Here is a 144,179-nt window from a genome sequence, read left to right on the forward strand (position 1 = left end):
CCTATGAAGGTTTCCTCTCCTAAGTTCAAGCCTCGTTTCATCGGTCCTTATAAGATTTTGGAAATCCTCAACCCTGTGTCGTTTCGTTTGGACCTCCCAGCATCATTTGCCATTCACAATGTGTTCCATAGGTCATTGTTGCGGAGATATGTGGTGCCTGTGGTTCCTTCTGTTGACCCTCCTGCTCCGGTCTTGGTCGAGGGAGAATTAGAGTATGTGGTGGAGAAGATCTTGGATTCTCATGTTTCGAGACGGAAGCTTCAGTACTTAGTTAAATGGAAGGGCTATGGTCAGTAGGATAATTCCTGGGTTGTCGCCTCTGATGTCCATGCGGCCGATTTGGTTCGTGCCTTTCATTTGGCTCGTCCTGATCGGCCTGGGGGCTCTGGTGAGGGTTCGGTGACCCCTCCTCAAGGGGGGGTACTGTTGTGAATTCCGTCTGGGCTCCCTCTGGTGGCCTTTAGCGATACTGCGGGTCTGGAGCTGGGCTCAGCTGCCTCATTTCCTGCTATGCTGGTTCCTATTTAACTCCACCTGGACCTTTACTTGTTGCCTGCTGTCGTTGTATTCAGTACTGGTTCTGACCTCTCCTGGATTTTCCTGGTGACCTGTCTATTTCTGAGAAGCTAAGTCTTGCTAGTTCTTTTTGCTCATTGTTTCTTTGAAAATGTTTCTCAGTATATGATGTGTTCAGTCCAGCTTGCTTATATGTGATTTTTCGCTTGCTGGTAGCTCTGGGGAGCAGAGTGCGCCCCTCACATCGTGAGTCGGTGTGGGGGTTCTTGTACTTTCTGCGTGGATAGTTTTTGATAGTTTTTGTACCGACCGCACAGATCCCTGCTATCTTCTGTCTATTTAGTGTTAGCGGGCCTCATTTGCTTAAACCTGTTTTTCATTCCTACGTTTGTATCTTCCCCTTAACTCACCGTTATTATTTGTGGGGGGCTGTCTAAACTTTGGGGGTATTTCTCTGAGGCAAGTGAGGCTTTGCTTTCTCTCTAGGGGTAGCTAGTTTCTCAGGCTGTGAAGAGGCATCTAGGTTTTTAGGTAACGCTCCACGGCTGCCTTTAGTGCGTGTGGATAGGATCAGGATTGCGGTCGGTATAGTTCCCACATCCCCGGAGCTTGTCCTACTATTCAGGTTTACCTATCAGGTCAGTTTGGTGATCCTACCACCGGATCATAACAGTTCCCCTTCCCGCATACTATAGCACCTTACACGGGGACAAAGAGGAAGGTGCAGATGAAAGTGCAGGTTCCTTCATCAGGTGGGGGGCATACTCATTGGCGACATCACTGCCACAGGGCCCCTCATAGTACGCAAAAGTGTCTCTGCCAGTGGGAGGCACCACCCGCCGTCAAACACACCGCCGTACTATGAGGGGCCCTGTGCCAGTGCCAATGAGTAGACCCCCCTGCTTGCTCAGGATCACAGCACTTGCAAAGTTGAAATACTTACCTCTCCCTGCTCCACCGCCGTGACATATTCCGCGTTTCCTGGGCCCACGAAAATCTTGAGCCAGCCCTACCCCCCACAACTTTAGCCAAATGACCCCAAGTTTTCAATGCCTAACTATTATTATAAAGTAAATTAAGATTGACAAGCTTAAGTAATAAGAATTGATGTTTTTGGCATTAAAATGGACACTGTAGGTGTTTTCCTGTCCTCCACTCACTGCCGACTTTGATTCCCCATTGACTTGCATTGGGTTTCGGGTTTCAGTCGGCCCCAGACTTTTCGCAATAATCGGACGATTTCACCCGACGCAACTTTTGACAAAGTCGGGTTTCGCGAAACCTGACTCGATCCGAAAAAAGTTAAAGTCGCTCAACTCTAATTATTACTATTTACTTATTTACTTACTATAGGATATATGCTCATTTTGGGTTTTGTACTCAAATAGGGTAGCAAAAACTTGATGACAGATTCCCATTAGTACCCTACTTCCCCAAAGGAAAAGGTGCAGGTGTATGGAGCCGGCTCAGAAGCTGAGTTAACTCCAAACAGGGTAGGTGGCAGCTGTGAATGTACAGTTAGCACAGAACAGTGGCGACCATTGCTAGCTCTGATCATTGCTGTGAAATCAATAGCTGATAATTTTTGTGATATCAATCTCTGACTGTGCCATTTACATCATGGAATCCTAATTTAGTTACCTCTACCTGAAATATGATAGCAGGTTGTTGACTAGAGATGGGTGTACCCCTGGATGTTCTGGTCCAGTGGGACCTGAACCCAAACCAAGACCCCAGGTGGAGGAAGTCTGATGATATGGGGTTGTTTAACAGCCAAAGGCATTTAACTATTGACCTGAATTGATTGTGGTCTCAATGCTGAGCTACAACTGTGTATGCTACAAGATGAGTTACTTTGTACACTTGAGTACTATGGTATGAAAAGGGCGACATAGTATAACAGCAGAACAACAGCCCAAAGCATACGTCGACATTGGTGAAGAAATAGTTCAATGACAATGGGGTAGAGATGCTAAATTGGCCTCCACAGTCCCCAGACATCAACTCAATCGAACACTTGTGGATAGAGATGGGGGGGACCCCTGGATGTTTGGGTCCGGCGGGTTCAGCCGAACAGTTAAAAAAGTATGAGTTCGGGTACCAGAACCAAGTTAAAGCAAACAACTGGGGGCTGGTGTTCTCAGGCTGGTAAGGGGCCATGGATATTGACCCCCCAAACTATAAATATCAGCTCACAGCTGCCCAGAAAAGTCACATCTATTAGATGTGCCATTTCTGGTGCTTTGCCTAGCTCTTCCCACTTGCTCTGTGGCAAGAGAGATTCATATTTGTGGGGTTGATGCCACCTTTGTATTGTCTGGTGACATCAAGCCCACAGCCCATTAGTAATGGATAAGATGGCTATGCGTTACTAATCCTATAGTTATATTGTAAATAAACACACAGCCAGTATAAATTTCTTTGTTTGAAATAAAAAACAAAACACACTTTTCAGTTTTTATTTAAAAATAACAAACACAGTTGTATTCACCCAACGCCTATTCCACTGAATCCCTCTTCTCCTGTAATAAACCAAAAATAAAAAAAACATATCCCTCATCTGTCCTTCATTCTGTCCCATGACGTAATCCATTTCTGGGGATAAACAGTTTTCAACAGGCTGAAAACCACTGAAGAATGAGCTGCTTCAAGTGCAGCATCAGTGACTACAGGTGACATCATCGAAGTTACCGCAGGTCACTGTGGTTGTGTTGGCAGATGGGCCAATGGATGTTCGGACCTCCCATTCAAGTGAATGGTGTCTGTACTTGGGTTCGGGTACTCTTCTGTTACATGACAGTGCAGCAAACACCTGGTGTTCAGAGGGCCGAACCCGAACAGTAACACGGACTTCCTGATGAAGTTCGTGTTCGGTGTCTGTGCCTGTACAGTAGGTGTTCGGTACAAATGCCGAACTTTACAATTCATGTTAGCCCATCGCTAATGTTAACTACAGATAAACAAACTTGCTTGGAAAAAGTTCACCAATCTCAAATTCGGCACGAATGTAGCTAATTTGGATTAATGTTCAGTTTCCCAAGCATTATCCCTCAAAGTTGGCAAAGTTTTGGACACAGTTCGGTAAATGATTGCGTTTCAACTAATGCTTTTGTTAGGACTTTGGCTAGGATTGTGGTGCTGTATGATGAGCGGGGTAGACATGTTTGATGAGGGGTGGGGGTGGGGAGAGGTCAGAAGAATGGTGGAGTGTTATTCTTTTTTTATATTAATTAACTTAAATGTGTGGAGATTCCGGCAACCAATCAGGGCACAAAAAGCATCCACAACGTCCAGACAAAAGGGCTTCTGTCATTGCCTGCTGAAGTCGCATGTCCCTCTCCATATAAAAAGCAGACATGTTGCTCTGGTGGCACCATTTTGTCATTTTTGTGCAGAGAGGCTGATCCTGCTGCTGCAAATAGTCAGATAGTTGGAAAGGCAGTTTATTGTCAGCTCATTCAACTAGATAAGATTCCATGTGAAATCAACCTTTCAGCATCTAACTTATTTGTGCTTATAGAGTGGTGCAGGCAGGGGGCCACATTTCCTAATCAAAATTGTTTGTGCTAATACTGTGGTGCAGGCAGGAGACCACATTTCCTAATCAAAATTGTTTGGGCTAGTACTGTGGTGCAGGCAGGAGGCCACATTTTCTAATCAAATCGTTTGGGATAATATTTTGGTGCAGGCAGGAGGCCACATTTCCTAATCAAAATTGTTTGGGCTATTATTGTGGTTCAGACAGGAGGCCACATTTCTTAATCTAAATTGTTTGGAATAATATAGTGTTGCAGCCAGGAGGCCATATTTCCTAATTTAAATTGTTTGGACTAATACTGTGGTGGAAAACAAAAAAGAAACCAAGCGCACAACTAATAAACAGTATATAATCAGAAACCACCGGGGTGCAAAAAGTGGCCTATATGTAAACCAAGAAAAAAGAAAAAAGAAGGCCACAGCAAATATGCACACCACGGACAAATAAAGCACAATAACACATGTATACAAAACAGAAAGTTTATTGGGAAGCCACACTAGGATTAAAACATACTTAAAACATGACAAATACAAAACCTAGTCCCCGCATAAATATAGACACATATTGTAATAATATATAGTCATAAACCTACAACAACATAAGAAAAATGCAGAACCCCTGGCTCATGGGACAAAACATCAATGAACACATCATAACCTGGAGGCCACATTTGGTTGTGCTGAGGGATCCAATAGATGGGAACAAAACATGAATCCCCAATAAGGAAAATCCCTGATAATAGTGGTGTAACCAACAGGAAACCACTGATCCCCAGCAAAAAAGAGAGAAAGGAAAGAGGATACTCTAACCGGTAAGTACCAGGCAGTGCTGCAGATAAATACAACAACAGGTTAAATAACCCATGATTGAGCAGGGGTAAACAACATTACCTAGGAAAGTGAAAAGGGGAAAAGAATCCCCATGCGTAGGTAGGCAGGAACCAAGGAGAACGCGACCCCACGCGTATCGCCCTCCAAATAGGGCTTCGTCAGGGGAAGATGTGGCTTGCCGGCCCAACTCTGTTTAAATAGCAACAGACAATACATTCACAAACCTGAGAGCAATCAAGTGGGCGGGAGCGTGGATCAAACGGACGGGTCCCGTTGCCTCTACTGCGCATGTGGGACAAGGACCAGGCTGCATATGACTTGCATACCAGACCAGGCAAAAGCACGGTCCCAGAAGGTAAATGCGCAGGCGCAACGCCATGGGAAGCATCCGTGGATAGAGCGTGCGCAGTAATAAACCCTGGCATCGAGTACGCATGCGGGCATAGACGGCGGCGACTTATACAATAGTAAGATCTAGTATCGCGTGCGCATGCAACAATAAACAGCGGCGAAGGTATCGCCTGAAGATATACATGCATAAGCATGGTAGAATATAAAACACCAGTACAAAAAATATATATTGTGCGCACATAGTGGAATAGATTTCAGAGAAAAGTACTCCGCCCCCCAGTCAAGGGAACAATGACGGACCCAAAACATGGACGCGTAGGTACAACCATCAAAGAGGCACAAAAGGGAAAAACAAAAGATAAAAAATATAATGCAAGAAACATAATGTAATAAAAAAATATATGATGAAAAAATATATAATGAAAAAATATATATATAAAACCCGCTATATATGTATATATATAAGTGTAGAGGGCCCATATCTGGGGCCGCAGGCCCTAGTATAGCTACCAATATTATAGGGGTGGCCACTCCAATAATAAGGATAAATGCAGCAGGTTGGATCATCAGTAAATAAATAGAAAAAGAAAAAAAAAAAAAAAAGAGTGAATCTAGCCACTTACTGCAGGATTCTAATAAAATCCAAACATTCATATCGTGATGATCTAAGTCACATGCATCCCCCGGGGGTATACCACACATCCAGCACACATAATCCATTCGAGGCATACAGCAAAAAATGAGACCATACGCCATACAGAGACCCACATAGGTTAGTATAGAAAAATAATTTTATTAGATAGCATGGTATCAAATACATATAGACACAGCGCAACAATCGTATATAGAATATAAAAGATTGCACACAACCCCTAATAAGGCCTAGGAATATAATAACGTGTACCATACTTGCACCCAAACGGTGATCCAATGGTCACCTAGATGCCGAAAAAAGAAAGGCTACCAAGCCGGGGGCATATACGTCCCAAGTCCAAGCCTGGCCAGGGAAGAGTACTGATGGAAAAGGTATAAACCAAAGAGTCACATGATATAAAAGGGGTACCCAAAACCGACAGGAAGCCCCATGAGCCAGGTCCAAGTATAATATTAACCACACAAAATAGTACGCTTAATCAACCCACCAATGACCCCTATAGGGTCCCCATCCACACAGACCACCAGAAAGTACAAAATATACAAATAGGGTAAGCATGTATGAGAGTCCAAAATAATACAATACAGTCATATGAAAAAGTTTGGGCACCCCTATTAATCTTAAGCTTAATGTTTTATAAAAATTGTTTTTTTTGCAACAGCTATTTCAGTTTCATATATCTAATAACTGTTGGACACACTAATGTTTCTGCCTTGAAATGAGGTTTATTGTACTAACAGAAAATGTGCAATCTGCATTCAAACAAAATTTGACAGGTGCATAAGTATGGGCACCCTTATCATTTTCTTGTTTTAAATACTCCTACCTACTTTTTACTGACTTACTAAAGCACTTTTTTTGGTTTTGTAACCTCATTGAGCTTTGAACTTCATAGCCAGGTGTGTGCAATCATGAGAAAAGCTACTTAAAGTGGCCACTTGCAAGTTGTTCTCCTGTTTGAATCTCCTCTGAAGAGTGGCATAATGGGCTCCTCCAAACCCATGTCAAATGATCTGAAAACAAAGATTATTCAACATAGTTGTTCAGGGGAAGGATACAAAAAGCTGTCTCAGAGATTTAACCTGTCAATTTCCACTGTGAGGAACATAGTAAGGAAATGGAAGAACACAGGTACCGTTCTTGTTAAGGCCAGAAGTGGCAGGCCAAGAAAAACATCAGAAAGGCAGAGAAGAAGAATGGTGAGATCAGTCAAGGACAATCCTCAGACCACCTCCAGAGAGCTGCAGCATCAACTTGCTGCAGATGGTGTCACTGTGCATCGGTCAACTATACAACGCACTGTGTTTTTTTACCGCCATGCATAACGCCTTTTTGTATTACCAAACAACTCAGTCTTGGTTTCATCAGTCCACAGGACCTTCTTCCAAAAAGAAATTGGCTTCTCCAAATGTGCATTTGCATACCTCAGCCAACTCTGTTTGTGGGGTGCTTGCAGAAGCGGCTTCTTTCGCATCACTCTCCCATACAGCTTCTCCTTGTGCAAAGTGTGTTGTATAGTTGACCGATGCACAGTGACACCATCTGCAGCAAGTTGATGCTGCAGCTCTCTGGAGGTGGTCTGAGGATTGTCCTTGACTGATCTCACCATTCTTCTTCTCTGCCTTTCTGATGTTATTCTTGGCCTGCCACTTCTGGCCTTAACAAGAACTGTACCTGTGTTCTTCCATTTCCTTACTATGTTCCTCACAGTGGAAATTGACAGGTTAAATCTCTGAGACAGCTTTTTGTATCCTTCCCCTGAACAACTATGTTGAATAATCTTTGTTTTCAGATCATTTGACAGTTGTTTTGAGGAGCCCATGATGCCACTCTTCAGAGGAGATTCAAACAGGAGAACAACTTGCAAGTGGCCACTTTAAGTAGCTTTTCTCATGATTGCATACACCTGGCTATGAAGTTCAAAGCTCAATGAGGTTACAAAACCCAAAAAAGTGCTTTAGTAAGTCAGTAAAAAGTAGGTAGGAGTATTTAAAACAAGAAAATGATAAGGGTGCCCATACTTATGCACCTGTCAAATTTTGTTTGAATGCAGATTGCACATTTTCTGTTAGTACAATAAACCTCATTTCAAGGCAGAAACATTACTGTGTCCAACAGGGTGGTTATAAATGGTATAGTCTCTAACTGGGTCGCTGTGACCAGTGGGGTACCGCAGGGGTCGGTATTGGGACCTGTTCTCTTCAACATATTCATTAATGATCTGGTAGAAGGTTTACACAGTAAAATATTGATATTTGCAGATGATACAAAACTATGTAAAGCAGTTAATACAAGAGAAGATAGTATTCTGCTACAGATGGATCTGGATAAGTTGGAAACTTGGGCTGAAAGGTGGCAGATGAGGTTTAACAATGATAAATGTAAGGTTATACACATGGGAAGAAGGAATCAATATCACCATTACACACTGAACGGGAAACCACTGGGTAAATCTGACAGGGAGAAGGACTTGGGGATCCTAGTTAATGATAAACTTACCTGGAGCAGCCAGTGCCAAGCAGCAGCTGCCAAGGCAAACAGGATCATGGGGTGCATTAAAAGAGGTCTGGATACACATGATGAGAGCATTATACTGCCTCTGTACAAATCCCTAGTTAGACCGCACATGGAGTACTGTGTCCAGTTTTGGGCACCGGTGCTCAGGAAGGATATAATGGAACTAGAGAGAGTACAAAGGAGGGCAACAAAGTTAATAAAGGGGATGGGAGAACTACAATACCCAGATAGATTAGCGAAATTAGGATTATTTAGTCTAGAAAAAAGACGACTGAGGGGCGATCTAATAACCATGTATAAGTATATAAGGGGACAATACAAATATCTCGCTGAGGATCTGTTTATACCAAGGAAGGTGACGGGCACAAGGGGGCATTCTTTGCGTCTGGAGGAGAGAAGGTTTTTCCACCAACATAGAAGAGGATTCTTTACTGTTAGGGCAGTGAGAATCTGGAATTGCTTGCCTGAGGAGGTGGTGATGGCGAACTCAGTCGAGGGGTTCAAGAGAGGCCTGGATGTCTTCCTGGAGCAGAACAATATTGTATCATACAATTATTAGGTTCTGTAGAAGGATGTAGATCAGGGGATTTATTATGATGGAATATAGGAATATAGGCTGAACTGGATGGACAAATGTCTTTTTTCGGCCTTACTAACTATGTTACTATGTTACTATGTTAGTTATTAGATATATGAAACTGAAATAGCTGTTGCAAAAAAAAACAATTTTTATAAAACATTAAGCTTAAGATTAATAGGGGTGCCCAAACGTTTTCATATGACTGTATAGCAAATCCTAAAGACACAAAGATAGAATGAATAGCAGATATGTTCATAATCCAAGTAGTGATAGCAGCATAGATATAGCTTAGTGCGCCCAGAAAAAGGGGGGGAGGGCAGCAAGTGCCAGATGTTCAGGAGGAAGATCCAATTCCAGGCAAGCACAGGTAAGGTCCATCCATAATAGTAGTTTCCAAAGGGATCCTAGAAGGGATCCAATGTGTAACCTAGAGGAGAGAAGGAAAAGGGGAAACAGAAATAGTTAACCCAAAAAGCCTGTAAATAACAGCTCTTCATTAAGACCAGCAGGGGCAACCGAGCCCAAGTCAAAGATCTAACGGGCCTCGGATCTAAGAAGTAGGGGCTTGATTGGACCACCCCTGTTAGAACAATGGATCCTTTCCAGCCCCACCACTTGCGTGGTGGATACCCGGCCAGAATGATGGGCCAAATAGTGGGCCGCCACAGGAGTGAGGGTCCTACCCTTGGCCTGATCAGCCCGGGCTAAACCGATTGTGGAGAAGTGCTTCTGCACTCTCCGCCGCAATTCCTGTGAGGTCTGGCCCACATATACCAACCGGCAAGGACAGACCAGCGCATAGATAACGCAGGTGGTCTTGCAGTTGATATACGGGACTTTTTCATCAATCCCCTGGATGGCAGCCGCCATAAGTTACGGTCGTATATCAACTGCAAGACCACCTGCGTTATCTATGCGCTGGTCTGTCCTTGCCGGTTGGTATATGTGAGCCAGACCTCACAGGAATTGCGGCAGAGAGTGCAGAAGCACTTCTCCACAATCGGTTTAGTCCGGGCTGATCAGGCCAAGGGTAGGACCCTCACTCCTGTGGCGGCCCACTATTTGGCCCATCATTCTGGCCGGGTATCCACCACGCAAGTGGTGGGGCTGGAAAGGATCCATTGTTCTAACAGGGGTGATCCAATCAAGCCCCTACTTCTTAGATCCGAGGCCCGTTGGATCTTTGACTTGGGCTCGGTTGCCCCTGCTGGTCTTAATGAAGAGCTGTTATTTACAGGCTTTTTGGGTTAACTATTTCTGTTTCCCCTTTTCCTTCTCTCCTCTAGGTTACACATTGGATCCCTTCTAGGATCCCTTTGGAAACTACTATTATGGATGGACCTTACCTGTGCTTGCCTGGAATTGGATCTTCCTCCTGAACATCCGGTACTTGCTGCCCTCCCCCCCTTTTTCTGGGCGCACTAAGCTATATCTATGCTGCTATCACTACTTGGATTATGAACATATCTGCTATTCATTCTATCTTTGTGTCTTTAGGATTTGCTATATTGTATTATTTTGGACTCTCATACATGCTTACCCTATTTGTACATTTTGTACTTTCTGGTGGTCTGTGTGGATGGGGACCCTATAGGGGTCATTGGTGGGTTGATTAAGCGTACTATTTTGTGTGGTTAATATTATACTTGGACCTGGCTCATGGGGCTTCCTGTCGGTTTTGGGTACCCCTTTTATATCATGTGACTCTTTGGTTTATACCTTTTCCATCAGTACTCTTCCCTGGCCAGGCTTGGACTTGGGACGTATATGCCCCCGGCTTGGTAGCCTTTCTTTTTTCGGCATCTAGGTGACCATTGGATCACCGTTTGGGTGCAAGTATGGTACACGTTATTATATTCATAGGCCTTATTAGGGGTTGTGTGCAATTTTTTATATTCTATATACGATTGTTGCGCTGTGTCTATATGTATTTGATACCATGCTATGTAATAAAATTATTTTTCTATACTAACCTATGTGGGTCTCTGTATGGCGTATGGTCTCATTTTTTGCTGTATGCCTCGAATGGATTATGTGTGCTGGATGTGTGGTATACCCCCGGGGGATGCATGTGACTTAGATCATCACGATATGAATGTTTGGATTTTATTAGAATCCTGCAGTAAGTGGCTAGATTCACTCTTTTTTTTTTTTTTTTTCTTTTTCTATTTATTTACTGATGATCCATCCTGCTGCATTTATCCTTATTATTGGAGTGGCCACCCCTATAATATTGGTAGCTATACTAGGGCCTGCGGCCCCGGATATGGGCCCTCTACACTTATATATATACATATATAGCGGGTTTTATATATATATTTTTTCATTATATATTTTTTCATCATATATTTTTTCATTACATTATGTTTTTTGCATTATATTTTTTATCTTTTGTTTTTCCCTTTTGTGCCTCTTTGATGGTTGTACCTACGCGTCCATGTTTTGGGTCCGTCATTGTTCCCTTGACTGGGGGCGGAGTACTTTTCTCTGAAATCTATTCCACTATGTGCGCACAATATATATTTTTTGTACTGGTGTTTTATATTCTACCATGCTTATGCATGTATATCTTCAGGCGATACCTTCGCCGCTGTTTATTGTTGCATGCGCACGCGATACTAGATCTTACTATTGTATAAGTCGCCGCCGTCTATGCCCGCATGCGTACTCGATGCCAGGGTTTATTACTGCGCACGCTCTATCCACGGATGCTTCCCATGGCGTTGCGCCTGCGCATTTACCTTCTGGGACCGTGCTTTTGCCTGGTCTGGTATGCAAGTCATATACAGCCTGGTCCTTGTCCCACATGCGCAGTAGAGGCAACGGGACCCGTCCGTTTGATCCACGCTCCCGCCCACTTGATTGCTCTCAGGTTTGTGAATGTATTGTCTGTTGCTATTTAAACAGAGTTGGGCCGGCAAGCCACATCTTCCCCTGACGAAGCCCTATTTGGAGGGCGATACGCGTGGGGTCGCGTTCTCCTTGGTTCCTGCCTACCTACGCATGGGGATTCTTTTCCCCTTTTCACTTTCCTAGGTAATGTTGTTTACCCCTGCTCAATCATGGGTTATTTAACCTGTTGTTGTATTTATCTGCAGCACTGCCTGGTACTTACCGGTTAGAGTATCCTCTTTCCTTTCTCTCTTTTTTGCTGGGGATCAGTGGTTTCCTGTTGGTTACACCACTATTATCAGGGATTTTCCTTATTGGGGATTCATGTTTTGTTCCCATCTATTGGATCCCTCAGCACAACCAAATGTGGCCTCCAGGTTATGATGTGTTCATTGATGTTTTGTCCCATGAGCCAGGGGTTCTGCATTTTTCTTATGTTGTTGTAGGTTTATGACTATATATTATTACAATATGTGTCTATATTTATGCGGGGACTAGGTTTTGTATTTGTCATGTTTTAAGTATGTTTTAATCCTAGTGTGGCTTCCCAATAAACTTTCTGTTTTGTATACATGTGTTATTGTGCTTTATTTGTCTGTGGTGTGCATATTTGCTGTGGCCTTCTTTTTTCTTTTTTCTCTAATACTGTGGTGGAGGCAGGAGGCCACATTTCCAAATTTAAATTGTTTGGGCTAATATTGTTGTGCAGGCAGGAGGCCACATTTCCTAATTTAAATAGTTTGTGCTAAGATTGTGGTGCAGGCAGGAGGCCAAATTTCAGAATCTAAATCCTTTCTGCTAATAGTATGGTCCAGACACACTATCTCAGCAAATAAATGCTGATTATTAATTTAGTGACAGGTGAATGTTAGGTCTGATCCTAGGGTTGTTAAACAGCTGGTTGAAAGAGGGTAAGGGTACATCCAACTTGAGTTGGAAAAAGTGAGGGTGGTTGAAGGGGGAATAGGCTTGGTATTCGACGTGTACGTAGGTTAAGTGGTTATGTTACGGAAAGCTTTACTGAACAAACACTGTCTCGTGCTATCCAAAGACAACTGACAACACCAGTTACTGGACAGGCTACTCAACATCCTTTCTTTGACAGCCACACAGCGGTATGCCTTGTAGATGAGGGTCAGAAAGAGCACTTGCTCCAGTGGATGGCAAGCGCTGCATCAAGTGGCCTACCCTACTTTTCTTTCACCTTATCTTCACACACTGTGAGGATTGGCAGAACGCACCGAGTATATATATATGTATTAATAGGTGCGTTCACAACCCGGGGTCCACCGTGCAGGAGAGGAACCTGCTGCTGGCAAATGGCGGTGCTATATGGCGGTATAAGCGAACTCTGTTAACTCCACAGATTCGCTAGAAACAAGATGCTGTGCCCTGTTAACCTCATAGAGGTACACAGCTACCAAACAGAGCAAAACTGTGGGAAAGTCTGCAGAGCTGTTTACACATTCTAATCCATGGGCATTAGAGGTCTGCTCCAAAGATTCATAGAATTGAGAGGCGGAAAGAATCTGCACCGATGCCCAATATTTTTTTCAGTTGGATCCAGGGCTGGACAAAGTAGAGTCTGAGCCGAATACAGACCCTTGTCACCAGACGTCAACCCCAGGGGTGGAAGTGGCCCTGATGAGACTCGGATACCTGAAGGACACACGGTCAGTACTTTACAGGCAGGGCAGGATGAGGAGTAGGGTGACTCTCGGGGCGAGGAGTGGGAGAACATAGAGGATGACAATGAGGTTGTAGATCCAACTTGGTTTAAAGGCAGAGGCATGCAGCTGAGTAGCTCAGACAAGGAGGTGGAAGAGGAGAAAAATTAGGAGGTTAAGTTGTGGCTTGCCACACAGAGATGGAATGATGCAACAAAGACCAGCACTGCATCCTTAATCACAACTCAGGCTGTGGCCAGCAGCGGTCGTAGGTCTGCAGTGCATAGGGGCGGAAAGGGTTGCCTAGCTTGGGCCTTTTTTGATGACCAAACTCACGTTACCTGCCAATTTTTCAAAAAATTACTTAATAGAGGCAAAACTTGCAATCATTTGACTTCTACATGCATAAACTAGCACATGGGGGATTAACAAGCATTAGTCTGGGAATCTCACTGCGCTAAAATGCGGAATAGCGGACCTTGTCAACCTCCGGCTGTCCCATCTGCTGCTTCTTTCTCCCCCATCACCGTCACAAGTGTTCTCACATAGGTCTCTGGTTTGAGAATCTCCACTTGTTTACCCCCTACAGTGAGCATGAGTGAGAGCCCGTCAGCTGTTATGGAAGTAGAGATGCTTGCTGTTTTGTTTTACTGAGCACACCACATCTTTTTCAATCCACCATAACATCTCCACCTGCACTTCACCCACAGTCCAGCAATTTGTTGTGCTCACCCTACTCCACCATCTCTCTCAGCACAGCAGTCAAAGCTCAGTCCCGCAGTTGTAATCACATAAAAGAATGTTTCCTCCTAAACACACCAAAGCTAAGAGCTTTAACTCTGCCATCTGCAATCAGTTGGCCATAGAAATTCTGCCTTTCCATCTGTTTGGATACAGAAGGTTTCCAAAAGCTGATGGCTGTCACAGTCCTCCAGTACCAGTTGCCCAATCTCTATTACTTTTCTAAGAAAGGTGGGACTACGCTTCACCAGAATGTCGCAGACAACATCACCAGTTCCTTGAAAAAAATCTATGTCTGCCAGGGTGCATTTCACCATTGACACCTGGGCAAGCAAACATGGCCAGGGGGGGTTACATGTCGCTGACTGGGCACTGGGTGACTCTGATGGCTGTGGGGGCAGGCTGGTAAGGAACTGCTCCACAAGTCTTGAAATACCCAAGATTTGTGGAGCAAAATGGGACAAACCTTTTAATCTAACACTTCCACCACTGCTTCTGCCTCCTCCACCTCCTCTAAAGCCTCCACCTGTGACCTTAACCTCTCCCTTAATGAGACACATGTTCCAACAGTGCAGGGAGAATTCCCCTCACCTCCCTACTGTACAGCCATCATCACTATTTCGGTCATCTGCATACTGGAGCACACGTTGACTAGTCTGGAGGAGGAGGTGGTCGCAGGCGAAGAGGTGGAAACAGAGAAGGGAGTGGAAGGCATAACAATATGTCTAAGTTTTGAACTGTTATCACACAGGTGGGTGCCATGGGAGTGTAGATTAAAGCAATCCAGAGGGGCTCATTGTACCAGACAAACTGTTAGGGTACCGTCACACAGTACCATTTTAATCGCTACGACGGCACGATCCGTGACGTCGCAGCGATTGTATGATTATCGCTCCAGCGTCGTAGACTGCGGTCACACGTTGCAATCATGGCGCTGGAGCGATGCCGAAGTCCCCGGTAACCAGGGTAAACATCGGGTAACTAAGCGCAGGGCCGCGCTTAGTAACCCGATGTTTACCGTGGTTACCAGCGTAAACGTAAAAAAAACAAACAGTACATACTTACATTCCGGTGTCTGTCCCCGGCGTTCTGCTTCTCTCCACTGTGTAAGCACCATAGCCGGAAAGCACAGCGGTGATGTCAGACGTCACCGCTGTGCTCGCTTTCCGGCTGGCAGACGCTCACACAGTGCAGAGAAGCTGAGACGCCGGGGACAGACACCGGAATGTAAGTATGTACTGTTTGTTTTTTTTACGTTTACGCTGGTAACCACGGTAAACATCGGGTTACTAAGCGCGGCCCTGCGCTTAGTTACCCGATGTTTACCCTGGTTACAAGCGAACACATCGCTGGATCGCTGTCACACACAACGATCCAGCGATGTCAGCGGGTGATCAAGCGACGAAAGAAAGTTCCATACGATCTGCTACGACGTACGATTCTCAGCAGGATCCCTGATCGCTGCTGCGTGTCAGACACTGCGATATCGTAACGATATCGCTAGAACGTCACGAATCGTACCGTCGTAGCGATCAAAATGGTACTGTGTGACGGTACCCTTACTGAAGGTGTAGGAGCCAATGAACAAATAGAGGAGAACAAGGAGGAACAGATAATGGGTGCACAACAGTCAGGAGATGAAGAGGATAATGATCCATTCTCTGTTGTCCGTGGTTGGATGGACAGAACATATGAAGCAAGCTTTAATGTTACCCCGCCACCAGCACAACATGGACTTGGACCTGATGGAAGCGCCTGACACATGAGCACCTTCATGCTGCACTATTTGTAACATGCTGTCCATACTGTTAGAATTAGAAATAGTGGTGACTACTAGGGTTGAGCGAAACAGATCGGCACTTTTGAAAAGTCGCCGACTTTTAGCAAAGTCGGGTTTCGTGAAACCCGACCCGATCCCACTCTGGGATCGGGTCGGTGGTACACGATCTGTAATCCAAAGTCGGGTTTCGTTTTTCTATATATATATATATATATATATATATATATATATATATATATATATATATATATATATATATATATATATATATATATATATATATATATATATATATATATATTATATATATATATATATATATATATATATATATATATATATATATATATATATATATATATATATACACTCACCGGCCACTTTATTAGGTACACCATGCTAGTAACGGGTTGGACCCCTTTTGCCTTCAGAACTGCCTCAATTCTTCGTGGCATAGACTCAACAAGGTGCTGGAAGCATTCCTCAGAGATTTTGGTCCATATTGACATGATGGCATCACACAGTTGCCGCAGATTTGTCGGCTGCACATCCCAAAGATGCTCCATACAAGGCAGGATGGATCCATGCTTTCATGTTGTTTACGCCAAATTCTGACCCTACCATCCGAATGTCGCAGCAGAAATCGAGACTCATCAGACCAAGCAACGTTTTTCCAATCTTCTACTGTCCAATTTCGATGAGCTTGTGCAAATTGTAGCCTCAGTTTCCTGTTCTTAGCTGAAAGGAGTGGTACCCGGTGTGGTCTTCTGCTGCTGTAGCCCATCTGCCTCAAAGTTCGACGCACTGTGCGTTCAGAGATGCTCTTAGGCCTACCTTGGTTGTAACGGGTGGCGATTTGAGTCACTGTTGCCTTTCTATCAGCTCGAACCAGTCTGCCCATTCTCCTCTGACCTCTGGCATCAACAAGGCATTTCCGCCCACAGAACTGCCGCTCACTGGATTTTTTTTTCTCTTTCGGGCCATTCTCTGTAAACCCTAGAGATGGTTGTGCGTGAAAATCCCAGTAGATCAGCAGTTTCTGAAATACTCAGACCAGCCCTTCTGGCACCAACAACCATGCCACGTTCAAAGGCACTCAAATCACCTTTCTTCCCCATACTGATGCTCGGTTTGAACTGCAGGAGATTGTCTTGACCATGTCTACATGCCTAAATGCACTGAGTTGCCGCCATGTGATTGGCTGATTAGAAATTAAGTGTTAACAAGAAGTTGGACAGGTGTACCTAATAAAGTGGCCAGTGAGTGTATATATATGTCATAGAGACACATATATATATATATTTATATATATATATATTTATATTTACTTCAGCGCGATAATGTTGAAAAGCCGGTAATTCAATTGCCGGCTTTTCATTTCTCCTGCCTAAACCCGACATGATATGAGACATGGTTTACATACAGTAAACCATGTCATATCCCCCTTTTTTTGCATATTCCACACTACTAATGTTAGTAGTGTGTATGTGCAAAATTTCGGCACTGTAGCTATTAAATTTAAGGGTTAAATCGCGGAAAAAATTGGCGTGGGCTCCCGCGTAATTTTCTCTGCCAGAGTGGTAAAGCCGGTGACTGAGGGCAGATATTAATAGCCAGGAGAGGGTCCATGGTTATTGGCCCCCCCGTGGCTAAAATCATCTGCCCCCAGCCACCCCAGAAAAGGCACATCTGGAAGATGCGCCTATTCTGGCACTTGGCCACTCTCTTCCCACTCCCGTGTAGCGGTGGGATATGGGGTAATGAAGGGTTAATGCCACCTTGCTATTGTAAGGTGACATTAAGCCAGCTTAATAATGGAGAGGCCTCAATTATGACACCTATCCATTATTAATCCAATTGTATGAAAGGGTTAAAAAAAACCCACACGCATTATTAAAAAGTATTTTAATGAAATAAACACACAGGTTGTTGTAATATTTTATTGCTCTCTCAATCCACCTGAAGACCCTCCCTTGGAAAAATAATAAACCAACAATATACATACCATCCAAGGATCTGTCAGGTCCCATGATGTAAATCCTTCTGAAGGAGTTAAAATATTTTACAGGCAGGAGCTGTGCTAATGCACTCGCTGCTGCCTGTAAAACCCGGCGAATGAATGAAGGTAATGTAGGTCAATGATATGTAGTTACCTTCATTCGCGGTGATGCGCCCTCTGCTGGATGTCCTCATGAACTGCAGCCTGGGAGCTTTCTAGGAAAGTTCCCACGCTCGAGGTCATTTGAGGACAACCAGCAGAGGGCGCATCACCGCGAATGAAGGTAACTATAGGTCATTGACCTACATTACCTTCATTCATTCGCCGGGGTTTACAGGCAGCAGCGAGTGCATTAGCACAGCTCCTGCCTGTAAAATATTTTAACCCCTTCAGAAGGATTTACATCGTGGGACCTGGCAGATCCTCGGATGGTATGTTGTTATGACCCCAATGGCAGGGGGTCTCAAAGACAAATAGCGAAGTCTGCAAACATAAAACCCAGCTCATAGGGCAGTGGTAACTGGGCTGACCATATACCTGAACCTAGCACACAAAAAACAGCAGCCGGGGAACGTACCTACGTTGATTCTAGACGTCTCGCGCCAGCCGGAGAACTAACTAACCCTAGCAGGGAAAAGAAAGACCTTTCTTGCCTCCAGAGGAAATACCCCAAAAAGTTGGATACAAGCCCCCAACAAATAATAACGGTGAGGTAAGAAGAAAAGACAAACGCAAGAAATGAACTAGGTTTTTAGCAAAGAGAGGCCCACTAACTAATAGCAGAATATAGGAAGATGACTTATATGGTCAGCAAAAACCCTCACAAAAACTCCACGCGGAATATTCAAGAACCCCTGAACCGTCTAACGGCACGGGGGGAGAACATCCACCCCCTAGAGCTTCCAGCAGTATCAGGAATCACATTTAGTACAAGCTGGACAAAAATAAGAGCACAGTAAATAACCAAAAACAAGAAATCAGGACTTAGCTTAATTTTGCAAAGAACCAGGACCAGCAGAAAGGAGCAAACAGAAGGATCTGATTAAAACGATGCCAGGCACCAGACTGAAAATCCAGGAAGTTCAAATAGCGACACCCCTGGACTAACGAGGCCAGGTGGGTACCAAGCAAGGGAAGGAATATCAAAGTGTCATATCACTAGTGACCACAAGAGGGAGCCAAAAAGTCTAATTCACAACAGTACCCCCCCCTTAAGGAGGGGTCACCGAACCCTCACCAAGACCACCAGGGCGATCAGGATGAGCAGCGTGAAAGGCACGAACCAAATCGGCCGCATGCACATCAGAGGCGACCACCCAGGAATTATCCTCCTGACCATAGCCCTTCCAATTGACCAGATACTGAAGCCTCCGCCTGGAGAGACGAGAATCCAAGATCTTTTCCACCACGTACTCCAACTCGCCCCCAACCAACACCGGAGCAGGAGGCTCAACAGAAGGAACCACAGGCACAACGTACCGCTGCAACAAAGACCTATGGAACACGTTGTGAATGGCAAATGACACAGGAAGTTCCAAGCGAAAGGACACTGGATTAAGAATTTCCAAAATCTTATAAGGACCGATGAAGCGAGGCTTAAATTTAGGAGAGGAGACCTTCATAGGAACAAACCAAGAAGACAGCCACACCAAATCCCCAACACGAAGTCGGGGACCCACACCGCGGCGGCGGTTGGCAAAACGCTGAGCCTTCTCCTGTGACAACTTCAAGTTGTCCACCACATGATCCCAAATCCGCTGCAACCTATCCACCACAGAATCCACCCCAGGACAGTCAGACGGCTCCACATGTCCCGAGGAAAAACGAGGATGGAAACCAGAGTTGCAGAAAAATGGCGAAACCAAGGTAGCGGAACTAGCCCGATTATTAAGGGCAAACTCAGCCAACGGCAAGAAGGTCACCCAATCATCCTGATCTGCAGAAACAAAACATCTCAAATAAGCCTCTAGAGTCTGATTTGTTCGCTCAGTTTGGCCATTAGTCTGAGGATGAAAGGCAGATGAAAACGACAAATCAATGCCCATCTTAGCACAAAAGGATCGCCAGAACCTGGAAACAAACTGGGATCCTCTGTCAGACACGATATTCTCAGGAATGCCGTGCAAACGAACCACATTCTGAAAGAATAACGGAACCAGATCAGAAGAGGAAGGCAGCTTAGGCAAGGGCACCAAATGGACCATCTTGGAAAAGCGATCACATACCACCCAGATGACAGACATGCCCCGAGACACTGGAAGATCCAAAATGAAATCCATGGAAATGTGTGTCCAAGGCCTCTTCGGGACAGGCAAGGGCAAAAGCAACCCGCTGGCACGAGAACAGCAAGGCTTAGCCTGAGCACAAGTCCCACAGGACTGCACAAATGACCGCACATCCCGTGACAAGGAAGGCCACCAAAAGGACCTAGCCACCAAATCTCTGGTGCCAAAAATTCCCGGATGCCCTGACAACACCGAGGAGTGAACCTCGGAAATGACTCTACTGGTCCATTTATCAGGAACAAACAGTCTGTCAGGTGGACAAGAGTCAGGTCTACCAGCCTGAAATCTCTGCAACACACGTCGCAAATCCGGAGAAATGGCCGACAAGATTACTCCCTCTTTAAGAATACCAACTGGCTCTGAGGCTCCAGGAGAGTCAGGCACAAAGCTCCTAGAAAGAGCATCAGCCTTAACATTCTTTGAACCAGGCAGGTACGAGACCACGAAGTCAAAACGGGAGAAAAACAATGACCAACGGGCCTGTCTAGGATTCAGGCGTTTAGCAGACTCGAGATACATCAGATTTTTGTGATCAGTCAAAACCACCACACGATGCTCAGCACCCTCGAGCCAATGACGCCACTCCTCAAATGCCCACTTCATGGCCAACAACTCCCGATTGCCAACATCATAATTCCGCTCAGCAGGCGAAAATTTCCTAGAAAAAAAAGCACATGGTCTCATTACTGAGCAACCAGGGCTTCTCTGCGACAAAACGGCCCCTGCACCGATCTCAGAAGCATCCACTTCAACCTGAAAGGGAAGCGAGACATCAGGCTGACACAAAACAGGCACCGAAGTAAACCGGCGCTTCAGCTCCTGAAAAGCCTCCACGGCTGCAGGAGCCCAGTTAGCAACATCAGAACCTTTCTTGGTCATATCCGTCAAAGGTTTAACAACGCTAGAAAAATTAGCGATAAAACGACGGTTGAAGTTAGCAAAACCCAAGAACTTCTGAAGACTCTTAACCGACATGGGCTGAGTCCAATCATGAATAGCTCGGACCTTGACTGGGTCCATCTCCACAGCAGAAGGGGAGAAGATAAAACCCAAAAAGGGAACCTTCTGCACACCAAAGAGACACTTTGAGCCCTTAATAAACAAAGCATTATCACGCAAAACCTGAAACACCATCCTGACCTGCCTTACATGGGAGTCCCAATCATCAGAAAAAAACAGAATATCATCCAGATAAACAATCATAAATTTATCCAGATACTTCCGGAAGATGTCATGCATAAAGGACTGAAACACTGAAGGAGCATTAGAGAGCCCAAAAGGCATCACCAAGTACTCAAAATGACCTTCGGGCGTATTAAATGCAGTTTTCCATTCATCTCCCTGCTTAAAGCGCACAAGGTTGTACGCACCACGAAGGTCTATCTTGGTGAACCACTTGGCACCCTTAATCCGGGCAAACAAGTCCGACAACAGAGGCAAAGGATACTGAAATTTAACAGTGATTTTATTCAGAAGTCGATAGTCTATACAAGGTCTCAAAGATCCGTCCTTCTTGGCCACAAAGAAAAATCCCGCACCAAGAGGGGAAGAGGATGGACGAATATGTCCCTTCTCCAGAGACTCCTTAATATACGAACGCATTGCGGTATGCTAAGGTACAGACAGATTAAATAATCTTCCCTTAGGAAACTTACTACCTGGAATCAAATCTATAGCGCAGTCACAGTCCCTATGAGGAGGAAGAGCACTGGACCTGGACTCGCTGAATACATCCTGATAATCAGACAAATACTCAGGAACATCCGAAGGAGTAGAGGAAGCAATAGACACTGGCGGGGAATCGCAATGAATTCCCTGACAGCCCCAACTTGACACAGACATAGCCTTCCAATCCAAAACTGGATTGTGAGTTTGTAACCATGGCAGACCCAAAACGACCAAATCATGCATTTTATGCAAAACAAGAAAACGAATAACCTCTCGATGATCAGGAGACATGCACATGGTCACCTGTGTCCAAAACTGCGGCTTATTTTCCGCCAATGGCGTAGCATCAATACCTCTCAGAGGAATAGGATTAACCAAAGGCTCCAGAACAAAACCACAGCGCTTGGCAAATAACAGATCCATAAGACTCAGGGCAGCACCTGAATCCACAAACGCCAGAACAGGATAGGAAGACAATGAGCAAATTAAAGTCACAGACAAAATAAATTTAGGTTGCAAATTACCAATGGCGACCGGACTAACCACCTTTGTTAAGCGTTTAGAGCATGCTGATATAACATGTGTAGAATCACCACAGTAGAAACACAACCCATTCTGACGTCTATGATTTTTCCGTTCAATTCTAGTCTGAACTCTATCACATTGCATTAACTCAGGTGTCTGTTCAGACAACACCACTAGAGGATTAGCGACTTTGCGCTCCTGTAAACGCCGGTCAATTTGAATAGCCAATGCCATGGAATCATTCAGACTTGTAGGAACGGAGAAATCCACCATCACATTCTTAATGGCTTCAGAAAGGCCATTTCTGAAATTTGCGGCCAGAGCACACTCATTCCACTGAGTAAGCACGGACCATTTCCGAAATTTTTGGCAATAAACTTCAGCTTCATCCTGGCCCTGAGAGATAGCCAGCAAGGCCTTTTCTGCCTGAATTTCAAGATTGGGCTCCTCGTATAGCAACCCAAGCGCCAGAAAAAACGCATCAACATCTGCCAAAGCCGGATCGCCTGACGCTAACGAGAAGGCCCAATCCTGAGGGTCGCCCCGTAAGAAAGAGATAACAATTTTTACTTGCTGAGCTGAGTCTCCAGACGAACGAGGTCTCAGAGATAGAAACAATTTACAATTATTCCTGAAATTTCTAAATTTAAATCGGTCTCCAGAGAACAATTCCGGAATAAGTATTTTAGGTTCTGACATAGGACTGCTAGTAATAAAATCTTGAATACTCTGCACACGAGCAGCAAGCTGATCCACACTAGTAATCAAGGTCTGGACATTCATGTCTGCAGCAAGGCTCCAGCCACTCTGAGATAAAGGAGAGGAAAGAAAGAAAAAAAAAAACCAAAAAAAAAAAACCTCAGAATTTCCTTTCTTATAATCCCACTTCTGCAATGCATTAAATATTCACTTAAGGCCTGGCATACTGTTATGACCCCAATGGCAGGGGGTCTCAAAGACAAATAGCGAAGTCTGCAAACATAAAACCCAGCTCATAGGGCAGTGGTAACTGGGCTGACCATATACCTGAACCTAGCACACAAATAACAGCAGCCGGGGAACGTACCTACGTTGATTCTAGACGTCTCGCGCCAGCCGGAGAACTAACTAACCCTAGCAGGGAAAAGAAAGACCTTTCTTGCCTCCAGAGGAAATACCCCAAAAAGTTGGATACAAGCCCCCAACAAATAATAACGGTGAGGTAAGAAGAAAAGACAAACGCAAGAAATGAACTAGGTTTTTAGCAAAGAGAGGCCCACTAACTAATAGCAGAATATAGGAAGATGACTTATATGGTCAGCAAAAACCCTCACAAAAACTCCACGCGGAATATTCAAGAATCCCCGAACCGTCTAACGGCACGGGGGGAGAACATCCGCCCCCTAGAGCTTCCAGCAGTATCAGGAATCACATTTAGTACAAGCTGGACAAAAATAAGAGCACAGTAAATAACCAAAAACAAGAAAGCAGGACTTAGCTTAATTTTGCAAAGAACCAGGACCAGCAGAAAGGAGCAAACAGAAGGATCTGATTACAACGATGCCAGGCACCAGACTGAAAATCCAGGAAGTTCAAATAGCGACACCCCTGGACTAACGAGGCCAGGTGGGTACCAAGCAAGGGAAGGAATATCAAAGTGTCATATCACTAGTGACCACAAGAGGGAGCCAAAAAGTCTAATTCACAACAGTATGTATATTGTTGGTTTATTATTTTTCCAAGCGAGGGTCTTCAGGTGGATTGAGAGAGCAATAAAATATTACAACAACCTGTTTGTTTATTTCATTAAAATACTTTTTAATAATGTGTGTGGGTTTTTTTTAACCCTTTCATACAATTGGATTAATAACACTGGTCAACAGCATTTTTGGTGCCAAAGATATTTCATCGAATTTAGGGTATTTTTGGGGTGCTGATTCTGAATATGTCATCAGTTTTGCCAGATTGGCTCAAGTTTTTGAGATTTTTGGTATCTTATTTATAGCACTTGTTGGTAAATGCGACGCATCATCTCATTAATTTCTTTGGATTAGTACTTGAACTGAGCAGTTCTCAATATAGTTTTGTGTTAATTAGTGTTCTAAAAGTTTGTTCATAGCTTGATTTTTGCACTAACTTTATGTTGTTGTCTGTTTTCCAGTGAAAAGCATGAACTCATCAAGAAGAAGTTGTCTTAACGATCCAGACTCATTCTGTTACATTTGTGGTGAATACACACTGCCAAAACATAGAAGAAACATAACAGACTTCGTAAAAAAAGTGTATTTTGCCTATTTTGGGGTTATGCTTGGGGACCAAGACAAGTTTTGGGCACCACACATAGTGTGCAAAGCATGTATCAAATTATTACGAAAATGGAGCAAAGGACAAAGAAAAAGCTTCAAATTTGGTGTTCCAATGGTGTGGAGAGAGCCAAAAAATCATCATGATGACTGTTATTTATGGTAAACACAGGTACAGGCACATCTTCACAATGAGGGACAGGCCTTCTTGCAGATTCCATGTTACTCCCATTTTCGTTTCTTATGCTTATTGAATCCTTGCACTTGCACTGCACAGAAATAACAGTCATCATGATGATTTTTTGGCTCTCTCCACACCATTGGAACACCAAATTTGAAGCTTTTTCTTTGTCCTTTGCTCCATTTTCGTAATAATTCGATACATGCTTTGCACACTATGTGTGGTGCCCAAAACTTGTCTTGGTCCCCAAGCATAACCCCAAAATAGGCAAAATACACTTTTTTTACGAAGTCTGTTATGTTTCTTCTATGTTTTGGCAGTGTGTATTCACCACAAATGTAACAGAATGAGTCTGGATCGTTAAGACAACTTCTTCTTGATGAGTTCATGCTTTTCACTGGAAAACAGACAACAACATAAAGTTAGTGCAAAAATCAAGCTATGACCAAACTTTTAGAACACTAATTAACACAAAACTAGATTGAGAACTGCTCAGTTCAAGTACTAATCCAAAGAAATTAATGAGATGATGCGTCGCATTTACCAACAAGTGCTATAAATAAGATACCAAAAATGTCAAAAACTTGAGCCAATCTGGCAAAACTGATAGCATATTCAGAATCAGCACCCCAAAAATACCCCAAATTCATTAAAATATTTTGGACACCAGAAAAAAAAAATTTTTTTGTTGACCTGTGTAATGGATTGGTGTCATAATTGACGCCTCTCCATTATTAATCTGGCTTAATGTCACCTTACAATAGCAAGGTGGCATTAACCCTTCATTACCCCATATCCCACCGCTACACGGGAGTGGGAAGAGAGTGGCCAAGTGCCAGAATAGGCGCATCTTCCAGATGTGCCTTTTCTGGGGTGGCTGGGGGCAGATGTTTTTTGACACGGGGGGGCCAATAACCATGGACCCTCTCCTGGCTATTAATATCTGCCCTCAGTCACTGGCTTTACCACTCTGGCGGAGAAAATTGCGCGGGAGCCCACGCCAATTTTTTCCGCGATTTAACCCTTAAATTTAATAGCTAGAGAGATGAAATTTTGCACATACACACTACTAACATTAGTAGTGTGGAATATGCAAAAAAAGGGGGGATATGACATGGTTTACTGTATGTAAACCATGTCTCATATCATGTCAGGTTTAGGCAGGAGAAATGAAAAGCCGGCAATTGAATTACCGGCTTTTCAACATTATCGCGCTGAAGCAAATATAAAAAAAGTATGCTTCCCCATTGACTTGCATTGGGTTTCGTGTTTTGGCCGATCCCCGACCTCAACTTTTCAATAAGATCGGCCGATTTCACTCGATCCGACTTTCGAGAAAGTCGGGTTTCGTGAAACCCGACTCGATCTCAAAAAATGAAAAGTCGCTCAACCCTAGTGACTACTGAGTTGCCACTCTGTTAGATCCATGATACAAGAGTAAATTTAGCCAGATATTTCTCCCCATGGAAAGGGGCGCGCACATGCTGGAGTATCAAAATACTCTTGTAGACAATCGTAGTAGTGGTTTTCCCCAAGACAACAGTGAGGCACAGAGCGTGCATCACATTTATAGACTTTCAACCCCAGAAACGTTGAGTTGTCAAAACAAAAACATTAGCAGCAGCAGCAGTATAGGTGGCTTAAGTAATTTCTTTGATTCATTTCACCCTTGTTTAATATCAGCCCGCGCACCAGCAAACCAGAGTACAAGTCTGACACGTTGTGAGCGACTTTAGAGGATAGTGCAGCAGTATCTCTAGCTCAATATCAATGCCATCAGGGTGAGTTTGGTCCCTTTTGCATTTTGGTCTTTAAAAATGGAAGAGTGGCCTGAGCTCACCTGTCACGCCTTTGTCATGCCGAGCAGCCATCATTCTCTCAGAGCGTACCTCCAGCGCTGCAAGTGGTGTCCTGACGGATAAGCAAATCTGGCAGTCTCCTGAAAATGTAGACCACTGAACTTTCATCAAGATGAAGAAGAAATGGATCTCCAATGACTTTTGCACCACAGTTGCAGACTGGGCAGACTAGACGATGGTGTTGTATTTAGTGTGCTGCATTCATCTTTCTCTATTGCAGTCTTTGACACCTTTGTGGTATCTTCTGTGCCTGCTGTTGCTACTGCTGCTAATGTTACAAACAATTTTTTGGAAATGTGGAGACCCCAAGTTGGGTCTCCATCTGGTGGGTTGCTTGTAGTGGAAGGGGTGTCAGAACCCCATTATACTGTTTCTACTCTGGGGAAATTGATGCCACTTTGGTGAGTGGCAATATTTTTTTTAAATGTGGATACTCATAGTTAGGTCTCCACCTGGTGGGTTGCCTGTACTGGAAGAGATGTAAGAGCCCCAGTATACTATTTCGACTTTGTGGAAATTGATGCCACTTTAGTGATATGTGTCAATATTTTTTTGAAATGTAGAGACTCCAAATTCGATCTCCATCTGGTTGGTCACCTGTAGTGAAAGAGGTGTCAGAGCCCCATTATGCTATTTCTACTCTGGGAAAATTGATGCCACATTAGTGGTATGTGGTAATAATTTTTGAAATGTGGAGACTCCAAGTTGGGTATCCTTCATGTGTGTTGCCTGTAGCAGTAGGGCTCCCAGACCAGTAGGCATACACTTGCTTGCAGTCAACTATGTGTCTTACTATCTTTAAATTTTTCTACCAATAGTAGTCCATGAAACTGATGTCTATAGAACCTGAGTGTGGCTGAGGGGAAAAGAAGATTGAGTTGTTTTGTGAGGTATCAGGGCTCCCAGCACAGCAGGCCTATGCTGGTCCCTCACCCACCTCACTCTAATTTAAACTTAAGTTCACATCTCTAAATGCTGGCCCAGACCCTGATACCTCATGCATGGCCCATGGCTTACTGCTGCTTTGCAATTATAACATTTCTACTGTGGGTCAATTAGTGCCACTTTTCCTGGTGTGTGCCTCTAATTTTTCGAAATGTTTGAACTCCAAGTTGGGTCTCCTTGATGTGTAATTTGGCAGGGCACTCAGAGTACCATGTCTATACCTGTCACTGATCCACCTGTTACTGTTCAATGTTTAATCTTGAAATGCTGGTCAAAGCCCTGTCCCATGCATCCATGCTGCACACTTACACTATTTTTACTCTGGATCAATTGATCCAACTTTTCCTGGTGTCTGCCCCTTATTTGAGCTGTTTGGGCAGCTTTTTACCCCCCCCCCCCGAAGGTATTATCATGCATTTGCTTTTGCCTCCCATTTAATTGCATGGGCTGTGGGTATGTTCAATTAACTGTTCGGCGAACATCGGGACATTTGCCGAACCGAACCTTGAAATGTTTTTGTCCTATATTTTGTTTGTTAATGGCCACAGTGTGAATGTGCATTGCACTTATACCAACATGTGCATCAGCCCATTTCTTCAGTTTTGCAAGCAGCCTTAGTAACGTCAGTGACCTCCACTTATATGACTAAGGGTAAACAAATGTCAAATGTTCTTCACTGCTTTTTCGTCAGTACACTCAGAGATTTTTGGCCTTTTCTACCTATTTCTATTGCTAAGCTGTGGGCTGTGATATTATCACCACTAAACAGATTCAACCTAAAAAAGTTACAGCACTGCATTCCATGCATTGGTTTTTATACAGGCTACAAAGGATATGCTAATCAATGTGATGTGGTAGCTGCATAGCATTATTTGGAAACACGCTCAGTTGCGCCCAAGGTCATGTAATCCATCTCTGGTTGGCACAATCTTCTGTATTGTGTATAATGACAGTAAGCATTGTTTGGTGATTCGAACTGCAAATTGTTTGAATTCACCAGGTCCAGCTCCAATCACTGATTTTTGAGGCAGATGCCGGCATGAGCTTTAGTGGAGTTTAGTGAAATTGACCCTGATGCGATTTTGAACATAAACTCAGGATGCAATGTAGCTTCCTAAATAGATGTACAAACAGCACCCCTAACGTTTAATTAAAAGCTACAGTACATAGTTTTTCCTTTGTTCTAGAGACAACAAGTAAAAGTCTGTATGAACTTCCTCTGTCTGTGCGGGTTTTTACCAGGTTCAAATGATTTCGCACATCCTCCAGAAACATACCAATGGCAAGGAGTTTGTATGTTATCCCCATGTTTGCGCGGGTTTCCTCCAGTTTTCTAGAATCATATAATCTTACCATGTGCAAATGAGAATAAGGATGATCCCTCTACACTTTAACATCTCTTCAGATATTTGTAGACAGCTATTAAGTCTCCTATTAGCCTTCTTTTTCAATCCACTCACCATCCTGGTTGCTCTTTTTTGAACTTGCTCCAGTTTTTTTATGTCTTTTTCAAAATGTGGTGCTCAGAACTTGACACAGTATTCCAGATGAAAGCCTGACCACGGAGGAGTAGAGGGGGATAATTACTTCACGTGATCTACACTCTGCTTCTCTTAACCCCTTCATGACCCAGCCTATTTTGGCCTTAATGACCTGGCCGTTTTTTGCAATTCTGACCAGTGTCCCTTTATGAGGTAATAACTCAGGAACGCTTCAACGGATCCTAGCGGTTCTGAGATTGTTTTTTCGTGACATATTGGGCATCATGTTAATGTTAAACTTAGGTTGATAATTTCTGAGTTTATTTGTGAAAAAAATGGAAATTTGGCGAAAATTTTGAAAATTTTGCAATTTTCACATTTTGAATTTTTATTCTGTTAAACCAGAGAGTTATGTGACACAAAATAGTTAATAAATAACATTTCCCACATGTCCACTTTACATCAGCACAATTTTGGAAACACATTTTTTTTTTGCTAGGAAGTTATAAGGGTTAAAATTTGACCAGTGATTTCTCATTTTTACAACAAAATTTACAAAACCATTTTTTTTACGGACCACCTCACATTTGAAGTCTTTTTGAGGGTTCTATATGGCTGAAAATACCCAAAAGTGACACCATTTTAAAAACTGCACCCCTCAAGGTGCTCAAAACCACATTCAAGAAGTTTATTAACCCTTCAGGTGTTTCACAGCAGCAGAAGCAACATGGAAGTAAAAAATGAACATTTAACTTTTTAGTCACAAAAATGATTTTTAGCAACAATTTTTTTTATTTTCCCAAGGGTAAAAGGAGAAACTGGACCACGAACGATGTTGTCCAATTTGTCCTGAGTACGCTGATACCTCATATGTGGGGGTAAACCACTGTTTGGGCACACAGCAGGGCTCGGAAGGAAAGGAGCGCCATTTGACTTTTTGAATGAAAAATTGGCTCCAATCTTTAGCGGACACCATGTCGCGTTTGGAGAGCCCCCGTGTGCCTAAACATTGGAGCTCCCCCACAAGTGACCCCATTTTGGAAACTAGACCCCCCAAGGAACTTATCTAGAAGCATAGTGAGCACTTTAAACCCCCAGGTGCTTCACAAATTGATCCGTAAAAATGAAAAAGTACTTTTTTTTCACAAAAAAATTATTTTAGCCTCAATTTTTTCATTTTCACATGGGCAACAGGATAAAATGGATCCTAAAATTTGTTAGACAATTTCTCCTGAGTACACCGATACCTCACATGTGGGGGTAAACCACTGTTTGGGCACATGGTAAGGCTCGGAAGGGAAGGAGCGCCATTTGACTTTTTGAATGGAAAATTAGCTCCAATCATTAGCGGACACCATGTCGCGTTTGGAGAGCCCCTGTGTGCCTAAACATTGGAGCTCCCCTACAAGTGACCCCATTTTGGAAACTAGACACCCAAGGAACTTATCTAGATGCATAGTGAGCACTTAAAACCCCCAGGTGCTTCACAGAAGTTTATAACGCAGAGCCGTGAAAATAAAAAATAATTTTTCTTTCCTCAAAAATGATTTTTAGCCCGGAATTTTTTATTTTCCCAAGGGTAATAGGAGAAATTGGACCACAAATGTTGTTTTCCAGTTTGTCCTGAGTACGATGATACCCCATATGTGGGGGTAAACCACTGTTTGGGCGCACGGCAGGGCTCGGAAGGGAAGGCACGCCATTTGGCTTTTTGAATGGAAAATTAGCTCCAATCATTAGCGGACACCATGTCGCGTTTGGAGAGCCCTTGTGTGCCTAAACATTGGAGCTCCCCCACAAGTGACCCATTTTGGAAACTAGACCCCCCAAGGAACTTATCTAGATGTGTGGTGAGCACTTTCAACCCCCAAGTGTTTCACAGAAGTTTATAACGCAGAGCCGTGAAAATAAAAAATAATTGTTCTTTCCTCAAAAATTATGTTTTACCAAGTAATTTTTTATTTCTGCAAGGGTAACAGGAGAAATTGGACCCCAATAGTTGTTGCCCAGTTTGTCCTGAGTACGCTGGTACCCCATATGTGGGGGTAAACCACTGTTTGGGCGCACGTCGGGGCTTGGAAGGGAGGGAGCACCATTTGACTTTTTGAACGCAAGATTGGCTGGAATCAATGGTGGCGCCATGTTACGTTTGTAGACCCATGATGTGCCTAAACAGTGGAAACCCCTCAATTCTAACTTCAACGCTAACCCCAACACACCCCTAACCCTAATCCCAACTGTAGCCATAACCCTAATCACAACCCTAACCCCAACACACCCCTAACCACAACCCTAACCCCAACACAGCCGTAACCCTAATCCCAATCCTAACCCTAATCCTAACCCTAATCCCAACCCTAACCCTAATCCCAACCCTAACCACAACTGTAACCCCAACACACCCCTAACCCTATCCGTAATCCTAACCACAAGTCTAATCTTAACCCTATTTCCAACCCTAGCTCTAATTCCAACCCTAACTCTAATTCCAACCCTAACCCTAAGGCTATGTGCCCACGTTGCGGATTCGTGTGAGATTTTTCCGCACGATTTTGGTTTTCCATAGGTTTACATGGTACTGTAAACCTCATGGAAAACTGCTACGAATTCGCAGCGGCCAATCCGCTGCGGATCCGCGGCCAATCCGCTGCGGATCCGCGGCCAATCCGCTGCGGATCCGCAGCCAAATCCGCATTGTGTGCACATGCCCTAACCCTAACTCTACCCCTAACCCTAACCCTAACCCTACCCCTAACCCTAACCCTAGTTCTAACCCTAACCCTAGTGGAAAAAGAAAAAAAATATTTTCTTTTTTTTATTATTGTCCCTACCTATGGGGGTGATAAAGGGGGGGGGTTATTTATTATTTTTTTATTTTGATCGCTGTGATAGAACCTATCACAGCGATCAAAATGTACTTGTAACGAATCTACCGTCCGGCAGATTCGGCGGGCGCACTGCGCATGCGCCCCCCATTTTGGAAGATGGCGGCGCCCATGGAGAAGACGGACGGGCACCGGGAGCCTCGGTAAATATAAGGGGGGGGAGATCGGGGCACGGGGGGGCGTCGGAGCACAGGGGGGTGGCATAGGAGCATGGGGGGAGCGGACAGGAGGACGGGGGAGCGGAGCACATGACGGAGGGGACTACGGGACAGATCGGTGGCTTGGGGGGGCGATCGGTGGGGTGGGGGGGCCTCACATCAGGGTTTCCAGCCATGGCCGATGATATTGCAGCATCGGCCATGGCTGGATTGTAATATTTCACCAGTTTTTCAGGTGAAATATTACAAATAGCTCTGATTGGCAGTTTCACTTTCAACAGCCAATCAGAGCAATCGTAGCCACGGGGGGGTGAAGCCACCCCCCCTGGGCTGAAGTACCACTCCCCCTGTCCCTGCAGATTTGGTGAAATTGGAGTTAACCCTTTCACCCGATCTGCAGGGACGCGATCATTCCATGACGCCACATAGGCGTCATGGGTCGAATTGGCACGGGTTTTCATGACGCCTGCGTGGCGTCATGGGTCGGAAGGGGTTAAAGAACTGTGTTTGCCTTTTTTGCTGCTGCATCACATGGTTGACTCATGTGCAGTCTGTGATCCATAACCAAGGAGGAGTAAAGGGGGATAATTATTTAATGTGATCTCCAAAGACACAGTGATGATAATGTCTGTAAAGTACTGCGTAATATGGTGGCGCTATAAAAGCGAAGCATAATAATCAAATAATAGTAATAGTTTAGTTTACTCTTCATGAAATTGATAGTCCCACAGGGGGGGCAATGACTGATGTGAGAAATTTCATTTGTACAGCGCTATGGACTATGCTACATCAATAAAGTGAAAGGGAAATTAATTAATATTTATTGCAACAGTCACATTTTCCTCAAACTCGCAGATCTATAGCTCAGTCTACTAATTTATATTCCACTTGTGATGTACTATTGACATTCAACATTTTTTGGCTTTACTATTCATGCTCTGCCTTAGACCTCCACCACCGAATAGTTTCATGTAAAATTGCAAAAACATTTGGAAAGTGGAAAAAGCCTCAAGGGCCGGCTCACTAGGCGGGACACACAAATAAAACAGCCTATTTATAAAACAGATGAAGGAAATATATTAAGAAATGGCAAAAGTTGAAATGCATGAAACAATCCAGCAAAAAATTCAAGCTGTAGATTGGGTATGAAATTAGTGATGGATTTAATTTTTGGGTAGGGAATTTAATTTATTTATGATGTTTATGTATTTATCATGTACTGAGTGTCCATTATCATTCCTAATAATTTGAGTAATTGATTAGTAACAACTGTAAACAGCCTAATCCAGCTTAGCAAATGTTGTTGCTAAATGCAGGTCTACATAGCATCATGAATAAAAAAATGGACAAACATATACATTCACAATAGGTGATGTCACAGCTCACCTCCTCCTGTATAGTAACTGATAACTCCTCTATATAATAATAATAATAATAATAATAATTTTTGTTTATATAGCTCCAACATATTCTGCAGCACTTTACAATTAAGCGGGGACATGTTGTGATGCAGCAGTAGGACCATACACAGTGAAACAGCAGTGACCCAAGCAAGTTCAAACAAAACATTCTTTTATTGTGTTACTTCACACAGTCAATATAGTAAACAGCTTCTTCATACAGTCCATTAATAATGCATGGCTATATGATGCAGTCAATACACAGGCCGAACTTCCCTCTGTCCAGTTTCCCTGGGTGACCGCACGCCGGTAACAAGTCTCTGTACTCACTCAGCGCACTGCACTCTTTATCCTCTGGAGTGCAGCCGGGTTCACGTAAGACAGCCCAAGACGCAGGGTGCCAGTCTCTCTGGTTCCTTTAGCCTCTGTGTTACTCCACACAGAGAGAGCTCTGCAAGCAACTGCCCTGTCTGCTTCCAAGAACACACTGACCCACCTCCCCCACTACTACAGGGCTTTTTAATCAGTCACTGGTTCACTATTCTAATTACAGCCACACCTATGTCTGTAGTACGCCCTCACGACCTCACTACTAGTGTTGAGCAATACCTTCCGATACTCAAAGGTATCGGTATCGGATGGTATTGGCCGATATCCAAATAGTATCGATACCGATACCCGATACCAATGCATGTCAATGGGACACAAGTATCGGAAGGTATCCTGGGTGGTTCCCAGGGTCTGAAGGAGAGGAAACTCTCCTTCAGGCCCTGGGATCCATATTCATGTAAAAAATAAAGAATTAAAATAAAAAATATGGATATACTCACCCGTCCGGCGGCCCCTGGACCTTACCGATGTAACCGGCAGCCTCCATTCCTAAGAATGAGGAGTTTAGGACCTTTGATGAAGTCGCGGCTTGTGATTGGTCGCGTGACCGCTCATGTGACCGCTCACGCGACCAATCACAAGCTGCGACGTCTTCGCAGGTCCTAAACTCCTCATTCTTAGGAATGGAGGCTGCCGGTTACATCGGTAAGGTCCAGAGGCCGCCGGACGGGTGAGTATATCCATATTTTTTTATTTTAATTCTTTATTTTTTACATTAATATGGATCCCAGGGCCTGAAGGAGAGTTTCCTCTCCTCCATACCCTGGGAACCATACACTGGGAACTTCTGATTCCGATTTCCGATATCACAAAAATATCGGAACTCGGTATCGGAATTCCGATACAGCAAATATCGGCCGATACCCGATACTTGCGGTATCGGAATGCTCAACACTACTCACTACGCTTCCATGCACATTCTGCAGAGCACATACAGCGCCCCCAAGCTGTACCAGGGGTCACTGCCTCACATATCCTCCCCCCTGTTCATACCTGTGGGTTGAACATTTGTTAGCCCATAAGGGCGAAAGACTGGGATTCAGTATGCCCCCCTGACATCCCCGCTCACTACATTAAGAAACCAAAGTAGGGACCGGAACCATCGATCAACGCACGCATCCCTCCCCTCTGTGTTTCTCCTCCATATTTCATTACGGGGCCACCCACCCTGATCACTATTGCAGAAGCCAAACCCTCTTTTCTGATTAACTGCAGATTTGGGCCAGTTTTGGGTGGTCTTTACTTTGTTTACTTTAGGTTCACTAACCCCACGGGTCATCCTGTCACCTAAGTATCTGCATTCGGGCCCCTGGGACTGTTTCCAGTGTACCCTTACCCGTGCTTCCATGCACATTCTGCAGAGCACATACAGCGCCCCCTAGATGTACCAGGGGTCACTGCCTCACAATGTACAGACAATAAATTCAATACAAGTTAAGACAATTTAAACAGTGACATTAGGAGTGAGGTCCCTGCTCGCGAGCTTACAATCTATAAGGAAATGGGGGGACACAATAGGTGAAAAGTGTTTGTTATTTCAGGTCTGGCAATTACAGTAAATAGGGATTTTCATATAAAGCTGCATGATCCGGTCATCAGCCCGTCTGCTTAAGTGCAATAGTCAAGTATCAAGTGCAGTTATCATGTGCATGGAGGGTGTAGAGACAGACGAATAGTAGGGTGCAGATTCAGAATAATATTTGGAAGGAGGAAACAGGGCAAAATTAGTTTACTGAGTAGTTGATGTGGTAGGCTTGTTTGAAGAGATGGGTTTTCAAAGCGCACTTGAATAGGTCGGGTCTAGGCATCAGTCTGATTGCCTGGGGGATGTTAGTCTTGAGTCATATGTAGAATGGAGGGCATGTGTAGGGCTATAGACAGAGATGAGAGAGGAGATATAAGGCGGTGCAGAACTGTGGAGAGCGTTGTGGGTGAGAGAGATGAGTTTATACTGGACCCTGTAGCGAATTGGTAGCCAGTGTAATGACTGGCACAAGGTGGAGGCATCGGTGAAGCAGCTGGACAGAAATATGACCCTGGTTGCCGCATTTAAGATGGATTGGAGAGGAGAAAGTTTGGCAAGAGGGAGACCGATCAGAAGAGAGTTGCAGTAGTCCAGATGGGAATGAATAAGAGCGACTGTAAGAGTCTTAGCAATTTCAAAGGTGAGAAAAGGTCAGATTCTGGAGATGTTTTTAAGATGCAGGTGACAAGAGCGAGTGAGTGATCGGATATAGGGAGTAAAGGAAAGTTTGGTGTCGAATATGACCCCAGGGCATGCTGCTTGGGAGTTATGGTTGAACCCTCCAGGGTAATTTCGATGTTGGGTAGAGTGAGGTTAGTAGAAGGGAGAAACACAAGAAGTTCCGTTTTGGAGAGATTTAGTTTCAGATAGAGGGAGGACATGATGTTAGAGACAGCAGACAGACAGACAATCCTTGGTAATTTGAATTAGGGTAGGGGTGATGTCAGGGGAAGAAGTGTATAATTGGGTGTCGTCAGCATAGAGATGATACTGGAACCCAAATCTGCTGATTCTTTGTCCAATAGGGGCAGTGTATAGAGAGAAGAGGAGGGGGCCTAAGACTGAGCCCTGTGGATCCCCGATAGTAAAAGGACGAGGAGAGGAAGAGGAGCCGGCAAAAGATACACTGAAGGAGCGGTCAGAGAGGTAGGAGGAGAACCAGGAGAGGGCAGTGTCCTTGACGGCTATAGACCTGAGCATAGTGAGGAGGAGCTGGTGATCCAAAGTGTCAAATGCGGCAGAGAGATCCAGGAGAATCAGCAGGGAGCAATGACCTCTGGATTTAGCTGCTATTAGATCATTAGAGACTTTAATGAGGGCAGTTTCAGTGGAGTGTAAAGAGTGGAAACCAAATTGTAAGGGGTCGAGAAGAGAGTTATCAGAGAGATAGCGGATTAGATGGGAGTGGACCAAGTGTTCCAGGAGTTTAGAGATGAAGGAAAGGTTAGAGACAGGTCTGTAGATAGCAGTGCAGTGCTGGTCCAGGGATGGCTTTTTAAGTAAAGGGGTTATGATTGCATGTTTAAATAAGGAGGGAAAGATACCTGAAGAAAGGGAGAGGTTAAATATTTTAGTCAGGTGAGTGGTCATCACTGGTGAGAGAGACTGCAGGAGATGTGAAGGAATGGGGTCACTGTTGTGGGTTGTAGGCCAAGCAGAAGCGAGGTACTTGGAAACTTCTTCTTCTGAAACAGGCTCAAAGATGTCTAGTGAGTTTGAGGTGCGGCATAGAAGGGGATCCAGGCACCGAGGAGATTGGGCTGAGATATCCTGATGGATGTGGTTGATTTTTTCTAGGAAATAAGTGGCCAGATCCTCACTGCCGAGGTTGGTGATGGGGGCCTGTACTTTAGGTTTCAGAAAAGAGTTTAAGGTTTCAAAAAGTCTTTGGGTTGTTGGATAGTGAGGTGATGAGGGTGGTGAAGTAGGATTGTTTGGCCAGATGAAGGACAGAGCAGAGTTATAGCTTTTGAGCATGAACTCATAGTGGATGAAGTCTTCTGCTAAGAGAGATTTTCTCTACTGCCGCTCTGCACACTTTGAGCAACGCTGAAGAAAGCGTGTTTGCATAGTGTGCCAGGGCTGCTGCTGTCTGTGTCGGGTCTTTCTGCGTGTAGAAGGTGCTGCTTCATCTAGGGCATTCTTCAGTGTATTATTGAAGTGTGACAATGCTAAGTCTGGACAGGAGAGGGAGGACATCTGGACATCTTTAGGAGGCTAAAGATGTGTGGAGATTGTCCATAAGTTGCTGGGTATTAATGGTACATGTATTCCGATAAGTGTGGTAAGTGGGGGTGTCCTGGGTGAGGAGACAATTCTTGACAGAGAAGGAAAGAAGGTTGTGGTCCGAGATTGGGAGAGGGGAGTTAGTAAAGTCATGCAGCGAGCCGGGACAGGAGAAAACCAGGTCCAGAGTATTCCTGTCCTCATGCGTAGGAGAATTAGAAAACTGTGAGAGGCTGAATGAAGAAGTTAGAGAAAAAAGATGAGAGGCAGATTGGGAAAGGGGATCATTGATGGGGATGTTAAAGTCTCCCATGATGAGGGCGGGATGTCACAGAATAGAAAGTGAGTAAGCCAGGTGGCAAAGTGGTCTAGAAACTGGCAGGAGGAGCCTGGAGGGTGATAAAGAACAGCCACTCACAAGGAGAAGGGCTTAAAGAGTCTGATGGTGTGGACTTCAAAGGAAGGAAATGTAAGTGAGGGAAATGGGGGGATTACCTGGAAAGCTCATTGTGATGAAAGGAGCAAACCAACACCTCCACCCTGTCTGTTCTCAGGTCTGGCGGTACGTGAAAATTTCAGCCCACCAAACGAGAGCAGCAGCGGTGGTGGTGTCTTAATGCTGGATCCAGGTTTCTGTAATAGCCAAAAGGTTAAGGGAATTAGAGAGGAAAAAAATGTGAATGTAAGTTAGTTTGTTACACACAGACCATGCATTCCAGAGAGCACAGTGGAAAGCGATAGGAGAAGGCATGCATTGAATGTTAATAAGATTAGCAGGGTTTCTATATGTAGTTGGAGGAGAGTAATGTATGCTGGTGGAGGAAGGCCCATGGTTGGGGGAGATGTCGCCTGCAACTAGTAGTAGGAGAAAAAACAGAAAGAGCAGGTGGTGGGATGATTTATATGAGCGTTTTGAGTGCTGCATGGAGGTATTGGATGTTTTGGAGTGGGTAAGAAATGTCAGTAGAGCCTCAGAATTATACATGGGATAGGGGAGAGGGGAGGGGTGGATATGTAGAGTGCACAGAATGTGTTAAAGGGCGGGCGAGTTGTGAGAAAGCAGAAGTAAAAACAAATAAGAAGCAGATTGAGATGATAAATGCATAATGTAGTATGACTGACCAAGAAGCATGATTGTTTGAAAAACTTATGCACCTTACCTGTCTCCTGCCCTGTCTCACTGCCATTGTCTAACTGCCAAGCACTTTATACTGTTGCACTTAATATCTGTTGCATGCGTGAACCCGCGCGCGTGCTATCCCAGCCAGAACTAAATATATATGAAATAAAATGACTGCTAGCATCAGGCACAAAATGGCCACAATCAGCAATTAACCAATTAGCATAAGGCCAGAGCAGGCATTACTATGCAGGGTAAACAACCAATGTTGAACAAGGCCATAAAACAGTGGGGGAAAAAATAGCTTTGAACACTTTAAAGTAGAAACCAAAAAGAGAAAAAAAAACACCACAGGAGTGATGGATTAAATACCATGAAAAAAGCTTGCTAGATATGGTTCTGTTCACACTTGTCAGACAGAGCACACATATGAATGATGAATTAAATACCATGAAAAAAGCTTGCTAGATATGGTTCTTTTCACACTTGGCAGACAAAGCACACAAACGGATGATGGATTAAAGGGAACCTGTCACCCCCAAAATGGCTGGTGAGGTAAGCTCACCAGCATCAGGGACTTATCTACAGCATTCTGTAATGCTGTAGATAAGCCCCCGATGTTACCTGAAAGAGGAGAAAAAGACGTTAGATTATACTCACCCAGGGGCGGTCCCGGTGCGGTCTGGTCAAATGGGTGTCTCCGGTCCGCTCCGGCGCCTCCCATCTTCATTCCATGACGTCCTCTTCGGGTCTTTACGCTGCGGCTCCGGCGCAGGTGTACTTTGTCTGCCCTATTCAGGGCAGAGCAAAGTTCTGCAGTGCGCACGCGCCGGGCCTCTCTGACCTTTCCGGCGCCTGCGCACTGCAGTACTTTGCTCTGCCCTCAACAGTGCAGACAAAGTATGCCTGCGCCGGAGCCGCGGCGTAAAGACCCGAAGAGGACGTCATGGAATGAAGATGGGAGGCGCCAGAGCGGACCGGAGACACCCATCCGACCTGACCGCACCGGGACCACCCCTGGGTGAATATAATCCAACGTCTTTTTCTCCTCTTTCAGGTAACATCGGGGGCTTATCTACAGCATTACAGAATGCTGTAGATAAGCCCCTGATGCCGGTGAGCTTACCTCACCAGCCATTTTGGGGGTGACCGGTTCCCTTTAAATACCATGAAAAAAGCTTGCTAGTGCTAGATATGGTTTTGTTCACACTTGTCAGACAGAGCACACAAACTGATGATGGATTAAATACCTGTGTGAAGAAGAGAAGAGAGGAACATCATCTTCACTGCCATTGTCTAACTGCCAAGCACTTTACACTGTTGCACTTAATATCTGTTGCACGTGTGACCCCGTGCGTGTGCTATCCCAGCCAGAACTAAATATATATACATATAGTTTATATACATATAACCTATATACAGTAGATAACACAGAATCCACCATTCACAGTAGGAGATCTCACAGCTCACCTCCTCCTCCTGCACAATGACTGATAACACCTCTATATACAGTAGATAACACAGGATACACCATTCACAATAGATGATATCACAGCTCACCTCCTCCTCCTGCACAATGACTGATAACACCTCTATATACAGTAGATAACACAGGATCCACCATTCACAATAGGTGATATCACAGCTCCCCTCCTCCTCCTCCTGTACAATGGCTGATAACGCCTCTTTGCAATAACCTTTATTCAGGTCAGAGTGTGAGCAGAGGAAACTTCTATACAACTTAATAGGGTCTATGTTGAGGCATAGGCCAGTGAAGACCCAGAATTCTGCAGATGTTGTGGTCTCACGGTAAACTCACCACTCTCTACGTGCACTTGGGCCCGGGGACAGATTGCTTTGATGTACATATTAAATGCAGCGATTCACAGAATGAGTCACGGTGAATCACCATCTATGACACTTGACAAACAAGCATTAAGCAGCAGTCCATTTGTCATTTTGTGAGTCATGGTGTGTAATATTAGCCATGAAGCGCTTTACAAAATTGCAGTGACTGGTGGGAATAATAGAAGCAATTTGTCCTTGCGCGTGTCGCTGTGTGACATTCGGTGATGAGTTGTCTTTTAAGACCTGTTGGAATTATGCATTTAGGCAAAGCGGACCAGGCCTGACGATAAACGCTGCCTGCCAGCTGATCGTGTGTGCCATCTGGCCACCCAATGCCACATTTCAATGAAGGTGTTTACTTCAACACGAGGACTTCTTTCTGTATTCTGCAAATCATTTAAAGCAAAGTGATCTACCGACTGATTCATTGGATTAATGTAGAAGCATAAAATTCTGGAGAAGAAGAGGGAAATAATGTGAAGATGCATATTTGCCGACATCCCGCCACAATGAAGGGGATCAGAGTTACCTCAGATCGTCTCCATCTAAACCCTTACATGTCAAGGAGGGTCTACCTCTCTCAATCCTTTGTGATATCACAGTTCCAATGACATTCCATAGTCACCACAGAGAATATTTTATAATCTCTGGTGATTTATCCTTTTGCAATAGTCAGCTTGCTTTTCTTCCTGGCACGCTCACATCAGATCCACACTGCTTGACGCTCGTTTGCTTTCACCCTAATTCGCTCTCCACCTCTTCTCATACCTGATTCCTCTCAATGGGAGCGGCAGCTTCCTGTTCCTAACCACCATTACTCAGGCTTTTTCCTCTCACTATATCAATTGTGTCACAAGCAATATACCACTGGTACCAAAATGGTCTAGATACTCTACTCTGTTTCAGCCCCACTGCACCAGGTGCAGAAAAGTCATCAACAATCTACTGACTCCATAACTGCTGTATCCAGACATCAGCTATTAACATCAGCACAAACATTGCACCCTTGCTTGAATCCTCATGGCCAAGCAGCTGCATGTAGCCTTACATCACCAAGAACAATGCCGAGCATCGGATGGAGTGGTGTAAGGCTGCCACAACCAGACTCTGCAGGAAACATGTTCTATGCAGTGGCAGATCACACTTCTCTATTGTCTGATGGATGAGTCTGGGTTTGGTGAATGTCAGGAAAATGTTACCTGCCTGACTGCAATGTGCTTGTTTTTAAGGCATCGACCACAGCCCCTAAGTTCTCGGGAAGGACAACAGCATAAGACATTTTTTGGACAACTGTGCACTATAGACCTTGTGTAAAAATGTCTGTGGAAGGTCCTTTTCTGTTCCAGCATATCTGTCCCATGCTGCTCAAAGCAAGGTCCATAAAGGTATGGTTGGGAAAGTTTGTGGTGGAAGAATTTGACTCATCTCCACAGAGCCCGGACCTCAGCCCCATAGACCAGTTTTGGGATGAACTAGACCTAAGACTGGGAGCCAGGCTCTCAACTTCACAAATGCTCTTCCTGATAAATATGGAAAAATTCTCACAGACATGCTCCAAAATCTTGTAGAAAGTCTTTCCTGAAGAATGGAAGTTGCTTGAGGTGGCACGAACTGCATATTAAGGTCTATGGTTGTAGAATGGGCGACCCTAAAAGCCCCTGTAAGTATAATGTGTAGGTCTCTCAATACTTTTGTTCATATAGTGTATATTTAATATGTTCCTCCGATATTATGGGAAAAATGTACCACCAACCTCGGGTTTTGACTTCTTTCACCAGCTGCCTTCTTATTCAATAGCTGCTATACTGGATTCCCTATCAGTATGTCTTTGTTGTGTAGGAGGAAACCGGGGAACCTGGAAGAAACCCACGCAAACACAGGGAGAGCATACAAACTCCTTGCAGATGTTGTCCTTGGTGGAATTTCAACCCAGGACTTAAGTGGTGTTCTGACCATTGACTTTTATGGTGTATCTTTATAAGGTCTGATAAGTTGGAGACTCACCAACTGTCATGAAGATGGAACTTCCATGACAATCATTAAGTTAATAAATGGGGAAGAAGAAAAGGCTGGTCAAGAAGGTATGTGGCTGTTTTAATTGTAGTTTATATGAGGTGTGAAGGCAGTAAAGAACAATTGCCGGACTGTTCCAATAATTTTTAATATACCATATGCATCAACATATAAATAATCATAATAACCAGTCTTAAGATATTTAAGTATTATACTGATTAGCCCAATAATGCTTATAATACCTTCTAGAAGTACCTACCTAATACTTGTAGATGCACAAAAAGTCCTATTTCCCTTTTAGATCTGTTTCATGTGTAGGACAATCCTTTTGGACCTGGTCTTTGTCCGGCTGTGTTCAATCTCCTACCTAAATAACTCACCGCTTCCCCTCTCTGACCACAACATTCTCTCCTTCATGCTCACAAATCCTCGCTCACCCCAGCACCCTCCTACCTACCATTCAGTCAGAAATCTACAAGCCATTAACCCTCATACACTTTCAGACTCCTTACACTCATCACTGTCCCCAATCTCCTCTTTTTCCTGTCCTGATCTGGCGGTACATCACTACAATGACACTCTTAGAAGCACCCTTGACCAAGTAGCTCCCCTCACCCTCAGAACCTCCAAACACAGAGTAAAACAGCCCTGGCTCACATCGCAAACCTGATTTCTCCAGCGATGCTCTAGGAGTAGTGTTGAGCATTCCAATACCGCAAGTATCGGGTATCGGCCGATATTTGCTGTATCGGAATTCCGATACCGAGTTCCGATATTTTTGTGATATCGGAAATCGGAATCGGAAGTTCCCAGTGTATGGTTCCCAGGGTCTGGAGGAGAGGAGACTCTGCTTTCAGGCCCTGGGATCCATATTCATGTAAAAAATAAAGAATAAAAATAAAAAATATGGATATACTCACCCGTCCGGTGGCCCCTGGACCTTACCAATGTAACCGGCAGCCTCCGTTCCTAAGAATGCAGTGAGTTTAGGACCTGCGATGACGTCGCGACTTGAGATTGGTCGCGTGAGCGGTCACATGAGCGGTCACGCGACCAATCACAAGCCGCGACATCATCGAAGGTCCTTCACTGCTCATTCTTAGGAACGGAGGGTGCCGGTTACATCGGTAAGGTCCAGGGTCCGCCGGAGGGGTGAGTATATCCATATTTTTTATTTTAATTCTTTATTTTTTACATGAATATGGATCCCAGGGCCTGAAGGAGAGTTTCCTCTCCTTCAGACCCTGGGAACCATCCAGGATACCTTCCGATACTTGTGTCCCATTGACTTGCATTGGTATCGGGTATCGGTATCGGCGATATCCGATATTTTTTTGATATCGTCCGATACCATCCGATACCGATACCTTTGAGTATCGGAAGGTATCGCTCAACACTATCTAGGAGTGCTGAATGCTTGTGGAGGAAAACTCGCACACCAGAAGACTTCATACACTTCAAATTTATGTTAAAAACCTATAACTCTGCCCTTCACATCGCCAAACAGACCTTCTTCACCACTCTGATCTCCTCATTATCCAACAACCCCAAGAAACTTTTTGACACCTTTCACTCCCTCCTCAGGCCAAAAGTTCAAGCCCCTATCACAGACATTTGTGCTGATGACCTGGCCTCCCACTTTATAGAGAAAATAGACAATCAGGAAATCCGCTCCCAATCACCAAGTTCAGTGACTCCCATCCCTCCCTGCATCTCCCCTGGCTCACTCTTCGCATTTGATCCCATCACAGAAGAAGTCGTCTCCAGGCTCCTCTCTTCTTCTCATCCAACTACATGCTCTACCGACCCCATTCCCTCTCATGTCCTCCAGTCTCTCTCTCCAGTCATCACTACTCACCTAACTACAATCTTTCATCTCTCACTCTCCTCAGGCATTTTCCCGTCCTCCTTCAAACACTCTATCATTACTCTGTTACTAAAGAAACCCGCCCTCGACCCATCCTGCACAAATAACTACAGACCAGTCTCCAACCTCCCCTTCATCTCTAAACTCTTGGAGCGCCTAGTCTACTCCCGCCTTACCCGTTACCTCTCCATTCACTCCTTCCTAGACCCTTCACAGTCCGGCTTCTGCCCTTTACATTCGACAGAAACTGCACTCATCAATGTGACCAACGACCTTCTGACAGCAAAATGTAACGGTGAACACTCTCTGCTCATTCTTCTCAATCTTTCTGCAGCTTTCGACACTGATGACCACCCTCTCTTACTCTCTAGGCTCCAGTCACTTGGCATTAAGGACACTGCTCTCTCCTGGTTCTCCTCCTATCTTTCTGACCGCTCCTTCAGTGTTCTCTTCTCTGGCTCTACTTCATCTCCTCTTCCTCTCACTGTCGGGGTACCCCAGGGCTCAGTCCTTGGCCCCCTTCTCCTCTCCCTCTACACGGCCCCAATTGGACAGACCATCAGCAGATTTGCTTTCAGTACCATCTTTATGCCGATGACACACAACTATACACGTCATCCCCTGGCCTTACTCCTGCTGTACTACAGAACACCACTGACTGTCCGCAGTCTCCGACATCATGTCTGCTCTCTATCTGAAACTCAACCTCTCCAAAACTGAACTTCTTCTGCTCCCACCATCTACTAACCTCCCTAAACCTGACGTTTCCCTCTCCGTGGGTGACACCATAATAGCACCACGGCAGCAGGCGCGCTGTCTGAGTGTTATGTTTGACTCCGATCTCTCCTTCACATCCCATATACAATCTCTTGCCGCTCGTGCCACTTACACCTAAAGAACATCTCTAGAATCTGCCCTTTTCTCACTATAGAAACAACAAAAACCCTCACTGTTGCCCTGATCCACTCCTGCCTGGACTACTGCAACGCTCTATTAATTGGCCTCCCCCTCACTCGACTTTCCCCTCTCCAGTCCATCCTTAATGCAGCAGCCAGGGTTGTCTATCTAGCTAATCATTACTCAAATGCATCCGCTCTTCACCAGTCATTACACTGGCTGCCCATTCATTACAGGATAAAATTCAAAGTACTTGTTCTCACCCACAAAGCTCTTCACAGTGCGGCACCCCCTTTCATCTCCTCCCTCATTTCTGTCTATCAGCCTAGCCGACCTCTGCGCTCTTTCGACTAACCTCTGCACTAATCCGTACCTCCCATTCCCGACTCCAAGACTTCTCCCGTGCTGCGCCAATCCTCTGGAATGCTCTACCCCAAGAAATTAGGGCCATCGACAATTTGCATAGTTTTAGGCGCTCCATCGAAACATATTTGTTCAGAGCAGCCTATCATGTTACCTAATCAGTTATTTTGTTTGTGTGTAGCCCATTCACTACTTCCATCTATCCCCCACTCCTGAAGATGTCTGGACCATCATTGTAAATACATCATTGTAAATACACACCTGTACTTTGTATCTCCCCACCTCATTGTAGATTGTAAGCTCTCACTAGCAGGGCCGTCTTATGTTGATTTAATTATTGTATTAACAATACAATAATTAAATCAACAATCAACAATCAACAATCAGATTGTTACTTATGACAGTTGTGTTTGAAGCTGTTAAACTGTAAAGCACTGCGGAATATGTTGGCGCTATATAAATAAAGATTATTATTATTATTATTTTGTAAAGTTACATTTTGGGGAGGTATGAAGTTGGATTGTCGGGAGGTGTAGTAAAGGTTAGGCCACATTGTATGCTCTACCAGTTCTGTTTTCTGTTGGAAGGATAATTTCCACCTATCAGACATTTCACCAGGAACACAATATGTGATCAGTCTCCAAATAGTAACATTTTTAATGAGGTCCTAATCCACTATGGCCCCCCTTGTATATATAAAAATGTATGATTATCTTGGTTTCAATAATGGTCAGAGTGACTTCATAATAGTGGGGCAATGCAAGTGGATAAAAGAATGATGTTACATTTCAGGAATACATGCATAGTAATTCCACAGGCCAAGCAAGTGCTAATAAATAGAGTGATGTCACAGTGCAGCGATAAAACCCCAGTGATGTCACAGTATAGGGACAATAAACAGTGATGTCACAGTACAGGGATATAACCACAGTGATGTCACAGTACAGGAATAATAACACAGTGATGTCACAGTACAGGAATAATAACACAGTGATGTCACAGTACAGAGATAATATAATGATATCATAGTACAAAGATTTTAAGTACAGTGAGTATAGAGTGGTGCCACAGTACAGGGATAATAAACAGTGATGTCACAGTGCATAGATAATAAACACAGTGATGTCATAGTACACGGACAATATGAACAGTAAAATTACAAAGCAGGGATAAAAACACAGTAATGTCACAGAAAACACAGTGATGTCACAGTACAGAGATAAATATAGACATGTCACAGGACAGGTTAAGACAATGTCACAATAACAATAAAATGCTCAAGGCGATGCTACAGTATAGAAATAATGCTCACAGTGCTGTCACTGTACAGAGATAATGTGCACAGTGATGTCACAATACATGAATAATCTTGTTAGTGACATTATAGCTTAAAGCAGAGGAATAATACAATCAATGATGTCACAAGGATAGCACACACCATTGGGCTCCATAGCAGCTACCATTCCACCTACCCAGATTGTTATCTCCATGCACTTCCCATAAAGGAAACATGTCTCCTACCCAGTAAAGCTCTATTATAAAATGTATCCTAGACAGACAGAACATCCTTATATCTAACTATGTGAAGAACTTTGAATAATGACTCAGTAAACTGTACACAATTACTGGTCTCGAGCACTTCCAATTATTCGACTGTAATGAATACCAACCTTTGTTTGCTCAGCAGCAGCTTAGCTGGCAGCGCCAAGGAAACCACTCTTACTGCTGTTTGAACACAAAGTGGCGTCCATTAGACTTTAACACCCGATTGTCATATCCTCTGAAGAATGACATTGTTAGCGACGTGACCTTTTGTCTATGAAGATTACTCTGTTTTCTTATCCACAGGATTAATGTTCTGGAAACCACAGAGAATGTTTTTAACTGACATCCATGTCTTTTGTAAAATAATATGCCCAAACAGTGAAACAATCTTTGTTTACTTCCAAATTTATTATATTTTGCTTGATTATATACTCATAAGATAAAAGAAATCTGGTCATCGCTTTGAACTCCGATTTTAAGAAAGTTCTCCGTGTTGGATAACAACTACTTCTTTGAAGGCCATCTTGACAATAACCTGATCACAAAGGAACTTCAGTGATCATCTCTAATCTGTGATGAAATCTAGAAGGAAATGTTAAAATTCCCTATAGCACCACCCCAGGGAAAATGGAGCATTACACAGTGCAATGTCTATTTACATCAGTGGGTAATACAGGACAGAATAGGTCCTCCAGAGTGAGAGATGTTATTTGTAACTGGTCTGTGTTCTTGTTCAGACATGAGGATCCTGATCAATTAACCCAGCTCTGTCAACTCAGAATTCTCAAATATGGTCAATGAAAATTAGTTTTCTAAACCAGACAACCGTCCTAAGTTGAGAAGGCTTAACCATTTTTTTTTTATTTGCTTGGTTCCGCACAGATAGAAATGAGAGAACTTGTTCGGAAAACGTTGACTAATCTCAAATTTGACACGAATGTTGCACATTTGGATTCGTGTTCGATTCTTTTTCCCGAGCATTTTCCTCAAAATCGGCAACATTCTGCCAAAGTTTGGTAAATGATCGTGTTTCCACTAATGTTTTTCTTAGGACTTTGGCTAGGATAGTGGTGCTGTATGATTAGCAGGGAGGACATGTTTGATGAGGGGAAGGGTTAGGGAGAGGTCAGAGTGACAATACAAAGGTGACATAAACCCTCCCAACTATCAACCCACTTGCCACTGCAACAGGTAAGGTGGGAAGAGCTGGGTAAGGTGACATAATCACCGCATCCTTTTGGATGTGCCAATTGTGAGATGGCTGTGGGCTGTTATTTTTAGACTAGGGAAGGCAAAAACCTATGGGCCTCACCAGCCTGATAATATCAGGCTGCAGATATCTGCTTTATCTTTGGCTGGTTAACAAAATAGGGGGAGATGTCATTTTTTGTGGGATACCCCTATTTTTGCTAACATCCAAAGTTAGCAGACATATGTGGCCTGGTTTTATCAGGCTGGTAAGGTTCGTGGATATTGGATCTTTACCAGCCTAAAATACTAGCCCTCAGTAGTCTGCTTTATCCTGGCTGGTTAACAAAAATAGGGGGACCCCACATCATTTTTTAAAATTATTTATTAAAAAAAAGGTTTGAGGAGGGGATGACATGACATTCTACTGACCTCTCTCTCTGCTTTCTTCAGCTTCGTGCCTAATGTACTTCCTGCTGCTTCACAAGACTCACATTATTTAAATGAGTACACGAGTAGTAAGGGGCGTAAACACACTTTAAAACGCATGAGTTTATGAAAATATGTAGACTTACCACATCTAATGAAAGTATATGGCCAATTTACGCAGAGGAGACTGACAATCTCCGCTGCATAATTTGACATCCTGTGGCTCATAAACGCGCACCGCAGGTGAGTTTACGCAGCATCAAAAAGAAGAACAGTGGGCATGGGATTTCTATAAATCCTATCCACTGTGCTTGTAATGTAGAAGGCAGCGTTTCAAACTCAGTGCCTGTTCGCTGCATCCAAAATGCTGCTAATCCTGATCGTTGGCACGTACCCTAAACCCTTTCTACTAATTGTGTGATCCAGACACCAGGCCACATTTCTGAATCTAAATCTTTTCTGCTAATAGTGTGGTCCAGACAATAGGCCACATTTCAGAATCTAAATCCTTTCTGCTAATAGTGTGGTCCAGCTAGGAGTCCACATTTCAGAATGTAAATCATTTCTGCGAATAGTGTGGTCCAAACATCAGGCCACATTTCTGAATCTAAATTCTTTCAGCCAAAAGTGTGGTCCAGACACCAGGCCACATTTCTGAATCTAAATCATTTCTGCTAATAGTGTGGTCCAGACAATAGGCCACATTTCAGAATCTAAATCCTTTCTGCTAATAGTGTGGTCCAGCTAGGAGTCCACATTTCAGAATGTAAATCCTTTCTGCGAATAGTGTGGTCCAAACATCAGGCCACATTTCTGAATCTAAGTCCTTTCTGCTAATAGTATGGTCCAGCTAGGAATCCACATTTCAGAATCTAAATAGTTTGTGTTAATAGTGTGGTCCAGTTAGGAGTCCACATTTCAGAATCTAAATCCTTTCTGATAATAGTGTGGTTCAAACATCCGGCCACATTTCTGAATCTAAATTCTTTCAGCCAATAGTGTAATCCAGACACCAGGCCACGTTTCAGAATCTAAATAAGTTGTGCTAATAGTGTGGTCCAGCTAGGAGTCCACATTTCAGAATCTAAATCCTTTCTGATAATAGTGTGGTCCAGACACCAGGCCACATTTCTAAATCTAAATTTTTTCTGCTAATCGTGTGGTCCAGACACCAAGCCACATTTCTAAATCTAAACCTTTTATGCTAACAGTGTGGTCCAGCTAAGAGTCTACATTTCAGAATCTAAACAGTTTGTGTTAATATTGTGGTCCAACTAGAAGTTAAAATTTCAGAATCTAAATAGTTTGTGCTAATAGTATGGTCCAGCTAGGATTCCACATTTTAGAATCTAAATCCTTTCTGATAATAGTGTGGTCCAGACACTAGACCACATTTCAGAATCTAAATCCTTTCTGCTAATAGTGTGGTCCAGCTAGGAGTCCACATTTCAGAATCTAAATAGTTTGTGCTAATAGTGCGGTCCAGTTAGGAGTCCACATTTCAGAATCTAAATCTTTTCTGCTATTAGTGTGGTCAAAACATCAGGCCACATTTCTGAATCTAAATTCTTTCAGCCAATAGGGTGGTTCAGCTAGGAGTCCACATTTCAGAATCTAAATCTTTTCTGATAATAGTGTGGTCCTGACACCAGGCCACATTTTTTAATCTAAATCTTTTCTGCTAATAGTGTGGGCCAGACACCAGGCCACATTTCTGAATCTAAATTCTTTCAGCCAATATTGTGGTCCTGACACCAGGCCACATTTCTGAATCTAAATAGTTTGTGTTAATAGTGTGGTCCAGTTAGGAGTCCACATTTCAGAATCTAAATCCTTTCTGATAATAGTGTGGTCCAAACATTAGGCCACATTTCTGAATCTAAATTCTTTCAGCCAGTAGTGTAATCCAGACACCAGGCCACGTTTCAGAATCTAAATAGGTAGTGCTAATAGTGTGGTCCAGCTAGGAGTCCACATTTCAGAATCTAAATCCTTTCTGATAATAGTGTGGTCCAGACACCAAGCCACATTTCTGAATCTAATTTTTTTCTGCTAATAGTGTGGTCCAGACACCAGACCACATTTCAAAATCTAAATCCTTTCTGCTATTAGTGTGGTCCAGCTAGGAGTCCACATTTCAGAATCTAAATAGTTTGTGCAAATAGTGTGGTCCAATTAGGAGTCGACATTTCAGAATCTGAATCTTTTCTGCTAATAGTGTGGTCAAAACATCAGGCCACATTTCTGAATCTAAATTCTTTCAGCCAATAGTGTGGTCCAGCTAGGAGTCCACATTTCAGAATCTAAATAGTCTGTGCTAATTGTGTGGTCCAGTTAGGAGTCCACATTTCAGAATCTAAATCTTTTCTGCTAATAGTGTGGTCAAAACATCAGGCCACATTTCTGAATCTAAATTCTTTCAGCCAATAGAGTGGGTCAGACATCAGGCCACATTTCTGAATCTAAATCTTTTCTGCTAACATTGTGGTCCAGCTAGGAGTCTATATTTCAGAATCTAAATAGTTTGTGTTAATAGTGTGGTCCAGCTAGGAGTCCATATTTCAGAATCTAAGTCCTTTCTGCTAATAGTGTGGTCCAGACACCAAGCCACATTTCTGAATCTAAATCCTTTCTGATAATAGTGTGGTCATGACACCAAGCCACATTTTTTAATCTAAATCTTTTCTGCTAATAGTGTGGGCCAGACACCAGGCCACATTTCTGAATCTAAATCCTTTCAGCCAATAGTGTGGTCCAGACACCAGGCCACATTTCAGAATCTAAGTCCTTTCTGCTAATAGTGTGGTCCTGACACCAGGCCACATTTCTGAATCTAAGTCTTTTCTGCTAATAGTGTGGTCCAGACACCAGGCCACATTTCAGAATCTAAATCCTGTCTGCTAATATTGTGGTCCAGTCTGGAGTCCACATTTCAGAATCTAAATATTTTGTGCTAATTGGGTCGTCCAGCCAGGAGTCCACATTTCAGAATCTAAATACTTTTTGTTAATATTGTATTCACATAGAAAAAATTGTTATCCAGCTCACCCATAAACTGAAGTCCTCCGGTAGTGAAGGGATATGAAGGCCTGTGTCTGCAGCAGAAAATTAATACAACTTGATAGGGCAGGTGTCCAGCAACAGATCCAGAGTGATAAGTGTTAAAAACAACCATTTATTTAAAAAAATGATTACAATTTTTTTGGGGTTTTCAAAATGTTTTTGTATTATATTATTAAAAATTGCACATCCCTAGGAATGCACCAGACTGATGTGTTTCAAACTCTTGTTCTTAGTCAAAGTATGCTACCATGCTATGACTAAGATCAAGTAGTTTGAAACGTGTGTGTCTGGTGCATTTCCAGGGATATGCGATTTTTACTAATATGATACCATATGAAAAAAATGTGTAATAATTTGTTTAAATAAATAGTTGTTTTTAACACTAACCTCTCCGATTTGTGTGAATAGTGTGGTTCAGCCAAGAGTCCACATTTCATAACTTAAATCCTATGTGCAAATTGTGTGGTCCGGCCAGCAGTATACATTTCAACATCTAAATACTTTGTGCTAATTGTGTTGTCCATCTAGGAGTACACATTTCAGCATCTTAATCTATTGGGAAAAAGCGAGGTTACTTTGGGACAGGGGATAGGCTTGGTGTTTGAGGTGTACGTGGGTTAGGTGTTAATGTTACTGAAACCTCTACTGAAGAAGCACCGGCTCGTACTCTTCAAAGACAACTGACAACTTCAGTTACTGGACAAGCTACTCAACTCCCTTTCTTTGGCAGCCACACAGCTGTATGCCTTGTAGAGCATGTGCTCCAGTGGATGGCAAGCAATGCATCAAGTGGCTTCTCCTCCTCTTCCTCCACCGTAACATAACGAACAGTATAGTCCTCAGAGGTGGCACCCCAATTACCCTTGTTTTTCCCAGCGTCACATCTCAACAACCGCCCAACTTACCCAGAGGACAAATAGTATAATTGTGCAGCATGGATGCATGGTACAGGGTCTGGGACAGGGCTTGGACCAACATTTGTAGCTTAAACATTCATCAGTAACAGGTAGATAAGTGACAAGTGTAGACTTGATGCTCTGAGAGCCCTGTGAAATTCAGGCAACACACATGAAGGAGACCCAACTTGGAGTCCAAACTTTTCCAAACATTAAGAGCAGATACCAGGAAGAGTGGCATCAACTGACCTACAGTAGAAATTTTATAATGGCACAGCATCAGTCAGGCATGGGACATTTTTGAGCCAGGATCTGTGCCAGCATTTACAGCTTTGAATTTAAGTTAAAATTAAGAGGTGGGTGTTAGACTGATTTTCTGCTCAGCTACACTCAGGTGGCACAAATATCAGCTTCATAGACTACTATTGTTAGGAACATTTAAAGATAGTAACACAGGTAGTTGAATGAAAGTGAGTCTGGGGGCCCTATTGCTACAGGCAACGCACAAGAAGGAGGTGCAAATTGGAGTCAAAACATTTTCAAAAATGAGGCGCAGAAACCACTAATGCGGCATCAATTTCCACAGAGTAGAAATAGTATAATGGGACTCTGACAACCCTTACACTACAAGCAACACATCAGATGGAGACACAACTTGGAGTCTCCACATTTTAAAATATTGTTAGTAAAATAAGCAGCAGTAGCAACAGCAGGCACTGAAGCCATGACAAAGGTGTCACAGACTGCAATAATGCAAGATCAATGCAGCAGACTGAAACAACACCGTCGCCTAGTCTGCCCAGTCTACGACTTGAGTGAAAAAGTCATTGAAGATCCATGACTTGTTCAGGGGACAGCAGATGTGCTTATCCATCAGTACACCAACAGCAGCTCTGAAGACACATTCTGAGAGAACGCCTGCTGCTGGGCATGACAAAACCTCCAAGGTGTGAGAGGCGGGCTCAGGCCACTCTTCCATTTTTGAAGACCAACATGCAAAAGGGTCAACCCCCCTGATGGCATTGATATTGAGCTCATTGATACTGATACTCCTGCACCATCCTCTCCAGTTGTGTCAAACTTGTATTCTGTTCTGCTGGTGCACGGGCTGGTCTAAAAAATGTGTGAAATTACTCTAAGAAATTCCTCCTGCCACTTACACTACTGTTGCTGGAAATGTTTTTTGTATTGATGACTCAACGTTCCCAGGGTTGCAAGTCTATAACTGCGATGCACACTGTGTGCCTCACTGCTATCTTTGGGGTAAACCACTCTTAAGATTATCTACAAGTGTGTTTTGATGCTTCAGCATGCACGCATCCCTTTCCAGGGGGGAAGCATCTGGCAAAATTTACTCTTGTACCGTGGCTCTAAGAAAGTGGCAACCCAGTAGTCAACACTATTTATAACCCTAATAATAGGGACATCATGTTGCAGATACTGCAGCAAGAAGGTGCTCATGTGTCTGATGCTTCCATGAGCTTCAAGTCCATGGTGAGTTGGTGGCTGGGTAACACTCAAGCTTGCTTCCACCATCCCCTACCACCAACCATATGGACAACAGAGAGGGGATAATTACCCTTTTCTTCTCCTGATTGTTGTGGGCCCATCAACTCTTTGTTCTCGTCCTCCTCCATTTGTTCCTCGGCTCCTGCACCTTCACTAACAGTTTGTCTGGTGCCATAGGCCACCTTTGATCACTATAATCCACCCTCCAATGGCACCTGCCTGTGTGATGATAGTCCAGAACTTGGAGATATTGATATCCCTTCCGAATGCTACTCTGCACCCTCCTCTTCATCTGGAACCCTCACCTTCTTCTGCACACTATTTAAAGTTTACTCTAACATGTATATAACACCATCATCAGTGCTGATATTCTAAGTAGCCATTTTGAAACTGTGCAGAAGGGTGCAGAGGTCCTTCATCTGTACCCACTTCTCAAGCGTTATGTACATCACATCCATGCTGCGTTGGCCCAGGTTATGCAAAATGGCATACTCACCAGGGCTCATAGATGCTGCCACAATCACTGCAACATGTGCAGAGTGGAATACCACCGTGTTGACACATTGCATATCAACTGGTTAACCAGTATCCTGAAAGACCTCTGTAGAGATGCAAGTCAATAACTAGTGGGTTGCGAACGGTAGACATGTGCACATAGGGAACATGCTTCCTGCAGCACCACATCCTGGCCAGGATAGTTGTAGAGAAATTGCTGTACCACCAGGTTGAGGATGTGAGCCATGCAGGGCACATGTGTGAGGTTACCATGGTGTAGGGCCGCCACCAATTTCACTGCATTATCACACATTGCCTTCCCTGCCTCTAGGTTCAGTGGAGACAGTCATTGTTCAAACTTGACCTGGATAGATGTCCTCAAACCTTGAGCTGGTTGACTGCGATCTCCAAGGCATATAATTTAAACACTGCCTGATTGTGGTGAGCCATAGCTGTGCAGTGTGGAGGTTGTGGGGATTCACTCTGCACTGTTGGAACACGTGTCTCATTAAGAGAGAGATAGGAGGCTCAGGTACAAGCTCTAGAGGAGGTGGAGGAGGCAGAAGCAGTGAAGGAAGTGTTAGATACAGAGATTTGTCCGACAAGCATTGGGGATTCCAAGACTTGATGTCTAGTGACACTTTGGTGTCTAGTGGTTTAGTTCACCATCTCCTGGTGTGTAGTGGTTTAGTTCTCCATACTTAGGTGTTTACTAGTTTAGTTCTCCAACCCCTGTTATCTAGTAGTTTAGTTCTCTATCTTCTGGTGTGCAGTGGTTTAGTTCTACATCTCTTGGTTTCTAGTGGTTTAGTTCACCATCCATTGGTGTGTAGCGGTTTAATTCTTCAACCCTACGTGTTTAGTTGTTTAGTTCTCCAACCCCCGTTGTCTAGTAGTTTAGTTCTCCATCCTCTGGTATGTAGTGGTTTAGTTCTCCATCCCCAAGCATCCTGGAAGCCTTCAAGCTACAACTGCAGGACCAAGGGCTTGCTGCTCTGCTGAGAGAGGGTGGAATAGGATGAACACAACAAACTGCTGGACTGTGAGTGAGATGCAGGCAGAAATGTTCTGGTGGATTGAGAAAGATGTGATGTGCTCGGTGTCTGAAGTCGGTCAAAAACAGAAGGCATGTCCACATCAACAACAGCTGATGGGCTCTCACTCATGCTGACTTTAACAGGTAAACAAGTGGAAGTTCTGTGGCCGGAGACCTGTTTGTGAACACTTGCCACAGTGATGGAAGAGGAAGAAGCAACAGATGTGGTTGATAGGGTGGCCAGCGGGTAGCAAGGCCCGCTAGGCTGCATTTTAGCACAGTGAGATTCTCAGCCTTACGCATGTTGATCACGCATGTGCCAATTCATGCATGCAGGAGTCAAATAATTGGAATTTTTGCTTCTACTTTTTTTTTACAAAGTTGGCACATATTGTGAGTTTTGTCATCCTGTTCGGTCTCATAAAAGGACCCGGCTAGGCAACCCTTGCCGTCCATACAAACTGCAGACCTGCGACCGCTGCTGGCCAGAGCCAGAGTTATGGCTAAAGATACAGTGCTTGTCGTGGTTGCATTACTCTGTGTCTGTGCGGGAAGCCGCAACATAATCTCTTTGTCTTCCCCCTCCTCCATCTCCTCTGCTGAGCTACTCTGCTGTGTACCTCTGGATTCACATCAAGTGGGATCTACAACCTCATCATCATCCTCTCTGTTATCCCACTCCTTTCCTTGAGAGTCACTCTTTTCCTCTTCCTCCCCTGACAGCACAATACAGTCCGCGTGCGCCTCAGGTATCTGAGTCTCATCAGGATCACCTCCACCCTCGGGGGTTAACGTCTACAGCTTGGACCCTACTTCATCCAGCCCTGGATCCATCTGAAAAAATTTGAGTATCAGCGCAGATCTTTTTCTCCTGTTGAGTCTGCAAATCTTTGGAGCAAACCTCTGATGCCCCTGGAATATAATATATGAACAGCTCTGCAGACTTGCCCATCTCTGGTTAACCACTGTCAGTTGGGCAGTTGGAGAGTTATGGCGGTGGAGACAAGGGTAATTCGGGTGCTACCTCAAAGGACTGTACTGTGCGTGCTGTTAAGGTGAAGGAAGAGGAGGAGAGACTTCTTGATGCAGCACTTGCCATCCACTGAGCATATGCTCTTTCTGGCCCTCATCTACAAGGCGTAGATGATGGCATACTGTAAGCTCGCTGCCCTGGACTCTGATCTGTCCTTCAAAATATATATCCAAGCCGTTTCCACTTCCTGATGACTGCCACTCGAAAATATGTCCTGGATCTGTACATTCCTTAAACTAAAACCTGCAAAAACCCCAGTACATGCATCATCTTTCTCCTCGACTACTGCAACCTCCTGCTTGTGGCCTCCCTTCTAATAGTCTCGCACTCCTCCAATCTATCCTTAACTCTGCTGCCCAACTAATCCACATATCCCCCTGCTAGTCCCCGGTCTCTCCTGTCTGTCAATCTTTTCACAGGCTTTCTATTACCCATAGACTTTAGTTGAAAACCCTAACCATGGCTTACAAAGCTATAAACAACTTGCACATCTGTGACCTAGTCTCCCAGTATTTACCTGGACGCAGTCTTTGATTCTCACAAGATCTCTTTCTCTACTCCCCTCTTATCTTTTCTTCCCACAATCGCATGCAAGATTTCTCCTGTGCATCCCATCTTCTCTGGAACTCTCTACCCCAACATATCAGACTCTCGAATATCATGGAAACCTTAAAAAAGGAACTTGAAGAACCACCTCTTCCGACAAGCCTACAACCTAAAGTAACCATTATTCCACCATATCACCAGCTCTACCCTTACCTACTGTATTTTCACCCATTCCTTCTAGTTTGTGAGCCTTCACAGGCAGGGTCCTCTCTTCTTCTGTACCAGTTGGTGACTTGTATGGTTTAAGGTTATTGTTCTTGTTTTTATTATGTATACCCCTTTTCACATGTAGAGTGCTATGGAATAAATGGCACTATAACAATAAATAATAATAATAATAATAATAATAATACTGCTGTTCTGCTGCCAAAGAAAGGGAGCCGAGTAGCCAATCCAGTAACAGAAGTTGTCAAAATGCTGCGCTATTCTACTATTTCAACTCAGGGAAATTGACGCCACTCTAGTGGTGTGTAGCAATAACTTTTGGAAATGTTTCGACTCCAAGTTTGTCTCCTTCATGGGTGTTGCCTGAATTTGGCAGGGATCTCAAAGCACTAGGCCTACACCTGTCACTCATCTACCTGTTACTGATCATTGTCTAAGCTAGAGATGCTGGTCCTAGCCCTTTCCCAGACCCTTTCTCATGCATCCATGCTGCAGAATTATACTATTTGCTGGGTCAATTGATGCCTCTTTTCCTGGTGTCTGCCCCTAATTTAAGCTGTTTTGGCAGCTTTTTGCCCCCCCCCCCCGATGGTGTTATCTATGAGTTTGGTTTTGCCTCCCTTTGAAGTCAATGGAGTTTGGATGTGTTTGTCGAACTTTCGCTGATCTGTTTGGCGACCATCGGAATGCTCTCCAATCCAAACCAAACCTTGAAAGGTTCGCTCATCTCTTCTCACAGGTACCACCCCAAATAAATCCTCCACTTAGCAAATGACAAACTACTCTCTAACTGTTATCACCTCCACCTAGTTGCAATTTAATTTTCATACTCTCAACTATAAGACTTCACTCATTCTTTACTTTATTTCTAAAATTCCCACCCCAAATCAATTTATTCTAACTTCCTAAGCTTTCAAGTTCTCCGTGAAAGCTTTCATCTGTCAACAAGAACATAACTTGGCCTAAAAAGTCTATCCAATATTTATATACCTCCATTTGACTAGCTCTTTACTAGTGATGGACGAACCCCTGGATGTTCGGCCAAACAGTTAAAAAAAAAGTTCGGCTCAGGTGCCAGAAAAGTACCCGAATCTGAACTCAGACCTAGACCCCATTCAGATGAATGGGGGGCTGAAATATCCATTGTTTGCCACACTGTCATTTCTTACTGTGAACCAAGGTGAACTTACTGAGCTCAGCACTGCACATGAGAGTTTTTCTCACGGTGCTCGCAGTGATCTCACTGAGGTCAGTGCAGTTCATTGGCCTGGCTCACAGTGCAGTGAGCTGGGATCGCAGCCTCAGTGACCTGTGGTAACTTTGATGACATCACCGCTAGTCACTGACACTGTGCTTGCAGCAGCTCATTCTCCTGTTGTTTTCAGCCTGGATGGTTTCATCTAGGCACCCTCCAGGTTGAAAACCACTTATCGCAGACATAGATTATGGCATGGGACAGTATGTCAGACAGATGAGGGATATGGCTGTTTTTTGACTGGTTGTCAAACATGGGGGGACATCATGTTGTTTTTTAAATTATCTAAACAAATGGGGTGGGTTCCCCTCTATTCTTGATAACTAGTTATGATAAAGCTGACAGCTGCAGTCCACAGCTGTTAGTTTTACCATGCTAGTTATTAAAAATAGATGGGAACCAACAACATTTTTTTTTAAATTTATTTATAGTGCAGGTGCTGGTTTATGAATACTCCCATCAGCAGTTTCTGCTCTAGCTGTTATTAGCTGCAGCAGGTGTAGGCTGATGGGAGTAATACTTCATCAGCTCTCATCAGCTGACACCTTTGTGACTGGAGGTAAACTTTTTACTGCTGGTCACAGCTTCTGCTTTATCAGAGCTTCCAGTGTTTCTCGTGCTGTCATGCAAATGACAGCATGGGAAACATCCTATGTTTGGGGCGTCGAACCCGAACATTAACACGAACTTCATGGAAAAGGAAGTCCGTATTCGGGGTCCATGTTTGGTACAGATCTCGAACTTTGCTGTACGGTTTGCCCATCTCTATTCTTTTTTTTATTTCCCTAGCTTCTTGTACTTGTTTGCTATTCCTTATTATTGTTTGTAGGATAAATAGGACTACCATTTAATGTGTCATGCAAAAAAAATTTCATTTTTATGTATGTTTTTTGAAACTGTTACAGTGTGTTCCCTTTAAATTATGCAATGTACAGCACTATGGAAATGTATGTTGGTGCAGAAAAAATATTAAAAGTATTGAGGATGCATTGGCAGCTAATATATCAGGGTACACCACATCAAATCTCAGTTAGGACAAAAGTCATGATGATGGATGAATGACTGATGGATTTTTTAAGGGCCCACCAAGTCAGGTGGATCCACTAAGCCTATGTGTACCTGAGGTGGATCTGCTAAGCCTCTGCTCCAGGTAGGCACACAGACCCCAGACGTTAATGCAGTTTCAAATTGACACGTGAAATTGTAGGGACTAGGACTAATTGGAAACTCAAGAGCAGACGGACAGGTGGAAGGGAAACCAGAAGGGATGGATGCCATTTTGAAACCACTAGTTCAGATAATACAGCAAACCAAACAAGAAACATTAGGTGTATAAAAACAGTGCAGGAAGAGGATGAGTTGATCTGTGATCATCACCTATTGTGAGTGTTGGATCTTTTGTTATCTACAGTGGCATGGAAAGGTTTGGGCATCCCTGGTCAAAATTACTGTACAGATAAGCAAGTTGAAGATGAAATGATTTCTAAAAGGCCTCAAATAAAAAATGACACATTTCCTTTGTATTTTAAGAAAAAATATGTTTTAACTTTTACATTTTAAAATTTACAACAAGCAAAATGGGCTGATTCAAAAGTTTTGGCACCCTGCATGGTAAGCACCTAGTAGCACCCTATTTTGAAAGTATCACAGTTTATAATTGCTTTTTGTAGCCAGCCAAGAGTCTTCTAATTCTTGTTTGAGGGAGTTTCATCCATTCTTCATTGGAAAATTCTTCCAGTTCTATGAGATTCCTGGGTCATCTTGTATGCACTGCTATTTTGAGGTCTAGCCACAGATTTTCAATGATGTTTAGATCAGGAGACTGTGAGGGCCATTGTAAAACTTTGAGCTTGCGCCTTTTGAGGTTGTCTATTGTGGATTTTGACATGTGCGTTTAGTATCATTGTCCATTTGTGGAAGCCATTCTCTTTTTAACGTCAGCTTTTTTTTTTTTTTACAAAGGGTGTTATGGTTGCATCAAGAGTTTGTTGAAATTTCATTGAATACATTTTTTCCTCTATATCGTGAAATGTTCCCGGTGCCATTGGCTGCAACACAACCCCAAAGCATGATTGTGCATCCCCCAAAGCTTAAGGGTAAGTTTGCACTAGGCATTTTTTCAGCTGTTTTGCTTGTTTTTTCTGCATTTTTTTTTTGCTGCGCTTTTTGTGCAGTCTTTACTGCAGTTTTGGAATGCTAAATTTTTCTCTTGTGCATACTGATAAAGTTTAATGTTGAAAAGAGTCCTATTCTATAGAATCAGGTTTTGGCACAAAAATCACAGCAAAGCCTGATACCTGCATTTTTGGTGCGTTTTTTCAGCGTTTTTCAACACCCATTAATTTCAATGGGTGAAAAATGCTGAAAAAATGCAGGAAAATGGTAAAACAAGTAACATGCTCCATTGTGCAAAAAAAGCAAAGCATAAAATCCTGATGACAAAAACAAATTAATCTTTGTGCATGAGATTTCAGAAATCTCACAGACTTTGCTGGTACTTTAAAGCACAGCTGAAAATTTGCATAATAAAATCTGCAAAAACACCTAGTATGAACTTAGCCTAAGGGTTGGCTAGATGTTCTTTTCCTGAAATTCTGTGTCTCCATACATACCTTTGATCATTGTGATAAAAATAATTCTATTTTAACCTCGGTGGTCCACAGGACTTATCTTAGGTGTCGAGCTGCCGGAAAGAAGCCGAGAGTGAGTATATTCCTATCAGGTATATACTCACCCTCGTACGTGCCCTGCTTCTTTCCGGCAGCCTTCCTTCTTAAGAATGAGCGCGTGAAGGGCCTTAGATGACGTCACGGCTTGTGATTGGTTGCGGCCGCCCATGTGACTGCCACGCGACCAATCACAAGCCGTGACGTAATTCTCAGGTCCTAAATTCCTAGAATTAGGAATTTAGGACCTGAGAATTACGTCACGGCTTGTGATTGGTCGCGTGGCGGTCACATGGGCGGCCGCGACCAATCAGAAGCCGTGACATCATGGAAGGCCCTAAACGCGCTCATTTTAAGCAAAGAAGGCTGCCGGTTACCAGCGGCGATGTCCAGGGGCCTCCGGAGAGGTGAGTATATCAATATTTTTTATTTTAATTCTTTATTTTACACTTAAATGTGGATTCCGATACCGATTTCCGATATCGCAAACATATCGGAACTCGGTATCGGAATTCCGATACCAGATTCAGAAGATCGCCGACCTCACGGCCGAACCCACACAGGGATCGGGTCGGGTTTCATGAAACCCGACTTTGCCAAAAGTCGGCGACTTCTGAAAATGGCCGACCCATTTCGCTCAACCCTATTGGCGACTCTATGAAGCAACAGAGTTCACTTCCATTCACACTGGGCGAGGTCTAAACCCACATGTGAGCAAGCGTCCATCCGCCATTACTCAGCAGCAGGTGTCATCGCTATACGGTGGTCCCCAGACTGCAAACGCACCTCATATTCTCTATTATCGTTATTTGGTGCATTCCACTAGTCCTAACAACATATTTCCAAAATGCACAGCTTTGCATACTGCTGACACTGAACTTTATGATGAGGACTCAGGAGAAGTTTTCTTCTATTGACTATTCCATGAAGGCCATATTTGTGCAGGTATCTCTGAACAGTAAAACAATATACCACAACTTCAAAATTTGCTAAATCTTTCTGAAGGTCTTTTGCAGTTAAGCGGGTGTTCTGATTTGCTTCTCTAGCAATCCTACGAGCATCTCTCATTGAAATTTTGCTTAGTCTTCTATATTTTTTCTTGACCTCCACTGTTCCAGTTAACTGCCATTTCTTAATTACATTTTGAATTGAGGAAAGATCAACTTGAAAACATTTTGTTATCTTCTTATAGCCTTCTCCTGCTTTGTGGGCCTTCGCCATTTCCATTTTCAGAGAGCTAGGCATCTGCTTAAAACAACCCATGGCTGCTGTATTTTGGCACAAGGATAGAGGAGGCTGGGTTTTTATAAAGCTGGAAATTTGCATCATCTGGCCTTAACTAATGATGATAGTGAACAAGCCATAACCTCAACAGGCTAATTAAGGTCTGAAACCTTGGTCAAAGTTATCTGAGCAAATCTCTAAGAGAGTCAAACTTTTCCATCTGCCCATTTTTCTTTTTGTATTTCTTTAAATGAAAAAAAGGCTATATATATATATATATATATATATATATATATATATATATATATATATATATATATTTATTTTTTTCCTAATTTATTAAAAAAATGCATCATCTTTAACTTTAGATCTTTTAGAGTTCATTTCATCTTCAACTTGCTTAACTGTACACAAAAACATTAACTTTGACTAGGGGGTTCCCAAACTTTTGTATGCCACTGTATATAGAGAGGCATTATCTTGTATTGAAATCATATCTATCATAATATTGAGATAACTGCTAATAAATGATATCTATAAAACTGGAAGTGTCATTGTTGGAGCTCATTGGCAAGAGTGAAAATTACAAGATTTCAGGATAAATGTAAAATATAGTGTTATGGAAATATAAATGAGTTGGAAAACAACAATGAAAATTATAGTTCAATTATTTAATCAGATCATTATCTAATATCACATTACTATTAAAGTAAAAAAAAAACTTTGAGAGTCAAGATAAATCAATATAACTGTGAAAGTTTAGATTTTAATTGAAAATCATTTTTTTTGCTAAATTGGAAAAAAAAGACGAAAGCATAAAAAATAAAAAACTGGGAAGATGATATCACTAAGATATAAGTCTTCCCCGAAACACTGCCGTATTATTAGACATAAATGGAGCACAAAAGCTTTTTAAAATCACATACTGAAAAATCTATTCCCACAATCCGAAGAGGAGAGACCAATGTGATTTTAAAGCAAAATGCAAAATGCACTTACTCCATCATGTTGGTGACATTACTTCTTCCCAGGAGAATGTGTAACCATTGCAAATCCTTCGGAGAGCAATATTGCCTTATTCATGTCATAGCCTCGGTAGCTGGGTTCAGAGTGAGGTTAATCATAGCAGCACTGACAAGCCCAGCAAAATAATGCACTCAGCCTTGTTACATCCCCAGGGAGATGAATAAAATTATGGAATGACGATCTTCCATCTCAATTCCATGTGCAACACACATCCATTTATTGTGAATCTCATCTGACGCCTCTTTACGTGAAATCAGAGCAAAGTGAAGACTCGTCTAGTGCCGGATTTATGTCTTTTTACTTATTGGGGACATTAGGTTTGTTGATTTCTGCTTTGTGTTCCTTGAAGTTTTTTTTTTCCTTTTTATTTATTTTTTATGTTTTGAAGTCAAAATTTAGATGAAAATCTTTGACATCGTTGCTATTCTGCCAGTTCACAGTTATATGATGATATTTCTCATTTATGGTAAAAACTTTCTTACTTCGTGAAATATTCATACTTCAATTTCTAAGCCCAGAAGTCATGTTTTTTTCCCCTACTATTCAGGAAGTTTTATGCTGTCAAATTTTAGTATAAAGTGATTGAATTAATGAGAGCATGTAGTGTGATTTACTATCCATGGAGCAATAGAGAGTAGTAGGCAGTACTGTACATCAATTATAATGGGAGAAGAGACAGAGAGGTAGTATTATCTGTGCCTACTTCATTAAGAGGAAGAGACACGGAGGTACTACTATCTGTATCAACATCTAATTGACAAGGATGCTCATTAGGGTTGAGCGAAACGGATCGTTCATTTTCAAAAGTCGCCGACTTTTGGCAAAGTCGGGTTTCGTGAAACCCGACCCGACTCCAGCGTTGGATCGGCCACGTGGTCGGCGATCTTGGCGCCAAAGTCGTGTTTTGTATGATGCCTTCCCCGCCATTTTTTCAGCCAATTAAGGAGTGTGGGCAGCGTGATGACATAGGTTCCGGCCTGGTTCCTGCGGCGTCATAGAGCCATATTACCGTTTGGGCTGCAGTGATTTTCGCAGTCAAACACAACATATGCTTTGCACGGAGGGGAGAGAGAGAGAGAGAGAGAGAGAAAATCCACATTGACTTGCATTGGGAACCCGAATTTACAGTAGAATCGGCCGATTTCACGCGATCCGACTTTCGAGAAGGTCGGGTTTCACAAAACCCAACTCGATCCTAAAAAAGCAAAAGTCGCTCAACCCTAATGCTCATCACTCCATGTGGAAAAATCAGTGCCCAGATAGGATACCACTCCTTAATCAATTAAGAATAAGATCTGGCACTCTTTCAGATGCGTAGAAAATGTACTTATGCAAGTAAAGCAATTCAAGTAAAGAATTGTTTTACTTGAATAAATACATATTATATGCATCTGAAAGAGTGCCAGATCTTATTCTTAATGTATCAACATCTACAGAGAAAAATAAGTAGTCAGTTCTATCTACACCTTCATTATTCATCATCTCATGTTAGAAATGGGTTCTCAAGAATGAAGGCATTTTTATCTTTATACTGTACTAATCATTTCCTATCTTATGTTACCGTCCACTTTTGCTGTCTATCAATTAATGATCAGGAGCACATTGTCCCCCAGATAATCAGGAAGCCAGAAGAAAGGGCAGCTGTATGCTCCTGAACACCATAGATAAGTGTACCTTTTTAACAATGAGACACAGAGAGTGCAGAGTCTGCTAAGGTCATTTAAAGGGAGATAATTATACCTGTGCTTACATAATTTAATGGATGAAGCAAGGGTGCAGTACTGTCTACATGTGCATCAAATATAGACAGGTAGAAAAGGATAGTAAGATAGATGGTGTAAGGTGGCTGCCGGACACATAGTGGACAGGAGATGTGTATCACAGAGGTGCATGTCTTCTGTGACATAAACCTGGAATAATGCTCTAGTACAAATAGTATTAAGAGGGGGTTAATCAGCCATAGCAGGTTGATTGGAAGCAGCTGAAAAGTTGGGAAAGATGGCTGCTCACCATATCTCCACCCCTGGGTGTGGTTTACATTATAAAATGAGACCTGCTTGTGTCACAGATGTCAGTGTGTGTGTGTGTCTCCTGGATTGTGTGCCTGTACTAAAGGACTAGGAAGCTGGACTCTAATGCAAGTGGGCGAACCCTCACTATTGTATGGACTTGTTACTTTGCTTCACTTTGTGCCAAAGGCTGTATTTGAGTCTTTCTGTTATGCAGTTTATGAGGACTGAGGTAAAACAAATGGAAGTTTAAATAGGAACGGTTACTGTAATATCTCATCTTGCTCTCAAGTGAGTAGCATTGTTGCAATGGGTAAGAAAGGTCCAATGGCTGGATGTTTTAAAGGACACAAATGTCCAAGAAGAATGGGAGCTTTTGCTAAATGAAATTCTCACTGCACAATCAGTAACAATCCTGAAAAGAAGGAAGATTTGGAAGCATTTAAAAAGACACGATGTGGATGAACACAGAACTTACACAGTTGATAAAAAGGAAAAAATAAATGTATATCAAATAGAAAGAGGGAGGTATATCTAAAGAAGAATATAATGCTGTCTGCAGGGACTGCGGGGCAAGCTTTAGAAGAGCTAAAGCCAGTAATGAAGTGAAGCTTGCAAAGGAGACCAAATGCAATAAAAAAGGATTTTGTGTAAATATAGAAGTGGGAAATAGAACGCAAAATAGGGCGATAGCCTTTGGATGGAGAATAGTAAAGTGTTGGATATGCTCACGTGGTGGAGTTGTGAAAGGAACCCCGTGGCTGGTGGATGAATCCTTCAGGAAATATGTGATCCAGTTGGGATGAACATGTAGGTGGGCTGCACTGCTGGAGCAAATCACGTCTTCAGAAATGATGGTGAGAAAAAGGTTTTTGTATTCACAATGCATATCAGAGGCAATTGCAGATTCACTAGCCAGAATCTTTGAAAAATCCTGCAGAGGAGGAGAAGTCCGAGAAGATTGGAGAAAGGCAAATGTTGTCCCTATCTTCAAAAAAATGGAAAGAAGGTGGAGTCAGGAATTTACAGGCCAGTGAGCCTTACTTCTATACCAGAAAAGATATTTGAACAAATTATTAAACAGCATTTATGTAAGTACTTGGCTAAGAATACAGTAATTAATCAGAGCCAGCATGGGTTAGTAGCAAACGAGTCATGCCAGACTAATCTAGTTTCATTCAGTGATGGAACCACTGATTGGATAGATTAGAGAAATGCTGTAGATATAGTATATCTCAACTTCAGCAAAACATTTGATAAAGTAACTCATACTTTCCTTATTGAAAAAAATTACAAAGTATGGGATTGAAAAAACTACGGTTAAGTGCATTCATATCTGGCTCATTAATTGCACTCAAAGAGTGGTAATAAATAATTGCACACCCAATTGGAAGAATGCTTCAAGTGGGTTACCACAAGGCTCTGTGCTGGCCCCAGTATTGTTCAACTTTTTTGTAAGTGATCTAGATTAGGGAACTGAATGTAAACTAATTAAATTTGCACATGATGCAAAGGTAGGAGGGATAGCTAACAACAGAGAAGACAGATAAAGGATTCAGAAGGATCTAGATAAGCTTGAACAATGAGCAATGACTAATAGAATGGTATTTAACAGGGAGAAATACAAGATTCTACATCTGGGAAAGATAAACAAAAATTACATCTACAGAATGGGAAGAATAGAACTAAGCAACAGCATGTGTGAAAAAGACTTGGGTATATTAATAGATCGCAAACGGCACATGAGTCAACCGTGTGATGCAGCAGCAAAAAAGTATATTGGTACCACATTTGCTATGCACCAGTCCTGTGGAACAGACCTTGTCGCTATAGAGTCTCTAAATATAAGAAATAATGGTTTGTCTATTACATTACTTAGTTCTCTTAGTACTCATGGGTGTATGCCATCTGGACCCGGAGATTTATCTATTTTAATCTTATTTAGCCGGTTTTGCACCTCTTCTTGGGTTAGATTGTTGACCCTTAATATAGGGTTTTCTTTGTCTCTCTGCATTTCACATAGCATTTTATTTTCCACCGTAAATACTGTGGAGAAGAAGGTGTTTAATATATTAGCTTTTTCCTCGTCATCTACAACCATTCTTTCCTCACAATTTTTAGAGGGGCCTACACTTTCACGTATGATTCTTTTACTATTGATATAGCTGAAGAACAGTTTGGGATTAGTTTACTATCCTTAGCAATGTGCTTCTCTGTTTCCTTTTTGGAAGCTTTAATAAGTTTTTTAGATAAAATATTTTTCTCCCTATAGTTTTTTAGAGCTTCAACGGTGCCATCTTGCTTTAAAAGTTTAAATGCTTTCTTTTTACTGTTAATTGCCCCTCTTACTTCTTTGTTTAGCCACATTGGGTTTTTCCTATTTCTAGTCCTTTTATTCCCACAAGGTATAAACCGCTAACAGTGCCTATTTAGGATGTCCTTAAACATTTCCCATTTATTATCTGTATTCTTATTTCTGAGGGCATTGTCCCAGTCAACCAGATTAAGGGCATCTCTAAGCTTGTCAAACTTTGCCTTCATAAAGTTCAGTGTTTTTGTGACAAGTCCTCCTAGCAAAAGACAAGTAAAACTGTACAATATTGTGGTTGCTATTTCCTAGATGCCAGATGACCTGCAAATTTATTATTTTGTCAGGTCTATTAGATAGTATTAGGTCTAAAAGTGCTGCTCCTCAGGCTGGATTCTGCACCAACTGTGAAAGATAATTTTTCTTGGCTATTAGCAGAAACCTGTTGCCTTTTCGCATGTCTCTGTTTCCCAGTTAATATCCAGGTAGTTAAAGATCCCATAACAAGGACCTCATTATTGGTTGCAGCTTCATCTATCTGCCTTAGTTTTTACAGGAGTACATTTGTGACAAGCACAGTGGTCTTCAGCAGACCCTTGGCTGTCATTGTAATCAATTGTCTTGTTGGCCTCACAATCACATCACGGGTGTGCCGATGGGTATGTAGAATGATGCGCTGTCCTGCTGGCTCGCTTTTAATGCCACTGTCAGAAATTGACAGTGTCACTTGACATGTTAACAGCCACAGGCAGAGTGCCGCTCCATCCGCGGCTGTTAGAGGCACATGATGGCTGAATACTTCAGCTATCATCAGCCGGGAAAAATGCAGACATATCAAAATCAGGGAGCCGATATAGAATGAACCAGTACTGTATGGTAAAGGTTTAAATCTTAAATTTAAGTCTATTTTATATTCCCTCTCCAGTTTTTTTTTTGCTTTCCACTTTGTGGTCGCAGCTCAGTGATTTTAGATGTTTTCCCTTGATTCATCAAAAGCAACATTTTTTATAAGTTGCAAAATTTGGCACAATTTCACTCCAGTAACTCTGGTGTATTTCACAGTACACCAGTATTCTTGCGTAATTTTTGCTACTACTTTTGGCCCCTCCGCGTTTCCCTCCGGCCCTCGCTGCATCTTCAGATGACCTCCACTTACACTGAATTCCCTGCATCTCTCATGCTAGACCTCAACTTGTGGCATTGATCAGGGCTTGGGAGTTTTCTTTGCAATGGTCATAGAGTCATGACACCATAGCATGCGTGTGTCGTGAATCCTTAAAGCTGTAAATCACGGCTGAATATTAGAAGCCTGAGAATTTCAGCATGAGTGGAAGATGCAGTGAGGACAGGACTGGTGAGGTTGAGATGCGGAGGGACTGGAGAGGTTAGCGGTAAGGTTAGTATAAGGATTTTTTTTTCAGAGAGACCCCCATTTACTTGAGATACCCCAGAGCCTAATAATATTCAATGAGCAGAGAATAACTTTCCCTCAAATTGAATTTCCTGGGTCAAAAATGTGTGAACAGGTGATTTCGAATTTTGCTTGATCCGCACATTTCTCTTTCTGTAGCCTTAGAGGAAACCAAGGTGAGGGATAGCCAGCAGGAGGTCTTTGTATCTATAAATATTTTCTGCTGGAAGACATGTCATGACCTTACACATCCAGATAATTCTTTTACTTTATGTGACATTCACTTTCATATAAATCTGTTAATCTAGCAATTATCATGGCAGGGTGGTCATAAATTCTAGAAAAGTCTTGGATTAAAAGAACATTACAGTATCATCTCCGCTATTTCAGATATTATTTAGGTTGTGTGGGATGAATATATGAAGGGAAAGCATCCGTAAAATGTGCATGATTATCTCATGATAATGAGCCTACCTTCCTCCGGGCCTGTATCATAGCCGTATTCTTCCAGTTACATGTATAAATAATTGAGGCGGAAACGCTTTGATTCTTGCGGCCTGTCTGTTAATGTTAGCAAACCTTGCTGATGAGATCCTTACACTAATCTTCCTTTAGAATGCTAATAGGCTTCAACTGCAGGTCTCCAACAATGATTTGTATCAGGCAACGCTATGTGACACCCAGGAATTATGTTGTCTATTTATTATTTATATCGCCATCGTCAAGAATTTATCAAACAATGAATTAAATAAGAAATATCCGAACATCAGAGATTTTGCTATTCTTGCTGCACTTGCAAAAAAAGCATAAAAAATAACTTATGGATGAGCTGACGTTAATGCACCTAGGAAGATGTGGCATAAAATAAGCTGCAATGTATGTCATGTAAAGAAGTTTAGTGCCTAGAGAGAGGATGATCGAAGACATGTTGCAGAACAATTTTGCTTAAAGAGTGCTCAGAAGGACAACCTGTTTTGGGGTGTCACTCTTGTAATAGATACAGCTATGTATCTTAAAGAGGACAAGTGAGCAAAATATCTCCTAAGATATGGATGTAGACCACAAAGTCAAAAATTCAAAAGGGCAAGTGACAATAGAAAAAAAAGCTACAATTGTGAGCAATTTTATGTGACCCCAGAGGAACAGCGTTGGGGAGCATTTTTAGCAGTGGAGAACACAGTCAGAAGAGGGCCCCTGACCAACAATAGAATGCAGGACCTCTGCAATCCAAAAGCTCTTCTTTCTTTCATTCTGCATAATTAAACTTGTTTTGGATGGGTAAATGGGCCCCTCTGGCCTCTTGGGCCCACGTATAGCTGCACATTTTGCACCAATGATATGTTCCCCTTTCAAATATTAGAGAGGTATAGAAAGAGATCACAGATTCTTGGTAGGCACTTTCTTACAACAAGAAGGCATTCTGATCACATGGACATTCATAGTTTGGCGCTGACAAGGACAGAGAAGTTTTGGAAGCTGGATGGCTGAGGAAAGGAGGAAATAAGTGGGTGATTGTTGAATTTCGAGATCGGAACAAACAGCAATTCTTTCCACAGCTTAGAGAAAATGTAACACTAGAAAGCTGTGGTAGCTTGTGTAACATAGCGCTCCCTGAGTGCCTTGGGGGACACTCGCTTGGCAATGGAATTAAAGCACTCAGGCACGTTTTCTCACAAAAACAGTCTATCCGGTTTATTTAAACATCATAAACCGCACCACAATCAGTTCATTATATACATCAATGGAACATAATAACCACTGACAGTCTGTTCCAATGGCAGATACTACTCTGCCCGTTACCCCCTTTATCTGGAGTTACCTTGCAGGAGCTCCTGCTCCACACAATGACTCCTGTCAGTCCTCTCTTCTGGGGAAGCTGCCTAACTGGGATCACTGTTCTTGTGACCAGGGCACTTCAGATAGTCCAGACCCGCAGAAGAAACAGTAGCTTCCCCAATGCAGTGCTGTCACCGACCCTGCACGTACGGCCTCACCATGTGCTTCCAGGAATCCAGTCCACTCCAGGACATTCCAACACACAGGCCATCAGTCCATGGCCTCACCATGTGCTTCCAGGAATCCAGTCCACTCCAGGACATTTCAACACACAGGCCATCCAGGACCTCACACTCTGATCATTCAGGCACATACACTCCGAACATGTAACCCAAACCCTGGTCACATTATGTAGCTGTAACCACCCCCATAGGTGGGAGGTGTGTGTGGTTAGACTTTCCCGCCCAGCTCTCCAACTAACCCTGTAAGCCCCTCTTATAACAAAACAAACACTTGTGGAACTACAAGTCCCAGAACAACAACATTTTGGGCTTACAGCACAGAGTACAACCTCTGTCTCTGTGACACATACCGGCCATTCACAATGAAACCAGTCACTGTATCAAACTTGAAACTTGGGCACAAATAACATTGTAGGAAGTGAGTCGGGGATGTATTCAGTGGGCACCTGGTATATCATAAGCACTACTAACATTTAGTTCAGACTGTAATATTCATCACCACATTGTCTTGGTGTGATACAATAAATAATTGGTTTATAAGAGCTTTCTTACATTTTATATACACTTCTATTCATCCAGTTAAGAGTCTAATACAATATCAATGTTATGTATGATAGACTGTCCAACTACTCTTACTAACTACATCACATAAAAAGAAATAGCCTTACCATCACCAGGTTAGGTTACCAATGAACTAGCAGGATGCAGCAGAACCCAATGATAAAGACAGGGGAAGCACAGGTGCAAAATACTAATGAAGCAACCACTCACAAGTCTACCAAGTCATGGAGCGGGTGGTTGGCTAGTATCATAAATACACACAGAAGGAGCATCCATAGGGTGCCAGTCATACAGATACATGTGATGGACAGTGTCTGGCTTACAGGATATTGATTATGCCTATACTATTACTATCCCTAGGTGGGATAGGCATTCATAGATGCAGGGACACTGAATGTGGCACACAGTGTTTGAACACTATGAAAATGGATGCCCCCCTGTAGACTCCATAAAGATGGCACCCATATGCGCATGTGTGCCATACTCATGGTACCTGCATCTGTGAAGGCCTCTTACAACTACGGGTGATGAGTGCCAGAACGCGATGCACCTGGGACCTCTGGATGACGTCGGCATGAACCACTTATGATTGGCCAACATGTGATTAATATTATATATGAAAGAGTGATAGGAGAAACAATGTGACACATTCACCTTGAGAAAGCAAAACTGTGAAACATGCATTGGCATGGTTGTGGTAATGTTTATGGTCTGCGGATTTCACCATGGGTAAGCAATATACTGCATTCGTTTCTACAGTATATGGACTGACCAACTTTAATGATAGCCGGGAAAGGTCAGAGAGGCCCGGCGTCTGCACACTGCAGTACTTTGCTCTACAGAGCAGATAAAGTACACCTGCACAGGAGCCGCAACAGGAAGCAAAGAAGAGGACAACATTGTATGAATATGGGAGGCGTCGGACTCGGACCACGATGCTTATCGGACTGGATCCTCTTGGGACCACCCCTAGGTGAGCATAATCTAACTTGTTTTTCTCATCTTTCAGGTTACATCGGTGGCTTATCTACAGCATTACAGAATGCTGTAGATAAGCCCCTGATGGCGGTGGCTGCAGTTTATAGGGCCAAAATTAGATGACAGATTCCCTTTAACGTTGCACAGCAATCTCTACTGTTACCCGTGGTCAGACTTGACATACCACCTCCTTTTTCTACACTTAAATTACTTTCCTATTTTAAATCCTCTAACATACGTAATTTATGATATGGTCAATGTTTTTAATATATTTTTTGTTCAAAAAAATTGTATTTAATTTTATTTTTCCTTGAGTGATGTTTTTTCTGGATACTATGTATTCTTATGTAGGTTGTAAAATGTAGTATGCCACTTTCTACAATTTGAATATTAATGAGGAGAGTAATACTAACATGTCTGTAGCCACTATTTTTTGAATATTTGTATGATTTTAAACAATAAATTATGTCTGTGTGCCAGAGGGAAGAAATATGACAGTTCTCCACTAGGGTATAATCCAAAAAGTGGCTTTTAAACCCATGTTAAAACAATATTTCAGTTCTATCAGAGCACCTTTTTCAATCTCTTTGTACTTGAGTTCTGCAACTGATGTCCATTGGGAACCACTCTACCACATTATCCTAAACTGTATCTAGAGGGGCTAATTATCCTCATCCTTTTTTTCTACAGTATACCACCACTTACACAACAATCAAATCATCCAACCTCTTTGCAAATTCTTTTGAGATCTTTTTGGGACACCAAACGAAAGAACATGGCTCATGTCAATGTTGATTTGGAAAGACAACATTGATCAGAACAACAGTATAAGTGAGACGTGTTTCAGTGGGTGCTTTAAAATATGAAGGGCCATGAAGATATTGGGAAATTGAGGCTTTGGCACTCTTTCATTAATAGAAGGTAAACCAGATGGACAGTCATTTTGAGCTGTTATATATTTACTGGATTAAAAACAGTGATGCACACAAAAAAGGGCACAATAGCAAAATTTTCCCCTATTTTGAAGCCTGATTGGACTACAAGAGACAGAAAAGCCTATTTTTCCTCCACCTACCCCCCCCCCTCCTTTGTGCTTTACATAACCCTTTATAAAATTTTCAATCTTGTGACTTCCATGGAGGTGCCTATCCCTTCTACTTCTGCTTCATTTGTCAGTGTTCATTAGCCCTGTTTTTATTCCAAGGACTTGTTGCTTTGGCCAGTCCAGAAGATTTGAAGTTAAATTCTGTTAGATTGTGTTTCTTCCTGCTGTCAGGACTGGGTGGAGGCACTTGTTATTTCTGCTCCTGAGAATCAGTTTCCACTGCTAGTCAATTAGTCCTGCTTACCTGGTATAGCCCTAGTCTTAGCTCTTGCTGTAGTTTTAAGATTTATCCCATTCTCTTACCTCAGCTTGTATTTTAACCACCTGCTTTTATTCTGACTATTTCTTTGACTTGACTGCTTGGTATCAACCTCACATGATAATTCTTCTTGTTGCCAGCTTGCTCCACTGGGCGGCAGCTTCCTGTGGCATCAGCCCATGAGTTCCTGTGTTAGTCCGGTTCCTTGTACAGGGGTTAAATGGTAAAATCCAGGGCAACCCCTGTGATCTGGTAAACAGAGCGGCTTGTTCTCATCTTGTTCTTGGAAACCCTATAAACAGCTGCCAGGCTTTCACGAACAGTGCAACTCTGTCTTTTCTTACATGGTTCTTATCAAATCTCTCATCGCAACCAGGTAGGTGACTATCCCATAAAGGGGACACATAACAGATGTACAGTCTGTCCAATTGGTTATGAATAATTTGACATGAAACATAACTTTTCACTTTTTGTTATGCTAATTACAATTGCCAGCTTTTCTCTTCCACTAATCTCATCTTTCCTCTTCCACTATTTTAGCAGTCCGATGGCCACTAACATCCCTCAGTAGCCCCCAGTAGCATCTAAGGCACTTATGTTTAAACTCAAGATCTCTTAAAGTGCCATATTCACCATAGTCCATCTTCTCCAATCAACTATCAGAGTACTTAACAGATGTAAAAAAAAAAAAAAGTTTTCTGTAATATCTGTGCTCCTGTCCTTTTTGTTTCTGTTTTGGCCGCTAAAACACTGTTGTTGCGGGTGATGCATGGCAGCATAATTCCTGTTTTATTCCTGGGACCTTTAGTGCTGCTAGATCAGAGAGGTCAGGTTTTGACTACTTACCTTTGAGAGCTCTGGGAGGAGTAGCCTACTATGTAAACCTCTGGGTCTTTGACTTCCACTCCCAGTCAATTTTTTCTACTACCTGTCTTGTGAGCTAATTCTTGCTTGTGTTGTTTTCCTGAGTACACTTCTTTTCTGACCTTGGCTTGAATTTTGACCATCCTCTTGTTTTACCATTCTGTTCCTGATGTGAACTCTTGTCTTTGACCCTGATTGACGACCATTCCTACCTCTGGTTCTCTACTCTGGACAGCAGCCCTTCCATGTCAACAATCCAATTGTAAGGGGTACCGTCTCACAGTGGCACTTTTGTTGCTACGACGGTACGATCCGTGACGTTCCAGCGATATCCATACGATATCGCTGTGTCTGACACGCAGCAGCGATCAGGGACCCTGCTGAGAATCGTATGTCGTAGCAGATCGTTTGGAACTTTCTTTCGTCGCTGGATCTCCCGCTGTCATCGCTGGATCGTTGTGTGTGACAGCGATCCAGCGATGCATTCGCTTGTAACCAGGGTAAACATCGGGTTACTAAGCACAGGGCCGCGCTTAGTAACCCGATGTTTACCGTGGTTACCAGCGTAAAAGTAAAAAAAAACAAACCGTACATACTCACATTCCGGTGTCCTTCAGGTCCCTTGCCGTCTGCTTCCCGCACTGACTGACTGCCGGCCGTAAGGCAGTGGCACAGCACAGCAGTGATGTCGCCGCTGTGATCTGCTTTCACTTTACGGCGGCACTCAGTCAGAGCGGGAAGCAGACTGTGAGGGACCTGACGGACACCGGAATGTGAGTATGTACGTTTTTTTTTTTTTTACTTTTACGCTGGTAACCAGGGTAAACATCGGGTTACTAAGGGCTGCCTTGCGCTTAGTAACCCGATGTTTACCCTGGTTACCCGGGACCTCGGCATCGTTGGTCGCTGGAGAGCGGTCTGTGTGACAGCTCTCCAGCGACCACACAACGACTTTCCAACGATCACGGCCAGGTCGTATCGCTGGTCGTGATCGTTGGAAAGTTGCAGAGTGTGACGGTACCCTAAGACCAAATCCCATTACAGTGGTTGAAGGTTGAAGGTCAGGTTTCCTCTGGATTCTATCAAATGTTGTGGCTTGAACCAAATCTGTTCGAGGTAGCCATTTTGAGACTGTGGCCTCTGACAGATGGGACATTTTTCTTTACATTTAAAGATGTTTTCCAGTTTTATCTTCTAGTGTCTGACCCAGTCTGCACCCTGACCTTGATTCTTGTTTGCGGCCTACCCTGAGCTTGTTCTTGGGCTCCATATTGATAGACTTCTGCATGCCTTAACGTAATTTTTGATTCCACTTTCGGTCAGTTTTCATTCACTTATGGAAATTGCTGTACTATTTTGCCCCGGTGACTCAAGCATTAAAAATTGGCTTCCTAAACCCGGATTAAAGGGTATAGAACAAGTGGTCTCGATTTTCTATCTAATATTTTAGGAAAGTTAAATACTGTTGCAACTGAAAGGTTGCCCTTTACTAGCAGGTAGGCTGTTTGTTACCCTTTCATCTAGAAGTATGGAGTAAACAAGGTTATATATTATATCTATGTCTCCATGTATTTATTTAGCCTGCTATTTTGGAATATTATCGGGTAAGATAGAAGTGTACACTTTGCTCGCGTGTATACAGATAAACTCAGAGACATCTCATCCGGCCTCAGAGAATTCCCAGCGCTCTTAGCTTCATTATATTTAGAATCTTCCACCAATTAATCTGTACAGTAGCTCCCAAGATGCCGCTCTCATCTCTCACTCTCTCTCCATGCGTCTTACAATAAACTCCCCAGGGGTGAGGTTGAGATGATCTGCCCTTGCTCTGGAACTCATAATTCTCTAATTTTATGTATTACATTTCCCAGCACATAACTCAGCAGCACAGTTGTTGCTCCAATGGAGTTTTAACCACTTTGTAAAACCTGTAAAAAAGCCACTTATGAAACAAACTGATTATTTGCTGTAACGTACGCAAACGGGGGAGTAAAAATATATCTAATGAAGTGTGAAAGGCAATCTCAAATACATAGTATAGAGGGTCAGAGAAGCTTTCATGATATCAAAAGAAGGGGTCCCAGATGTACCCTCAGTGTTGTCAGAAAGACAATCATTAATTTCAATGACTTATGCTAACTATATCCCTCCCTCACTAATCCATAGCCTTCTTAAAGAAATTATCCACTTTTAGAAAAGTAGACCCCCAAATGATTGTAGCGGTGGAAAATAATAAAACTAGTTAGTATTCACCTTCCCCGGCTCCAACGCTAACTCCCAGCCTTTGTTCCACTTTATCTGTATTTTGGATGCAATCTTGAACTCACGTATACCACTCACATCACTGCCCCACTAGTCATTAAGCTCAGTGGCACTGATACAAATGGAAAACCCCTTTAATTATAATACAAATGTCCTATTTTCGCCACCTCTGTGCATTGTAAATGCCCATTGCCCAACACCTTACAAAAAATGTATGTTTCCACTTTAATTTCCTTTGTCACCTTATATTTTTCCTATCCATAAATTGAACCTCAACTTTAATCACTCTCTAATCTATGGTTCCTTTACCTGCCCTATGTTCTAGCCCTAGTTGAAGTGTTTGATACATTGAACATGATACCAAAGGTGATATTTCACACATCCCATAGACTTTGAATGGAGAGGCTGTGCGCATGTTTGCCCATTAGCCATCAATGAGAAGCAGTTGTAGTTGTATCATTCAGCTGAGGTATTGATGGAATGGCCAGGATTGGGGAAAACTCTGATCCAGTCAAGTTAATGCATATTTTGGGATCTGTGGGGGTCCCAGCTGTTGGACTCCCAGGGATCGTTAAGTTATCTATAGGATGACTTACAAACTTGGCACATTGATTCAAAGAGATAGCAAAAGAAGTTAGCCTCATTCAGACGTCAGTTTTTCTCGTATGACCAAGTTTCGTCAGTGATGTTGGTAAAGTTTAATCCGAATTTTATTTGAGTTTGGTCTGAGTTCTATCCTAGTTTTATAATTTTTCTTGTAAGTGAAAAAAAAGATTTCTCTATTCTTTTCCCACTTAATAGTCAGTGAAAATGACACTTGCGTGGTGCCCGAATACCGTCTGATTTTTTCATGGACCCGTAGGCTTACATTGCTGAATTTGATCCGACACTCGCATCAAAATTGGACAAATCTACAAAAAATCATGGTCACGTGAATGACTCCATTCACTATTAGGCTGCAGTTTTAGACTATTTCATGCAAGAGAATTGGGCTGATTATTCTAAAGACACTCGCCTTAAACTCTGCCAGAATTTGAGCCGCGTGACATGTTACTGTGATCAGATTCTCTTGCATTAGAGAATCGAATCACAGGTGCGGGCAAGATGGAGAACTTGAATTCTTCATCTTCTCCATGGTTTCACCCATACACACCCATAGACTTTAATGGGTGTGCATGGTCCGATTTGCAGAGACACTCACAGAAAGCTGCATTTATTTTTCTCATGCCAAATCAACGTGAGAAAAAATTTGCTGATCCGCACTAGAGATGAGCGAATCTTTCAAGTTTCAGTTCAGCAAATGTCCTGATGTTCGCCCACTAAGTTCGCCGAACTTATTGTTGAACATATCCAAGTTCAATGAGAGGCAAAACCAAACGCATGTGACTGGTAAAGGCCTGGTGCTTCCAGATTTTGGCAACACTCATGAAGGAGACCCAACTTGAAGTCCAATCATTTCCAAAAATTAGCAGCAGACACCAGGAAAAGTGGCATCAATTGAGCCACAATATAAATTTGATAATAGCACAGCAGCAGTCAGCCATGGGTCATGCATGAGGTATCAGGTGCTGGGCAGCATTCAGAGCTTTGAATTTAAGTTTAACTTAAGAGGAGGTGGGTGATGGACCAGTGTAAGCCTGCTGTGCTGGGAGCCCTGATTCTTCATGCGACAGCTCAAACTGCTTTTCTGCTCCTCCACACTCAGGTGGCACAAATATCAGCTTCGTAGACTAAGGTTAGTAACACTGGTAGATGACTGAAAGTAACTGCAGGCCTGCTGGGAGCCCTACTGCAGCCCTACTGCTACAGGCAACACACATGAAGGAGACCCAACTTGGAGTCCAAACATTTCAAAAAATTATTGCCACACACCACTAAAGTGGCATTAATTTCCCCAGAGTAGAAATAGTATAATGGAGCTCTGACACCCCTTCCACTACAGGCAACCCACCACATGTAGACCCAAATCGGTCTCTACATTTAAAAAAAATATTGCTACACCCCATTAAAGTGACATCAATTTCCCTCAGAGCAGAAATAGTATAATGAGGCTCTGATACCCCTTCCACTGCAGGCAACCTGCCAGATGGAGACCCAACTTGGAGTCTCTACTCCACATTTCAAAAAGATTGTATGTAACATCAGAAGCAGTAGCAACAGCAGGCACAAAAGCCATGACAAGGGTCATGCAGACTGCAATAACGCAAGATCAATGCCGCACACAAAAAACAATTACATAGTTTTCCCAGTCTGCGACTGGGGTGCAGAAGTATTTGGAGATCCTTGACATGCTCTCTGCTGCCCCTATCACTTGGACAATTACATGATTGACCAACGATCAACAGAGAAGGCCACAGCCTGCTTGCCTCACTAGGCTGATTATCGGGAAACTTACGGCGAGCGTATGCACCTCCAGATTCCAATACATGGAATATGTGTATATACGCTGGTATGGTCAACGCTAACTCCACGATAACCTCAGACTACTCATCACCTACACCAATCCGTCTAGGTCGATTGGACACCTTACTGTACATTATCACTGCGAGGTGTAGTTTACAGAACAGAAGGAACAGAACTGTTACATTTTATATTTAATCCACAGGGAGGCAGTGTACAGTATAATAAAAATATACAAAAGATTTTACAAGGGAGACAAAACAATACAGCATAAACAGGTACAGAAAATAAAAAGGATTTACAGGAGAACTTACTACACTGATCACAGAGACCATTCAGTTTAGCTGAAGTAGAGTGCTTCACTTGAGGCTGTCAATAACCAGGGTCCGTGCATACACAATATGTAACTCTCTGCACGAACACAGATCATAATTGGGATTGATCTTTTATCAGACCCTGAGTTCCACACACACCCCCCCCACTGTGAGGATCTCACATGGGCCGGGTTGTGGGCTGAGCTCAGCATTTCATGATTTTAGGAAATCCCCACTTATGCAATAACTCCTCATAAGAGGACGCAGAAGTTTAAGACTAATGTCATCTTTTGTATAGGGATTTTATCTACGGTTAGGGACCAAACATGGCCTAGTTGCTGGTGGTTATATGGCCCCTTTGGCTTTGGGGCCTTTCGATGGGGTTAGGCTGGGCTCACATTGCGTTAATGCCAGCCTGTTCAGCGCATACGCTAACGGACTGCTGTTAACGCAAGTGCCTATGTTCCATCGCGCTAGCGCAGATGGAGCATCTTCTAGCTCCATCTGCGCTAGCAGGGACAGACCCGGAAACGCTGCAGCTCGTGTCTCGGGTCCGTCACTCAATGACGGCACATCACTAGCGCACGCCCATTGTGGGCGTGTGCTAGCGATGCGTCCGACATTGCATTCAATGGCGGCGTTAACGGACTATGTTACACCGCGTTATGCCGCGGTGTAACGTAGTCCGTTTAACGGAGTCACTGAACGCAATGTGAACCCAGCCTTATAATTATGAGAAAATATGTGTATTTTTGCCTAGTTTTCCCGGTGCTGAAAATCTATGTTTTATTAATATTGTATGGATAGAAATTCCAATATTCTTTATTTTCTCTGGGAGACATACTGTCTGTGCTGCTTATTAGAACTGCAGTAACCATGGCTATTTATAAAAGAATTGAGATCTCACTTTGATCCACTTAAAACCTAATAAGACCTTTCCTGTCTCTTGGTCTATGGACAATATACATCCTCTTTAGTCACCTGAGCATAAAGAGAACTCCTTGCATTTTAAATAAGCTGCCTCACATCCCTTTGTACACCGCATTTTACATAAAGGCAGGTTTGAGGGCTAGCTCCTGTCTCCTTATAACAAATGGTACAGGAAAAAAAAGATAGGTAAGGGGATATGAGGAACCTCAAGCATTTTTTATATTTTCTATGACAAGGGTGTCACCTCTGAGGATTGTACTGTGTGTGATGTTTTGGTGTAGTAAGTGGAGGCGAGTCCACTTGATGCAGTGCTTGCCATCCACTGGAGCACATGCTCTTTCTGGCCCTCATCTACAAGGTGTATCACTGCATTGCTGCCAAAGAAAGGGAGCCGAGTAGCCTGTCCAGTGACAGATGTTGTCAGTTGTCTTTGGATAGGATGAGCCGGTGTTTGCTCAGTAGAGCTTTTAGTAAGATTAGTACCTAACCCACGAACAACTTGAACACCAAGCCTATTCCAATTTCCACCACGACCTTACTGTTTCCCACTCATGTTAAATGCACTCTTGCCCTCTTTTAACCACCTGTTTCATAACCCCTGGCCCAGACCTGTCAGTCACCTGTCACTAAATTAAGATTCACACTATTAGCAGAAATTATTCAGATTTAGAAATGTGGCCTGGTGTCTGAACCACACTATTAGTAGAAAGGTTTTAGGTTCTGAAATGTGACTTGGTGTCTGGACCACACTATTAGCAGAAAGGATTTAGGTTCTGAAAAGTGATCTGGTATCTGGACCACACTGTTAGCAGAAAAGATTTAGATTCATAAATATGGCCTGGTATCTGGACCACACTGTTATCAGAGAGGATTTAGATTCAGAAATGTGGCCTGGTGTATGGCCCACACTATTAGCAGAAAGGATTTAGGTTCTGAAATGTGATCTGGTATCTGGACCACACTATTAGCAGAAAAGATTTAGATTTTGAAATGTGGCCTGGTGTCTGGACCACACTTTTACCAGAAAGGATTTAGCTTCATAAATATGGCCTGGTATCTGGACCACACTGTTATCAGAGAGGATTTAGATTCAGAAATGTGGCCTGGTGTCTGGACCGCACTATTAACAGAAAACATTCAGATTTAGAAATGTGGACTCTCCTAGCTGCACCACATTATTAGCACAAACTATTTAAATTCTGAAATGTGGACTCCTGCCTTCACCACAGTATCAGTACAAATGAATTAAGGTACCTTCACACTAAACGATATCGCTAGCAATCTGTGACGTTGCAGCGTCCTGGCTAGCGATACCGTTTAGTTTGACACGCAGCAGCGATCAGGATCCTGCTGTGATATCGCTGGTCGTTGAACAAAGTTCAGAACTTTATTTGGTCGTCAGACCGGCGTGTATCGTCGTGTTTGACACCAAAAGCAACGATACCAGCGATGTTTTACACTGGTAACCAGGGTAAACATCGGGTTACTAAGCGCAGGGCCGCGCTTAGTAACCCGATGTTTACCCTGGTTACCAGTGTAAAATGTAAAAAAAACAAACAGTACATACTCACCTTCGTGTCCCCCGGCGTCCGCTTCCCACACTGACTGAGTGCCGTAAAGTGAAAGTGAAAGTACAGCACAGCGGTGACGTCACCGCTCTGTTGTTAGGGCCGGGCTCAGTCAGTGCAGGAAGCGGACGCCGGGGGACGCGAATGTAGGTATGTAGTGTTTGTTTTTTTTACATTTTACGCTGGTAACCAGGGTAAACATCGGGTTACTAAGCGCGGCCCTGCGCTTAGTAACCCGATGTTTACCCTGGTTACCCGGGGACCTCGGCATCGTTGGTCGCTGGAGAGCGGTCTGTGTGACAGCTCTCCAGCGATCAAACAGCGACGCTGCAGCGATCGGCATCGTTGTCGCTATCGCTGCAGCGTCGCTTAATGTGAAGGCACCTTAAGGTTCTGAAATGTTTACTCCTACCTAAACCACATTATTTGCACAAATGATTTAGCTGTTGGAAGGTCAATTTGACATAGGACCCTATTTAGCTGAACTGGCTGACAATAAACCGCCTAGTTAATTATCTTACTATTTACAGCAGCAGGAGCAGCCTCCCTGCGCTGTTACACTGACAACATGGCACAAAAATAACATGTCCACTTTTTATATGGAGAGAGACATGTGACTTCGGCAGCCAATTACAGAAGCCCTTATTTCTGAACGTTGTGGATGGCTTATGTGCCCTGATTGGCTGTCGGAATCTCCACACATTAAGTACATTTTTATAAAAAATATAGTCCGCTGCTATTCTGACCTCTCCTCACCACCTCCACTCATCAAACATGTGGCCCCCGATCGTCATACAGCACCACATCCTAGCTAAAGTTCTTAAAAAATCATTAGTGGAAACTCGATAATTTACTGAGCTTCGGCCAAATTTTGCGGATTTTTAGGAAGAAAAATCCGAACATGAATCGGAATGTGCAATGTTTTTGCCCAATTTGAGTTTTCCGAACAAGTTCGCTCATCTCTAATCTGCACCGCCCCAAAGTATAAAATTGGGCCAAGTACTATCAAATAAAACATCAGATAGCACTTGTCCATGTTACACGTTCGAGTGAGCAAGCTCTTATAGGCATGAGTGCTTTCGCTGAAAAACATTGACACCACTCGTACGCTAAAAAGGATGTCTAAATGAGCCCTTAAGCAAAAATTAAATCAGGTTTTAGGACTGTACTAGATGATATTTGAAATATCTGAAAAAATGTTCAAATTATTCTAAAAGTATCCAAAAATGATTGGTATTTAAATAGAAGATTTCAATAAAATGCAGAGACAGAGAACCTCGAGGCTTTGAATTTAGTACTATTTTAGTTACAAATATGCAGCAGTCATTTAATATTCACTTTCTTGCGGGGAGCAGCAGATCTAAGAGCCTATAACTGTCAGCGATTCTTTACAGATGTACGTTATACAGTATTTGGCTTTTGGCGACTTGCCTGGTCACATGCATAAATCCATAAACTGCTTCCTACTTCTGTCTTAAATCATTAACTCATTTTGTCATTGCCAAATTGGATATATGTAAATCAAAACACACTTAATTTGAAATGCAAAATATTATCACCTCCTAAGAATTTTACTCTCATTCAGCGCTTCTAATCATGGCACATTCTGCTAGAAAATTGATGTAGAAATTCTCATTTCCCTTCAAACATGGGCAAAAATTTGATGTAATCAATACTTCATTTTCACCAAGACTCATACAGAGGTGTCATTGAACTTCAAGGTTATTGTATTGTATTAACGTAATAGATTTACTTGTGCTTTTTAGGGAAACCAAAAATCATCAGGATATCTACATAATTTGCATAATTAACAATTCCTGTGCTGCTACATTATGACTTTACACATGTGTGAATAGTCCCAGGGAATATTATGGGTTCGAGTTTTATTTGTGCAAAAGCAGGATAGCACTCGTATGCAAAAATCGGACATCTGAATGAGGCCTAATTGTAGGTTATATCTTGCCTTGACTAGGAGCCTCTCTGGCCGAAAATATTAAGAAAAAATTGTAATCTGCAACAAGGTTCTAGTTGGGAGTGTGTGTTTTTAGATTTTGTTGTTCCATGTATCTGTGACAGCGCATTGCAAACTGTTCCTTTAATGACCGAATCCGAGTGCTCCAAATTTGAAATATTGTAAGGTGTGCTATAACTACCCTGAACCTTAACCCCTTAAGGACCAGGGGTATTTCTGGTTTTGCATTTTCATTATCAGGGCTTGTTTTTTGCAGGACGAGTTATACTTTTGAACGACACCATTGGTTTTACCATGACGTTTTTTGTTGTTGTTGTTTTTTACCATGTTCACTAAATGCTAAAACTGACCTACAAATAAGATTCTCCAGGTCATTACGAGTTCATAGACCCCCATCTATTTATAGAGTTTTTTTTATTTAACGTGCAAAAAAAAATTCCAACGTTTGTTAAAAAAAACAAATTGCGTCTCCATTTATCAATGATACCCGCAACGTCTCCATTTTTTATGATCTCGGGTTGGGTGGGGGCTTAATTTTGCGTGCCGAGCTTACGTTTTTAATGATACCATTTTGGTGCACATACAGTCATGGCCAAAAGTATTCACACCCCTGCAATTCTGTCAGATAATACTCAGTTTCTTCCTGAAAATGATTGCAAACACAAATTCTTTGGTATTATTATCTTCATTTAATTTGTTGTAAATGAAAAAACACAAAAAGAATTGTCCTAAAGCCAAATTGGATATAATTCCACACCAAACATAAAAAAGGGGGTGGACAAAAGTATTGGCACCGTTCGAAAAATCATTTGATGCTTCTCTAATTAGTGTAATTAACAGCACCTGTAACTTACCTGTGGCACCTAACAGGTGTTGGCAATCACTAAATCACGCTTGCAGCCAGTTGACATGGATTAAAGTTGACTCAACCTCTGTCCTGTGTCCTTGTGTGTACCTCATTGAGCATGGAGAAAAGAAAGAAGACCAAAGAACTGTCTGAGGACTTGAGAAACCAAATTGTGAGGAAGCATGAGCAATCTCAAGGCTACAAGTCCATCTCCAAAGACCTGAATGTTCCTGTGTCTACCGTGTGCAGTGTCATCAAGAAGTTTAAAGCCCATGGCACTGTGGCTAACCTCCTTAGATGTGGACGGAAAAGAAAAATTGACAAGTGATTTCAAGGCAAGATTGTGCGGATGTTGGATAAAGAACCTCGACTAACATCCAAACAAGTTCAAGCTGCCCTGCAGTCCGAGGGTACAACAGTGTCAACCCGTACTATCCGTCGGCGTCTGAATGAAAAGGGACTGTATGGTAGGAGACCCAGGAAGACCCCACTTCTCACCCCGAGACATAAAAAAGCCAGGCTGGAGTTTGCCAAAACTTACCTGAAAAAGCCTAAAACGTTTTGGAAGAATGTTCTCTGGTCAGATGAGACAAAAGTAGAGCTTTTTGGGCAAAGGCATCAACATAGAGTTTACAGGAGAAAAAAAGAGGCATTCAAAGAAAAGAACACGGTCCCTACAGTCAAACATGGTGGAAGTTCCCTGATGTTTTGGGGTTGCTTTGCTGCCTCTGGCACTGGACTGCTTGACCGTGTGCATGGCATTATGAAGTCTGAAGACTACCAAAAATTTTGCAGCATAATGTAGGGCCCAGTGTGAGAAAGCTGGGTCTCCCTCAGAGGTCATGGGTCTTCCAGCAGGACAATGACCCAAAACACACTTCAAAAAGCACTAGAAAATGGTTTGAGAGAAAGCACGGGAGACTTCAAAGGTGGCCAGCAATGAGTCCAGACCTGAATCCCATAGAACACCTGTGGAGAGATCTAAAAATGGCAGTTTGGAGAAGGCACCCTTCAAATATCAGGGACCTGGAGCAGTTTGTCAAAGAAGAATGGTCTAGAATTCCAGCAGAGCATTGTAAGAAACTCATTGATGGTTACCGGAAGCGGCTGGTCACAGTTATTTTGGCTAAAGGTTATGCAACCAAGTATTAGGCTGAGGGTGCCAATACTTTTGTCTGGCCCATTTTTGGAGTTTTGTGTGAAATGATCAATGTTTTGCTTTTTGCTTCATTCTCTTTTGTGTTTTTTCATTTAAGACAAATTAAATGAAGATAATAATACCAAAGAATTTGTGTTTGCAATCATTTTCAGGAAGAAACTGAGTATTATCTGACAGAATTGCAGGGGTGTCAATACTTTTGGCCATGACTGTATGACCTTTTGATCGCCCGTTATTGCATTTTAATGCAATGTTGCGGTGACCAAAAAACATAATTCCGGCGTTTTGACTTTTTTCTCTTTACGCCGTTTAGCAATCAGGTTAATTTGTTTTTATATTGATAGATCAGGCTATTCTGAACACGGTGATACCAAATATGTGTGTTTGATATTTTTTAATTGTTTTATTTTGAATGGGGTGAAAGGGGGGTGATTTGAACTTTTACATTTTTTTTATTTTTTTTTATATTTTTAAAACCATTTTTCTTTTACTCTTGGCATGTGTCAATAGTCTCTATGGGAGTATAGAAGCTGCCCTAACGCAATCGGCTCTGCTACATACAGGCAATGATCAGATCGCCTGTATGTAGCAGAATAGCTGACTTGCTATGAGGGCCCACTACTGAGCGGCGCTCTTAGCAATCCAGCAGTGACAACCATAGAGGTCTTCTGGAGACGTCTGGTTGTCATGCCAACCCATTGATGACCCACGATCATGTGACGGTGTCACCGATGGGTAGGATTTCCCGGCGATCATGTGTGTTAAATGCTGACAGCAGCATTTAACTAGTTAACAGCCGTGGGTGGATCGCAATTCCACCCGCGACTGTTAGAAGCATATGTCTGCTGTTCAAAACAGCTGACATGAGCCAGGAATGATGTGCTTTCAGCGCTGGAGCCCACATCAAAGGGAGGGAGTCCAACATCGGCATACTATTACTCCCAATGTCGGAAAGAGGTTAAAGCAGCATTCCTATCAAAGTTCTTGTCTTCCTAATATTATTATTCCACCACTCTCAATGTCCTAAGCACGCTGTGAGTGACAGCTCAGCTGCCCTACAGCTCAGGCACCCAATCTGAGGCAAGGGCATGCAGAGCTTTCAGTATTGTGAATTACAACTCAACGGCAAAATCTGGTCGAGCCTGTGGGATACCTCCGGGTATTGCCTGATCTGGCTACTTATCTGCTAGTAAAGAATACAACATTGCAAATTGTAGCTTAGCACAAGTGGTGTGTGTTTGCTCTGTGCTCAGAGAGAAACACTAACATCCTCCAAACTCCAAAAAGGACAATAGCCGACAGCTACTGCTCTAAGCCTCAACAGGGAAACGCAAATAGAAAATATCACCTGCACTTGCAAGCAGCATATACTGCAGGGGTGTCAAACTGCATTCCTCAAGGGCTGCAAACAGGTCGTGTTTTCAGGATTTCCTTGTATTGCACAGGTGATCATTTAATCACCTGCACAGAATGATTCCAGCACCTTGTGCAATGAGAAGGAAATCTTGAAAACACGCATGGTTTGAGGCCCTCGAGGAATGCAGTTTGACACCCCTGATATACTGTATTTCAACATTCAGGTCCAGATGTGGCCATTAACACCGGGGAAGGGGGCCACTCGTCTGCAAAGCAAACTACTGAGACCTTCTGCAGACAGATGCAGTGCAATGGTCTGCAGCCTCTGACACATCCGTGACATCAGTATTATCCTCTCTCCTCTCTTATATCTACCTGCCTCTGACAATCTGGATTGCCAGTGTTAGTCTTGTACTGCAGGGCATTGGAGTATAGTGGAGGTGTCTGTTGTTAAAGGTGTTTGAAGTGTTGATCTGCAATTGTTGTTTGATATTTCAGCTGTGTGCGATTCCTCATCCTCTCCTATTTATTTTGCCTCACATTTCTCCAAGGGGGTTACCATCTGCTGTTTGCGAGTGCATATTTGTATGTTTGGTATTTTCATTTATCCCTGTACATCCTCCCATGTTAGTCCAATTTGTGTATATGAATACACTATTACTCTCCACTTTCCACTTTTGGGGGAGGGGACAAATATAGGGCTAATTCTGGAGATCAGCAAGGTATGTGGCCCTGACTTCTTCACCATAAGAAGAAATCCAGGGAGCAGGGCTAGCAAGGGCACCCCTAGCAGCTCAGCCTGGAGGTGACAGATATTCACTCTGTTGTTGTACAAAACTCAAGCACAACTGGTCTGGGGACCACTACTCCCAGGCAGCCCCAGGTGGAACCAAATGTCGCTTTACTGACAGGCTTTCTGGGGGGGCAAACAAGTTTGTTCTGTCCAGGGAGGCCTGTAGACTATACTTTAACCCCTTTCTGACATTGGGCATAATAGAACGTCCAAGTTGGACTCTCTCCCTTTTATGTGGGCTCCGGCGGTGAGCCTACATCTTTCTGGGCACATGGCAGCTGTTTTGAACAGCTGATATGTGCCCGGAGTATACCTTGTAAAAATACCACTTCCCAGTGTAGAACAGAAAAAAGGATATTATTTTAAAAAATGGACTCAAAAAACTACTAGGTGCACCTAACCTAATAATTAGCCCTTCACTCTCCTGCTATCCCTGCCTAGCAGTGGAGGTTGGCACCCTGATAGTTTATTTGGCGCCCCCATTCCGTGGCGGCTGTAACCTGCTGGCCCTATTAAATACCTAGCCAGCTGCAGGTAGGAAAACAATAAGCAAATAAAAGTTATGAAGAAAGCAGGAGTAGAGAAACTCGGGTGCACTCTAGGAGCGTTCTTGGGGCGTTCTACTGACAGCTAAGTGTCCTACATTATGGACAACATTTCCATCTTTCTTGGCTGCCTTTTGCATTAATTATGTCTTTGGTCCACTGTATTGTGCTAAAACATAGATGCTGACCATTCGTCAATATTACCTATTGGCACCTCTATATTGCTGTTTTTTAATGCAGGCGCCTATGCAATACTATGTATTTATTTTTTGCATGCAGTTATCATGATTAGTATGTACGAATACATGTCAGCCAGCATGGGCATATACAGTCTTCTATTTGGACTAAACCAGGTCATTTAAATTGTGTATTTTTTCTCCTTCCATTTTCCCACTGCTTTTTGCACACCAGTCTATATGTGTATCTGTGGCTGTGCGGAGGACAAGTATATTAATATTTTATTGGCCAGATTGGCCATATATCTACAGCACATTGTCCTGAATGGGGTTTCATAAAATGGAGGATTGATAGTTTTTTCCTAGAGTGCACCCGAGTTTCTCTACTCCTGCTTTCTTCATAACTTTTATTTGCTTATTGTCTTCCTACCTGCAGCTGGCTAGGTATTTAATAGGGCCAGCAGGTTACAGCCGCCGCGGAGTGGGGGCGCCAAATAAACTATCAGGGTGCCAACCTCCACTGCTAGGCAGAGATAGCAGGAGAGTGAAGGGCTAATTATTAGGTTAGGTGCACCTAGTAGTTTTTTGAGTCCATTTTTTAAAATAATATCCTTTTTTCTGTTCTACACTGGGAAGTGGTATTTTTACAAGGTATATTAATAAAGATTCAAGACTTTTAAGGGGAATTTATGTCACATGTCTACTTTGATTTTCCTTTCGTACAAAAATTTGTTTTTCATATGCTTTATGTGCCCGGAGTAGCCACGGGTGGAATCGCGATCCATCCAAAGCTATTATCCCCTTAAATGCCGTTGTCAAATGCTGACGGCAGCATTTAACTCACACTTCCGGCCATTGGGCTGGAAACTCGCCCACCGGTGAACCCTTCACATGATTGAGGGTCACCGATTCGTTGGCATGACAGCCAGATGTCTCCTGGAGACCTGTGTGGTTGTCAGTACCGGCTTGCTGTGAGCGACACCCGGTGGTCGGCGCTAATAGCAAGTGATTAATTTAGCTACATAAAGGCGATCTGATCATCACCTGTATGTAGCAGAGCTGATCGAGATGTGGCAGCTTCTAGTCTCCCATGGAGACTATTGAAGCATGCCAAAAGTAAAAAAAATGTTTTTAAAAATATAAAAAATATTAAATAGATATAATAGTTCAATTCACCCCCCTTTCGCCCCATTCAAAATAAAACAATAAAAAAAATCAAAATAAAATATATTTGGTATCGCTGAATTCAGAATTGCCCGATCTGTCAATAAAAAAAGGATTAAACTGATTGCTAAATAGCGTAGCGAGAAAAAAAGATAAAACGCCAGAATTACATTTTTCTGGTCAACATGACATTGCATTAAAATGCAAAAATGGGTGATAAAAAGATCATATCTGAACCAAAATGGTATCATTAAAGACATCAGCTTGGCACACAAAAAATAAGCCTTCACCCAACCTGAGATGAAGAAAAATGGAGATGCTATGGGTATCGGAAAACGGCGTAATTTTTTTTTTTTAACAAAGTTTGGAATTTTTTTTTCACCACTTAGATAAAAAGAACCTATACATGTTTGCTGTCTATGAACTCATAATGACCTGGAGAATCATAATGGCAGGTCAGATTTAGCATTCTATGAACCTAGTAAAACAGCCAAACAAAAATCAGTGAGGTTACAGGATGTCTTTTCCCCGCAGACGACTCCAGCTCCCTCAAGGAGGTTGGAGCGTCCCCCGTGGGGCCGTGGGGTACTCGGTACCGGGTCCTTCGGTTCTCAGGGGGATGTCACGGTGGGTGACCCGGTCCATGGCCCTGGGATGTCCGTGTAAAAGGGAAAGGTCTTTAAAGGGGAAATGTTCGTGTTCGTGATGCCACCTGTGGTATTCGGTCAGGGTGACAGACGCTGCTTTAAGGGGTCCGCTGGGGTGATGGTATGGCAGCTAGATGGTATACCTTCCCACAGGTGAAGTATGTCCCCAGGACTTCCCAGTGTGTAGATGGTGGATGGTGAATGGCGCAGTGAAGAACGAGGACACAAGGTTGGAGTCTCTTTACCTTTACTGAAGACTTCAGCATCCACAGTCCAGAGCACCAGATCACAGGGCAAGCAGAGTCTGGTCGGTTTGGAGGCAAGTCCAGAGTCCCCTTGTCCAGGTGTAAATCAGTAGCCTTCCTCTAGCGCTGCAGTGTTGTAGTCCCTTATGCTAAGCTTCTCATAAGGTCCTCACAGACGTTATAGATGTTATGTCTCTCTCTGTCCCCCGGATAGGATAGGACAAACCCGTATGACCGGTGGCTTGAGGCATTTTACAGGGACTCTATCATGCCCCAGCCTCTAAGGAGTGCTGCCTTGCCTCCTGGGTATAGGGCAGACAGAAAACGTGAAATTAGCTGTCCTACCATTCTCTGGAGCAAGGCATAAAGGATCGTTGCTCCCTCAGTGTTCCGGCTACCGGGATTCTGCTCCTCAGAAGGAGGCAGCCTGTGTAAGGCTGGTCCCCTTCTGATATCTTTGCTAAGACTTCTTTGCACGCTCGCTGCAATACAGTTCTTCCTTCGGTGTCTCTTTCTAAGAGCTGCAGCTCTGAAGGCATGCACAGCTCTCTATCCTTCTCCCTTGATCTCTGACAGGATCCCACCCCTGCCAGGGACCAACTACCTGAGTGAAGCTCAGCCAGCAACTGACTAACTTTCCCTACAGGTCACCAGTTTTACCTAAGTGTGGGGAGTGACCTAATAAATAGGAGCAGAGCTCCCCTGGTGGCCTGGAGTGTGAAATGTGTTGCATGTTTGTGATACCTGGATGCAGTTGTCCTTCTTTGCCTCCAAACGTAACATCACCCTCCCCTAGAGGAGAATGACATTACTGCATTGACCAGGACCCTGGGGCGCTGCACGGTCATGTCTCTGGCCATCCATGTGGACCACTGTTTTCATCAGAGACATAAGGAGATACTCCAATTTGTTGGGGGATGGGAGTCAAGGGAACCTGTGACTGAGCCTACCTAGGAACCCATGCAACTGGGTGGGGCTGCATGTTCTTTTGGTCCAATGAGAGTATTCATCAGCTGGTGCAATACATGTTTTTTTTCATTTAAATGACATGAGGTCTCTTCTATTTTTGATAACCAGATCATGCAAAACTGACAGCTGCGGGCTTCAACCATCAGCTGTCAGCTTTTTCATGGCTTGTTATCAAGAAAAGAGGGTTCCCACGCCATTTTTGTAATTTTTTAAATAAATGATAATAAAAAAATCATGGGATCCCCCCTCATTTTTGACAACCAGCCAAGCTAAAGCAGACAGCTGGGTGGTGGTATTCTCAGACTGGGAAGGGGCCATGGATTTTGGCCCTCCCCTAGCCTAAAAATAGCAGCCTGCATCTGCCTCAGAAAAAGCATATCTACCATATGCGCCAATTCTGGCACTTAGCCTACCTCTTCCCACTTGCCCTGGTATGATGGCAAATGGGGTAATAGTTTTGGGGTTTATGTTAGCTGTTTTATGGTCACTGACATCAAGCCTAGGGGCTTAGTAATTGAGAGGCATCAATAAAATGTCCCCATTATTAACCACATAGTTAGATTGTAAGAAAAACAGCCAGAAACAAGTCCTTTAATAGAAATATAGACACTGACACCTTTGTTTGAAAAAAAACAAACAAAATTATACTCACCTTTATGACTAATCCAATGAAGCTAATGTCCCTATAAAAGACAAAAAATAATAAATAACCATATTCCTCCCCTGTCCGACAAGAAGATAATCCACTAAAGTCCATGTCCTCTGCAAAAAACAAAAAATAATAAAACATCACATTCCTCACCTGTTGTAATAATTATAGGGGATAACTCAGGAGACTCTTTGCGTGGAACAAGACAACTACAGGACACAGTTTTATAAGTGGTAAAGTCTATATTATCACACGGTGATTCAAACAGGTGCAGAGAGAAACTCAAGTCCACAACACTTGGTGTAAATATTAAGCGCACCTTAACAGTCTATAGGGAACTTCAGAGGAAAATGCAATCACGCAGAAAGTCTATGAAGCACAGTTATTCTTGAGGATACTTGACACAAATAAGTCCTGGTTTTAGTCCAAACACAGATAGATATGCTTATAAGGCAGTTCAAGCAATGTCTTATCTCAACCAGGAAGACCTGGGTGATAATTTCAGGTTTAAGCAGAGCAGCAACAGCTTACATGTCCAGCAAATGCAGATGGGAGTAAACACGAGCAGCAAATGAAAGAGGATTACTGGAAACTGGTGTATGCAGCAGGAACTCAGAGCAGAGTAGCAAGATCACCATTCAGGTTCACAGGAGCAGGTATATAGCCAGGGAGTCACCAGAGTCAGGAGCTGGATGCAAGGCAGAATACTCTAGCACAGACTGAATGCTGGGGTGGAGTTTTATAGCAGGAAGACACAGTGCACATGAGACCAAAGATGCCATCTTGGAAAAGGGCAGTAATGCACAAAGGGTAATAAAAATGTTCAGAGTCCTGACATTGCTCCCTCCATAGAAGCGGCCTCAGGATGATCCTGGACCTGGTTTCTCAGGGAATCTCTGATGAAAACGAGAAATCTTCTGTTAGGCATTGATGTTTTCTACAGGTTCCCAAGAGTCTTCCTCAGGGGGATATCCCTGCCATCTTATCAGATATTGGAGCCGATTCCTGCGAATCCTGGAATCAATTATTTCTTCCACCACAAATTGTTCTTGCCCATCAATCACCACAGGCTGCAGAAGTGGCACAACACGTACCTGGAAGGTATTAGGAGATACAGGCTTTAGTAAAGATACATGAAAAACTGGGTGTACCTTCATAGTCCTAGGCAGCTTCAGCCGGCAGGCCACAGAGCACACAATACCGTTGATCTTGAAAGGGCCAATTAATTTCTGTCCAAGTTTTTGTGAAGGAACGTTTAACTTCAGATTCTTAGTTGATAACCACACGGAATCTCCTACCTTGAACATGGGTGCAGGTTTACGGAATCTATCAGCCAATGTCTTATAACGTTCTTGAGCTGTGGTCAGGGATTCCTTCAGAACCTCCAGATTTTGCCTCATCACAGTCAGCCTTTCCTCCACTGCCGGAACCGGATAATTAATTGGAGACCTAGGTAAGATGCACGGATGATAACCCAGATTGGCAAAGAAAGGTGTAAATTTAGTGGAGGCGCTCTGAGAATTGTTATATGAAAATTTGGCTAACGGCAGCAACTCCAACCAATCATCCTGGAGATGACTGACATAGCATCTTAGATATTGTTCCAGCATCCGGTTGGTCCGCTCAGTCTGACCATTTGTCTGGGGATGGTAAGCGGAAGAGAGACAGACATTAATATTGAGTGCAGAGCAAAACCCCTTCCAGAATATTGAAGTGAACTGCACTCCACGGTCAGAGATGATCTCATCCGGAACCCCATGCAACCAAAAGACATTCTGTATAACCAAGTTCACTGTATCTTTAGCTGAGGGGAGACCGGTGCATGGAACAAAATGAGCAGCTTTAGTCAGGTGATCAACTACCTCCACCATGATTGTAGTCATGCCCCCCGATGTAGGCAGCTCCACAATAAAGTCCATTGATATAGAACCCCAAGGGCGGGACGGAACAGGTAATGGTTGTAGAACACCCGTAGGTGCCACATGAGGAGTCTTGTAATGAGCACATACCTCGCAAGAGAGAACATAGTCCTTGGTATCCTTCAGGCAAGTTAGCCACCAGAAGAATCGGCTCAGGAACTCTTGTGTCTTCTGTACCCCCCTGTGACTAGCCAACTTGGAGTCATGTACCAACTTGAGGATCTGCAGACGGACGACCTCAGGAACGTAGAAACGTCGATCTCTGAACCACATGCCACCCTTAAAGACAAGATTAATATCCACAGGTGGGTTGGCCAGAAATACATCACCGTCATAAGCCTCCCTGCACTCCTTCCACAAGTCCTGATCATGGATAACTCCGATGAAATTGGCATCAGATAGAATGGTCTTAGACGGGGCTCCAGGTACGGAATCCGCAGCATGGATTCGGGATAAAGCATCAGCCTACCCATTGCGAGAACCTAGACGGTACAAGATAACAAAGTTAAATTGATTTAAAAATAAGTTCCAACGAGCCTGACGAGGAGAAAGACATCTAGCAGATCTAATGAACTCTAAATTGCGATGGTCAGTTAGCACTATGATCTGTTGTGCAGCTCCTTGCAGATGATGCCTCCATTCTTTGAAAGCCGCAATAATAGCCAGCAATTCCTTGTCTCCCACATCGTAATTCTTCTCTGCTGAGGTTAGTCTACGGGAAAGGAAAGCACAAGGATGTAGCAGACCCTTCTCTCCAGTTCTTTGGGAGACAATAGCCCCCAAAGCATCATCAGAAGCGTCCACCTCCACAATGAAAGAAAGTGTTGGATCTGGGTGTATCAACAGCGGTGCTGATGTGAAACAGATCTTAAGCCGATCAAAAGCTTCTTGAGCCTGTGATGACCACTTTAAGGGCTTTTCCTTCTTTGTCAAGGAAGTAATGGGACGGACAATATCAGAAAAAGTTCGAACAAAGCGTCTGTAGAAATTTGCAAAAAAAATAAAACGTTGGACCTCCTTAACGTTCTTGGGTACCGGCCAGTCAAGGATAGCCTGAATCTTACCAGATTCCATGTTCAGCCCCTGGGGAGAGATGATATAACCTAAGAACTGTATCTCAGAATGATGGAACTCGCATTTCTCTGGCTTAATATACAGATGGTTCTCTTTCAAACGTCCTAAAAAAGTTTTGACATGTTCTTCATGTTCCTGTAGAGAGTCAGAAAAGATTAGTATATCGTCCAAATAGATCACCACAAACTGGTCTAACAAATCTCTGAAAATGTCATTAGCAAGGTGTTGAAACATTGCAGGGGCGTTACAAAGCCTGAAGGGCATCACAAGATATTCAAAGTGTCCATACCGGCATCTGAATGCTGTCTTCCACTCATTCCCTGGACGAATACGCACCAAATTATAAGCCCCACGAAGATCCAGTTTAGAGAACACCTTATCATGGCAGACTCTTTCCAGTAATTCGGGAATCAGAGGCAAAGGGTAACGGTTTTGTATGGTTACCTTATTAAGTTCCCGATAGTCAACACAGGGTCTCAGGGTCCCATCCTTCTTTTTTACAAAAAATATAGGTGCCCTTGCTGGTGAGGAAGAAGGAAGTATGAAGCCTTTGGCCAGATTTTCATCAATATACTCCTTTAAGGCTTGAAGCTCAGGTGCCGCCAAAGGGTATACGTTACCAAAAGGAATAGCTGCCCCAGGAAGCAACTCAATGGGACAGTCATAATGCCTGTGTGCAGGAAGCAGATCTGCATTATTCTTGTCACAGATGCCAGAGAACTCTTTATATGCTGAAGGTAAAGTAAATACCTGTACATGTGGTTCTGTAGCCGTGGACTCAGGGACAGCTTCTGTTAACGCTGAGTTGCTCCTTCTTGGAAAGATAATCTCCTTGGTCTCCCAGTTGATAATTGGGTTCTGAGAACGCAACCAAGGAATGCCTAAAATCACAGGAAAATGAGGAGAAGAAATTAGCAAGAAAGAAAATTGCTCCTGATGATTAGGCTCCAACAAAATTTCAAGGGGTATGGTCTCCTGATCCACAGGCCCAGAGATTAAAAGTGACCCATCCACTGTTTCCATGGTAATTGGAGAGGCTCTTTGCTGAATTTCAATACCATGTTCCTTGGCAAATGCGATATCCATGAAATTGCCACCTGCACCAGAGTCAATCATAGCTGCACTGGAAATCCACTGTCCTGAACACAGGATCTTAATAGGGAAAGAACAGTGAGAGTTCTTCTCTTTCAGCTCCTTGGGGGGTGAAGTCACAGAAAGTGAATGGAATACAGCGTTTAAAGGCAGGCTACATTCAGAGATGTCAGATTCATCATCACAGTTGTCATATTCTCCTACCGCTGCTAGCACCTTGTTAGGCCACTTGGGACACTTGGGACAGTTGATTAAAAAGTGGTCAGACTGAGCGCAGTAGAAACATAAACTTTCACGAAGGCGATGCTCCCGGAGCTCATTAATCTCGCTCCTCTGAACTTGCATGGGTACCTCCTCCACCTCCTGAGAGGTTTTACCTGCAGGCTCTTTGGAAGGAAGGGAAAAGTTAGAAATACGGTTATATGCAGCAAACTTCTCCTGCCTACGCTCAGTAAGGCGAATGTCTATGAGCACACAAAGCTGTATAAATGTCTCTAGCTCTTGTGGTGACTCAGAGCGAGCTAGTTCATCTTTTACAATACTAGACAGACCTCTTTTAAAAATAGGCAATTGTGCATAACTGTCCCAATTGGTATCTACCGCTAATCTCCTGAATTCAGTGGCATACTCAATAACAGAACGTTTAGCCTGGCGTAAAGACAATAAAACAAATTCAGCAGTTGCACAGCGATTAGCATCATCAAACATTAATGCCATAGCAGCCAAGAAATCATCCAAGTTATTTAACCATGGGTCACGAGACTCAATCATCGGATTCGCCCAGGCGAGCGCTTGTGAGGTCAGCAGCATTATTACAAACAATACTTTGGATCTATCAGTTGGAAAACAGTCAGCATGCACATTAAAATATAGCATACATTGATTCACAAAGCCACGAAATTTGTCGCTATCACCATTAAATCTGAATGGGGGCAACTTAGGTGGGCTAGCTGGTGGTGGTTGTCCAGAGGGCAAAGTCGCTTGTGCAGGTATTTGCGTGCTTATGTCCTGAAAAGCCCATCCATACTGGGACTCTATGCCAGCAAGATTGTTTTCTTGAGCTGCCATGTGGGTGCTTAAGTACTGCAAAGTTTGTCCAAACACTTGTTGATTGTGTTCAAAGCTTCCAAACTTCTTTTGCAGACCTTCCACATCTTTCTGCAGTGATCTAATTATGGAAAACACCTGCTCTAATCTGCTTTCTGCAGTCATTGTTCCAGCAGTCTCCTCTTTTCTGGCTGTAGTATCCTGTAATAATTATTTTGGATAACTCAGGACACGAATAAGTCCTTGTTTTAGTCCAAACACAGATAGATATGCTTATAGGGCAGTTCAAGCACTGTCTTATCTCAACCAGGAAGGCCTGGGTGATAATCTCAGGTTTAAGCAGAGCAGCAACAGCTTACATGTTCAGCAAATGCAGATGGGAGTAAACACGAGCAGCAGATGAAGGAGGATTACTGGAAACTGGTGTATGCAGCAGGAACTTAGAGCAGAGTAGCAGGATCACCATACAGGTTCATAGGAGCAGGTATATAGCCAGGGAGTCACCAGAGTCAGGAGCTGGATGCAAGGCAGAATACTCTAGCACAGACTGAAGGCTGGGGTGGAGTTTTATAGCAGGAAGACACAGTGCACATGAGACCAAAGACGCCATCTTGGAAAAAGGCAGTAATGCACAAAAGGTAATAAAAATGTTCAGAGTCCTGACACCTGTCCAATGATAATCCATTAATAGGCATGTACCACAAAGATCTGGATTATTTGTATAGCGGTCACATCAATGAAGCAACCGCTATGCACACCAGCCTGCTCACACTGGAGTTTGTAGCCGATGAACCCACAATGTGAGATGTCCATAGGAGAGATGATCAGGGTTCATCAGCTATGAATTCCGGTGACCTTTCTCATGTCACCGCTACACACTGCAGGAGCGTAATCATGCTCCTGTCTCAGTGTGTCCCGGCTGGCTCTCGAAACCATCTGGATCATTGTGGGACATGCCCATTAATGGATTATCATCAGACAGGTGAGCAATATGGTGTTTTATTATTTTTTGTCATTTCAGTTGACATGGGCTCCAGTGGATTATCTGCTCGTCGAACAGGTGAGGAATATGGTTGTTTATTATTTTTTGTCTTTTGCAGGAGATATGGGCTTCAGTGGATTATCTTCTCATCGGAAAGGTGGGGAATATGGTGTTTTATTATTTTTTGTTTTTTACAGGGACATGGGCTCCAATGGATTAAGCGTAAAGGTGAGTATAACTTTGCTTCTTTATTTTTATTTCAAATAAAGGAGTCAGTGTATTTCAATTATAGGACTTTACTCTGGCTGGATTTTTTTTAACAATCTAACTATGGGGTTAGTAATGGGGACCTCTTATAGTCGTCACTCCATTTTTAACCCCAGGGCTTGACATAATCCCAAACCTATTACCCCACTTGGCACTGCAACAGGTAAAGGGAGAAGAAAGAGCCTGTCAAAGTGCCAGAATTACTGCAACTAATAGATGTGTCTTTTCTGAGGCAGCAACAGGCTTCCCAGTCTGAGAATACAAGCCCCTAGCTGTCTGCTTTAGCTTGGCTGGTTGTCGAAATAAGGGGGGACCCTATGCCATTTTTTATTTATTTTTTCAAATAATTAAAGAAATGGTGTGGGACCCTCTATTTTTGGTAACCAGCCTTGATAAAGCTGACAGATGGTGGTTGCCCGAGCTGATTATCAAAAATAGTAGAGACCCCACAATGTCTTTTTTTGTTTAAATGTATTTATTTATTGCACAGACTGATAAATACTCTTATCAGCCTCACCTGCTCTCGCTAATATCAGCTACAGCATGTGTATGCTGGTGAGAGTAGTACTCTCATCAGCTGGCACCTGTGACTTCCGGTAACCCTTTTTCAATCGGTCACAGCTGCTAGCTCACATGCTGTCACATGACTGCATGGGAACTGCAGCTCACTGACTGGTGGTAGCTACCGCCGATTAGAGCCACTGGTGTTTCTCGTGCTGTCACAGAGATGACAGCGTAGGATACATCTGATGTTCAGGGTGCCAAACCCAAAAAGTAGCACTGACTTTCTGGAGAAGTCCGTGTTTGGGGTCCGTGCACAAACACAAGGTGTTCGGTGTGGACCCCAAATTTTACTGTTCAGGTTTACCCATCTCTATTAATGAAATTTCTAGTCACTTGGCAGATAGGTTTGTTGTGATTTATTCGCTTGACCTCGATTCAGACAGGTATATGTCAAGCATATCTCAAGACCGCCACTGGACTAAAAATTCTTGAAAGAGCAGAGGTTTAAATGATGGAAGCACAGGTTATACTGATTTGCCTCTCACAAAACTATCAATCAATCCTGTTTTGTAACATGGTTTCTACAGATGAGATCACATTTTGATGGTTATAGGTTATGTAAATTTGTGAATAATATGTGCTACTGCAGTAAGAAGAACATCAAGCTGCTTGAAAATGGTCGTTTAACCTTTCCTTTTATCCTTTTAACATGTTCGTATATAATTTTCTTTCTAATCTCCTGAAACAACTCTTTACTTAGCTTTCTTTGGTCCATATTAATTGTGGTACAAACCATGATACCAAACAGCACTGTGACTACTTTTCAATCTTCAAATAAGTCGACTGATTGCAAGTTTGTATACACCCGTTATTTAGTTTATCATCACTCGATGGTAAAATTATTTTCAATTTTTTCTAGGGGTACCTTATTTTTTGTCCTGGCCATTTTCATTATTTTTTTTTTGTTGATAGTCATCAAATTTAAGTTAAAAATAACTTTTGTCAGTTTCAAGTTATTTCAGAGACCGTTGTGAGATATTCTTACTTTAACAGAAGGCTACCATCAATTTTGTCCATGTCTGTAATCTTGGATTGTTGCTACATATCCTCCAATTCACCTTCTTTTTGAAAATTTGGCATATTAAACCTAATGTATGATGTACAGAGAACATTGACAGAGCAGGATAAAATGAATGAATCGATGTACAATTTTGTATCAAAAGTTCCAATATAACTCATAATTTATTAATTTATGTCCCTGCGGATTGTTGAATATGATGGTTCTCTCCCTTTTAGAGACACCTATAAGAGACAATAAATGCCATCACACATCATAATCTAAGGTGTGAATCCATATAGGAAACTGTTCTCCATGGGATTTCCTTTTTAAATGAATGGTGACTCTTGCAACAGTTAAACAAATCTGAATATAAACCTAAACCACAAGCTTATAAATAAATATCTCTTTGGATAACTTTTAGCTGGAAAAATATACCGAAATTCTCCTAAAAAGAAGACACAGTGTTCTCAACATGGAATTTAACACCTCATCAGTCTGAGCGTTGTGGTGGTGTTCAAGACAGGAACAAGCAGATTTCCATGATATTTTCCCTTTCTTGTTAACAACAGACATTATAATCTTTCATTTTTTTATGCCTTAAATTATTTGTAATTTTTTCCTAGGGATGTGGATCGCCTGCTTCCTCCATTTACAGACTTCAACCCATCAAACCCATCATCTTCACTAGAAAACATTTTAACATTGTTTTTATGTGGGTCATTTAAATTAACTGTTGGTCTCCAGGCATTAGCTATTGTTTTAAATCCCTATGTGCCTTTCATATAATTTGACTTTGCTCACCCCTTCATTACCAAGCTATTTTCTATTTTTTTAAACCTCTTCTTCTATGAGCCATCAATTTTTTATTTTTATGTCGCCATAGCCATATGAGGACTTGATTTTGGCAGGACAAGTTGTACTTTTGAATGACACAATTCATGTGATGCACTAGAAAATGGGAAAAAAAATTCAAAGTGCGTTGAAATTGCAGAAAAAGTGCAGTTCCACAATTGTTATTTTTACATTTACCTTCTTCACTATATGGTAAAACTGACCCAACAATATGATTCTCCAGATGAATATAATAACACAGATACCAAATATGCATCATTTTTTTTTTAATTGAGAAAACAATTCATGAATTTGAAAGAAAAGGTGCATTTTTTGCCATTTTTCAAGGCCCGTAATGATTTCAATTTTCAAGATATGGGGCTGTGTAAGGGCATATTTTTTTCGCCTTGAGCTGATACTTTTATGGATAGCATTTTAGATTAGATATAATGCTTTGTTCACCTCTTACTTCTGCATCTTATTGTAATGCTGCAGCCGCCAAAAAAACGCATAATTTTGTCATTTCAATTCTTTTTCTCATTACACTGTTTACCAATTGGATTAATTTATTTTATGTTTTGATAGATCAGAATTTTGTGAACATGTCGATATCAAATATGTGATTTTTTTTATTTTCTATTGTTTTATTTTCAATGTGACAAAAGTGTTGTGATTTGAACTTTTGTATTTTATAAAAATAAATTTCATATTTTTAAAACTATTTTTTATCACTTTTTATTGTATTTGATTGTTCCCTATGGGACTTGAAGGTATGATAACAAGTTGCATTATACATAGCAATACATAAGCACTGCTATGTATAGTGAAAATCACAATGTCCAGTGACCAACAGCTAAACAGTAGCTTTAACCCCTTAGTGACAGAGCCAATTTTGTACTTAAGACCAAGCCAATTTTTACAATTCTGACCACTGTCACTTTATGAGGTTACAGCTCTGGAACGCTTCAACGTATCCCACTGATTGACACATGTCTACTTTACATCAGCACAAATTTGGAAACTTAAATTTTTTAGTTAGGAAGTTATAAGGGTTAAAATTTGACAAGCGATTTCTCATTTTTCCACCAAAATTTACAAAGCCAGTTTTTTTAGGGACTACCTCACATTTGAAATGAGTTTGGGGATCAATATGACAGAAAAAAAGCAAAAGTGACACCATTCTAAAAACTGCACTCCTCAAGGTGCTCAAAACCACATTCAAGAAGTTTATTAACTCTTCAGGTGCTTCATGAGAACTAAAGCAATGTGGACTGAAAAATTGAACATTTTACTTTTTTCACAAAAATTTTAAGTTTAAACGCAAAGTTTTTTATTTTCACAAGGGTACCAGGAGAAAATGGACCACAAAAATTGTTGTTCAATTTCTCCAGAATATGATGATACCCTGTTTGTAGGGAAAGCCACTGTTTGGGCGCATGGCAGGGCTCAGAAGGGAGGGAGCAACGTTTGACTTTTTGAACGCAAAATTGGCTGGAATCAATGGTGGGCGCCATTGGAGAACACCTGATGTACCTAAACAGTGGAAACTCCCAATTCCAACTACAATCCTAGCACAGCGTTACCACTGACTGTAATCCCAACCCTAACCCTATTTCCAATCATAACCCTAACCACATCCCTAATCCCAACCCAAACATCACCCTAACCCAAACAACGAAACCATAATCACAACACTACCTGTTGTGATCCCAGTGGCTGGGGATCACTAGAAATACTAGCTCAGTTACTAAACATAGAACAAGCTTTAGGGAGGTGGTAACTGGACTGACCGCAAACCTGATCCTATCCAAACACACTAGAGGTAGCCGGTGAACGTGCCTAAAATCCTGGACGTCTCGACGCAGCCTGAGAAACTGACTACCCCTAAAGAGAAAGCAAGACCTCACTTGCCTCAAGAGAAATAACCCCAAAGATATAGGAAGCCCCCAACAAATAATAACGGTGAGGTAAGGGGAAAAGACACACGTAGGAATGAAAACAGATTCAGCAAATGAGGCCCGCTAATACTAGATAGCAGAAGACAGATAGTGAGCTGTGCGGTCAGCAGAAAACCCTACAAAATATCCACGCTGAGAATTCAAGAACCCCCACACCAACTAACGGTGTGGGGGGAGAAACTCAGCCCCCTAGAGCTAACAGCAAGCAGGGAAATCACATATTAGCAAGCTGAACAAGAAATATATTGAACACTGATGATCAAAAAATGAACAAACGGAAACTTAGCTTCTCTTGAAGAGACTGGTAGCAAGGTAGTCAGAAGGAATCAGAGTAGCACTGAATACATTGACAGCAGGCATAGACTGAAAGTCCAAGTGAGCTTAAATAGTAAAACAGGCCACATATAACAAGACAGCTGATGCCAGTCACAAACCTGCAGAAAGATAGCACTCACACAGTACCACTTGTGACCACAAGAGGGAGCCCAGAAATAGAGTTCACAACAGTACCCCCCCTTGAGGAGGGGCCACCGAACCCTCATCAAGACCCCCAGGGCGATCAGGATGAGCTGCATGGAAAGCACGAACCAAATCGGCCGCATGAACATCAGAGGCGACAACCCAGGAATTATCCTCCTGACCATAGCCCTTCCACTTAACTAAATACTGAAGCCTCCGTCTGGAAATACGAGAATCCAAGATCTTCTCCACCATGTACTCCAATTTGCCCTCAACCAGCACCGGAGCAGGAGGCTCAACAGAAGGAACCACAGGCACCACATACCTCCGCAACAAAGACCTATGGAACACATTATGAATGGCAAACGATGCTGGGAGGTCCAAACGAAAAGACACCGGGTTAAGGATTTCCAAAATCTTATAAGGACCGATGAAGCGAGGCTTGAATTTAGGAGAGGAAACCTTCATAGGAACATACCGAGAAGAGAGCCATACCAAATCCCCAACACAAAGTCGGGGACCAACACCGCGACGGCGGTTGGCAAAGCGCTGAGCCTTCTCCTGTGACAACTTCAAATTGTCCACCACATGGTGTCAAATCTGCTGCAACCTATCCATCACAGAATCCACCCCCGGACAGTCAGAAGGCTCAACCTGACCCGAGGAAAAACGAGGATGAAAACCAGAATTGCAGAAAAAAGGCGAAACCAAAGTGGCAGAACTAGCCCGATTATTAAGGGCAAACTCGGCCAATGGCAAAAAAGTCACCCAATCATCCTGATCAGCAGAAACAAAACATCTTAAATAAGTTTCCAACGTCTGATTAGTTCGCTTGGTTTGGCCATTCGTCTGAGGATGGAAGGCTGACGAAAAAGACAAATCAATGCCCATCTTAGAACAAAAAATCCGCCAAAATCTGGACACAAACTGGGATCCTCTGTCAGACACAATATTTTCAGGGATGCCGTGCAAGCGAACCAGATTCTGAAAAAATAAAGAAACCAAATCGGAGGAGAAAGGCAACTTAGGCAAGGGCACCAAATTTACCATTTTGGAAAAACGATCACACACTACCCAGATGACAGACATTCTCTGAGATACTGGAAGATCTGAAATAAAATCCATGGAAATGTGCGTCCAAGGCCTCTTCGGGACCGGCAAAGGCAAAAGCAAACCGCTGGCACGAGAACAGCAAGGCTTAGCCCGAGCACAAATCCCACAGGACTGCACAAAGGAACGCACATCCCACGACAAGGAAGGCCACCAGAAGGACCTAGCCACCAAATCTCTGGTACCAAAAATCCCAGGATGACCTGCAAGACCGAAGAATGAACCTCGGAAATAACTCTGCTGGTCCATCTATCTGGGACAAACAGTCTCTCTGGTGGGCAACGGTCAGGTCTATCAGCCTGAAATTTCTGCAGCACTCATCGCAAATCTGGGGAAATGGCAGACAAAATCACTCCCTCTTTGAGGATACCAGCCAGCTCTGAAACTCCCGGAGAGTCAGGCACAAAACTCCTAGAAAGGGCATCAGCCTTCATGTTCTTCGAACCAGGCAGGTACGAGACCACGAAATCAAAACGGGAGAAAAACAACGTCTAGGATTCAGGCGCTTGGCAGACTCGAGATAAATCAGATTTTTGTGATCAGTCAAGACCACCACATGATGCCTAGCTCCCTCGAGCCAATGTCGCCACTCCTCAAATGCCCACTTCATAGCCAACAACTCCCGATTACCAACATCATAATTCCGCTCGGCAGGCGAAAACTTTCTTGGAAAGAAGGCACAAGGCTTCATCACAGAGCCATCAGAGCTTCTCTGTGACAAAACAGCCCCTGCTCCAATCTCAGAAGCATCCACCTCGACCTGGAAAGGAAGAGAGATATCAGGCTGACATAAGACTGGAGCTGAAGAAAACCGGCGCTTCAGCTCCCGAAAGGCTTCCACTGCCCCAGGAGACCAATTAGTCACATCAGAACCTTTCTTGGTCAAATCCGTCAAGGGCTTAACCATGCCAGAAAAATTAGCGATGAAGCGACGGTAAAAATTAGCAAAACCCAAGAACTTCTGAAGACTCTTAACAGATGTAGGCTGAGTCCAGTCATGAATAGCCTGGACCTTGACTGGGTCCATCTCAATAGTAGAAGGAGAAAAAATAAAACCCAAAAAGGAAACCTTCTGTACTCCGAAGAGACATTTTGAGCCCTTCACAAATAAAGCATTAGCACGCAGGACCTGAAACACCATCCTGACCTGCTTCACATGGGACTCCCAATCATTAGAAAAAACCAAAATGTCATCCAGATACACAATAATAAATTTATCCAGATATTCTCGGAAAATGTCATGCATAAAGGACTGAAACACAGAAGGAGCATTAGAGAGTCCAAAAGGCATCACCAAGTACTCAAAATGGCCTTCGGGCGTATTAAATGCTGTTTTCCATTCGTCCCCCTGCTTGATATGCACAAGGTTATACGCACCACGAAGATCTATCTTGGTGAACCAACTGGATCCCTTAATCCGAGCAAACAGATCAGACAATAATGGCAAAGGATACTGAAATTTGACCGTGATTTTATTTAGAAGACGATAATCTATACAAGGTTTCAGAGAACCATCCTTCTTGGCCACAAAAAAAAATCCTGCACCAAGAGGGGAGGAGGATGGGCGAATATGTCCCTTCGCCAAAGACTCCTTTATATAACTCCGCATCGCAGCATGTTCTGGTATAGACAAATTAAAAAGTCGTCCCTTAGGGAACTTACTGCCAGGAGTCAAATTTATAGCACAATCACAATCCCTATGAGGAGGCAGGGCACCGGATCTGGGCTCATCAAATACATCCTGGTAGTCCGTCAAAAACTCAGGGACCTCAGAAGGAGTGGAAGAAGCAATTGACACCAAAGGGACATCGCCATGAACCCCCTGACAACCCCAACTTGACACAGACATAGCTTTCCAATCCAGAACTGGATTATGGGCCTGCAGCCATGGCCGACCCAAAACTACAACATCATGCAAATTATGCAGCACAAGAAAGCGAATCACCGCCTGATGTACAGGAGTCATGCACATGGTCACTTGAGTCCAATACTGAGGCTTATTCTCAGCCAATGGCGTAGCATCTATTCCCCTCAGTGGAATAGGAAATTCCAAAAGCTCCAGAACAAAACCACAGCGCTTGGCAAACGACAAATCCATAAGATTCAGAGCAGCACCTGAATCCACAAAAGCCATAACCGAATAGGATGACAAAGAACAGATTAAAGTAACAGACAAAATGAACTTAGGCTGTAAAGTACCAATGGTGACAGGTTTAGCGATTTTTTTTAAGCGCTTAGAGCATGCTGAGATAACATGAGTAGAATCACCACAGTAAAAGCACAACCCATTTTGACATCTATGACTTTGCCGCTCAATTCTAGTCAGAATTCTGTCACATTGCATTGCCTCAGGTCTCTGTTCAGAAAACACCGCCAGAGGATGCGCAGATTTGCGCTCCCGCAAACGCCGATCAATCTGAATGGCCAAAGCCATTGAATCACTCAGACTTGCAGGCGTGGGGAACCCCACCATAACATTATTAATGGCTTCAGAAAGACCTTCTCTGAAATTTGCAGCCAGGGCACACTCATTCCATTGAGTAAGCACTGACCTTTTCTGAAATTTTTGACAGTACACCTCAGCTTCATCCTGACCTTGAGAGATAGCCAGCAAAGCCTTTTCTGCCTGGTTCTCAAGATTAGGTTCCTCATAAATCAGTCCAAGTGCCAGAAAAAACGCATCCACATTCAGCAATGCAAGATCTCCTGGCGCCAGAGAGAAAGCTCAATCCTGAGGGTCGCCACGTAACAAGGAGATAACAATTTTAACTTGCTGAGCGGAATCACCAGAGGAACGAGGTCTCAAAGATAGAAATAATTTACAATTATTCGTAAAATTCAGAAACCTAGATCTATCTCCAGAAAACAACTCAGGAATAGGTATCTTTGGCTCAGACATAGGGCTATGAACAACAAAATCCTGAATATTTTGCACCCTTGCAGCAAGATGATCCACACTAGAAGTCAGACTCTGAATATCCATGTCTGCAGGTGAGCTCAAAACCACCCAGAGATTAAGGGGATGAGAGAAGCTGGACTGACTGCAGCAAAGGAGAAAAAAAAAAATTGTACTCAGGACTTCTTTTATCCCACTTCTGCGATGCATTAAACACTTTTTCGGCCTGCTGTACTGTTGTGATCCCAGTGGATGGGGATCACTAGAAATACTAGCTCAGTTACTAAACATAGAACAAGCTCTAGGGAGGTGGTAACTGGACTGACCGCAAACCTGATCCTATCCAAACACACTAGAGGTAGCCGGTGAACGTGCCTAAAATCCTGGACGTCTCGACGCAGCCTGAGAAACTGACTACCCCTAAAGAGAAAGCAAGATCTCACTTTCCTCAAGAGAAATAACCCCAAAGATATAGGAAGCCCCCAACAAATAATAATGGTGAGGTAAGGGGAAAAGACACACGTAGGAATGAAAACAGATTCAGCAAATGAGGCCCGCTAATACTAGATAGCAGAAGACAGATAGTGAGCTGTGCGGTCAGCAGAAAACCCTACAAAATATCCACGCTGAGAATTCAAGAACCCCCACACCAACTCAGGGTTTTGGGGCTAGAAACTCAGCCCCCTAGAGCTAACAGCAAGCAGGGAAATCACATATTAGCAAGCTGGACAAGAAATATATTGAACACTGATGATCAAAAAATGAACAAACGGAAACTTAGCTTCTCTTGAAGAGACTGGTAGCAAGGTAGTCAGAAGGAATCAGAGTAGCACTGAATACATTGACAGCAGGCATAGACTGAGAGTCCAAGTGAGCTTAAATAGGAAACCAGCCCACATATAACGAGACAGCTGATGCCAGTCACAAACCTGCAGAAAGATAGCACTCACACAGTACCACTTGTGACCACAAGAGGGAGCCCAGAAAAAGAGTTCACAACATCTACCATAACCCCAAGACAACCGTGTCCCCATCACAACCCTAAGCCCAGCACCACCACTGTAAACGCGATCTCGGCAGGCACACTGTACATGCTCCTGCCATTTTCTTTCAGGAAAAAGACACCAAGGGCCAGGGGACAGACCTCGAGGGTCCAGGGATACCATATGTTCCAGGAGGGCTCAAGGGACCCCATTTCTCTCTTCTCTGGTATGCTACATCATATCAGAGGAGGGAGAAATTAATGGGTGTGATGCAGTGACCCCTGTAACAAGTAGGGGGCACTGCATGGTCTCCCCAGTATGCGCACGGAGGCATATTGAGGCCGAGATAATGCATGACAGTTGTATGCATGGATGTGATAGTGAGACAGTGTCCGGCATTGTGGTTAATGGGAGGTATGTGTCACAGAGGAGGAGGTCTTCTGCGCTGTAAGTCTCCCTTGATATGGGGAGATGCTCCCTACAATGCAACCCGGAGTATTTGGTCTTTGGTGCACATGAGCACTAAGATGTTGTTTAGTGAATCTGGGTCCGGGTTGCGGGTAGCTATGAGAGATGGGAGGGTCTGGCTACCCACATACCTCACCACTGGGTGAGGGTGCTCACTGTACCCCTTTTTCCTATTCGGCAGTGCGGGTATTTTGAGGACCTGCAATGATGTCAGGATCACGTGACCAGCCCATGTGATCCATACCTCACCTGTGGGAGTGGTTAGAGGTGCATATTGTGACCAGGGTGTGGGTCACATGTTCCTGTAGGTTCCTATGTGGTCTGAGTGTGTAGACCTGAATGGTACAGGTGCAAGGTCCTGAGAGAAACCTCGGTGTTGGGTGTGCTAGCCCTGAAGAGCATGTGTAGGGACTTTGCTACTGTTGGCCTGGGTATTGGATGGTCCCAGCCGGGGATGGACATCCTGAATAGTACCCGGACTGGCCACCTGTGTGACCCAGAGTAACCTGGGTGTTGGGAGGCCCTGGGAGGAGGACCGGATCCCTGAACAGCACGAGGTGAGGACAGGGATCTGCAGAGCCAGTAACAGGTCCCGTGTGGTACTGCCAGTGGAAAGCCTGCAACGCTGACAAGCAGGTAATACCAGACTGTGTGTTTGGCTCCAGAGCGAGCCTGAATATTGGACTCGACCAACAGTGTATGGTCACAGTCCTGATGGAACAGAGTCACGCTGTGAACATTGTTACTTTGTTTTACCATGCTATGAAGATTGTTGTTTTGTGTTTTCTGCCACTGGGGTTTATGGAGTAATAAACCCAGTTGAACTTTTGGAAGAAAATATGGTCTTGTGTGTTAATACGCTGCCAAGCAATTATTCCCCAAACCCGTAAGTAAGTGCAATCTTACATGGGAAAACATTTTTTTAGTATCGCCAATATTTGGTGAATAACAAAGATCACAAGACTTGGAACAGTAAAAACTGACCCAAATCATGTTCTCTGAGGTCTCTGCTACCCCTGATAGCCGAGACCCCAGAGATTTTCTGATGCTGGGGGGCAATAGCCTTATTTCTCAGCGCTGTTAAAAAGTGGCGCTGAGGAATAAGTACCCTTAACTGCCACAGTTAAAAGGTATATTGGCGGTCGTTAAGGGGTTATTATTATTATTATTATTATTTATTGTTATAGCGCCATTTATTCCATGGCGCTTTACATGTGAGGAGGGGTATACATAATAAAAACAAGTACAATAATGTTAAACAATACAGGTCGCGACTTGTACAGAGGAGAGAGGACCCTGCCCGCGAGGGCTCACAATCTACAAGTGATGGGTGAGAATACAGTAGGTGAGGGTAGAGCTGGTCATGCAGCGGTTTGGTTGATCGGTGGTTACTGCAGGTTGTAGGCTTGTCGGAAGAGGTGAGTCTTCAGATTCTTTTTGAAGATTTTGATGGTAGGCGAGAGTCTGATGTGTTGTGGTAGAGGGTTCCAGAGTACGGGTGATACGCGAGAGAAATCTTGTATACGATTGTGGGAAGAGGAGATAAGAGGGAAGTAGAGAAGGAGATCTTGTGAGGATCGGAGGTTGCATGTAGGTAAGTACCGGGAGACGAGGTCACAGATGTATGGAGGAGACAGGTTGTGGATGGCTTTGTAAGTCATGGTTAGGGTTTTGTACTGGAGTCTCTGGGTAATGGGGAGCCAGTGAAGGGATTGACAGAGGGGAGAGGCCGGAGAATAGCGGGGGGACAGGTGGATTAGTCGGGCAGCAGAGTTTAGAATAGATTGGAGGGGTGCGAGAGTGTTCGAGGGGAGGCCACAGAGCAGGAGGTTGCAGTAGTCAAGGCAAGAGATGATGAGGGCATGGACTAGGGTTTTTGCAGATTCTTGGTTGAGGAATGAACGGATTCGTGAAATATTTTTGAGTTGAAGTCGGCAGGAAGTGGAAAGGGCTTGGATATGTGGTTTGAAGGAGAGATCAGCATCAAGGATTACCCCAAGGCAGCGAGCTTGTGGGACTGGGGAGAGTGGGCAGCCATTTACTGTAATGGATAGGTTCGTTGGGGGGGTCGCGTGAGATGGGGGAAAGATGATGAATTCTGTTTTGTCCATGTTAAGTTTGAGAAATCTAGCGGAGAAGAAGGATGAAATAGTGGACAGACATTGAGGGATTCTGGTTAGTAGGGAGGTGATATCTGGTCCAGAGATGTAGATCTGTGTGTCATCAGCATAGAGGTGATACTGAAAGCCATGAGATTCTATGAGCTGTCCCAGGCCAAAGGTGTAAATGGAGAAGAGCAGGGGCCCAAGGACTGAACCTTGTGGGACTCCGACAGATAGGGGGCCAGGTGAGGAGGTGGTGTGTGAGTGGGAGACGCTGAATGTCCGGTCTGTTAGGTATGAGGAGATCCAGGATAGGGCCAAGTCTGTGATGCCAAGGGATGAGAGGGTCTGTAATAATAGGGAATGGTCCACTGTGTCAAAGGCAGCCGACAGGTCGAGGAGGAGGAGGACAGAGTAGTGTCGCTTGCTCTTGGCGGTTAAGAGGTCATTGGTGACCTTAGTTAGGGCAGTTTCAGTGGAATGGTGTGACCGGAAGCCAGATTGTAAGCGGTAAAAGAGGGAGCAAGAAGAGAGATGGGAGGACAGTTCAAGGTAGACGTGTTGTTCCAGTAGTTTTGAGGCATAGGGGAGAAGTGATATAGGGCGATAGCTAGATACAGAGGATGGGTCAAGAGAGGGCTTTTTGAGGATAGGTGTGATGGAGGCATGTTTAAAGCTTGAGGGGAAAACACCAGTTGTTAGTGATAGGTTGAAGAGATGGGTTAGGGTTGGGATGAAGATTGTGGTGAGGTTTGGGATGAGGTGGGATGGGAGCGGGTCAAGTGCACAGGTGGTGAGATGCGATCTTGAGAGTAGAGTGGTGAGTTGATCTTCTGTAATGGTGGAGAAGTTGGTTTTGGAGATGGAGGGTAGGGAAGTCGGGAGGAAGGGCTCTGGGGCTTGTTGACCAAAACTGTCTCTGATGTTATCAATCTTCTGCTTGAAGAATGAGGCAAAGTCTTCAACAGAGATAAGTGGGGAGGGAGGAGGTGCTGGGGGACGGAGGAGAGAAGTGAAGGTGTTGAATAACTGTTTAGGGTTGTGAGACAGGGAGGATATGAGAGATGAGAAGTAGGTTTGTTTAGCTGTGGCGAGTGTGGTCTTGAAAGTAGTGAGGGACTGTTTGAATGCGATGAAGTGGTCGTTGGAGTGGGATCTTTTCCATCTGCGCTCAGCAGCCCTGGAAGCTCGCCTCAGTTCTTTGGTGAGGCTGGTGTGCCAGGGCTGTCTGTTGATTTTGCGAGCTTTGGTATGTGTAAGTGGGGCAGCAGATTCCAAAGCTACAGCTATTGTGGTGTTATATAGAGCGGCAGCGTCATCCGCATTGTGTATGGAACTTATGTCTGTGAGAGGGTGGAGGGATTCAGAGAATGAATGTAGGTCAAGATGTTTAAGATTTCTGCGAGGGTGTGAAAGTTTGTGGGGTGGGGAATGTAGAAATGGAGTGGAGAGAGATGAGAATGTGAGAAGGTTGTGGTCAGAAAGAGGAAGAGGTGAGTTAGAGAGGTTAGATAAGCAGCAGAGGCGGGTGAAGATGAGGTCCAGTGTGTGACCATCTTTGTGAGTGGCTGCAGAAGACCATTGAGTGAGGCCGAAGGAGGAAGTGAGAGATAGAAGTTTAGTGGCAGCTGAGAGGGAAGTGTCAATGGGGATGTTGAAATCGCCCATGATGATAGTGGGGATGTCTGCAGAAAGGAAATGAAGTAGCCAGGTGGTGAAGTGGTCAAAGAAGATGGTGGCTGGCCCTGGGGGGCGGTAAATGACAGCCAGTTGGATGTTGGAGGGGGAGTAGATGCGCACAGAGTGCACCTCAAAGGAGGGGAGGGTAACAGAGGGTGGCAGTGGGATTGGGGTGAAGGAGCAGTTATCTGACAGGAGAAAACCAACTCCTCCACCATGCTTGCTGCTGGGGCGGGGTGTGTGAGAAAGGTGGAAGCCACCATAAGAGAGTGCAGCAGGGGAGGCTGTGTCAGAAGGGGTGAGCCAGGTTTCGGTGATGGCGAGGAAGGAAAGTTTGGTAGTAACAAAAAGATCATGGATGTAGGGGAGCTTGTTGCAGACAGAGCGAGAGTGCAACAGAGCTCCTGTTAGTGGGACTGGGGAAGCGGGAGCTGGGTGAATGGGTATAAGGTTAGAGAGGTTACGGAAGTTTGTGATGGAGCGTGGGTGGGAGGTAGAAATGACTGTGGGAATATGGTGAGGAGGACCAGGATTTGGAGAGATATCACCAGCAGTGAGAAGGAGCAGAGATAGTGTTAGCAGGTGGGAGCAGGAGAGGGCGTGAGGGGGCTGCCTGTGCTTTTAGACAGAGGATTGTATGTTAAGGGGTTAATAGGATATCATTATGACAAGCACTGGGATATTCAATATGCACCCTTATGTCATGGCAACCCATCGTCGGCACGCAAGCACATCAAGGGCGCGCCGATGGGCATGTTGATTAACGAGCGAGCACCACCTGCCGGCACATGTTAATTGCCGCTGTCGGAGATTGACAGTGGCACTTATTATGTTAGCAGTCGTGGCAGAGCTCTGTTCCACTAGCGCCTGTTAGAGGCACATGATGGCCATCATCTGCCATGAAATATGCAGGTTTGGCTTGTGAGCCTGCATCAAAGGCAGCAACATGACATATGACTTAACTATATATCATATGTTGTGAAGGGGTTGAAGTTTGACTTGTTTACACTATGACTGATACATATGTGCAATATTTTTATATCCATGTATTAGTATTATCGATTCTCGATACAATCTCTTTAAATGACCTCCAAGTGATTATCGATATGCTCTCACTGTATCAGCTTAGAAAACCTCTTTAAAATCAAAAAGCATAGGGCAAAGATGAACCTTTCTGTAAGAATCAATGTTGGGCTTGATAGGCAATTGTGATACACAGTTATTGTAAAATTGAATTGTTTTTTTTTTTTTAATCTTTACTCACTTTGCTGGATTCAAAGTTACGAGGAAGGGGTTAAAAATTTTAAATGAAATTATATCCACCTATGGGCATCACCTTTCGTCATTCTGTTTCAATCTACAGGCCTCCAGTCTTCATTATGTCATGGGTTCTGTCAGGTCTTTGGCACCTCACTGGTTCCCAAGATGTCATGCTGTTCAGTCGGCCATTATTTAACGACCTCTTGAAGTTTAGTGGGCACCAAAGGTATTGAAGAACCAGCAGGACCCATGGTGTGAAAAAAGAATGAAGACCAGGTTGGAAAAAACAAGCAGGAATGGTGAATATTTTTTTCTTATTTTATCACCCTACGTTTATTGAACAAATTCCTTCCAAAATAAATTTTATGACCAAATTCTAGCAGAGTTGCCAAATTCAATGTGAATTTGCAGCAGATTTGCTCATAAAAACATAAAAAATATAATATAACAATGAAAAATATTGTTAAAAATATTGTTAAAATAGAAGTATTATTTTATAATTGAATATTAACTAATTGCATTTTGGTTATACATTTATTTATAATAAAATCAATAAGGTTGTATATCTTAAAAGTTGTTTCTGGACTAAATTAATAGGTCTGAAGTCACTCTGTGTGACTTAAGACTTATAAATCTCCCTAGCGCACCACAGTGCTCTGCAGGGATTCGCTGGTTTCTGAGCCGGGAACAGTGGTTATGATTGCGATATACATACTCCCTGCCAGAGCCCATCTAGTGGGAGTGGTCTCACTCCATACACTTGTATTGAGCAAGGCTTCACACCGTCTAGTGAAACAGCCATCCAGTGGGCACGGCCATCTAGCGGGTGCATCCTCACTCAATACAAGTGTATGGAGTGAGGCCGGGCCCCCTAGACTGTCTCTGAACTGGAGTATCCCTATCGCGTACATCACCACCGCTCAGAAACTGGTGAATCCTTGCCACGCAAAGTGCGTGCACAGGAAGGACTCAGAATTTTCATTTTAGACCGCACAACCCCTTTAAGTATTTTAATAATTGGATACTATCTTTGAAGTTTTACATTTATCCTTGTTCGTTTTTGTACATATGTCAAAAGTTTTCCAAAATTATCATAAAAAAATATATCACAAAGAAAAAAGAAAGAGAATATCTTGTATATATTAATCCAAAAATTAGCTGATACTGTAGGACTCCATTGGGGCTCAATAGAGAAAGGCAGCATACTTTAGTAAGCCTAAAAATCAAAATATAAGGTATGCCAGAAGATAAATGTGACATTTAGAAGGTTTGTCGATAAAAAAAACACTTCTGGTACAATTTGTATCAGGTCTGTCAATCATCAAGTCTATTTTTCTTGCTCTCTGGATCTTATAAACCTACATTATAAATGATAGATGAGTGAGATCAGATTGATCTGGTTTCTGACCCTTATGTCAGCTTCACTAGAGCGATATATCACAGCAAATGTCCTCGTGTGGTGTGTGCCAAATCGGAGGAATATAAAAATGAATCACACCTGGTTTAACCCTATCAAAAGTTCAGAAGAGTTTACTAAAGGCTGGAAGATGGAACGAAGCAAAGTGTAATAGAAAGTTGGAAGTAAGTAAAAGTAGTGAAGCAATTTATAAAAATGTTTTCAAGATATAAAACTATAAATATAATGAAAACATGTATATTTCTTTCTCAAAGGTGGCACATTCAAGATTGTGCTTCTTAACACAGACCTAAACCCCTTCATGACGTTTGACGTACTTAAACGTCATGGTCGGTTAGCAGTTCCCAACCCTTAACATATAGGTTTGTCATGGCGATCATGTGTGGCACAGGAGCTGTGCCCGCGCGATCGCCGCTTGGAGCTCAGCTTACATGACAGCCAAGCCCTAACTGTCACAACCAGGAGCCGTACCCGCACAGCCAGGAGCAGTGACCGCACCGCCCCAGGCCCCCCTCTTTCCTTCTGCTCACCAGGCCCTATGCAGCAGTAAGAACAGTAATGCCCTGATGGCGGCCCTGTGCAAAGGAGAAGACGCTGCAGCATGACAAGCCGCAGCAGGAAGAAATCAAATCTAGGCCCTGACTATGCCGGTCAAGACCCAAGGACCTGATCTATGCCGGTCAAGACTCAGAGTACAGACTCTGTCAGAAGGAGTACGCTTGTGGTGGTAGGAGGAAGGCATCAGTGAGTCAGGCTGTTGCATCCAACACTGACATATAGTACACTGGTCAGCCAGGGCTAGGACAGCAGACAGGGTGGGGATCAGTTGGAGCGAAGGAAGCTCAACATGCATTAGTAGACTTTGTCAGGAAGAATATCAGCCTAGTGGGAACAAGAGGAGACCCCCGCTAGGACTACTGCTTGAGGAGGAGCAAACGTAGTAGCTCACACAGGAACGGGTGTATCATCCATGTCACAAGAACACTAGTATAATTTCTCATTTATCAAATTAAACTCATTTTATATTCTGTAGTGTATAATCTAATTGTTATTACCCTGTTTAAACTGTTTAACTGTTTCTTAACTACTGCAAGTTCCTGCCAAAGAAAGGGAAATAAATAGTTATGGAAAAAAGATACATGAAAAAACATCACCAGTCTCCACCAGTCAACTATTGCGCAAATCACTGGTTAATGTAGGGCATGCCACTTACATATAGGAATGGTGGTGCATGTAAAATAGATAGAAGTATAATGAAAAAATGGAGAAAAAACAGCACTCGCTATTCCTTAAAAAATGTTGTACTTTATTTCATGTGGTGGGACAGTCCTTAGAAAGCAGGGGGTCTATCTGTGCGGTCTATGTGTGAGGTCATTTGAATTACAGTAGCACTGACAGGTATAATGGATTTCAATGCTGATGCAATGCATTATACCAGTGATCAGAGTAATAAAAGTTAAAGTCCCATAAAGGGATTAAGTAAAACAATAAAAAAAATATATATATTGTAAGAATATGACAAAATAGATAATACAATTAAACATATTATATCAATAAATAGGTATATTATACTGTGTGTGTGTATATATATATATATATATATATATATATATATATATATATATATATATAAATAAACAAAAAAAGTACACATTTGGTATTGCTGTGCCCAGAAAGACCATATATAAAACTGTCACACTAGTTAAGCCCTCCAGCGAACACTGAAAAAAAAGAAAAGTGGCAAAAAAAACTATGCTTTTTCATCATACTGCTGAACAAAAAGTGTAAAAAAAGAGATCAAAAAATTAAATGGAAATAAAAATGGTATCTCTGAAAACATCATCTTATCTGACAAAAAAAAAACGCTCTATCAGCGGGGAAAGAAAAAAGCAATGCAAAACAACTATTTTCTCAATGTGATCGCGTTGCTCCGAGGGTCTCTTACCTCCTCCTCCCTAAAGCAGGCCTGGATCCAAAATGGCCGTGGCATCCGGGTCCTGCAGGGAGGTGGTTTCACAGCGCCTGCTCAGAGCAGGCACCGGCAAGCCTGCACGTCAGATTGCCGATCTGACACAGTGCACAGCAAAGTGTCAGATCAGCGATCTTACACTATAACATGATGCCCCCCCTGGGGCAATGTTATAGTGTAAAAAAAAAAAATATTCGCATGTGAAAAAAAAATTTAAAAAAATTCAAAAAAAAAATATTGTTCCTATAAATACATTTCTTTATCTAAATAAAAAAAAACACAATAAAAGTACACATATTTAGTATCGCCGCGACCCGACCTATAAAACTGTCCCACTAGTTAACCCCTTCAGTGAACACCGTAAAAAAAAAAAAAGAGGCAAAAAACAACGCTTTATTATCATACCGCCAAACAAAAAGTGGAATAACACGCGATCAAAAAGACAGATATGAATAACCATGGTACCATTGAAAACGTCATCTTGTCCCGCAAAAAACGAGCCACCATACAGCATCATAAAAGAAAAAATACAAAAGTTATAGTCCTCAGAATAAAGCGATGCAAAAATAATTATTTTTTCTATAAAATAGTTTTTATCGTATAAAAGCGCCAAAACATAAAAAAAATATAAATGAGGTATCGCTGTAATCGTACTGACCCGAAGAATAAAACTGCTTTATCAATTTTACCAAACGCGGAATGGTATAAACGCCTCCCCCAAAAGAAATTCATGAATAGCTGGTTTTTGGTCATTCTGCCTCACAAAAATCGGAATAAAAAGCGATAAAAAAATGTCACATGCCCGAAAATGTTACCAATGAAAACAACAACTCGTCCCGGAAAAAACAAGACCTCACATGACTCTGTGGACCAAAATATGGAAAAATTATAGCTCTCAAAATGTGGTAACGCAAAAAATATTTTTTGCAATAAAAAGCGTCTTTCAGTGTGTGACGGCTGCCAATCATAAAAATCCGCTAAAAAACCCGCTATAAAAGTAAATCAAACCCCCCTTCATCACCCCCTTAGTTAGCGAAAAATAAAAAAATTTAAAAAATGTATTTATTTCCATTTTCCCATTAGGGCTAGGGTTAGGGTTAGGGCTAGAGTTAGGGTTAGGGCTAGGGTTAGGGCTAGGGCTAGAGTTAGGGTTAGGGCTAGGGTTAGGGTTAGGGCAAGGGTTAGGGTTGGGGCTAGGGTTAAGGCTACAGTTAGGGTTGGGGCTAAAGTTAGGGTTAGGGTTGGGGCTAAAGTTAGGGTTAGAGTTTGGATTACATTTACGGTTGGGAATAAGGTTGGGATTAGGGTTAGGGGTGTGTCAGGGTTAGGCATGTGGTTAGGGTTACCATTGGGATTAGGGTTAGGGATGTGTTTGGATTAGGGTTTCAGTTATAATTGGGGGTTTTCCACTGTTTAAGCACATCAGGGGCTCTCCAAACACGACATGGCGTCCGATCTCAATTCCAACCAATTCTGCGTTGCAAAAGTAAAACAGTGCTCCTTCCCTTCCGAGCTCTCCCGTGCGCCCAAACAGGGGTTTACTCCAACATATGGGGTATCAGCGTACTCAGAACACATTGGACAACAACTTTTGGGGTCCAATTTCTCCTGTTACCCTTTGAAAATACAAAACTGGGGGCTAAAAAATAATTTTTGTGGAAAAAAAAGATTTTTTATTTTCATGGCTCTGCGTTATAAACTGTAGTGAAACATTTGGGGGTTCAAAGTTCTCAAGACACATCTAAATAAGTTCCTTGGGGGGTCTAGTTTCTAATATGGGGTCTATTGTGGGGGGTTTCTACTGTTTAGGTACATTAGGGGCTCTGCAAACGCAATGTGACGCCTGCAGACCAGTCCATCTAAGTCTGCATTCCAAATGACGCTCCTTCCCTTCCGAGCTCTGCCATGCACTCAAACGGTGGTTCCCCCCACATATGGGGTATCAGCGTACTCAGGACAAACTGGACAACAACTGTTGTGGTTCAATTTCAACTGTTACCCTTGGAAAAATACAAAACTGGGGGCTTAAAAATAATTTTTGTGGAAAAAAAAAGAATTTTTATTTTCACGGCTCTGCGTTATAAACTGTAGTGAAACACTTGGGGGTTAAAAGCTCTCACTACACATCTAGATGAGTTCGTTAGGGGGTCTACTTTTCAAAATGGTGTCACTTGTGAGGGGTTTCAATGTTTAGGCACATCAGTGGCTCTCCAAACGCAACATGGCGTCCCATCTCAATTCCTGTCAATTTTGCATTGAAAAGTCAAACGGCGCTCCTTCCCTTCTGAGCTCTTTCATGCGCCCAAACAGTGGTTTACCCCCACATATGGGGTATCATCATACTCAGGACAAATTGTACAACAACCTTTGCGGTCCAATTTTTTCTCTTATGCTTGGAAAAATAAAAAATTGGGGGCGAAAAAATCATTTTTGTGAAAAAATATGATTTTTTATTTTTACGGCTCTGCATTATAAACTTCTGTGAATCACTTAATGGGTCAAAGTGCTCACCACATATCTAGATAAGCTCCTTCGGGGGTTTACTTTCCGAAATGGTGTCACTTGTGGGGAGTTTCAATGTTTAGGCACATCAGGGGCTCTCCAAACACAACATGGCGTCCCATCTCAATTCCAGTCAATTTTGCATTGAAAAGATAAATGGCGCTCCTTCGCTTCCGAGCTCTGCCATGCGCCCAAACAGTGGTTTACCCCCACATATGGGGTATCGGCATACTCAGAACAAATTGTACAACAACTATTGCAGTCCATTTTCTCCTGTTACCCTTAGTAAAATAAAACAAATTGGAGCTGAATTAAATTTTTTGTGAAAAAAAGTTAAATGTTAATTTTTATTTAAACATTCCAAAAATTCCTGTGAAACACCTGAAGGGTTAATAAACTTTTTGAATGTGGTTTTGAGCACCTTGTGGGGTTCAGTTTTTAGAATGGTGTCACACTTAGTTATTTTCTATCATATAGACCCCTCAAAATGACTTCAAATGAGATGTGGTCCCTAAAAAAAATGGTGTTGTAAAAATGAGAAATTGCTGGTCAAATTTTAACCCTTATAACTCCCTAACAAAAAAAATTTGGTTCCAAAATTGTGCTGATGTAAAGTAGGCATGTGGGAAATGTTACTTATTAAGTATTTTGTGTGACATATCTCTGTGATTTAATTGCATAAAAATTCAAAGTTGGAAAATTGCAAAATTTTCAAAATTTTCGCCAAATTTACATTTTTTTCACAAATAAATGCAGGTAATATCAAAGAAATTTTACCATTATCATGAAGTACAATATGTCACGAGAAAACAGTGTCAGAATTACTGGGATCCGTTGAAGCGTTCCAGAGTTATAACCTCATAAATTGACAGTGGTCAGAATTGTAAAAATTGGCCTGGTCATTAACATGCAAACCACCCTTGGGGGTAAAGGGGTTAATACTTTTGTGGTGTAAAAGCGGAAAAACATAAAAAAAATTAAATAAAAGTAACATCACTGTAATCGTACTGACCAGAAGAACAGTTTTACCACACAGTGAGCGGCATTTAAAAAAAAAGAAGCAAAACAACAAAAAAAAAGTTGCTGTTTTTTTGTTCATTTTGCCTCCCAAGCATAGGAATATAAATTGATAAAAAAATTATATTTGTACGAAAATTGTACCAATTAAAACATCAATTTGTCCAGCAAAAAACAAGCAATCACATGACTCTGCAGAAATAAAGAAGAATTGTATCTCTCAAAATATAACAATTCAAAATTATTATTATTATTATTATTATTATTATTATTATTATTTATTGTTATAGCGCCATTTATTCCATGGCACTTTACATGTGAGGAGGGGTATGCATAATAAAAACAAGTACAATATTCTTAAACAATACAAGTCATAACTGGTACAGGAGGAGAGAGGACGCTGCCCGCGAAGGCTCACAATCTACAGAGGATGGGTGAGAATACAGTAGGTGAGGATAGAGCTGGTCATGCAGCGGTTTGGTTGATCGGTGGTTACTGCAGGTTGTAGGCTTGTCAGAAGAGGAGGAGGAGCAGAGTCTGATGTGTTGTGGTAGAGGGTTCCAGAGTAGGGGTGATACGCGAGAGAAATCTTTTATACGATTGTGGGAAGAGGAGATAAGAGGGGAGTAGAGAAGGAGATCTTGTGAGGATCGGAGGTTGCGTGTAGGTAAGTACCGGGAGACGAGGTCACAGATGTATGGAGGAGACAGGTTGTGGATGGCTTTGTATGCCATGGATAGGGTTTTGTACTGGAGTCTCTGGGCAATGGGGAGCCAGTGAAGGGATTGACAGAGGGGAGAGGCTGGGGAATAGCGGGGGGACAGGTGGATTAGTCGGGCAGCAGAGTTTAGAATAGATTGGAGGGGTGCGAGAGTGTTAGAGGGGAGGCCACAGAGCAGGAGGTTGCAGTAGTCAAGGCGAGAGATGATGAGGGCATGGACTAGGGTTTTTGCAGATTCTTGGTTGAGGAATGTACGGATTCGTGTAATATTTTTGAGATGAAGTCGGCAGGAAGTGGAAAGGGCTTGGATATGTGGTTTGAAGGAGAGATCGTCAAGGATAAAAAACTATAGGGAGAAAAATACTTTATCTAAAAAACTAATTAAAGCTGCCAAAAAGGAAACAGAGAAGCACATTGCTAAGGAGAGTAAAACTAATCCCAAACTGTTCTTCAACTATAAACCTTCATAGGAACATGACGAGAAGATAACCAGACTAAATCCCCCACCCGAAGCCGGGGACCAACACACCGACGGCGGTTAGCAAAACGTTGAGCCTTTTCCTGAGACAACGTCAAATTGTCTACCACATGAGTCCAAATCTGCTGTAACCTGTCCACCACAGAATCCACACCAGGACAATCAGAAGGCTCAACCTGCCCTGAAGAAAAACCAGGATGAAAACCAAAATTACAAAACAAAGGCGAAACCAAAGTAGCCGAACTAGCCCGATTATTAAGGGCAAACTCAGCCAACGGCAAGAAAGCCACCCAATCATCCTGATCAGCAGACACAAAGCATCTCAAATAGGTTTCCAAGGTCTGATTAGTTCACTCAGTTTGGCCATTTGTCTGAGGATGGAATGCTGAAGAAAAAGACAAATCAATGCCCATCCTAGCACAAAAGGCCCGCCAAAACCTAGAAACAAACTGGGAACCTCTGTCAGACACAATATTCTCCGGAATGCCATGCAAACGAACCACATGCTGAAAAAACAATAGAACCAAATCAGAGGAGGAAGGCAATTTAGGCAAAGATACCAAATGGACCATTTTAGAGAACCGGTCACAAACCACCCAGATAACAGACATCTTCTGGGAAACAGGAAGATCCGAAATAAAATCCATGGAAATATGCGTCCAGGCCCTCTCAGGGACCGGCAAAGGCAAAAGCAACCCACTAGCGCGGGAACAGCAAGGCTTGGCCCGGGCACAAGTCCCACAGGACTGCACAAAAGAACGCACATCCCGCGACAAGGAAGGCCACCAAAAGGACATAGCAACCAAATCTCTGGTACCAAAAATCCCAGGATGACCAGCCAACACTGAAGAATGAACCTCAGAAATTACCTTACTAGTCCATCTATCAGGAACAAACAGCTTCCCCACTGGACAGCGGTCAGGTTTATCAGCCTGAAATTCCTGAAGCACCCACCGCAAATCAGGGGAGATGGCAGAAAGAATCACCCCTTCCTTAAGAATGCCAACCGGCTCAAGGACTCTAGGAGAATCAGGCAAAAAACTCCTAGAGAGGGCATCAGCCTTAACATTCTTAGATCCCGGAAGATACGAGACCACAAAATCAAAAAAACAGGGACCATCGAGCCTTTCTAGGGTTCAGCCGCTTGGCCGACTCGAGGTAAATCAGATTCTTATGATCGGTCAAGACCACAACGCGGTGCTTGGCTCCCTCAAGCCAATGTCGCCACTCCTCAAATGCCCACTTCATAGCCAACAACTCCCGATTGCCAACGTCATAATTGCGCTCCGCAGGCGAAAACTTTCTGGAAAAAAGGCACACGGTTTCATCAAAGAACCATCAGAATTCCTCTGAGACAAAACGGCCCCTGCCCCAATCTCAGAAGCGTCAACCTCAACCTGAAAAGGAAGAGAAACATCCGGCTGACGCAACACAGGGGCAGAAGTAAATCGGCGTTTAAGCTCCTGAAAGGCCTCAACCGCCGCAGAGGACCAATTCGTCACATCAGCGCCTTTCTTCGTCAAATCAGTCAGGGGCTTAACCACACTGGTACAGTTGGCAATGAAACGGCGATAAAAATTAGCAAAGCCCAAAAATTTCTGAAGGCTCTTCACCGATGTGGGTTGAATCCAGTCATGAATGGCTTGGACCTTAACAGGATCCATTTCTATAGACGAGGGAGAAAAAATAAAACCCAAAAAAGAGACCTTCTGAACTCCAAATAGGCACTTAGACCCCTTCACAAATAAAGCATTATCACGAAGGATCTGGAATACCATCCTGACCTGCTTCACATGAGACTCCCAATCATTGGAAAAAATCAAAATATCATCCAAATACACAATCATGAATTTATCAAGATAATTGCGGAAAATATCATGCATGAAGGACTGAAATACAGAAGGAGCATTAGAAAGCCCGAAAGGCATCACAAGGTATTCAAAATGGCCTTCGGGCATGTTTCCATTCGTCACCCTGTTTAATACGAACAAGATTATATGCCCCTCGAAGGTCAATCTTAGTAAACCAACTAGCCCCCTTAATCTGAGCAAACAAATCAGAAAGCAAAGGTAAAGGGTATTGGAATTTGACCATGATCTTATTAAGAAGGCGATAATCAATACAGGGTCTCAAGGAGCCATCCTTCTTGGCAACAAAAAAGAATCCCGCTCCCAATGGTGACGAAGACGGCCGAATATGCCCCTTTTCCAAAGACTCCTTGACATAACTCTGCATGGCGGTATGCTCTGGCACAGACAGATTGAAAAGTCGGCCCTTAGGGAACTTACAGCCAGGAATCAAGTTAATAGCACAATCACAGTCCCTATGTGGAGGAAGGGAACTGGACTTGGGCTCATCAAATACATCCTGGAAATCCGACAAAAACTCAGGGACTTCAGAAGAGGGGGAAGAGGAAATTGACATCAAAGGAACGTCACAATGTACCCCTTGACAACCCCAACTAGTCACAGACATAGATTTCCAATCCAGCACCGGATTATGTTCCTGTAACCATGGAAAACCCAGTACAACAACATCATGCAAGTTATGCAACACCAGAAAACGGCAATCTTCCTGATGTGCTGGAGCCATGCACATGGTCAGCTGAGTCCAATACTGAGGTTTATTCTTGGCCAACGGTGTAGCATCAATGCCCCTCAAAGGAATAGGGCTCTGCAAAGGCTGCAAGGAAAAACCACAGCGCCTGGCGAATTCCAAGTCCATTAAGTTCAGGGCAGCGCCTGAATCCACAAATGCCATGACAGAAAAGGACGATAATGAGCAAATCAGGGTCACAGATAAGAGAAATTTAGGCTGTACAGTGCTGATGGTAACAGACCTAGCGACCCTCTTAGTACGCTTAGGGCAATCAGAAATAACATGAGCAGAATCACCACAGTAAAAACACAGCTTATTCTGACGTCTGAATCCCTGCCGTTCTGCTCTAGTCAAAATCCTATCACATTGCATAGGCTCAGGACTCCGCTCAGAGGACACTGCCATATGGTGCACAACTTTGCGCTCGCGCAGGCGCCGATCAATCTGAATGGCTAGAGACATAGATTCGCTCAAACCAGCGGGTGTGGGGAACCCCACCATAACATCTTTAAGGGCTTCAGAAAGACCCTTTCTGAAAATTGCTGCCAGAGCATCCTCATTCCATTTAGTGAGCACAGACCATTTTCTAAATTTCTGGCAGTATAATTCTGCCGCTTCCTGACCCTGACATAGGGCCAACAAGGTTTTTTCTGCATGATCCACAGAATTAGGTTCGTCATACAATAATCTGAGCGCTTGAAAAAATGCATCTACATTAAGCAATTCCGGATTCCCTGATTCAAGGGAGAATACCCAGTCCTGAGGGTCACCACGCAGCAGAGAGATGACAATCTTAACCTGCTGAATGGGATCACCAGAGGAACGGGGATTCAAAGCAAAAAACAATTTGCAGTTATTTTTAAAGTTCAAAAACTTAGATCTGTCCCCAAAAAATAAATCAGGAGTAGGAATTTTAGGCTCTAAAGCCGGAGTCTGGACAACATAATCTTGGATACTCTGTACTCTTGCAGCAAGTTGATCCACACGAGAAAACAAACCCTGAACATCCATGCCAGCGCCAAAATCCTGAACCACCCAGAGATTAAGAAGAAAAAAAAAGACAAAACAGACTTAAAAAAAAAAAAAATGGCTCAGAACTTTTTTTTCCTTCTTTTGAGATGCATTTAATTCATTTCTGGCCAGTTGTACTGTTATGAACTGGTGGTTTAGGAGCAACATGGGACGAGCTCTGGAGGAGGTGGTACCTGTACTAACAGCAGTTCCTGAGCTTATCACAACACTAGAAGTGGCCGTGGGATGTTCCTGTCACTCCCTAGACACCTCATCACAGCCGGAGGACTAACTACCCCTAAAGATGGAAACAGGAAAGCTATCTTGCCTCAGAGAAAATCCCCAAAGGAAAGGCAGCCCCCCACAAATATTGACTGTGAGTGGAGAGGGAAATGACATACGCAGAATGAAATCAGAATGTAGCAAAGGAGGCCAGTCTAGCTAGATAGATAGAACAGGACAGAATACTGTGCGGTCAGTATAAAAAAACTAGAAAAATCCACCACAGAGTTTACAAAAATCTCCACACCTGACTAAAGGTGTGGAGGGTAAATCTGCTTCCCAGAGCTTCCAGCTTAACTGAATAAATCCATATTGACAAGCTGGACAAGAAAAAATATAGAAAGAGCTGAACGATTAAGTCCACAATATGTGGACAGCAAAAGAACAAGCAAGGACTTATCTTTGCTGAACTGGTCAGAATATCAGGGAAATCCAAGCAGAGATGTGAATCCAACCAGGAACCATTGACAACTGGCCCAGGCTGAAGGATAGAGCCAGGATAAATAGCCGAGCCAGAAAGACGATCAGTGGAAGCAGCTGCTGACTGCTAAATCCAAGGAGCAGCAGTTCCACTCAAAGCCACCGGAGGGAGCCCAAGAGCAGAACTCACAAAAGTGCCACTTACAACCACCGGAGGGAGCCCAAGAGCGGAATTCACAACAAGGTGTGATTGAGGCATGTTTAAAGCTTGAGGGGAAAACACAGATTGTTAGTGATAGGTTGAAGACTTTGGTGAGGTTTGGGATGAAGTGGGATGGGAGCGGGTCAAGTGCACAGGTGGTGAGATGCGATCTTGAGAGTAGAGTGGAGAGTTGATCTTCTGTAATGGTGGAGAAGTTGGTTTTGGAGGTGGAGGGCTGGGAAGTCGGGAGGAAGGGCTCTGGGGGTTGTTGACCAAAACTGTCTCTGATGTTATCAATCTTCTGCTTGAAAAATGAGGCAAAGTCTTCAGCTGAGATAAGTGGGGAGGGAGGAGGTGCTGGGGGACGGAGGAGAGAATTGAAAGTGTTGAATAACTGTTTAGGGTTGTGAGACAGGGAGGATATGAGAGATGAGAAGTAGGTTTGTTTAGCTGTGGTGAGTGTGGTCTTGAAAGTAGTGAGGGACTGTTTGAATGCGATGAAGTGCTCGTTGGAGTGGGATCTTTTCCATCTGCGCTCAGCAGCCCTGGAAGATGGCCTCAGTTCTTTGGTCAGGCTGGTGTGCCAGGGCTGTCTGTTGATTTTGCGAGCTTTGGTATGTGTAAGTGGGGCAGCAGATTCCAGAGCTACAGCTATTGTGGTGTTATATAGAGCGGCAGCGTCATCCGCATTGTGTAAAGAACTTATGTCTGTGAGAGGGAGGAGGGATTCAGAGAATGAATGTAGGTCAAGATGTTTAAGATTTCTGCGAGGGTGTGAAAGTTTGTGGGGTGGGGATTGTAGACATGGAGTGGAGAGGGAAGAGAATGTGAGAAGGTTGTGGTCAGAGAGAGGAAGAGGTGAGTTAGAGAGGTTAGATAGGGAGCAGAGGCGGGTGAAGATGAGGTCCAGTGTGTGACCATCTTTGTGAGTGGCTGCAGAAGACCATTGAGTGAGGCTGAAGGAGGAAGTGAGAGATAGAAGTTTAGTGGCAGTTTTTATTGCAAAAAAGCGTGTTTTAATGTGTGCCGGTAGTTAAACAAAAAATAATGCCTATCTGGTATTGCTGCAATCGCACAGACCCAAGGTATAAACTTGTCTAATCACTTATACCTCACAAAGAACAGCATAAAAACTAAATGGAATAAATTCTTAACTTGCTGTTGATTTGTTAATTCTGCTTACCAAGTAGACTCTGTTCTCGCTGTTCTGCGCTGAGCGCTTACATCGGGGTTTCCATTTAAATCTTTAAAATATGTGATTCAGACAGAACTTCTGAAGGAAGATTCCCTATAATGAGGCAGATGGAAACACTATGGACACCAACTGACCTATGATCCGGTGATGTCTGTCTTTTTAAGTGTTTACAACAGCCCAGTTGGCCACAGTTTTGTCTATCTCTGAAAAGAAGGATACTGCTGAACATAGACCAGTTGGAGTCCAAACTAACTCTGCTGCCTAATCATAGTGAATGGATCACTCGGAGATTTCATCTGAGTCATGTCATTTGAAGATTTACAGTGGGTACCGAAAGTATTCAGACCCCTTTAAATTTTTCACTCTTTGTTTCATTGCAACCATTTTGTAAATTCAAAAAAGTTCATGTTTTTCACATTAATGTACACTCTGCACCTCATCTTGACTGAAAAAAAAACAGAAATGTAATAATTTTTGCAAATTTAATAAAAAAAGAAAAACTGAAATATCACATGGTCATAAGTATTCAGACCCTTTGCTCAGACACTCATATTTAAGTCACATGCTGTCCATTTCCTTGTGATCCACCTTGAGATGGTTTAACTCCTTCATTGGAGTCCAGCTGTGTTTAATTAAACTGATAGGACTTGATTTGGAAAGGCACACACCTATCTATATAAGACCTCACAGCTCACAGTGCATGTCAGACCAAATGAGAATCATGAGGTCAAAGGAACTGGCCAAGGAGCTCAGAAACAGAATTGTGGCAAGGCACAGATCTGGCCAAGGTTAGAACATAATTTCTGCAGTACTCAAGGCTACTAAGAGCACAGTACCCTCCATAATCCTTAAATGGAAGAAGTCTGGGACCACCAGAAGGCTTTCTAGATCTGGCCATCCAGCCAAATTGAGCAATCATGGGAGAAGAGCCTTGTTGAGAGAGGTAAAGAAGAACCCCAAGATCACTGTGGCTGAGCTCCAGAGATGCAGTAGGGAGATGGAAGAAAGTTCCACAAAGTCAACTTTCACTACAGCCCTCCACCAGTTGGGCCTTTATGGCAGAGTGGTCCGAGGGAAGCCTCTCCTCAGTGCAAGACATATGAAAGCCAGCATAGAGTTTTCTAAAAAACACATGAAGGACTCCCAGGCTATGAGAAATAAGATTCTCTGGTCTGATGAGACGAAGATAGACCTTTTGGTGATAACTCTAAGGCTACTTTCACACTAGCGTCGTGTGACGGAGAAAAAACGCATCCTGCAAAGTTGCCTGCAGGATGTGTTTTTTCTCCATAGACTTGCATTAGCGACGCATTGCGACATATGGACACACGTCGCATCCATCGTGCGATGGATGCGTCATGTTTTTGGCAGCCGCGACGCACAAAAAAGTTCATAGTAACATTTTTTTGTGCGTCGTGTCCGCCATTTTCGACCTCGCATGCGCGGCCGAAACTCTGCCCCCTTCTCCCCAAAACTCACAACGGGTTGTAAAACTGCATCCGCTGCCCACGTTGTGCTACATTAACACACTGTCCGTCAGTACGTCGGGCCGACAGTTTGCGACGGCCCATACCGACGGATTAGTGTGAAAGTAGCCGAAGTGGTATGTGTGGAGAAAACCAGGTACTGCTCATCACCTGCCCAATACAATCCCAACAATGAAGCATGGTGGTGGCAGCATCATACTATGGGAGGGTTTTTCAGCTGCAGCGACAGGACGATTGGTTGTCATTGAAAGAAACATAAATGCGGCCACGTGCAGAGATATCCTGGATGAAAATCTCTTCCAGTGTGCTGGGGACTTCAGGCTTTGTAATAATTATAGGGGACAACTCAGGAGACTCTTTGCGTGGAACAAGACAACTACAGGACACAGTTTTATAAGTGGTAAAATCTATATTATCACACGGTGATTCAAACAGGTGCAGAGAGAAACTCAAATCCAAAACACTTGGAGTAAATATTAAATGCAGCTTAGCAGTCTATAGGAAACTTCAGAGGAAAATGCGGTCACGCAGAAAGTCTATAAAGCACAATTATTCTTGAAGATACTTGACACGAATAAGTCCTTGCTTAGTCCAAAACACAGATAGATATGCTTATAAGGCAGTTCAAATAATATCTTAGCTCAACCAGGGAGGCCTGGGTAATAGTCTCAGGTTCTTGCAAAGCAGCAAAAGCTTACATGTCCAGCAAATGCAGATGGGAGTAAACACGAGCAGCAGATGAAGGAGGATTACTGGAAACTGGTGTATGCAGCAGGAACTCAGAGCAGAGTAGCAGGATAACCCCACAGGTTCACAGGGGCAGGTATATAGCCAGGGAGTCACCAGAGGTTAGGAGCTGGATGCAAGGCAGAATTCTCTAGCACAGACTGAAGGCTGGGGTGGAGTTTTATAGCAGGAAGGCACAATGCACGTGAGACCAAAGACGCCATCTTGGAAAAGGGCAGTAATGCACAAAAGGTAATAAAAAATGTTCAGAGTCCTGACATTACTCCCTCCTTAGAAGCGGCCTCAGGACGATCCTGGACCTGGTTTCTCAGGGAATCTCTGATGAAAATGAGATATCTTCTGTTGAGCATTGATATTTTCCATAGGTTACCAAGAGTCTTCCTCAGGGGGATATCCCTGCCATCTTATCAGATATCGGAGCCGATTCCTGCGAATCCTGGAATCAACAATTTCCTCCACCACAAATTGTTCTTGCCCATCAATCACCACAGGCTGCGGAGGTGGCACAACACGTCCCTGGAAGGTATGAGGAGATACAGGCTTTAGTAAAGATACATGAAAAACTGGGTGTACCTTCATAGTCCTAGGCAGCTTCAGCCGGCAGGCCACAGAGCTCACAGTACTGTTGATCTTGAAAGGGCCAATGAATTTCTGTCCAAGTTTTTGTGAAGGAATGTTTAACTTCAGATTCTTAGTTGCTAACCACACGGAATCTCCTACCTTGAACATGGGTGCAGGTTTACGGAATCTATCAGCCGATCTCTTAAAACGTTCTTCAGCTGTGGTCAGGGATTACTTCAGAACCTCCAGATTTTGCCTCATCGCAGTCAGCCTTTCCTCCACTGCCGGAACCGGAGAATTAATCGGAGACCTAGGTAAAATACACAGATGATAACCCAGATTGGCAAAGAAAGGTGTAAATTTAGTGGAGGCGCTCTGAGAATTGTTATATGAAAATTCGGCTAACGGCAGAAACTCCAACCAATCATCCTGGAGATGGCTGACATAGCATCTTAGATATTGTTCCAGTGTCTGGTTGGTACGCTCAGTCTGACCATTTGTCTGGGGATGGTAAGCGGAAGAGAGACAGACATTAATATTGAGTGCAGAGCAAAACCCCTTCCAGAATCTTGAAGTGAACTGCACTCCACGGTCAGAGATGATCTCATCCGGAACCCCATGCAACCGAAAGACATTCTGTATAACCAAGTTCACTGTATCTTTAGCTGAGGGGAGCCCGGTGCATGGAACAAAATGAGCAGCTTTAGTCAGGCGATCAACTACCACCATGATTGTATTCATGCCCCCTGATGTAGGCAGCTCCACAATAAAGTCCATTGATATAGACCCCCAAGGGCGGGACGGAACAGGTAATGGTTGTAGAAGACCCATAGGTGCCACATGAGGAGTCTTGTAACGAGCACATACCTCGCAAGAGAGAACATAGTCCTTGGTATCCTTCAGGCAAGTTGGCCACCAGAAGAATCGGCTCAGGAACTCTTGTGTCTTCTGTACCCCCTGTGACCAGCCAACTTGGAGTCATGTACCAACTTGAGGATCTGCAGACGGACGACCTCAGGGACATAGATACGTCGATCTCTGAACCACATGCCACCCTTAAAGACAAGATTAATATCCACAGGTGGGTTGGCCAGAAATACATCACCATCATAAGCCTCACTGCACTCCTTCCACAAGTCCTGATTGTGGATAACTCCAATGAAATTGGCATTAGATAGAATGGTCTTGGACGGGGCTCCAGGTACGGAATCATCAGCATGGATTCGGGATAAGGCAACAGCCTTCCCATTACGAGAACCTGGATGGTATGAGATAACAAAGTTAAATTGATTTAAAAATAAGTTCCAACGAGCCTGATGAGGAGAAAGACATCTAGCGGATCTAAGGAAGTCTAAATTGCGATGGTCAGTTAGCACTATGATCTGTTGTGCAGCTCCTTGCAGATGATGCCTCCATTCTTTGAAAGCCGCAATAATAGCTAGCAATTCCTTGTCTCCCACGTCGTAATTCTTCTCTGCTGAGGTTAGTCTACGGGAAAAGAAAGCACAAGGATGTAGCAGACCCTACTCTCCAGTTCTTTGGGAGAGAATAGCCCCCAAAGCATTATCAGAAGCGTCCACCTCCACAATGAAAGAAAGTGTTGGATCTGGGTGTATCAACAGCGGTGCTGATGTGAAACAGATCTTAAGCCGATCAAAAGCTTCTTGAGCCTGTGATGACCACTTAAAGTGCTTTTCTTTCTTTGTCAAGGAAGTAATGGGACGGACAATATCAGAAAAATTTTGAATGAAGCGTCTGTAGAAATTTGCAAAACAAATAAAACGTTGGATCTCCTTAACGTTCTTGGGTACGGCCAGTCAAGGATAGCCTGAATCTTACCAGATTCCATGTTCAGCCCTTAGGGAGATATGATATTACCTAAGAACTGTATCTCAGAACGATGGAACTCGCATTTCTCCGGCTTAATATACAGATGGTTCTCTTTCAGACGTCTTAAAACAGTTTTGACATGCTCTTCATGTTCCTGTAGAGAGTCAGAAAAGATTAGTATATCGTTCAAATAGATCAGTACAAACTGGTCCAACAAATCTCTGAAAATGTCATTAGCAAGGTGTTGAAACGTTGCAAGGGCGTTACAAATCCCGAAGGGCATCACAAGAGATTCAAAGTGTCCATACCGGCATCTGAATGCTGTCTTCCACTCATCCCCTGGATGAATACTCACCAAATTATAAGCCCCACAAAGATCCAGTTTAGAGAACACCTTAGCATGGCGGACTCTTTCCAGTAATTCGGGGATCAGAGGCAAAGGGTAATGGTTTCATACGGTTACCTTATTGAGTTCCCGATAGTCAACACAGGGTCTCAGGGTCCCATCCTTCTTCTTTACAAAAAAGATAGGTGTCCCTGCTGGTGAGGAAGAAGGACATGTGAAGCCTTTGGCCAGATTTTCAATATACTCCTTTAAGGCTTGAAGCTCAGGTGCCGCCAAAGGGTATACGTTACCAAAAGGAATAGCTGCCCCAGGAAGCAACTCAATGGGACAGTCATAATGCCTGTGTGGAGGAAGCTGATCTGCATTCTTCTTGTCACAGATGTCAGAGAACTCTTTATATGCTGGAGGTAAAGAAAATACCTGTACATGTGGTTCCGTAGCCGTGGACTCAGGGACAGCTTCTGTTAACGCTGAGTTGCCCCTTGTTGGAAAGATAATCTCCTTGGTCTCCCAGTTGATAATTGGGTTCTGAGAACGCAACCAAGGAATGCCTAAAATCACAGGAAAATGAGGAGAAGAAATTAGCAAGAAAGAAAGTTGCTCCTGATGATTAGGCTCCAACAAAATTTCAAGGGGTACGGTCTCCTGATCCACAGGCCCAGAGATTAAAGGTGACCCATCCACTGTTTCCATGGTAATTGGAGAGGCTCTTTGCTGAATTTCAATACCATGTTCCTTGGCAAATGCGATATCCATGAAATTGCCACCTGCACCAGAGTCAATCATAGCTGCACTGGAAATCCACTGTCCTGAACACAGGATCTTAATAGGGAGAGAACAGTGATAGTTCTTTTCCTTAAGCTCCTTGGGGGTGAAGTCATAGAAAGTGAATAGAATACAGCATTTAAAGGCAGGCTACATTCAGCGATGTCAGATTCATCATCGCAGTTGTCATTCTCCCCTACTGCTGCTAGCACCTTGTTAGGCCATCTAGGACACTTAGGACAATTGATCACGAAGTGGTCAGACTGGCCGCAGTAGAAACATAGACTTTCACAAAGGCGATGCTCCTGGCGCTCATTGATCTCGCGCCTCTGAACGGAATCAATTTGCATGGGCACCTCCTCCACCTCCCGAGATGTTTTACCTGCAGGCTCTTTGGAAGGAAGGGAAAAGTTAGAAATACGGTTATATGCAGCAAACTTCACCTGCCTACGTTCAGTAAGGCGAATGTCAATGCGCACACAATGCTGTATAAATGTCTCTAGCTCTTGTGGTGACTCAGAGCGAGCTAGTTCATCTTTTACAATACTAGACAGATCCCTTTTAAAAATAGGCAATTGTGCATAACTGTCCCAATTGGTATCTACCGCTAATCTCCTGAATTCAGTAGCATACTCAATAACAGAACATTTTGCCTGGCGTAAAGACAATAAAGCAGATTCAACGGTTGCACGGCGATTAGGATCATCAAACATTAATGCCATAGCGGCCAAGAAATCATCCAAGTTATTTAACCGTGGGTGACGAGACTCAATCATCGGATTCGCCCAGGCGAGCGCTCGTGCGGTCAGCAGCATTATTACACACAATACTTTGGATCTATCATTAGGAAAACAGTCAGCATGCACATCAAAATATAGCATACATTGATTCACAAAGCCACGAAATTTGTCGTGATCACCATTAAATCTGAATGGGGACAACTTAGGTCGGCTAGCTGGTGGCGGTTGCCCAGAGGGAAAAGTTGCTTGTGCAGCTATTTGCGTGCTTATGTCCTGAAAAGCCCGTCCATACTGGGACTCTATGCCAGCAAGTTTGTTTTCCTGGGCTGCCATGCGGGTGCTTAAGTCCTGCAACGTCTGTCCAAACACTTGTTGATTGTGTTCAAAGCTTCCAAACTTCTTTTGCAGACCTTCCACATCTTTCTGCAGTGATCTAATTATGGAAAACACCTGCTCTAGTCTGCTTTCTGCAGTCATTGTTCCAGCAGTCTCCTTATTTTTTTTTAGGCTAGAGTATCCTGTAATAATTATAGGGAATAACTCAGGAGACTCTTTGCGTGGAACAAGACAACTACAGGACACAGTTTTATAAGTGGTAAAGTCTATATTATCGCATGGTGATTCAAACAGGTGCAGAGAGAAACTCAAATCCAAAACACTTGGAGTAAATATTAAATGCAGCTTAGCAGTCTATAGGAAACTTCAGAGGATAATGTAATCACGCAGAAAGTCTATGAAGCACAATTATTCTTGAGGATACTTGACACGAATAAGTCCTTGCTTAGTCCAAAACACAGATAGATATGCTTATAAGGCAGTTCAATAAATATCTTAGCTCAAACAGGGAGGCCTGGGTAATAGTCTCAGGTTCTTGCAAAGCAGCAACAGCTTACATGTCCAGCAAATGCAGATGGAAGTAAACACGAGCAGCAGATGAAGGAGGATTACTGGAACTGGTGTATGCAGCAGGAACTCAGAGCAGAGTAGCAGGATAACCCCACAGGTTCACAGGAGTAGGTATATAGCCAGGGAGTCACCAGAGGTCAGGAGCTGGATGCAAGGCAGAATACTCTAGCACAGACTGAAGGCTGGGGTGGAGTTTTATAGCAGGAAGACACAGTGCACATGAGACCAAAGACGCCATCTTGGAAAAGGGCAGTAATGCACAAAAGGTAATAAAAAATGTTCAGAGTCCTGACAGGCTTGGCCAAAGGTTCACCTTCCAACAAGACAATGACCCTAAGCACACAGTAAAAATAACAAAAGGAGTGGCTTCAGAACAACTCTGTGACCATTCTTGACTGGTCTAGCCAGAGCCCTGACCTAAACCCAATTAAGCATCTCTGGACAGACCTGAAAATGGCTGCCCACCAACGTTCACCATCCAACCTGATGGAACTGGAGAGGATCCCCAAATTCAAGTGTGAAAAACTTGATGCATCATTCCCAAGAAGACACATGGTTGTACTAGCTCAAAATCGTGCTTCTACACAATACTGAGCAAAGGGTCTGAATACTTATGATGATGTGATATTTCAGTTTTTCATTTTTTAATACATTTGCAAAAACTACTACATTTCTGTTTTTTTTCAGTCCAGATGTGTGTACATTAATGAGAAAAAAATGAACTTTTTTTTAATTTACCAAATGGATGCAATGAAACAAAGAGTGAAAAATTTAAAGGGGTATGAATACTTTCCGTATCCACTGTATATAGAAACCCTGATATAAGTGCTCAGCATAGAGCTCAGGATAAATGTATTTGAAAATGTTATGGCCCCACTAAGGTCCGTCATCTGCCAATGGAAATAAAGGGGACTTCCATGTTTCTGGTTTCAAAAAGGCTCTGGAAAATCGCTATTGCTGCTCTTCCTGTAAAAGAAATTCAGCTAAATTTTCACTCCCAAGTCAAAATGTCCCCCATTCTACTGAGCCCCACAATGGGCCCATGCCACATTTTGAGTCCACATGTTTGGCATTTCTGTAGCGTTGAGAGCTTGCCTAATTTACAGGGGTCTTGTGTCAGCTGGGCACAATGTATGGGCACTACAATGTAACAGCACTACAATTTTCAATTTGGAATATCCAATGCTGCTTGTTTTTGGAAAACACCCATGAATTCAAAATTGTCAGGATACCTGTAAGCTAAGTACCCAGAGGGGTGTAATTTACAAAATGTAGTCACTCAATGGGAGATTCTGCTCTTCAAGCACTTAGGGGCTCTGTATATGCAATCTGCAAACTGTTCTATGATAATTTGTTCTCCGAAAGTTAAATAGCACTCCTTACCTCCCAAGTCTCGCTGTACGGCTAAGTAGCACTGTACAGCCACACATCGTATAGGATATTGCCAGATCCAGCAGAAATTGTGTGACAAATTTTGGTGCCATTTTGACCAACTTCACAGTATGCAAATGTAAAATATGGGACTACAACAACATTTTTGTGGCAAAAATGTACGGTAATTGTTTTTCTTCACTGTCCAACGGTCTAAAATTCTGTGACACACCCATGGTGTTGATATGATCACTGAACCATTAGATGAATGAATTGAGAGGTGTAGTTTTTAAAATGGGGTCACTTATTGAGGGTTGTGCACCTCGGATGCTCTTCCAATGGGTTATGGCACCAACAAACCATAACAGCAAAATCTGCACTACCATATGGCGCTCCTTCCCTTCTGATCTTTCCACTGAGCCTGAAAAGGAGTTCCCAATGTAGAGTGGGAAAAACAAGATCATCATGTAGTTGTGATACTTTTTAGTAGCTAAAAAAATAAAGTAAATGATGTTGCAAAGCCAGCTTTCCAGACTTCTTAGGTCTGTTCCTCAGTCATGGTACAACAATGTATCTGAAAAAACACAAATAAATGCACAAAAAAGCAAAAAAAAACAATAGGCATGGCATAATAAATGGACATTTAAATAAACATACAAACAAATAAACTCAGATAATGAATCCTTAATTGGATTAGATTAGTGGTGTGAAAGTTTTATAGTCCCAATATTCAAGTAAGATCAGAGGCCTGGTGCCCTCACTGTCTCTGGAGCACATACCTCCGAATTTGTTGAAAGTCATAAATACTCCTGACAGATTTAGGCATGTGTAGAGGGATTTGAAGACTGTAATAAGTTTGCATTCCCAGACCCTTCAATGTTTTTGTGATTTAAAGTTGCCTTTTAATAAGACAACTTTCATATTGTTTCTGTTGTGTCCTGAAATGTTTGGCCACCGGTAATTGTTTTTTTTTTATTTGTACTCATGTTGCGATGAGACCTCATCCTTCCTCTCAGTTTCTGTTCTGTTTCTCCCACATAGAAACCCCCAATAGGACATATAGTGCACAGAATTAAGTCCATCACTTTGGAAGAGGAACATATGAATATCCACGGAATCTTATTGTCCGAATCTGTATCCTGCCTTTGGTCTGTACAGGTTCGTAGCTCTTCCCATTGCAAGGATAAGTTTCTCTTGGTGTATCAGAAGGCATTAAACTGTGAATCATGATGTTTTTATAAATTTTGAGATTGCCTGCCTGTAGCGCAGAAAGGGATGGCCTTTGAATATTGTTTTTAGCCATTTGTAACACCCCAGGTTCCTGGTTGTTACAGTGACATTGTTTTCCTCATGGGGAGAGTGATGTCACACTTGGAAGCGAGAAAGGATCTCTATTATCAGGTAATCACAAGCATACAACATGTTCATACTCCAGGCCAGAAGGGGGATGTCACTAATCGGGGATGACCTTTGGCCAAGACATGGCTATCACATGTGCAGGGAGGCTTATCTTAGTTATCCCACCACTGCTACAATGTGATGAAAACACAAACAAGGCTATTGACCTATCAATTTAGTGCAGGGGCTTATTTTAGTTATCCCACTGCTGCTACAGTATAACACGAACTGCAGGGATTTATGTATATCCCACTTTCCAGTTCCACTTTGGAACTTGCAGCTCTCCAGCGCCCCCTTACCCTCAGGTCAGTCAGGGAACTACACCTAGGATAATTAGTCGCCAGATGGGCCGCTTCACTGTGGACTGGCTAGCAGGCACACTGCAACGAGGGAATTATAAATGCTCATGCCGCAACCAGACAATAGCTTATAAAACCCCATTCCGTCGCTGCCAGCTGTACCCACCTAGCCCAGAACACACTTCGCTGCCACCAGCTCAGATTTCTCCTAGGGAGGGGCTCTAGCCAACCCAAATTCGTAGCGTAATTAACTTCAGTGGACTTACGGTTTTAGAGCAAGGAAAATGAACTAGTAAATTTATATTTTACTCCATAAAAAGACATAGGCAGTGTTTATAAAAGGTATATAAATATTTAGCAAAATGAGACAAAGTATGTACATAGCAATCACATAAAAAAGAAGGGATTAAAATAGAAAATCACACTCACATGTGGCTTAGATCATTCCAGCTAACCATGCTGGTAGGCGGAGCCATATATCCCAGTTCATCAGCGGGTCGGGCTGAGTGCAGTGACTTATACTTGCAGGCTTGTGACATCACTAAAGGGAGTTGAGTTCCCATCACCCTCCCCTTTAATCACAGTTACAGATTTGCCAGCCTAACTTATTATCCTATCTTCCCTGGAGAACCTAGCAGAGTAACGGCACACACATCAATCATCTTATACTGAATTTAGCTTTCTAATGAGTCTGGACTTGGGCTAGCTATTCCACATGGTTGAGAAGAAATTGATTTATCTGGTTCTCTTGGTGCCAGACTCCAGCAAGAGGCTTTGTTGTGAAGCTATATTTAGTCACATTCTGAATATGCATCCGTCATTTTTCTATCATTGATTGGGCCCGAGATATGCCCTTTTTACTATCTCCCATATCTACAAAGGAAAGCACATGTTTCTTTTGGACGAAGCCAGCTTTGGGCTAATTAACATTTTGATGGGAGGGGGGAGAGAGCAGAGAGGAGTTTCAAGGCTCCCCGCTGGGTTTCAGTTACACAGGAATTGTGCCGAGGCAAGCGAAGCCAGGGGGAAGAGGAAGGGGGGTCAGAGCCCACAGCGTGTGTGATAACAGGGGAAAATGAAAAATCCTACTCCATTTTATACATTCACGTTACAGGGGAGCTCTGATCCAGCTTGTGGGTGGCTCCCCTATATATATTCTAGTCTGGAGGGAAAGTGAATTCAGTTGGGCCAGTGAGTGCCAGACAGCAGACTGGAGAAGTCTGAGGCAGAGAGAAAGGAGAGGGGCCGTGCAGCCACGAGAAGTGCTGCAGCTCCTGGAAGGAGATAGAACAGAGAAAAAAACAAGCTGTAGTGAGCATGTAGGGGAACTGGAGTGCAAGAGAGTGAAGAATTAGGGAGTTAGCTGTCACTGGGCTACCTCCCTACTGATCGCATACACCGGAAGACTGAGGTTGTGGGGATTCCACGTCTCACACCATAAACCTGCAGGACAGCTTGATTACAAGTGTCCTGTCAGCCCTCACACCTGAGGACACAGTGGCACATAGAGCCCGGTTTATGATAGAGACCCTGTAAAAAGGCTCGAGCTACCTGTCGCACGGGTAGTGTCCTACCAACCTGGAGTACAGAGAGAACATGTGAGGACCTTGTGAGAGGCTTAAGGCAGCAAGGGGCTACACCACAGCGCTAGAAGGAAGGCTTCTAACCCCTCCTGGTAAGGGGGACTTCCTACTCGCTTCCACGCCAGCCAGACCATTGACACCTGTGTTCCGGTACTGTGGACTATGGCTGCCTGAATTCATCAATAAACCAGGTAAAGAAACTGCAAACCTCTGTCCTCCGTTTCTTACTATACTACCCACCATCTTCATCTATACACCGGGAGCCTTGGGGACCTAGCTTTACCTATGGGAAGCCATACCATTTTAGCTGCCATAACATCCCCCCAGTGGATGATGCTACCCCAGTTAAGCAGCGTCGGTCATCCCTGACCGAGAACTAGAGGTGGCGTCATGAACACAAACTTTATTCAAATAATCCCTTTAAAGACCTTTTCCTTTTACTTGGGCACCCAGGGCCACGGACCGGGTCACCGCCACATTGACACATCCCCTTCAAGTACCAGACCCGTTACCGAGTACCCCACAGCCTTGGCGAGCATCTCACATTCATCCTTGGTTAGGATGTGGTGAAGGTTTATAGCAGTTTTTCTTATTACCTCAAGCTGAGGGTTGTAGGTCACCACCAGAGGTACACGATTATTTTCCTCTTTTTCTTCGTATTGAAGTAATTGACTTCTAGGGATAATTGTGGCTCTAATGATCTCATCATCAATGGAAGTGGAGTGGTAGAGTTCATTTAAAAATGTCTTTTTAAGACCAGTCATCAGTATTGAACAAGCCAAGGCAAGTTGTTTTTTATTGATACATTCTTGGGAATTTTACACACTTATCTGTACTTTTTGGCCTGAAATTACATCTGTATATTCACTCAAACAATGGTAGACTAAAACCTGAGATTTTCCGTGATGTCTTAACCCTCTCCCCACTACTTTCTGTAGAGATTAACACATAATATGTCCCACCTTTGACTCCATTTAACCAGAGCTGGGCAATAACTACAAGATTACTTTACATAACATGGACGCCCCCATGCCAAATTCACGCAGAACCACCTCAGTGACTCCTAACTCAGAAACCAATCTTAAGTAGATCCTGGTGACATGTTTTCCGGTCCACATTCTCCAGATGATTCATCCTGCTCTTGTCTGCCTGATGGGGCTGACTCAGAAAGGATCCCAGCTTTTACAGACGGAAATTGAAGCAGTCCTATTCCAGATCAAGAAGCTCTACTCTAACAGTTCAAGTCTATCTTATAATCTGAATTATCTAAAATATGAGATAAATTAACTAAAGAACGTTCTAAAGTAATTAGGGAGCTAGGGTCTCGTACCTCCGATCTGGTAGATATAATGGATTCCACTTCAGCTACCCTCTCTACTCATGAAAAAGAGATAGAGATACTTCATGAAGAAATTTACTCCCTCAACAATAAACTAGAGGATTTTAAAAACCAGGCTGTCAGAAGTAACATCCACATCAGAGGCTTGCCTTAGACATTTACAGACCTCCAATCCACGGCTACAGCTCTGTTCCAAGAACTCTTACCTGGAATTCCTATCGTACTCCTGGAGATGGACCGTGTTCACAGAGCCCTGAGCAGGAGCAAATCAAATGGACTGCCCAGAGATATTATCCTCAAAATGAATTTTTATGGAACAAAGGAGCAATTTCTGCGAGCAGCAAGAAATTCCTCACCTCTAAAATTCCAAGACCTTGCTTACGAACTCTTTCCAGACCTAACCCTCTCTGCTAGCACCAAAAGATGGTCTATGAAACCACATCTGGAAATTCTCAATTCCCAGAATATTAAATATGGCTTGGGATTTCCATTTATACTGACTTTTACTCATCTTGATCTGGCCCTTACAGTTCTCTTACCTTGTCACACCAAATTGCGACTTCTGGAACAACCTGCTTCATCACCTTCTTCTTCTTCCTCACAGCAACCCTAAGGAATGTCACTCCAGACCTCGAGATCCACCAGCACCTCCTTGATCTTACAACTACAAACTATAATGTTACGTTTTACTTAAGATAGCTCAAAAGTTTGCTTAATTGCAGTACTCTTTCATATATTTTATATATATATATATATATATATATATATATATATATATATATATATTAGTACATATTGTTATATTGTTATAACAATTATTTGTATTTGGCTCCCGATTTCTCAAGATGCCCTTTTGACTTGCTTGTTACAATACCTCACTCGATTATACAGTTTTTCTGTTTCAGATGTTTACTTAGTGTTCTGTTCTGAAGATTACATGACTACAAGTGTTCTATCAATCATAGGAAACCATCAAGTTCAAGATTACAAACCACTTCTCGCCACATCCTCAAGACGGATAAGTGCCTTTTAATTGGTGAGATTATTGTTTACAGACTTTCGCGATTGAACATATGGGACTCTGCTTTAAATCTTCTAACTATTCATTACCCGTTTGATGTTATACTATGTTAATCTTCCCGATCTATATCCAATCTCAATGTTGACTGTTGGTCCCTAACTTTTCTACCTGTTTCTATTTACCCAGACTAAGGGTACTGTCACACTCTGCAACTTTCCAACGATCACGACCAGCGATACGACCTGGCCGTGATCGTTGGAAAGTCATTGTGTGGTCGCTGGAGAGCTGTCACACAGACAGCTCTCCAGCGACCAACGATGCCGAAGTCCCCGGGTAACCAGGGTAAACATCGGGTTACTAAGCGTATGGCCGCACTTAGTAACCCGATGTTTACTGTGGTTACCAGCGTAAAAGTAAAAAAAAAAAAACCGTACATACTCACATTCCGGTGTCCTTCAGGTCCCTTGCCGTCTGCTTCCCGCTCTGACTGAGTGCCGCCGTAAAGTGAAAGCAGATCACAGCGGTGACGTCACCGCTGTGATCTGCTCTTACTTTCTGGCCGGCAGTCAGTCAGAGCGGGAAGCAGACGGCAAGGGACCTGAAGGACACCGGAATGTGAGTATGTACGGTTTGTATTTTTTTACTTTTACGCT

This window comes from Ranitomeya variabilis, chromosome 1, assembly GCF_051348905.1.
Source record: "Ranitomeya variabilis isolate aRanVar5 chromosome 1, aRanVar5.hap1, whole genome shotgun sequence".
In the NCBI taxonomy this organism is placed as follows: domain Eukaryota; kingdom Metazoa; phylum Chordata; class Amphibia; order Anura; family Dendrobatidae; genus Ranitomeya; species Ranitomeya variabilis.